This window comes from Drosophila serrata, unplaced genomic scaffold, assembly GCF_035046125.1.
Source record: "Drosophila serrata isolate PLE 108 unplaced genomic scaffold, ASM3504612v1 contig_241, whole genome shotgun sequence".
NCBI classification, from domain to species: domain Eukaryota; kingdom Metazoa; phylum Arthropoda; class Insecta; order Diptera; family Drosophilidae; genus Drosophila; species Drosophila serrata.
Genome location: NW_028257139.1, coordinates 2,083,193 through 2,192,054, shown reverse-complemented (window position 1 = coordinate 2,192,054; position 108,862 = coordinate 2,083,193). Strand labels below are relative to the sequence as shown.

Genomic DNA, 108,862 nt, shown 5'->3' with positions numbered 1-108,862 from the left:
CGAACGAATGCCTAAGCATACAAATACCTTGTAAATATTTAACGATTGCAATCACCGCTTTCTCTACGCAATTGTTTACCATTTAATTATGTATTTTATCTTAGTATTTCATTAGGTTTACGTTTGATTGCACAATTCGAATTAGATTCCGGTTGCCGATGCACCAAAATATTTACTTTGCAGTGTTTATTTAATGTTAATTTAATATAATCAATTATGTGGGTTTTACAAAAGCTGGTAAACTATAGTATGGTTTTTTTGTTTCGTTAGTAACGACTTTATTTGGTTTTTATATATTGCTTTGCAAATGCAAACAATGGAATTATTTGGCTGATTCAGCTGATAAACGGCATTATATATTTAAATTTATTATATGGAAATGAAGGATTATCCCCGCATCCGATTGGAAATTAAACTTTACCCTAAACCGATAATTACAAATTCATGATTTCCCTTTAGGATATGGCGTAAAATATTGTTTTAAAAATATTTAAGGGTCTTAATGCTCTTTCAGGTTTAAAATCTTACCTTATGGTTGAACAGGACACTAAGCTTAATGCGTTTTTCAATTAACAGAAAAAACATTGAATGAATCATTAAAGCAACAATTAATTTTCATTGACTCCCGGTATCCATTATTGCGGTTATATTCGCAGTTTCCAGTTCCCAATCGGGTCATAATCGAGAGCACCTCCCAACCGAATATGGCCGGAACCATAATGCCAATTGGTAGTATGATGTGGATGCAATTTGTGCATTGTTATGTAGCTGGGAATATCTGCTTCTGCATACACACTTTCCGCCTGCCAATTGTTATTATTTTTCTGTCAATTTTGGTGCATTTTACAGAAATGTTATAATCCCAATGCCCCCGCACACGAACACAATAAACATATCGATCGATCGCAGTTTTAATTAATGCAAAAGCAGAAGCAACCATTTTTAATGTGACATTTGAACATGTTTGCGGTGGCAATGGAAATTAAGAGGATTCCATTTAATTGCCCATGAGTGGGTGGATTCAGCTGAACTGGAGTATTGGATGCGTCACCGCTTAGTTGTCTTTAAGGATATCCATATGCGAAAGGCACAAAATTTTACGATACCATCCGCGGCAGTTTCACCAATTTATTTTTGTTCTTTTTTTGCATAAATTTTAATGGAACGCCTGACTAAATATTTATGCTACACACAACGCCCCATTGCACATTTTGGACTGAACTGAAAAGGGGGTTTATTTCATTGGCTGCGCTCTCCAGGCCCATTCTCTGTGGATGGCTTTTTGGTTATATTTATGAAATTGCCTGTTCGGACTATCAAGCGTTCACAAAAGGCAGAATGCGTTTTATATCGGTTCAAAGCGACTTTTAAATGAACTTTTAGGGGAAGCATCGCTTTGATTAAATTTTTATTCATCTAAAGAATGATTTATTTCGATTTTTTTTACAAAATGGATTCTATTGAAGCAGAGTTTGGATTTTCTATTTGCCAAATGCCGTGAAAAGCCTCTTAGCAAATATTTGACTTTTAGTTAATACCAAAAAATTTGAAAATCCGTGAGATTTTCTTTTGGGATACAACAAACATAAATCAAAATTAAAAAATCGAATACGAAAATTAGTAGTAGGGAAGGTATTAGTATCAAATTACACTAATGGAAAGCAATAAAATCAAGTAAAATATTTATAAAAATATTTTTGTAGAAGTAAATTATATAGAAACAAATTGAGAAATTGATTTATGTCTTAAACTAATAATTGAAATATATTCTCTATTCTTAAATGCGCAAATATTATTATTTTTCTAAACTAAAAGTAAAGGAACATATTAAATATGCTCAGCTTAATTTATACTACTCCTTCCTAAATAAAATGATAACTAAGTGAAATAAAAGTACCTTCAAAATAGGGGAAATAATGCCCTACCTTGCATATCTTTTACCCGAGAAATAATATGCCCAAGAATGATTTGGACTCCATTTGACCAGCAAATTCGCTGGCCAGTGCTTTCCCTATTTTATTCAGTTGGTTTGTTTGTCTTTACATATTTCAAGTTAATGCTATTAAATGGTAATATTCGCACGTTCCACGCATTTCGGGCCAAATGGGTCGTTGACCCAGGCACCGGTGAATTGGAGCATTGAGGAGCGGAAAATCTGGCAAAACAGGTGCATTTCCCCCTATTTGTGCGCATCCAGTTGTGCGAAAATGTGCCGTTAAAAATTTGTTTTGGCTTACATTATTTATGCCTTTTGTAAATCAGAACGAATGCCAGTTGGGGTGCCCATTCAGAAAAGGGGGATTCCCAGTACCGGAAAAGGTTGCAAAATGAAGTTGCTTAGCTGTTAATAGAACTAAACCACATTGGAGGTAATAATTTGTAAATTTTGTCTTAATTTTGGATGTAAAATTTAATCAAATTTACAGCAATTTCCTTGGTAAATCCACCACAAATTTTTTAAATAAAAACAATACAAATTTCATAAAGAATCTCGTTAAATTCCTATTCATCAGATGCCACTTTTGATGATAATACCACAAATCCCCTAATTCAATACCTGCAATATTGAGTTACCCTTCTGCGATCCGCCAAACAAATACAATTACTGCGATGAAATTGGAAATTACAAAACGATTGCAAATAGAACAACAACGGATAACTGTTGAATAATAAAGTGTATAAAATGAGAAATTCCCCACGACACGCAAACAATAAAATTGCTATAAACAACAAAACAAACATTTGGCAAACACAGCAGGAACCAACGACAACAAATACAAAAAAAAAATGTTATTAACACAAATAGAAAATAAACAAAAGGTTGAAGTGAGGGGAGGCGACATTTTTGGATTTCGTGTATTTGTTTTGTGTATATTTTTTTGTGTGTTTGTGTGTGTGTGTGTGACAACCGGGGCGAAAAATAAGCAACAAAAAAGAAATTTGCATAATGAGGCTATTATAATTTCAATTAAAATTTCTCTTTACCAGGATTTTTTCGGGCCTTTCTCCCCTATGGAAAAACCCGGTGCATGACTAACGACCACAGAACTACAACAAAAACTGAAAATGAGTTTAGACACACACACTCCGAGCCTCAGCCGTGGGCATAACCAAATCTACAACAAACACCAATCGCTTTAATTACATTATAAATTATGCAAACAAAGTGAATGTATAAAAAATAAAACTGTAGCCGAAATGTGTGTAGAAAGAGGGAATTTCCACGAATTGGGGTCGATCGTTGATAGTGAAAACATAATTTATGTTGAATCACATTTTGCCAATAAGGTTTCAGGCAATCCAGAGCTGTAAGCCTTGATTAATAATATCTATAAAAGCTAAAATAGTTGACTTCTCCTCTCTTTTTTGCACTAAAAGTAAAATTAACCTCTTGGTAATCCAATACTGAACACACAACTGTCTTAAGGATGTGTTTCAATATTTGAATTTGCAGTACAAGTACAAACCGCAACATTTGCATAACCTCTTTAGCTCTCTGTCACTCGCAACCGGAAATAGCAAGGAAAAAAAATAATATAAAAATAAAAATGGCCGCTGTACAGTTGGCTGCCATATTTCGAAGCCTGCCAGTGTCAATGCAGGCGAATGTCATAAATTTTGCATGCAGACGAAGGAGATGCAGGCCCGCCCCTGAACCCATTGCCTTCTCTGTGTGCACTATACACCCCCCACCCACCTACCAACCACCCACCACCCCTTAGTAGCAACTGCGCCGCATAAATTTCGTTCCAATAAATTTAAATTAGCCGAGCAGTACAGTTACACGAGACAGGGCCGCCAAGTCTGCTGCACACAGTATTTATGGCACCATTCCCGGGGCCAACTCCAATGGAAAGGGTTCGGGAGGAGTTGCAGTTGGAGTGAGAGGAGAGTGGAGAAGGATGTGAAGGTGTGACAATGTAATGAGTGCGGTTCTGTGGCCAGTGTTGCCACACCTAAGCACATTATGTTGTTGCTAATTAGAGTTGTCTTTGGACGGGAGAGCCACATTTGTATATTCTTGTACAGAAGTGCACAGGAAAAAAGGCACGGTAACATGTTATTTTCCTTAATTATTACCCACTGTAATAGGGCTTTAAATAATCAAATTCGTAATTCAATTAAAAGAGCGAAAAATACTAAACTTGGTATAATAAAACCTATGGTTTGGCCCTAAGATTCAGTTTTATCCTCTATACTGTCCGAAAATATAAATGAAAATGATTATTTCACATAATTCCTACCAATAATCAAATGAAATGGAAAAGCATAAAATTCCCAATTAGAATTTAAGCTGCTCTTATAAATACTGTCATTATGCATACGCCAAAAAGTAGGCAACATCTCGCGACCTGCGTGTCGGCCATGTTTGTGGTCAAGACCTCCATTACGACGTATTTTTCATTCCTTTTTTTTTCAAACACAAAATAAACACTTATTGAAGTTGTTTGAAACCAGATTAAGTAAAAATGTAAAAAAAAATAAGGTTATTTGTTCACCAAATCTGACAGTGAAATTTAGTAATACAACACACTTTTTCTTTTGGCTCAAACAAGGTGATTTTTTTATTTTTTACATTGAGTTCGTGATTTGTAATATGACAAATCACATCAAACTGTATTTTTCATTGTGAAATAGAAAAAGCAAATCATATTCCACTCTGGCAGTATTAAATATTTAGTACGATGTCGGGCAAGTAATTTCTCAGATTGCAAATGACTTTTGAATTCTTTGCTCACGTAAATTGTAAAATGAGAGAGCCCAGAGTGCGTCCTGTGACTTGTGACTTATCCTAAATGCAAATGGTTGGAGCCCCACCAGAGTCATCAATATAAAGCAGCCACAACCGCAGGCAACTAATGACAATCAGGACAACTAAGAGGAAATAGAGTTTACTACTGACATTTTAAATGCACTTAGATGTAATTTTATACATGTATATAGTTGTATTTATAATAATTAAAATTTGACCAAGGTAGTTTCTTATTTTTATGATACATAACCCTTCGTATTTGTTTAAAATTTATAGGAAAACTGATTTAATTAATTCTCTTAAACCTTAAATAGTTAATAAAATTGTCTTGCTAACTATATTACATCAAAACTATTCAAATCAAATGCTAAAATCATCTGGATTCAGTATTAAATACTCTTAGTCAGAGTATAATGAACTATAGAACATTTCGAAGAGTTCCCCTGCTGCTCCCTGCCAGCTGGCCAGCAAAATAGTCCCAAATGTCCAAGGAGCGAAGCCACCAACGCAGCAGTTTATCACAGTGAGGAAAGGACATAGCCCAGGCCAGTTCAGCCCGACTGCTGCCATCTCCTTCGCAGCTGCCGAATCAGCAGTGAAGGACAACGATGTCAGCAACAGCTGCAGCAGCAGGAGCAGGAACAAAGGCTGACCTACGCCGGCAGCGTCCATTCCATTCCATTTATAAACCACCAAAACGAGACGATGACGCCGACGACGAGCATTGACCAGGATGTGAGGGACCAGGACTGTGCAGAGGCTGGGAGTGCAAGAAAATGCCACAAAACTGTTTGGTTTCGGCTGCTTCGTCCTGCGCATCCGTTTCTTGCATTCCCCAGGACCACCCTAAACAGGAACAAGAAAAACAACGGACCCAGTCTTGACAGCTGACATCGTGGAGCAGAGAGAAAAGCCAGGGGGGCGGGCAGTGGACAGCGGAAGGAGCAGCCGAAAAATATTCAGTGCCCATTGTTGGTCCTGAATGCTAAGGATTCTGCATGGGACAGTTGAAAAGTAAAAGTTCGTCATTCAATCTATGCGTGTGCTTGAATTCAGCCACGCCTCTATGACAACTTTTGCCAGAGATGTTCAGTTTACATCTCAAAATGAATTCTCTTAAATTTTCTCTATTTCTATTTCCATTTGCAAGAAAGACATGGAAATGTTTAAGATGTATGAAATGTTGGATTTTAAAAGGTCGCATTCAAGACCTTTTAAAATCCAAATCCAAATCTTGAATGCGACCTTTTAAAATCCAATGTATCCAATGCCATTACATTGCCACTCGCTGGCATTTTGATTATACGTTTAAAACAATCTCTCAGTTGGCTTCACCTGACCCGCATTACTATAAATATGCATTCGTTTCAAGGATAGCCCTCAAGGACCGTGCTGCTGTCCTGACCTATTCCAAAGCCCTGGCAACGGGATCCGAAGCCAGCAAAGCGTGAAATTTCAATTTAACCCATTAATAAACCCAGCTGAAAATTTCCAGCGAATGCAATCAGAAGCAGCAAGAGAAAGACACAAAAATAGACAATAGTCAAAGGCGGGAGACCCTGTCCCCCCAAACCCCAAACTATTCAGATCCTCGTTTACATCCACCTTCCCATTCCGAAACCCATACCCAAGCACTTCCCCAGCCAGCTCTTTTGGTTAGTCATCTCTTGGAGCGGCAGCGGCCACAAAACAACTTTGGACTACATTTCACAAAAGCCATACCACACACACACAGGGAGACGGAGCCACGCCCACAATTTAGACAATTTCACACAACAGAAAGGGCTGGAAGGGGGGTGTAGGAGGGCAACACTTCCGTTTCCGCTAGCTTGCACTGATTGTTTTATATCCTGTCAGAGGACACGCCGTTGCCGAAATTCACAAACTTGTTTTGCGCTTTCTTGGCGACTTGACTAAGGAGCGAGCCAATGCACTCTGAGAAAATTGGATATAACAAGGGATTAGGTCACTTTTAAAGGATTAATATTGCAATATCTTACTACTCCTAATTAAAGTTTAATTGAACAGATTAAAGAAGTCAATTGTAACACCAAAAGTATTGATTTTTTTTGGAAACTTACAGTTTCTTCACTATTCAATTTAAAATCAGTTTATATTTTTCGAGTGTAAAACAAGTCTAGCAGCTAGATTGTAAGTTGGCGAATCGGTGGGATTCGAGTCCCTTGACTGTCGTTGCATTGCTGCGGCATTTGAATGCGGTCCTCGTCCAGTGAGAGCCCAGCATCCTTGCATATTTAATCAAAGTGAATTACAAATGCCACCAGACAATGACAGTGGCAACTTGGCAAATGACGACGGAGTAGACGCCTTTAACGCCCCGTCCTTATCAATTTGAAAGTGTTATATATAACGCCAGGACCATCGCCAGGATAATGTTTCATTGCTGGCTGAATGCGGTCCGAGGCATTGTAGCCTGTAATTTGCGTTGGCAAGATCAAAAAGCATTCAGTTAATAATAAGACAACCAGTCCATTATTTAGCCATTGATGGAACACTTGGCGAGTCCTTCCTAAGTCACCCTCACCCTGCTTCTTTTCCCCACCTAACAAAAGTTAATTTATTTCTTTTTTTCACAGCTCCTTCCCAAAGGGCCCCGAAATAAAAAGAATGTATTAATGCGAACGACGGAAAGTTAACTTTATGGTCTGCTCCGTTTTCTTATTCCCCCACGAACAGGAAAAGTAAGTTTCGCCTTCCCTTACCTTTGCTCTTAAGGGGCTTCCCCGCCGCGCTTAACCCAATCTTAACCCCGCTGGGCGACAGTTTAATAATTACTCATTTTGCTTTTTTACCAAATTACTTTGTGAAAAATAATGGCAAAGTTGAATGCAAAACAGTTTCCATTTTCTATATGAACCTTTCTACTCTTATTGTCGTGGCTTGTACTTCATTTACCCTTTTCTTTTTAGGGCTTGATAAGATTTCCAATTGTTTTTTGGGGTTTCCATTTTTTTTTTACAATTTTGTATTTAATTAAAAAGGTCTCGACCTTTTAAGGAGTTTCTAGGAATTCCAAACGCCTTCGCGGACTTTAAGAATATTCCTTGGAATATTATTCAATTTTAAATGTATTTAATTGATGGTCATTCGAATGAATTGCTTTGCTTTGACCAGAAAAAATCAAAGTCAAGCGCGTGGCAAAAATAAACTCAATTTTTTCCACAAAAAAAAAAAAAAAACAAAATTCAACAGAAGAAAAGGAAACAATTTGTTCCCCTGCCGGCTCTTTCTCAAATATCTAACATCTCCCAAAAGGCACGCATAATTTTTGACGCATAGAAATTTGTCTGCATTGCAAATTCAAAATAGTTTTGGACCCACAATTCCCTTTGGGTGCAATAAGCTTGCCAGATAAAAAAAGGAGAAGAGGAACCCTGAGAAATGAAACTTTCTAGCCGAACCCAAGGAAGAATATTTTTTTATGCACTGCTGTGGGTTCGGTATCGTTTTATGGACTTTGATTTTATGACTACTGCATATTTGCCATGCGAAACCCGAGTGAGCACTTTTCCCCCAGTTTCCCCTTTTTTTCCAGGGCTGTCAGCTGCTGCGGCACTTTCAATTAACCCTTTTGACATTGAATTCACTTGATACCGAAGGAGCTGCTCCTCACTGGCTTAAATCGAGATTAGAATGCTGGAAATTTAAGACCACACCCTTAGCCTTAGCTCCACTGTATAATTTAATAAGCTCCTTCAGAGCTTGACTTCTCTTCCCTGGCCCAGGGATCGACCGGCTTAAGCCAATAATTTACAATGTTTCGGCTCGTCATGACTTCACATCTCTAACCCTTTTCCAGGGAAGGGCAAAAAATTAACATTTCTTTGCCGTCGCTTACAATTTTGGGCCAGCATTTTTTTTTTTTTTAACTGGAAATTAAAGTGCGCGCAAGTGTAATTAAGTAGCTGCTCAAGTTATATGGGCAATCCCTTTCTTGGCCATTTCTCACCAGGCCACTCGACTGTAAATGGGTTAAACTCTTGGGATTTATGACAATTTTTTAATTAGTTGACGCTGCCTTCGGGACCGGCTTATTAATCAAAATCGTTTGCGCGTAAATAAACTTTTTCAACACACTGATTGCTTATGGAATTTGAGCAAGCTGTTCTATATGCATATGGAAATTTCCGCTCTCTCTCTCAACTCTCAGGTATTTTGTTTGAAACTTCTGGCTAAAAATTGAAGCATTTTATTTTCATTTCAGTTGTTCAAAGTTTTATAGAATTTGCTAGCATACAAATTCTTTGCCATTGATTGGAAATTTACAATAAAATAAAATGAAAAAAAAATAAATAAAAAATGGGGAGAGGCGACGAAGTTGCCAACAATCAAACATAATTGTTCCCAAGTTACCTAATGAAATTTTCATGTAGGTAAGGTAAAGTTTAAAAAGTTCTTAGATTGTATGGCATAAGATAAGATTTTTTATTAAGTATTAAATTTATATCACTGAGTTTTAAGTATTATTGATGTTTCAGTTAAATAGGTTGACAAGAACGATCTGCTGTTTATAAAAATAAACAAATGCTAAGATTTAGATTGTGCACTCGCAGCCTTCAAAATATTTGATTATAATAAAGTAATTAAACGTAAATCACAGAATGTAAACAATTTTCTGATAAATTCCAAAGTCGTCTGATAAACAAATGGCTTAGGCAAATAATTTAAAATACTTGCAGTTTATTCATATCTGATTACACAAGCTAAACAAACTAATAAGAAAGTTAAATTTATATTTTTATTGTAATTTTTAAATATACCGAAAACACTTTCTGAATAACAGAAAAAAAAAACAAAATCTAGACCGGAATAAGTGCTAATTTATATAAAGAATACGTAGGAAAAACTCTAATAAGAAAAGCTCTGCTTGATATCTAAAGCCCAGAGTTGCATCTGATTCTTATCGATACGATAACAGCTCGCAAGCAGTTCAAGCAGTTCCCTGTTAAATGCGCGCGCAGCTTTAATTTAAATGTTTAACTAGATTGCACTTTAGTCTGAGAATAGTCACTGAGTTAAGTACACATTTTTTGGGCGTTATTGCTTGAACTTTAACCCCCATCTACATTTAAGTTTTTAGCATGTCTTAACCCGCACTCTGATATAAAATCAGACTTTATAACAAGATGAGAAAGTACACACAGAATATATCATTAAAAAGCAATTACACGCGAATCACGAAACAGCTGTTCGCAAAGAGTAGTCACTCAGAGACGTCGCTCTCCGCTTATCAGTGGGTATTTCTACTATATGTTCGATGCTCTCCCCGCGCTCCACAGCTCCGTATGTTTCGGCACTATAGCTCACAATAAGCGATAAGAGTCTAGCGTGTGATTATGATGGAAAACTGAATTGGGTTGTACTCGCAGTCGAACTGATAGATCCGATTGTACGGTTCTCGGTGCCCCCAATGCCTCGCTTCAGTTGCTCCCTGTCCATCGCCGCCGGCGGAAGTATTTGCGATCACAATTGTATCGTAATTGTGCACTTTGATTAAGTGAATATAGTGTATAACCCAGCGGAAAGTCATGGAGGTCCGAGTAGGCGTGGCCGATCTGCTCAAAATGGGCACCAAGTAGGTCACCAGGATGTCATTTACAATATAATCATTCTGGGTTAAAATTGTTTCCCTTGTCCACTTAATCAAGGAATTCTACTAAGTCACTCTCCAATTTTAATCAATTGAATGAACCAAATAAAACACGTACAGATCGATAAGGTTTATGGCGGCTTGAAATAAGCACAAATAGTTTGACAGTTTGACTCCTAGATTAGGTTCTAGTTCAAGTGCAGTGTTTTTATATTAAAAAAAAAATTGCTTAATCACGGAATGCGATTAAAGAATTTATTTTTGGGTAATTAATAAGAAGCTTAATCTTTTAAAATTTTACCAAAATGATTTTCTGTCATGTTTAAATGGCTTTCTTCTAAATGATTTCTTAAACAAATGTTTGTTTTGATTGATAAGCTTATACTAAGTATGTTTCAGAAGAATAACTGTGTAAAATAAAAGCTTCACTCTAAGTCCATTCTTTAATGTCAAGATAAGAAAAGCTAAATAATAACATTTCAAACAAGAAAATTAGTAAAATTTACTAAAGAAAAAGAGCATATTCTTCTATTTGAAATTATAAAGTTACGCATCAGATAAATTCAGAATAATATGCTTTTGGTTTTTAATTAAGAAATTCAAATTAATCTTCTTTCTTTGTCCTCAGGCTCATTGGCCATAAGATCGTCCAGTATCGCCTGGCATCCAAGCAGACCAAGGTGATTAGCACACGGGATGGCCAGGTGCGAGGACTCCGTCGCAGGACACTCTACGATGAAGAATTCTATTACGCCTTCGAGGGAATCCCCTTTGCCCAGCCGCCAATCGGTGAGCTGCGATTTCGGGCCCCCCAACCGCCACGGCCCTGGGTCGGAGTTAGGGATTGCACATACCCAAGGTCAAAGCCCATACAGAAGCACTTTGTCCTCAGCATTGTCGAGGGTAACGAGGATTGCCTGTACCTAAATGTGTACAGTAAACGACTTAAATCGGACAAGCCGCTGCCCGTAATTGTGTGGATATATGGTGGTGGATTCCAGTTCGGAGGAGCTGGACGAGATTTCTATAGTCCGGACTACTTTATGAAACAAGATGTAGTGTTGGTCATGTTCAATTACAGAGTGGGAGCAATGGGTGAGTTTCCGATAAAATATATACCATTTAAATAATTATAAAATTAAAAAAGTCTAGCATATATGTAGATAGTGATTGATATTACTTAATCTATATGTACTTTCAAAGTCAAAGAGCACATATTATGTTGAGATAATACACGATTTTTGCAAGGGTTTAAAGTTCTATCCTAGCTGTGAGATTAGTATATCTACTTTTATTCTCACTAATTATTTTCATTTTCTACAAAGGGGTCGCAGGGGTCATATCGAAATCATACTTTCCGGGTGAACAATAAAAGAATACAATATCAACAAGATTCATTTTAGGTAACAACCATAAGTGTCATAACTTATTACTCACACATTTAGCTGTTGCAACAATTAATTTTCTTGACTGAAACGCTTTATTCATACATAAAAGCATTCATTTATTCGAAGTCAGTTAGTAAAATGTAATTTTAATTGGGTCAGAAACAGAATATTATATAAAAATTGCATCTTGCTTAGTAATTGTCTGCCACCTTCACCGGTTAACAAAGTCAATTTCAATTTAAATCGGAAATAATTCACAGGCTGTTAAGATTAATTGTACACTTTCCAGTCGTAAAAGCATTTGCACTACTATTAATGTCGTAATATCTGTCATTATTGCCTAAGGAGAGAACAAAAGTAACCTGTAATTACACAAGTCAACAAAAAACACTGAAATCAAATTGAAAGCTAAACATTGTCCGCATATGAAAAAGAAAACTTGAAAGTCTTTAACAGTTTTAAAATATAGGAAAGTATGTACATAAAATTTTATTGCACTTTCCAAAAGTTTTAGTTAATATTGCTTGTTAAATTTTACAACAATTTTTAAATCCCACTACATTTTTTATTAATATTATAAAAAAACAGATTCACGCATATTTTTGTAGTCCAGTGTTTTAAATACGAGAAAATGCATTTGACTTAATATTGGTATATGCTTATATTAGATCTTTCTACAACATATAATTAAATTGAAATAATTGAATTCACGCACGTAACTGGTTCTCGAGTATATTGAAATGAAACGGCTATTTAATAACTACTAAATTAGTTAAATAAATTGCTTTTGGAAGCAGAAATTCAAACCGACATACAATTTAAAATAATTAAGAAATTATTGAGTAACGATTCTTATTCCTTTTTTTTAGGTTTCCTAAGCCTTACGGATCGCGACCTGGATGTGCCGGGCAATGCTGGCCTCAAGGATCAGGTGATGGCTCTACGCTGGGTCAGCCAGAACATTGCTCAATTCAACGGGGATCCCCAGAATGTGACCCTGATGGGTGAGAGTGCTGGAGCTGCATCCGTCAACGCAATGATGACCACAGAACAGACGCGGGGTCTTTTCCACAAGGCCATCGTGCAATCGGGCTCAATGTTTTGCGAGTGGGCCAATGAGCCAAGGGGGAGATGGGCCTATCGACTGGCCTGCCTGCTTGGCTACTCCGGAAGTGAAAATGAAAAAGAGGTGTTCCGATTCCTTCAGAAAGCACCTGCCTCTGAAATAGCCGCCCAGGGAATTAATTTGATTTCGAAGGAGGAGCAACGGGAATACGTACTATTTCCCTTTACGCCCGTTGTGGAACCCTATATAACCAGGGACTGTGTCCTGCCTCGTTCTCATAGGGAAATGGTGCCAGCAGCCTGGGGTAACGACCTGCCTCTGATTGTGGGTGGCAACTCCTTTGAGGGCCTCTTCTCCTACCAAAGCACCCTGTACGATGAAGAACATATGTTGAGCGCCTTTGAGGCCCTCATTCCGCGTGAAATAAGAGAGAAACGATCTCCGGCCCAGCTTAAGGATCTGCTGCGTCAGTTCAAGATGGATAATTTCGAGGATGCCACCAGAGGCCGAATGGAGTTCTATGAGTGTCTGCAGATACTATCCATCAAGCACTTTTGGCATGGAATTCATAGAACGATTTTAGCCCGCCAGCAGTACGCTTCCACAACGCCCACATTCCTTTACCGATTCGATGTGGACTCCCCTCACCACAATCACTTCCGTCAGGTGATGTGCGGAAGGCATGTCCGTGGAGTTAGCCATGCGGACGATGTCTCCTACTTCTTTTATAACATACTGTCCACCAAACTGGAGAAGTCCACCCTGGAATACCAAACCATCGAACGGATGGTGGGAATGTGGGTGGCATTCGCCCGGAATGATAATCCGAACTGCCCACAGATCGCTCCGGCCTCGTGGGATGCTCTGGACGACACAGGACCTCATATGTGCCTAAATATTGGAAAGCAGCTGGAGTTAATGGAGCTGCCAGAATCCAAGCAGAATCGATTTTGGGATAAACTTTACGAAAAGCACGATTTATACTAGGGAAAATGTGCATATTTAATGTATAAATTGTAAGTGGATTTCGTTATTGCTGTTATAAGAAAATATTTGTTTAAAATAATTCATTGTAAAAACTATTTTACTTTAAATTGAAATTGTCTGGGGAAGCATATTTGGTGATGAGAGAATTTATTGTAATTATATGTTTAAATCTCGGTGAAAATATGGTGTTAAATGCCTTAATTTGTCCAAGTAGAAGTGAAAAAAAATGTATATCTAAAATTATTCTTTTTCTTTTTCGAGTCGGTTGGAGTAAATGAGGATACTTTGATGCAGAAACGGAACCGACTTTTCTTTTCATTCAAACAATTATTTAATGATTTCAATGTTCAGAAATGTATATATTGTTTCTCAAATATATCGGTTTGAATTAAAAAGCTAAAAAAGAGCCTCTTTGGGATACAAAGAGTCCCACAATGCCATCGTATCGGCTTCCGGCAGTTCCCTCATATCCAAATCCTTGCTGATACTGAAACACTTCTCCACACCACTTCCAATAGGCTGGAGAGGCTCCCACTTGGCATTTCCTAATTCGGGACAATTGGGATTTCCAGTCGCAGCAAATGATGTCCACATTCCCACCATTCGCTCTATGGTCTGGTACTCTTCTGAAGATTTATCTAGCTGCGTAGCCAGTACCGTATAAAAGAGGTAAGAGAGCTCGTCGGCATGACACACTCCACGAATATTTTCCCCGCACATTAGCCAGCGGAATTGATGAAAGTGCGGTGAATCGACGCTGAATCGATATAGATATGTGGGCGTTTTCGGGGCGTAGGTCCTTCGAGCCATAACCAGGCGATGCATATCATGCCATATCTGGCGATGGGAGCAGATATTTAGTCCCTCAAACAAACTAATTTCTTTCTGCTCCTCATTGCCAAAGTAGTGCTTTTTAATGCGACGCACGAGTATATCTCGTTCTTCCTGGGTGCATGCTTCAGTTACTTCACGCGGCAGGATGTTATGGAAGTTCCGGAGAAACCAGGGATCATCCCTCGTCATCCGGTAGCAAAAAAGCCCTTCAAATGAGTTGCCTCCCATTAATACGGGAATATCGTTACCCCATGCTTTTGGTAGCTGATCTATATGTCTCCTGAGTATCACACTTTGTTCTGTCTCATAAGGCTCCACCACTGGACCGAAGGCATATAGAAGAAAACTTCGTACCTCATCCTGAGTAACCAGGTTCTGGTCACAGGAAGCTATTTCAAAGGATGAAAATTGGTTAAGAAAGCTGAAAACATCAGCATCCTCCTCGCCGCCCCTGTAGCCCATGTTCTGAGCCAATCGGTGGCCCCAGTTGGACTCAGGGTTAGTCACCCATTCACTTAAAGCACATCCCGATTGCAGGATTGCCTTATGGAATAGACCCCGCGTCTGTTCCGAGGTCATCAGCAAGTCGACGCAGGATGCTCCAGCGCTTCCGCCCGCAATGGTGATGTTGTTAGGATCTCCATTGAAGTGGGCAATGTTCTGACTGATCCATTGGAGAGCTTGCACTTGATCCTTAAGTCCTGCATTTCCGGGAATACCCAACTCAGGATCCTTAAAACTAAGGAAGCCTGACATAGAATATATATAGAATACGATGGAATAAGTCTTTATATACAACTCACCTAAAGCTCCTAGTCTGTAGTTGAAAGTTACGAATACGACTGGCTTTTTCATTAAGTAATCTGGACTGTAGAGGTCACGGGAGGCCTCTCCCTTCTGGAATCCCCCGCCATATATCCACACGATCACAGGAAGCTTCTTTTCCGAAACCAAAGTTTTTACGTATATATTTAGGTGTAGACAATCCTCACTGCCCTCCACAAAACCCAGAGTCATGTTCCTTTGAAGAGGCTTGGGTTTGTAGTAGGTACACTTGAGGACCCCCTGCCAAGGTTCCGGTGGCTGTGGAGCCTTGAATCGGAGCTCACCCACCGGGGGTTTAGCATAGGGAATACCCTCAAAGGCGAAGTAGAGCTCTTTATCGTACACCGTCTTTCTTTGGAGACCACATACCTTTCCGTAGTTGGTATCCAACACCACAGTGTGACCTGTGGACAGGCGGTACTGCCGGATCTTGTGGTTACCCCACCTGGACATGAGATTATCAATTGAAGAAGTTTATTTTGGCCATGTACTTTTGGACTCCTAGTCATCGTTTTTTACTCACATTGCGACAATTTTGAGAAACTTGGGCCATTCCATTATTAAGTCCATAATTAAAAATTAGTTTTTACAACCTGTTTCTGTAGGTTTCCAATTAAAAGTAAGAGCTTGCTCTTCCCAGGTGCGACAGTAAGCTTTGTTGCCGTAGAACTGATCTCAGATGTGTGTCTACAGCAATTTAAATTGAGAAAACTCGAAGCTTATATAAAGTTACATATTTTGGAGTTTGTCGGAACACCATAATATATTCGTCAACAAAAATAAGTTTAGTCCGTTAATAAACCGCAGACACTTTAGGTCACTGCCCTTCACACTCCCAAGAATCTTGGATGTTAACGGAATGCTAACATCTGGTCCAAAAACTCTTTTTGAAAATTTCAATATTTATAAACTCTTTTAAAATATAGAATAACAGACGATAGTACAGTGTACTGGTATTAGTAATGATGTGATTCGATTTTTTGGCATGTTTTTAGCCAAGTCACCTTTAAGTTAATCTTCTCGGTGACCTGACATTTTATTTACCTATGAAAAGAGGTATATTTAAGTGGCATTTAACCACATACATATGATATATATACACAGCTCTTATGAAAACATACTAATATTACCTTTTAGTTCAAGCATTAACTTGAACTTTGTCTTTTAAATATATAATGACAATCTTCAACTTATTCACTATGATGAAATAGTTTAGAATAACATCAAGGAATTATTAGAAAAGATCATCTTTGGAATACAAAGAGTCCCACAATGCCATCGTATTGGCCTCCGGCAGTTCCCTCATTTCCAGTTCTTTGCTGATATTGAAGCACTTCTCCACACCGCTTTCCATTGGCTGAAGAGGCTCCCACTTGGCATTTCCTAATTCGCGACAATTGGGATTTCCAGTCGCGGCAAACGATGTCCACATTCCAATCATTCGCTCTATGGTCTTGTACTCATCCGAAGATTTATTCAGGTGTGTAGACAATGCCGTATAAAAGAGGTAAGAAAGCTCGTCGGCATGACACACACCACGAGTATCATTCCCGCAGACTAACCACCGAAATTGATTATAGTGCGGGGAGTCAAAATCGAAGCGATAAAGATATGTGGGAGTTTCCGTGGCATAGGTTCTTCGAGCCATAACCAGGCGATGCATACCATGATATATATGACGATGGGAGCAGATATTCAGGGCCTCAAAAAATGTCATTGTTTGCTGCTCCTCATTGTCGAAGTAGTGCTTTTTGATGCGACGCAAAAGTAGATCTCGTTCTTCCGGAGTACAGGCTTCACTCAGTTCACACGGTAGGATGGTATGCAAGTTCCTTAGAAACCAGGGATCGTCTCTAACTTTCTGGTAGAATACCAATCCTTCCAAGGAGGTGACACCCATAATTACAGGTATGTTGTTGCTCCAGGTATCCGGTAACTGATCCTTATATCTCCTAGACACAACACAGTCCTCGGTCTCATAAGGCTCGACCACAGGTCCGAATGAATACGATACCAATTTCCGGGCTTCTTCTAGGGTAATAAGATCTTGGTCGTTGGAAGCTATCTGATGCGAGGAAATTCCGCTAAGAAAATCGAAAATCTCTGCTTCCTTCTCGCCGCCTTTGTAACCCAATTTTTTGGCTAGACGAAAGGCCCACTTGGCATCCGGGTAATTAACCCATTCGTGTAGTGCACATCCCGATTGAAGGATTGCCTTATGGAACAGACCGCGTGTCTGTTCCGAGGTCATCAACATGTGGACGCAGGATGCTCCAGCGCTTACTCCCGCAATTGTGATGTTGTTAGGATCTCCATTGAAGTGGGCAATGTTCTGCCTGATCCATCGGAGAGCCAGCACTTGATCCTTAAGTCCTGCATTTCCTGGAATACCCAACTCAGGATCCTTAAAGCTAAGGAAGCCTTAAATAGAAATCATCAATAAATCATCAGTAATCTCAACGAAACTTGGAACCACACTACTATACAAATACGGAAACTGACCCAATGCTCCCACTCTGTGGTTGAAGGTAATGAACACCACTGGCTTCTTCATAAAATAATCAGGAGCGTAAACATCGCGAGAGGCCTCTCCCTTCTGGAATCCCCCGCCATATATCCACACGATAACGGGTAGCTTCTCATCCGATATCAATGTTTTCACATATATATTTAGGTTCAGGCAATCCTCATTCCCCTCCAAATAGCCTAGCATCATGTTCCTTTGCAAGGACTTGGATCCGTAAGTGGTGCAATTGAGGACTCCCTGCCAAGGCTCCGGAGGCTGTGGAGCCTTGAACCGGAGCTCACCCACCGGGGGTTTAGCATAGGGTATTCCCTCAAATGCAAAGTACAGCTCCTCATCGTATGTCGTCTTTCTTTGGAGTCCACATACTTGTCCGTAGTTGGTATCCAACACCACAGTGTGTGATGTGGAGAGGCAGTACTGCCGAAATTTATGGTACATCAACCTGTGAAGCGTATATTTCGGGAAAATGTACTTGCTGATCCCGGAAGTTCGATTTTTTTTATTTTTTACTCGCCTTGCAACAATTTTAAGAAACTTGGGCCATGGCATTCGATACTCCATATTAAAAATGTTATTTTAACTTTAATGGAGGGAATTTAATTGAGATGATAAATCCTTTTGTTCAATGGTGTTGAAGTGAGCGCTATCGACGTGAAACTGATGGTAGATTTTGATCTACAGCTTTTTTAATAAAGAACACGCGATGCTAATATCTTTTAATGACTATTATCACATAATCGTTAACAAGAATAACTACCGTCATGTTAATAAACTTTACCAAGTTGAAATATTAAAAATATGTTGTTTATTATGTATATGTAAATATCAAAGGTGAATGCAAAATAAAACTTTTACAGTCTTTTCTATAATCTCACCACTCCCCTCAATGTATCTGCTATAAGTAGTTAGAAGAATCGTACCCAGTTAAAACAGTAAATATATATATTATCAACATAAATTTATATTTGTAAAAAAAAAGGGAAATTACACTGAGATCCGCAATAAAATTAAATCTTAGTAAAGATCTTCCTTTGAGTAGAAGGAGTCCCACACTGCCAGAGCTTTGGCCTCTGGAAGTTCTCTCATATCCAGCTCTTTGCTGATGTTAAAACACTGCTCCACGCCACTTTCCATTGGCTGAAGAGGCTCCCATTTGGCATTTCCCATTTCCCGACAATTGGGATTTCCAGTCGCGGCAAACGATGTCCACATTCCCACCATTCTTTCTATGGTCTGATATTCTTTCGAAGATTTATCCAGTTTGGAAGCGATTATATTGTAGAAGAGGTAAGACAACTCATCGGCATGGGAGACTCCACGAACACTATCACCGCAGACTAACCACCGGAATTGGTTAAAGTGCGGAGAATCAAAATCAAATCTATATAAATATGTTGGGGTATGAGAAGCGTAGGTTCTTCGAGCGAGGGCCAGGCGATGCATATCGTGCCAAATCTGGCGATGGGAGAATATATTTAGAGCCTCAAACAAATCCATCGATTCATGGAGCTCGTTGTTAAAATAATGCTTTTTAAGGCGTCGAACCAAATTATCCAGCTCCTTGTGATTAGCGGTTTCCTTAATTTCCCTGGGCAATATATAGTGAAAATTGTTCAGGCACCAAGGATCGCTCTTTGCTACTTGATAGGAGAACAGACCCTCAAAGGAGTTGCCACCCATGATTACGGGTATCTGGTTGCCCCAGGCCTCGGATAGTAGATCCTTTTGCCTCCTTGGCACTACACAATGATCAGTCTCGTAAGGTTCCACCACAGGTGCGAAAGAAAAGAGTAAGAAACTGCGCATCTCTTCAAGTGTAACTAAGTCCTGGTCAGCAGACGCCATTTTGCGAGCGGAAGCACTGCGTAGAAAACGGAGTACATCCGCTTCCTTCTCGCCACCCTTATAGCCCAAGCTCTGGGCCAACCGGAAGGCCCAATTGCGATCCGGACATTCAGCCCATTCATTAAGAGCACATCCCGATTGCAGGATGGCCTTGTGAAAGAGTCCACGAGTTTGTTCTGTGGTCATCATTACATGAACAGATGCCGCTCCTGCACTTTCACCCATCAGTGTGATGTTGTTGGGATCTCCATTGAAATGGGCAATATTCTGGCTGATCCAACGGAGAGCCAACACTTGATCCTTGAGCCCGGCATTTCCAGGAACATCTAGGCTGGAATCCTTGAGGCTCAAAAAGCCTTAAAATAAGGAAAATTATTCAGAAATTAATAGATGCTAAAGCAAACAAAGCGATGTCGTCTTTTAAGCCGCGATAAGGTTACGTAAGTAATGTATATAAATAGCTACATTTATTACGTCTTAATTTTTTTTATTATCTACTACCTATTGTTTACATTTCCCAAGTTTAGCATGTGAAATTAAGAATAAAAAAAAAAAATTTCTAAAAATATTACTGTGATATTTTTAGAAATTTTTTTTAAATTTTTTTATAAATATACATACATATATTATAAATACTACTTTAATACCATTAAAACAACATTTTAACTATGTTGTCGGATGTAAAAAAAACGATGTAAAAAGTTTTACAAAAACCATTGAATAAAATAAATAAATTAATACAATAGATTTGGTTATTGGCTTAAATTTTCATACAAATAAATTAACTAACTAAATGGCCGGTAATATTTAGAAACTTACCCAATGCTCCCAGTCTGTAGTTTATGGTCACAAACACCACAGACTGTTTCATGAAATAGTCCGGACTGTAGATGTCCCTCGAGGCTTCTCCCTTCTGGAATCCTCCGCCATATATCCACACAATCACTGGCAGTGGCTTCTCCGATTTGAGAGTCTTGGCATACACATTCAGGTGCAGGCAATCCTCACTTCCCTCCACAATGCCCAGGACCATGTTCCTTTGGAGGGGCTTGGATCGATACGTGATGCAATTGAGGACTCCCTGCCAGGGTTCTGGGGGCTGTGGAGCCTTGAATCGGAGCTCACCCACCGGTGGCTTTGCATAGGGAATTCCCTCAAAAGCAAAGTACAGCTCCTCATCGTACAGCGTCTTTCTTTGAAGTCCCTGTACAAGTCCATATTTGGTATCCAGAACCACTTTTTCACCTGTGGCAAGGCGGTATTGCTGGAACTTGTGGCCCACCATTCTGTGGATGAGTTCGGAGATTAGGTGAGCTTGGGTGGGGATGGGGGCTGCCGCGACAGACAGCCAGTGATAAGGACTGATAACCACCCAAAGGCAGTGGGTCGCGACAGGTTCGAAGTCGGCGATGATCGAAGTCCGACCTTGGCCCTGTACTTTTGGACCCCCATCGAGTTTGTTATTGTGCACTCACTTGGCGCCCATCTTGAGCAGCTTTGGCCATTCCACATTTACTTCCATAGTTTATTTAAATTTCAACTGGGACTATGTTTTTATTATTATTTTCTAATTAAAATTAGTTTTAATTTCCTTCTAGGCGTTGAGGCGATCGATGTTTAATGAGCGACTGATTGCTGATCGGTGACTGTTCTACCTTAAATAAGGCAGCTCACGTGAATATACACAAATGCACCTGTTTATGACTTTTCCGGAGCACACACACAAATTCCTTATCATGTATAGCAATGGTTAGCCACATAAGGCTTTGTTTAAAATATGCGTTTTGTAAATAATTTAAATGTTTACTAAATAGGTCCCAATATTAATTTTATTTATCTTTTTTAAAGTTAACCTGTAATATATCAAGGTACTCTTGATTTTACACGAAGTCGTAAATGTTTAATAGCTATAACTATTTTTTATTACTTTTTAAGCAACATAAATATATTAATAAATACATAACTTAAATCTAAAAATTACTCAAGTTTACACTTCTTAAAACTGTAGTTTTAATGAAAGCAAACTGCTTACATTGACCGCAATTGTAATTTTTGGTCAATGAATTAATCTTTATTAAAGAATTTATTCTCGATAAACAGAGGCATACCTTCATAAAAGCATAAAATACTTTTATATCTTTATCGATTTACAAACCAAGCAGCGTTATTTTAATAAAATTTCACAAATAAAAATAAATGTCAAATGTCAACCAGAGATATGGTTTTCTTCACAGCCGTTTTGTGTTTACAAATTATAGAAGGTGTATAAAAGTGAACAATAAGCATGACATATTTTGAAATAAAAAAATGGAAAATAAGCATGATAAGCATATTTTGTACTAAAAAAAAGCTTTATAGGCTATCGAAATTTATTTACACTTGTGTTCTTATAAATAAACTTATCCGTAAACTTAAGTACTAGAACAGAGCTTCCTTTGGATAGAAGGTGTCCCAGAGAGCCAGGGAATCGGCCTCAGGCAGTTCCAGCATCTCCAAGTCGTGGCTTATATTGAAGCACTGCTCCACACCGCTTTCCATTGGCTGGAGAGGCTCCCACTTTGCATCTCCTATTTCTTCACAGTTTGGATCTCCTTTCGCGGCAAATGATGTCCACATACCCACCATTCGCTCAATGGTCTGATACTCCTTGGAGGATTTCTCCAGCTTCGACGAAATGACATTGTAAAAGAGGTAAGACAGGTCATCGCCATGGGAAACTCCCCGAACTCGATTTCCGCAGACTAACCATCGAAATTGATTAAAGTGCGGAGAGTCAAAGTCAAAGCGATATAAATAGGTGGATTTGCTGGGCGCATAGGTCCTTCGAGCGAGAGCCAGGCGATGCATATCGTGCCATATCTGACGATGAGAGAATATATTCAACGCCTCAAACATATCCATTGTCTGCTGATCCCCATTGTTGAAGTAAACTTCTTTGAGGCGTCGAACAAGCAGATCCCGCTCCTCCTGGCTGCTGGCCTCACTCACTTCCCGTGGCAGGATGTTGTGAAAGTTTTTCATTACCCAAGGATCGCCTCTTAGAATTTGGTAGGAGAACAAGCCCTCGAAGGAATTTCCGCCCATGATTATGGGTATATCGTTTCCCCAGGCGCCGGCTAGGAGCTCCTTGTGTCTCCTAGGTACCACGCAGTGTTCACTTTCGTAGGGCTCCACGACTGGACCAAAGGCGAAGAGCAGAAAGCTGCGAACCTCATCCTGCGTAATGATATCCTGATCACACGTCGCTATTTTCTGAGGGAGAAACTCGGCTCAGAAAACCCAGTACATCCGCATCCTTTTCATCTCCCTTGTAGCCTAGTTTTTTAGCCAACCGGAAGGCCCACTGCCTATCAGGACTCTCAGCCCATTCACTTAGAGCACATCCCGATTGCAGGATGGCCTTGTGAAAGAGTCCACGAGTTTGTTCTGTGGTCATCATCACATGAACAGATGCCGCTCCTGCACTTTCACCCATCAGGGTTATGTTGTTGGCATCTCCATTGAAATGGGCAATATTCTGGCTGATCCAGCGAAGGGCCATCACTTGATCCTTGAGCCCGGCATTTCCAGGAACATCGAGTTTTGGATCTCGTAGACTAAGGAATCCTGTAATTATGATATTATTAGACTGGCAAGCGAATGTCCTGACGTTTCACTTGATGTTTTCCTTGTCAATTAATACTTTTTAACATAACGCTGAATGTTTAGTATCCCTTTAAAACTTTTTTCTTATGTATAAATAACAGTTGTAATCTTTTTTTTTTGTTAATTAATAGATTGCTCTTTACTGTCAATGCTGCGCACATATTCATATTTTCATTTATATATTTATCTGCGTTGTATATTTAGAAATACTTCCTTGTGATTCCTGATTATATGTACTAACTATACTAAAATTATAGTTGCACTTCTCTAATCGAACCTTATCTAGGCAAACCTCACTTTAGTATTTACTTATCACCTTAATCGTGTGTGCTTGTGGCAGGTAATGGTTGATAATAATTATTCTAATATGCATGTGTGATCCCGGAACCTTACCCAATGCTCCCAGTCTGTAGTTGATGGTCACAAACACCACAGACTGCTTCATGAAATAGTCCGGACTGTAGATGTCCCTCGAGGCTTCTCCCTTCTGGAATCCTCCGCCATATATCCACACAATCACGGGTAGTGGTTTCTCCGATTTCAGAGTCTTGGCATACACATTTAGGTGCAGGCAATCCTCACTTCCCTCCACAATTCCCAGGACCATGTTCCTTTGGAGAGGCTTAGATCGGTATGTGGTGCAATTGAGGACTCCCTGCCAGGGTTCTGGGAGCTGTGGAGCCTTGAATCGGAGCTCACCCACTGGGGGCTTTGCATAGGGAATTCCCTCAAAGGCAAAGTACAGCTCCTCATCGTACAACGTCTTCCTTTGGAGTCCCCGTACCTGTCCGTAGTTGGTATCCAGCACCACCGTGTGACCTGTGGCGAGGCGGTATTGCTGGAACTTGTGGCCCACCATCCTGTGGGTGAGGTTGTAAGATTGGTTGGGATTATCACATAGCGATAGGGAATGATTAGGAATGATAACCAGCGGTGGGTCGCACCACCCTGGCCGTGTACTTTTGGACCCCAGTGGGGTTTTTGGTTTTGGTGCACTCACTTGGCTCCCATCTTGAGCAGCTTCGGCCATCCCACTTGTACTTCCATAATTTTGTAGAATTTCTCTGTGCCGGTCTGTGTGCCTGACGATATTCGAACTTGATGTGGTGAAATTGAAAGGTATTTCTTTCCGGGATTATCGGACCGATCAAAGTTTGCCGAGCAACTGATCGAAATTGTTTGCGGAGTCCGTTTAAATCAGGAGCGACGCCGCCGACAGCGCACGTGAATACTCACGAATACTCATCCATATTTACGCGATTCTCAAACACTTTTACAGCAGAGAACACAAATGCGGTCAACACTTTAAGTCTTGTAATTTTAAAAGATTCAATATTTTTGAATCAGTTTTTCTACATAACAAACACTGTCAAACTTCACTTTAATGTCACATTCGAATTGCACTCGTATCTCAATTGCTATTGAATTGCCCACGACTGTGATTTTGAGTGCGTGCATCTGAATTTGCGAATTCAAAGTGTAGGGCTGTCTTCACCCGAAGACCCCAATATTTTATTTTTGTTTTTTAAACCAAATGCGCATTAAAAATAGATCTGCTTCCAAATGAGCTTTTACATCACAACACTGAAAAGCTTTGGTTTAATTATAAATTATGTACATATTTTGAATGTTTGTATGTAATAATATAAACAAACGAAAAGTATAGAAGCTAATAGATCAATTGGAGAACCTTATGGGCTCTTGAAGTTTTCATTCCATGCAAGCAAAGCCTTATATTTATTAGAAATTCTAAGGAAATATTAATACGAAAAAACCAGAAAAAAAACAAATAAGCTATTTAATACACATTTGAAATTCTTGGCCTTTTTTTTAGTCTTTTAACGAATAATATTCATTATTTTAAAAACACTTCTAAATTGTATTATAAATGGTATATTTTATTTGTTATCATTTTAATATTTAATAGAAATTTATATAAAAATAATAACGTAATACTATTTTTCTAACGAAATAAACATAAAACTTTAATAACAAGCTCATAAATAATTTGAGGTCCAAGAAGTATACCAAAAACACGGGTATGTAAATAAGAATAATAATTGAAAAATTCAAAGCAAATTTTACCAATCTACCAATAATTTTCTAATAAAATTTTTCTAAACCTTCTAATGCAATATTATAAATTTGTTTACTGTTAAAACAGTATTAATTACTGTAGCCCTGGTATTTGAATGTTAACAGAACAGCGCAGTCGCAGCCTCTGTTAACCACGGCAGAGCTTCTGACATTGATCGCTTCTTCTTAACCGCACAGCTGATGATAACAGCAAAAGCTTAATAACACCAACAAAAACCACACAAAAGCACAGCAACAAGTATGGCAGACACACACACAAACACACACAGGCTGTAAAAAGCTACTAAAGCAAACTGAAAATCAGCTGTCTCTGAACAAATTTTGTTTTTATTTTGTTTTTTCTTTTCGACCTCTCGAATTGCGTGATAAAAAGCAACGTAAATGGTTTTCCATTGTTAGATAAAAAAGCGCAGCGTACCAGCGAGCAGTTAGCCCTTGGAAATGGAGAGGTGAGGTCGTCTTTGGATCACAACTACGATTGCAGTGAATTAATTTTCTCTCTTGGGGGGAAAATTTCCAGCTTGCAGGTAAACACGAGCAGCGGCCCGGTGCGCGGAAAACTCTGCACAGCCGTGTACGGCGAACAGTATGTCAGCTTCGAGCGCATTCCGTATGCGCAGCCGCCGGTAGGTCGCCTCCGGTTCGTGGCCCCCGTGCCCGTGGAGCCCTGGTCCCAGCCGCTGGACTGCACCCAAAAGGGTGAGAAGCCGCTGCAGTTTAATCACTACACCAAGCAGCTGGAGGGAGTCGAGGATTGCCTGTACCTCAATGTGTACGCCAAGGAGGTATTTACTGTCGTCCATCAATCAGTCCCGATTTTGTGTTCATATTGTAGTGTTTACATTCTTATAAAAGCCCTGCAGTACCACTCAGGAGTAATTCATCAACAGTCAAGGCGTTCTTGTTGATGAATCATTGATGAATGTCCAAACAAATTACTGTTGAACTTAACATGGACATGTTATAAACTGTCAACAACAATTCATCAACCATTCATCAACCATTCATCAAAAAATCATCAACAATTAATCAATTATTCATCAATGATTCATCAACAACGATCCGCATGCCAGTAGAGGCACCTTTATGTAAAATAATATGATATAATAAATGCTCAGTGCAAACATAATAATAAAATATAAGCATTATCCTCTGCAAGTTAAACTTCTTTTCGATGCTCCAATTAAGATTTATGTTCATATTAAAATTAGTAATATCCTCCTCATATGTCATATATGATATTTAGTTATGATCACTAGAAATATTACTAATACATATATTACTGCCAAGACAGTAAATCTGAACTGGTTCTTATAAGTATTTATTTATAATTTCTCAGCATGTAAACTTCAAGTAAAAGTTTAGTCACGTAAGAGAAAAAAAATTATAAATAATCTTATATTAACCAGTTCAGTCTCGTAAGAGAAACTAAACTTCTACAAGAAATTCATCTATAAATATCTCCATAAAAATATAGTTTTTACGTTGAGTCACATAAGTCTGCATGTCTAAGTACAAAGCTATAACCCTGAAAATATATACATATTCAGATAAGAATTAACTTTGCAGCTGACTTTTGTTGTTAAAAGATAACGCGGAAAACGTATTTCAATACCGTGGATAGAGTTTATCAAACAAATAACAAATATAAAGTAAAGAGAAGAAAAAAAAAAACAAATATATAACTAAATAAATATATAAACCATTACAATATAAGTTAAGTTTATATGCACACTTCATATTTTTATTCAATATTTATTTTTATTCGCAGCTCAATTCAGCGATTCCGCTTCCACTGATTGTCTTCTTTTTCGGCGGTGGCTTTGAGAAAGGTGATCCCACCAAGGATCTGCACAGTCCGGACTATTTTATGATGCGTAATGTGGTGGTGGTAACTATTTCCTATCGCGTTGGCCCACTGGGCTTCCTAAGCCTAAATGATCCTGCTGTTGGTGTGCCCGGTAATGCTGGACTCAAGGATCAACTTCTGGCCCTAAAATGGATCAAGGAGAATGCTCTTAACTTCAATGCGGATCCCAATAACATCACCGCTTTCGGTGAGAGTGCTGGAGCTGCCTCCGTGGATTATCTGATGCTAAATCCCAATGCTGAGGGACTGTTCCACAAGGCCATCATGCAATCGGGCAATGTGCTCTGCTCCTGGTCCCTCTGCCCCATCCAGAAGTTACCCCATCGACTGGCCGCTCATTTGGGAATGGAGGGTGCAGACTATGTCTCCGATGCCATGGTTCTCGACTTCCTACAAAGCCTGCCGGGGGAGAAACTGGTGCAGCCGTATCTGCTCAACCAGAGGGAGCATATGGATGACTGTGTCTTTCAGTTTGGACCCATGGTAGAGCCCTATAAGACCGAGCATTGTGTGCTGCCTGCACATCCCAAGGATTTGCTAAGCCATGCCTGGGGCAATCGGATTCCAGTCCTGATGAGTGGCACCTCCTTCGAGGGACTTTTAATGTATGCCCGGGTGCACATGGCACCGTATCTGCTGACGAGCTTAAAGATGGAGCCAGAGCACATGCTACCACTGGATGTAAAGCGAAATTTGCCTCAGGCTTTGGCTAGACACCTGGGCGAGCGGCTGCAGGAGACGCACTTTGCGAACAGCGACCTATCGTCCATGTCGCCGGAGTCATTACGTGCCTATTGCGAGGTGACTTTTCTTGATTTTCTGTATCATTTAGAGCAAGAGAGTATAGTTTTTGTATATATCTTTCAGTACGCCAGCTACAAGGTCTTCTGGCATCCCATCCTGAGGTCTCTAAGGTCCCGACTGCGCCACTCCAACGCTCCCACATACCTGTATCGCTTTGACTTTGATTCGCCGACATTTAATCATCAGCGTATTAAGTACTGCGGGGATAAATTGAGGGGTGTGGCCCACGTAGATGATCATTCGTATCTTTGGTATGGAACCTTCTCCTGGAAGCTGGACAAGCACACCCCCGAATTCCTCACCATCGAACGGATGATCGACATTGTGACCAGTTTTGCCATTACATCGAATCCGAACTGCAAGCTAATCACGGAGCAGCTGCCACGAACCAAGGAGTGGAAGCCCTTGGATAGTAACTCGTCCTTGGAGTGTCTGAATATCTCGGATAGCATTAAGCTAATAGAGCTGCCAGAACTCCAGAAACTCAGGGTTTGGGAGAGTGTGTGTCAGTCATCGGCCTAGTCGACCATATAAAATGCCATTATAGTTCAAATTTAAGTGTATCAAAATTTTATCAATAGAATATAATAGTTATGTTTGCAATGATTTTGTATTTGTATTTTGTATTTGTGGAAATGTAGAGTATTAGTTCAAGTTATATAAGCTGGACATTATATTTTTTTTTAATTATTTGCAATGTCTTACTTGATTTTATATGCATTTAAAAACTCTTTTATGTGATTTTTATAAATAAACATTACTTTTGAGCACAGGGAAAAAACCTCTGTGAGGAGGAAAGACTGTAATATATTTTACAAAATTTTTACTGCCCATCAAACAATCTTAACCCCTACAGACGATGGTTAAGTTTTCGTTTTTGTGTTTATGCCCCGTGTTTATGTGAAGTAAATTTAATCGAGATAGCTGAACGAACAGCTTATTTTAAAGACGATAAGACGCGGTTATCTTACGAATTCATTGATTGGGATTTCACTGTATCAATGAAAGGAACGCACAGTACAATCTAGGCAGCTCTGGCGCTCGGAGATGACGGACGACTAGTAACTGAATTTTCTTTTCTATAATTATTTTAATACCCTAATAATGGTTTTAGCAGTAACAGTTCGCCGGTGGTTCAGACGACACACGGCAAGGTACGGGGAACTTTGCTCAAGGGAATCTACGATGAGCAGTTCTATGCCTTCGATGGCATCCCGTATGCTGTTCCTCCGCTGGGAACCCTGCGATTCAAGGAACCGCACGCTCTTAAGCCTTGGTATGGCATTCGAGACGGATCCAAGCCCCTGGACAAGTGCCTTCAAGTGGGCAGCTACACCAAGTTGGTAGAGGGTTCTGAAGACTGCCTGTTCCTAAATATCTCTGTCAAGACTGTAAGTCATTTCAATTGAACATAAATAAGCTGATTAATTCATCATCTTTTTGGCAGTTTAAGAGCGAGAAACCTTTGCCGCTGATGGTCTATATTCACGGGGGTGGTTACAAGAGTGGCGATTCCTCTAGACGAGCCTGGGGTCCGGACTATTTTATGAAAGAAGATGTAATTTTCGTAAGCATCGGTCACCGGCTTGGTCCTCTAGGTAAGTTGGTATGAAAAGAGAATAGATTAGATAGAAAACGTTTTTAAATTGCAGGCTTTCTCAGTTTCAAGGATCCTTCGCTGGATATTCCTGGCAATGCTGGCCTAAAGGATATAATCTTAGCCCTTCAATGGATCAAGGCAAATGCTGTCAACTTTAATGGCGATCCGGATAACATTACCATCTTTGGTCACAGCTCCGGCAGCACGACAGTTCAGCTCTTGTTGGCCAGTCCGCAAACAGAGGGACTTTTCCATAAGGCCATCCTCATGGCGGGTTTTTCCATGGAGTTGAACCGCTTGCCTGATATGGAGTATCGCCTGGCTAAACACTTGGGCTACGAGGGCGAGAATGTGGACAAACAGGTCTTGGACTTTCTCTTAAAGGCAGATCCTCATCTGCTAGTCTCCTCGGACTTTTTTACAGAGGCGGAGAAGAGCCGCGGGTTTAATTTAGCTTTTGTGCCAAGTGTGGAAGGTTATGTGACCCCCAAGGCTGTACTCCTAGCAGAGCCCATTGAACTTCAACGCAAGACCTGGAGCAATCGGATCCCTATTATATTGGGCTGCAACAGCGGCGAGGGCATATTCCCCATTGGTTTTGCTAAAAAGAACCCGAAATGGCTTTCAAAATTTCAACATAGTCCGGAATGTGTATTGCCGTCTACGTTGAGGCTTCGCTGCGATACCGGCCAGCGTCGCCAGTTGGGACAATCGCTGGTCCAAGGCTTCTGCCAGGCACATGGTGCATATCTGTCCCTAAATCATTCGGATGCACTTGTGGAACTCTACACACACAGCATGGTTCATGCGCAGGATCGATTAGTCCAGGCCAGATTGGCCTACGGTCAGGCTCCAACGTACTTGTACCGCTTCGATTTCGATTCGCCGGACTTTAACTTCTACCGCATCCGATTTTTCGGAAAGGAACAGCGAGGAGTTGGTCATGTGGATGAGTTGGGATATATTTTCGTGATACCCGCCACCTTTAAACTGGACGAGTCTCGACCGGAATTCATAACCATTCGCCGCATGATTAACATGCTTGTCCATTTCGCAGCCACTTCGGACCCAAATGCTCCGCTTACCAAGTCCCTGGTGGAGTGGAAGCCAGTCGCTCGATTTGGCACCCGAATGGTGCTCAACATCAGTGAGGAATTGAAGTTTATTCCACAACCAGAAATGCCAAAGCTAAAGTTCTTCGATCGACTGTACGAGCAGGCTGGAGTGCCTTTGATTTAGAATCAAAATACTCTTTTTTAGACCTAATTCTCGAGGGACTTTCATACAATGATCATAAAAGTTTAAAAATTGAAAGTATAATGCCATCTTCTTATATTAATATACAATGTCTGATGACGTCAAAATTACAATAAAAGTGTTTATAAAATTCAATTGTGAAGGATTCTTAATTATAATCAGAAATTTGTCTAGCTATATAGCTTTATTGCCTGTATTTTCTTTACATATTCCCAAGCCTATACGTTTAATAACTCTTGCGATAAACAGCCTCTTGACTTTGTTCTCTAGAAACCTTTTTTTTTTGTTAACGAAATTTATCGTTGTTACGGTTTTGGTGATTGTTGATAAGCAGCGGCTATCAGCGTTCCCTGTAGAGATTTGTTTCTTTCAAAAGTCCATGCACAGTCAACGCTGAATGGTGCTGGAGAGTGGATGTGATGTCGGATTAGTAAGAGAAATATATTCCAGTCAAGGAATTCGACCCTTTAAATTTTCGGTACTACTTTCAGCACAGAGAAGTCTCCTGTCGTTCAGACAACACACGGAAAAGTTCAAGGAATTTTGCTCAAGGGTCTGTATGATGATCAGTTTTATGCCTTCGATGGCATCCCTTATGCTGAACCTCCGCTTGGAGCATTGCGCTTCAAGGAGCCGCAGGATGTGAAGCCCTGGCATGGAATTCGGGACTGTTCCATGCCTCTGGACAAGAGCATCCAAGTGAGCACCTATACCAAATTAGTAGAGGGTTCCGAAGACTGCTTGTACCTGAATATATCCATGAAAACTGTGAGTCTTCCTAATTCGATTTAACCCTTTTTCTCAATAATAGTTTTTGTAGTTGAAAAGCAATAAACCCTTGCCATTGATGGTCTATATCCATGGTGGTGGTTTCAAAAGCGGAGATCCCTCAAGACGAGCCTGGGGACCGGACTATTTTATGAGAGAAATTGTCATTCACATCAGTATCGGTCATCGTTTGGGACCACTTGGTGAGTTATTCTAAAGCAACATTATATTCCATCTTCCTTTGATTATTTATCCTTTCTAAACTGTGAAATTTAGGGTTTCTTGCCTTCAAGGATCCCTCTTTGGGTATTCCTGGTAATGCTGGTCTCAAGGATATGGTTCTTGCCCTCCGTTGGATCAAGGCAAATGCTGTCAACTTCAATGGTGATCCGGATAACATTACCCTCTTTGGTCACAGCTCCGGCAGCATGGCAGTTCAGCTTCTCTTGGCCATTCCCCAGACAGAGGGACTTTTCCATAAGGCCATTCTCATGGCGGGTTATTCCATGGAGGTGAATCGCTTGCCTGATGTGGAATATCGCCTGGCGAAGCACTTGGGCTACGAGGGCGAGAAAGTGGACAGGAAGGTCCTTGAGTTCCTCTTAAAGGAAGATTCCAATCGTCTTGTCTCTGCGGACTTTTTGACTGATTCAGAGAAGGGTAAGGGACTTTCTATGCCTTTCAGACCCAACGTGGAGAGCTACACCACTCCTGGAGCCGTTCTACTGGCGGAACCTATTGTCCTAATGCGCAGTACCTGGAGCAACAGCATTCCCCTTATATTGGGAGCAAACACTGATGACGGACTGATGTACTTAAGCCAATTCCTAACCGATCCCACGGTCTTGCAGCAGTTGCAGACGTATCCGGAGCGTGTACTTCCGAGTACCCTAATGAATGGCACTAATACCGCCCAACAACGGGCAATGGGAGTGGAGCTGTGTGAATACTTCTGCCAGGCTCATGGGGAGGATCTCACATTGGGACATTTAAGGGAACTGACGGAACTCTTCACCATCAATACACTGCATTCGCAGGAGCGAGTAATCCGCTCCAGATTGGCTTACAGCCAGGCACCAACCTATCTATACCGCTTCGGTTTCGATTCGCCGGACTTTAACTTCTACCGAATTCGTTATTGGGGTCATAGTATTCGAGGTGTGACCCACGTTGATGAGTTGGGATATATCTACGTGCTGCCGGCCACCTTTAAATTGGACAAATCGCGACCAGAGTTTACCACCATTTGCCGTATGGTGGCCATGTGGACACAATTTGCTGCCACCTCGAATCCTAATGCTCCTCTAACCCAACCCTTTGTGGACTGGAAGCCTTTAACTTCAACTGGAGACCGGATGCTGCTCGACATTAATGAGGATCTTAAGTTCATATCGCAGCCCGAGCAGTCGAGAATGGAATGCCACGATCGTCTATACAAAGAGGCTGGGATAAAGATGTTTTAGTGCATTCTGTCATTTAGTTCTAAAGATAAAGGTATCTAGATACCGAATGTCATGATTTTGGAACGGAGATAAACACAACTATAAACATGTACCCGTTTTAATATATAATATACTATCTAAGGCAAAGTAACCCCCCACGAATAAAAACCAATAGTTTTATAACTCAGAGAGGCTTAGTGATTTCTACTAAACTGTAAAAAATTCTGCATAATTATATGTTCACGTTAAAAGATGTCTGTTTAGTTTAAATAAACAACTTCAAGCCAATCCTCAAATATTTAATCATTTAAAAAAAGCTTAACCTAAATAATAATAATAAACCCTTTATCATGATTGTTTGTACTATGTTTTTGAGCTAAAAGTACTATTTACTGATTAGTTCTATTGCCTGATAAGGTTTTTTCACCACAATAAGCCCCTTAAAAAAAAGCTCGATCACTGGACACGTTTTTTCCAACACCTCTGTGGCAGCTGGAACTTTTTCCATTGCTTTTTGGCTTTGGAAGTACAAATTAAATCGTTTTGATTTAGTTGACAGAAGACACGCGCTGCGAACGGACAACTGCCAAACGATGTCGGAGAGGTGAGGTTGACGTCACATAGGAAACTAGAGATTCTCAGTTAATTTGCCTTTTTAATGCAGTCTCGAAAGCTGTGAACTAACCCTGCCCCTGGGTCAAATTAGAGGTGTTAAACGTCAGAGCCTCTACGATGATACCTACTTCAGTTTCGAGAAGATTCCCTTTGCCAAGCCGCCGCTTGGTGAACTTCGTTTTAAGGCCCCCGTGCCGGCGGATCCATGGAACGGAGTCTTGGATTGCACCCACTTTGCGGAGAAGCCCACCCAGAGGAGTTTGATGACGAAAGTAATCGAAGGAGGAGAGGATTGTTTGTATTTGAATGTCTACTCCAAGCAGGTAAATTATAACAATGAAATATTAGATAATTAGAAATTGCCAAGAAAAGAAATGAGTTAAATTCCTCATTAATTTCTATATGTTTTTCTTTTTGATTATTATTTGTGATGGATGATTTGTTTTTTATTGCAGTTAAAGAGTGACAAGCCTTTGCCGGTCATGGTCTACATCTATGGCGGGGCCTTCACCGTGGGCGAGGCCACACGCGAGCTCTACGGCCCGGACTACTTCATGACCAAGGACGTGGTCCTGGTAAATTTCAACTATCGTGTGGATTGTTTGGGTGAGTTAGCAAAAAAAGGGGTTGGTTATACCTTATCTTCAGTCGCCAAGAGTTTGGACTCTTTCCGTATCTTATCAATTGGTTCAAAATATCAAATTTGTAATCGTATGTTAATTTCTAATGAAGTTGTAGATTTGGAATCCAGTTGTATGTTTTTGTTATTGTGTTATGATGAAATATAATTAACAAAATATTTGTAAATATAATAAATGAATTCCCTTGCAGGTTTTCTCTCCCTGAAGGATCCCAGTCTCCAGGTGCCCGGAAATGCTGGCCTTAAGGATCAGGTACTGGCTCTCAAGTGGGTCAAGCAATACATTTCGAACTTCAATGGCGATCCTGACAATATCACGATCTTTGGCGAGAGTGCTGGCGGTTGTTCCACCCATTTTATGATGTGTACGGAGCAGACCCGGGGGCTTTTCCACAAGGCCATCCCTATGTCGGGAACTCTGCACAACTATTGGTCCAGTACCCCCACCGAGGACTTTGCCTTCCGTCTGGCCCAGCAGTTGGGATACAATGGAGAAAACAATGATGCCAAGGTGTTAGAGTATCTACGTGGAGTTCCTGCCAGAGATTTGGTGAATCATAATCTGATAACTCCCGAGCTTCGAAGGAATGGTATGCTGTTTCCCTTTGGACCCACCGTGGAGTCCTATGTGGGTGAGGATTGTGTGGTGCCCAAGCACCCGGTGGAAATGGCTCGGGATGCGTGGAGCAACAACCTGCCTGCTATGCTGGGAGGCACCTCCTTCGAGGGTCTCTTCATGTATCCCGGAGTGGCTGCTAATCTAAAATCATTGGACAGCCTTAGCCAGGATCCACAGAGAATGGTGCCGCACGAGGTGCGAGTGGTGAGCAGCGACGAGGAGAATACGGAGTACGGGCAGCTCTTGATTAAAACCTACTTTGGAGATCAGCCGCCCAGTGCAGAGCGCTTTATGACCATCCTCGATGTGAGTATAAGGATATAAGTATTCTATACTTCTGAGAATTAATTTACTCTTATATTCCTTCCAGTTCTATTCCTATAAAGTCTTTTGGCATGGATTTCATCGAACTTTGAACGCTCGCCTTGCCTATGCCACAGCACCAACATACTATTACAGATTTGACGTTGACTCCCCCAACTTTAATTTCTATCGAACGAAATTCTGTGGAGATAATATTAAGACTGGAGTGGCCCATGCTGATGATCTTGGCTATTTGTTTAGGAACGCTGCATCTTGGAAGCTGGAGAAGACCTCGCCGGAATATCGTGCCATTCAAAATATGATTGGTATTTGGACTGCTTTTGCAGCTACTTCCAATCCCAACTGCCCGGAAATTGGCCAAGTTAATTGGAAACCTTCAACAAAGGAAAATCTAAGGGCTGTTCTCAATATCAGCAACGAGGTGAAAGTTATTGATCTGCCCGAGTACGACAATCTGTTAGTGTGGGATTCCATCTACAAGCCGGATCAATTGATCTAAACTTAAAGTTTGTACACTTTTAACAGGCTTTTAGAAGGCTAGAATAATGTTTAAACAAATACGTTTTTGTAAATAAATAAAACAAAGGTAGACTTGATCAAAAATTGTAAGTTAAACATCGCAACCAAAAGGTAACATCTTCATACTCTTAATGGTGGTGATAACCTTAAATTTATTAAAAAAAAAAACCCCACTCTAGAGTTGTTGCAATACATTTTTAACCAAAGTCGGCTTTTCATTCATTCATTTTGAATATGTTTTCTCAATCATTTTTAGTACGAAACCTTGCTGCTATTGTCAAAGTGTTAAAATGTTTTTTGAGTCCTGCATAATATTGTGGACAGGCTTATCATTTCTGCTAAGGTCTAAGGATACGTAAGTAACAAAGCAAACAATTTATGACACACTGACATTGTATTTAATGGGTTTTTTATATTTTAAAGTCCATTGTTTTGGTAATCTTCAACTGGCGAATCTCTCTCGCTTCTTAACCTTAGTAAAGTTTTATAATATTTTGTAATTTGTATAATATATAATATACAAATATACATAAAAATATAAAAGGTGATCCATATTTCGGTCCTCAAAGTTGGCTTCTTTTCTAGTCTCATATATTTGGTCTTGACTTTTTCAAAAAGCATTCACATTCGAAAACTCATAGCTATATTTACTCCCAGCTCGTCGTCCCCTGTGTCTGTAACTGAAAATATAGAGCTAGAAACTATGGATTCCAAAAATTTGAAGCCGGCTGAGGCCCCGAACAAGCTTTTGTCGGCTGTTAAGGACCTTATGCTGTGGCGAAGCTTCCGCCTAACCCTGGTGGTATTCACGACCATCGTGATCCTGCTCCTGGACATCATGGCTCACTCGGTGATTAGTGTGATCAGCATGGCAGGCATCACTGTACTTCTGGCAGCTGTCGCATATCGTTGTTTCTGTCAGTTTACAAAGTGGAGGAAGGGCGGTGGAGTCCAGGATGAGGTTGCAACGTGTATGTATCCGAAAGTTAGGATTGATATACCTCGAGAGGAGACAATGCGACTGGCTGGTGTTGCCGTTGATTATCTGAACATTTGCTTAAATCGTTTAATTGGATTGATTTTGGTGGAGAGCTGGGAGGACTCTCTTAAGTGCCTCGCGATACTTTGCGGCCTCAATTTGCTGGGCGATTGTTTCAACGGAATAACATTGATTTTATTTGGTGAGTTTTATTAGAAGTGGGGGTTAATCTAAGGACACCTTATCTAAAACTAACAATAATTTATCCTATCTCTCACAGTACACGTCCTACTTTTTACCTTACCAAAACTTTACGAATGGTACCAACCATTTATTGATGCTCAGTTGCTAAAATTAAGTAAATTCAAGAAACAGAATAAGAAGATACCCGAAACTAAGACTGAAAACCCAGAGAACCCACCAGAGGATAATTTTGCCAAGGGTCAGTATAAGGAAGAGGAGTCCAGTGAGAGCAACTTGCTCTATAAGATCTCCGATAATGAACAGCTACTCGATCTTCTGGAGGCAGAGCATCGCAAGGGCTGCCGATGTCGCGATTGCGAGCACCAGGATCTACCCATCGAGGAGATTTAAATTGCATTCAATTTTACGAAATCACTTTTGAAGTTTATGTTCAAAATTTGCGTTGTGCCAATACAGTTGTTTATTATTCAATCAGATGTGTTTTATTTCTCGTTTCAAAATTTTGGGACTCACTGTACAGCGGATCAAGTTCCCTGCCCGTCTCCGTTCAAGCATCGGAATCGATAATGACATGTGGAAACTCTGCCGGGCCAGTAGTCGTAGTCTGAGTCAATGCAAATGTCTGCGCATTTACAAGCCGCAACGCGGCCTTTGCACCACCACAAGTCCGAATGAAGGTGTCCCGGACTCCAAAGTCGTGGAGCTCTCTGTGGGAAGTGTAAGGGGTCGCTGGCAGTGTGGCCTCTATGGCGAAGCATTCTACAGCTTTGAGGGAATCCCCTTTGCCAAGCCGCCGCTGGGTGAGCTTCGGTTTGTGGCCTCCGCAAACGGCGGATATGTGGGGCAACCAGGAGCTGGAAACCCTTCAAGAGAAGCCTATACCACTACAGGTGGATCGGCAAACAGGCAAGGTCATTGGCAGCGAGGATTGCCTGTACTTGAATGTGTACACAAAGCATGTGAGTGACTCAAATACCTATTCTGTCTGCTTTCTAAATATTTTATTTCCTCTAGTTTGATGAATCGAAGCCTCCCCTGCCCGTCATGGTCTATATTTACGGAGGAGGTTTTCGCACAGGTGGTGCCTTAAGATCCAAGTACGGTCCGGATTACCTGATGAGCAAGGATATTGTCTACGTGATTTTTAACTATCGTCTCTGCTCACTGGGTTTTCTCAGTTTACCGAGTCCGGAGTCAAATGTTCCTGGCAACGCGGGTCTCCACGACCAAATAATGGCTCTCCAGTGGGTAAATCAACACATTCAGAACTTCAACGGCGATCCAAAGAATATAACGATTTTTGGTGAAAGTGCCGGAGCTGCATCGGTTCACTTTATGATGTGCCTGCCGGAGGCAAAGTGTCTGTTTCATAAGGCCATCATGATGTCCGGTTCGATACTGAGTCCCTGGGTGTATTCTCCGGAAAAGCAAAATTTGTTCTCCCGTCTTGCCATAGCAGCAGGATATCAGGGACCGGAAACTGAAGCCTCCATGCTGGAGTTCCTGCGCAATGTGGCGGCTGAGAAGTTGCTGGGACACGAGTTCTTTACACCTCGAGATCGTTGCTTCGGCTTCCTATACCCTTTTGTGCCGGGTTTGGCCAGCACTAAGGAGGGACTGATCCAAGCCTCTTACCCGCAGCTAATGAAAGAGTCCTGGTCTGGCAGTATACCTCTGCTGCTGGGTGGCACATCCTTTGAGGGTTTGGTGTTTTATCCATTCTGCAAGCTGGACAATGGCTATATGCTGGACCTTTTGAAGCATGAACCCGAGATGGTGCTTCCCCACGAGCTGTACTGCTCGATGAGCAACGAGGAGCGCCTTAAAGCCTCCGATGAACTGGTCAAGTATCACTATGGACCCCGTGGAATAACCAAGAGCAATGTTACGCAGATTCTGGATGTGAGTTCGGATAAATTCTTTCCTCAACTAGCTTAAGACCTTTCCCTTCCAGCTCTTTAGCTACAAGCTCTTTTGGCATGGCATGCATCGTGTGGTCCTGTCACGACTGTCCCAGGCTCAGGCGAATACTTATCTGTATCGCTTTGACTTTGACTCTCCCAAATGGAACTTGATGCGGAACAACCTGTGCGGTGATGATATCAAGCGAGGAGTGTGCCATGCCGATGACCTGGGCTATATCTTTCGCAAAAAGGATCATAAGAAGCTACCACTAGACTCTGCCGAATATCTCACAATTCAGCGGATGGTCAGCATATTGACCACCTTTGCCAGGACGGGAGATCCCAATTGTTCAGAGACAGGACCCGATCAATGGACACCGGTCACCGTCAAGTATCCTTTCAGGGTTCTAAACATTGGACAGAACGTTGAGTGCTTGACGCAAATCGAAAAGGATGGTCTGGAGGTATGGAATCGTCTTTATAACTCTCACAAGATGGCCGCTTAGCTTAGCTTTCAAAATTTAATAAGAAAATTCATACAAATTTGTATAGGAATTATTTTTTGTATTAAATAATTTAATGTTATTTTACAACGCTTTTCATTTTAAAAGCGCTACGAGGGAAGTGATGCAATTTTCCTTTATTTTAATGTTTCATATCGATTTTCTCAGTTTATTCTTAAATATTAAATGTAAATATATATTAATAAATATTTTTTGTTGCAAAATTAAAGTCTAACTCCCACTGTAAAGCTTCTCAGTGGCTTTACTAGATCGAAAGCTTTTGCGCCAACGCCCCACACCAGCCATAAGCTTTATGACCGTGTAAACAAAAACAAAACAACATAAATTTTGTTTATTTACCGTAGTTTTGCCGGCGCGATCAAAATGTTGTTGACCCACTCAGTGGGCGCCTCTCCCCGCTTTCCCCTTGACTAACTGTCAAAGTAGCTGACAAATAGCGGAGCTAATAGTTCTAGATACTTGGTTAAAATGAAGATACAGTGAAGATACCTAAGCTCAAAACAATCTTTGAAATAGATAAAAACCCATTAAATAATTGAGTTAAATTATATTTTTTGTTAAAGAAATATATATTCTTTAATAAATATAATTTTAAAACAATTTCTGAAGCTAGAAATGCTCTTCTTGGGCTGAATTTATCAAGTGCTTTCCTATCTAAATATAACATAGAAAGATACAAAAAAACATAGCCTAGAACTTGAAAGTACATTCAGAAGTTACCTAGACCTTAATCTCTTTGATATTTCTATTTTCTTTTATTTTATTTAACAAATACTTATAGCTTAGTTAAAAGGTGCGGCTTATAGCTACTGATACTTGTTCAAGTTGAAGCGTACTTTGGCTAAGCTATCTTATAGATTCACATACTTGAACACCGTTTTGCACTGCGCAAATGAATATTTTTAATTTTTCACAGTGTTTGATTAATTATGCATTCGCCTGAGGCACTTCGGGAGGTGTTTCTGGCCCCCTGAAACCCCCCTCCAGAACCCCCTTTGCTGAGTGACAGCCCACGCTCGATGATCGCTTGTTGCTATATCAGTAACTTTTGTTGCTGTTTTGTTGTAGTTTATCTCCGCTCTGCACTTGAAATAACATTTTTTTTCGTTTTCTTCTTGTTAAGTTTATTCTCTTTTTCTCTCTTTGGCTCTCTTCGTTCTTCTTTATTTTCGGTTTAATTTGTATTCCGATATTTGTGTTAATGTATTATATATTTTTTCTATAATTTTTTGTTGTTGTTCACTTCTTTTTTTTTTTTTTTGCCTATTTGGCGCTCTGCCGCTGGAAAAAGTCTGTTTTTAATTTCAGTTTCAGTTCGTCGCTGGCCCGCAACAGTACGCAGCTCGTGAACCTATTCTGTGTATATAGAAAATCGATCGTGTCGTTTATGGTGAACTGAACTATTCCGATATGAACAAGAACCTCGGCTTTGTGGAGCGCCTGCGATGGCGCCTCAAGTAAGTTTTGGAGGCGACCTTAATGCCGGGGGAATTATTAATTCAATTATCGTTTATATTAATGACTGAGGAGAGTGTGCCTTTTCCCCTCTATACTTTCGATTGCACAGTCTTCTCTTATTATTTATTTTATTTTGTGGGTGCTATTGTTGTGGTCGTCTCTGTCGATTGTAGCGGTTCGTGTTTCAGGTTCTTTGTTTGCTAAGTATATTTTATTTTTGCGGTTTTTCTGTTTTCTTTTTTAATTTATTGGTAATTTTTTTTTGTAGTTATTGACAGTCCGGCATGACTAATACTGTTGGTGGTTGGAATTATTAATTATTTAGTGTTCTAATTGAGTCAGTTTTTGCTGTAGACAGATTAGATTTTGTGAAATTACGCAAGACCCGGGAATATAGGTAGGTAGGTCATCAGGGAACATTGTTGAGTGCTGATAAAATTGAAATAAATTAATTTAGATTGTGAAACTTTCCAATCAAGTTCGCAGCAATTCAGAAATTGCAGGGAATATTTTTTAAATTAAATACTGGCACTTGAAAACTAAGAGTCTTAGTAAATTTTTGTAGTTTCAAAGACAGGCTCTGATAATTACAAACAAAAATTTCTTATTTGTACAAGTTTATCTGAATATTATGAATTTTTTATACATTACTTAGCACATAAATTAGATAAAACAAAAATACTTGATAAATTTCATAAAAGTTTCTCCATCTTCCATCGCTTTATTTGACAAAGTTTTTTATATTGGTAATAAAAATGTCACTTGTAACCATTAATCGACTTTGGATAAATTCATAAAACTGTATTTATTGCTTAATCAGTATAACGTGCATTAATATTTTATATTTATTACTCCATGTAGACGGTAATGTCATGGCTATGGCCATTTAATCGATACGCAAATTCAATTTGTTTAAGCAAATGGGGTTTGAGCTACTTTGTTGTGCAACGTAAACACTTTGGTAACTGAATATGTGCTCTCCAGTGTAAACAACGCGATTGTAGACTCTGTAAGGGTTCCAAACCCCATAAATGATAACATTAAACATTGATTTGTGTTCCAACTATAATTATTTAATTTCCCCAAGTCATTCTGTGTCTGCTCTTATCAAATGTGATAACCTTGATATTGAAGAATCGATTGATTGCTGAAAAGTTTCGATTTCAACACGTTTCCCCAGTATTCCTATAATAATTGGCATATTAAAATTGTATTACGCTGACAGCTAAATTGGTGTGGTTTTTTATTTTTTTCTGCTTTAATTTAATGCAATTAAAAACTCTGAAGAGGGCTCTGAATAATTATAGGCAATTTTTCACATTACTCGTGTTAAAAATAAATACATAACGCAATTTATGCCAAGCTAATAATATGCAATTAATTTTTTAATGCTCAAAATGGGTGATATTCGTGACCCTTCTGATAATTGGTGTTTTATTATTAAATCGAATATACAAATATAATGCCTACTCCTCTCTGACATTGATAAGCAACTGGCAGCTGATGATAAGACAGAACAATGGCCTAGGACTATAATATATTCACAAGATTATGAGCATTATGAGCATACTTTGGTGTTCATTAACTGCCAGCCAAAAAGGGTAGTCCGAAACCCGAAATGATTTAAGGCCTGTCCGTCCAGTGCCTTAAATTTGGAGCACTCCGGATTGCTGCTTCACTGGCCACCGGGCAGCAGTGCCAGGACTGTGTTAATTTATCACTGACAGACGTGCCTGGTTAGCAGGTGGACCACACAGTCGACTGAACCACCTAAGCCCGATGACCAGACTCAGTCTGCAAATGCAGCAATACACTTGAAAAAGTATTTTAAGATTCAAGATTTAGAAAATATTTTAAAACTAGAAGCATTAAGGCAGGGCTCTTTGTGTTTAGCTTGAATAAATATTGAAAAAAATAGCTTGGAAAATATAACATACAATTTTAAATACTTCTCTGTAACTTACAAATATATGTTTATTGAAATGAGAAAAGAGAATTTATCTATTAGATATTTTCTTCAGTCCATTTCATAGAGCTGAGAAATGGATTGTGTTGGGGTTTGGCTATGGGTTGGGCTGTCGGTGGATTCGATGTTATGAACAGCAGCAAAACAATTTAAATTTAATGCAATGCATGCATTTCTGCCCAGTGGCATGTGGCTTTGAGACTGAATTAAAATAATTGACTTTGTGACAAAAATATCAAATTATCCGGGTGCGATTCGGTTTCGATATTGTTATGCTAATTATGCTTCCTCTCGTCACTCAAATGCAGAACCATCGAGCATAAGGTCCAGCAGTATCGCCAAACGACCAACGAGACCGTGGTGGCCGAAACCGAATATGGCAAAGTACAGGGTATCAAACGATTATCCCTCTACGATGTGCCCTACTTCAGTTTCGAGGGTATTCCCTATGCCCAGCCACCGATCGGTGAGTTGAGATTTAAGGCTCCGCAACGACCGATACCCTGGGAAGGAGTTCGCGATTGCAGCCAGCCCAAAGACAAGGCCGTCCAAGTGCAATTCATCTTTGACAAGGTCGAGGGTTCCGAGGATTGCCTCTACTTAAATGTTTACACCAATAATGTGAGTATTATTTAGGTGAAATATATTTTAGTAAATAAATTATACAAGCTGTCAACAAATATCTTAAGAATTCATTCATACAAGTATGAAGGAATGGACCTTAACGGATGACTTCATCTTATTCATTAATTACAAATGCCCATTTCATATATTTTGACCTTTTAGATGATATCACTTTGAGCTTATGTTTTGCCAAAGCCAACTTTTAAGGGGTATTTTTCTCAGTGATGCCATCATTAATGCCTTAAAATATATAAGCCAGAAGCAAATATTGGCCATAAAGCCCAAAAAATAACATTTCTCTGAGCAGATTCAAAATAAGATAAGACAATGAAGGCTGGAGAAATGTGTACTTTGTATTAAGATTTTTTGTTTACGAACAATTTTAGTATAAAAGACTTAACAAAGGCATATGTGAGGGAGGTAGATTAAAAGATTTATTTAAACCTATAAAAGAAAAGGGTTGTTTATTTAAAGACACGTGTAAAATACAAATGGAACTTAGATAGTTTAAACCATAATCTGTAATCATAGTTTAACCCATAATCTGTAATCATTACCTAGTTTTTATTTTAATTTACTTTATTCTTTCTATATTTTTAAATACTTTTACTAATATTCTTCTTATAGACTCTATTTTAATACCAAATATATTATTTAACTAGCTGTACCCTGCCACGTTTCTCTGTGGCATATTGTGGTTAAGAGGGCACTTCTGAATACATTAATGTTCCGGCAAAATCATCTTCCTGGCATAAGGTGAAGAAGGCAGTCAGAGTTGTCGCTGGCGGATTCAGGACTCTTTCTTGCACATTTCTTTCTGTGAAATAGATACGTTGACCATTCTCCAAATGGACTGCCAAGTGAACTAAAGCTGGATAGCGTTCATGAATGGGGAACGAACAAATTCTCCATGCAACCTCGTTGCTGCTTTTGTATCTTCCAGCCTGGTATTGAGATATTTCATCGACAACTCGTACTGCATTGCTGTCCCCATTTTCTGCCTGAACACCAAAAACTGCCATATCGCTGCCTTTATTCACGTACTTGCAGATATATTTAATCGATTTCACGGAATTGCAATATTCTACGTTGATGTGCGCTTTGTATGATTTTGACAATAGTGTTGAGTATGGAACCACCCAACGATTGTCTACCTCAATATCACCAATTCTCATGTTTAAAGTTGCCGAAGTCCCTCCATCTTCAGTTGACCGTCTCCTATACAGAGGATATCCATCGTCCCCTGTTACGGTGTTGGCTGTAAATGCTCGAGGATATCGCTTGGAACACTTCCCGTCTACCATGCATGGTGAACTTCGGTTGAGGGTACCACATGGGCCATTGATCATGTTCTTGATGACAACTGCATGCAAATCTGTATCAACCTCTGCCCGTGGAATCTCAGCGCATATCACATTGTCAATTTCGTCTGGAGTAATTTTATCATACAGCCAAATCAGTATGTGCGCATGCGGCAATCCTCTCTTCTGCCATTCTACTGAATACATCCAGCACCGCACAGATCCAAAAACTCCATGTTTCACAATGAAATCCATCAGTGACTTGAGCTTTTGTCTGAAAACACGGGCTGTGATGTCATGCCTATCCCTATACGATTGTCCAGGAAATAACAGCTGTACTATCTCGTCCCAAGCTGGATTGCATGTGAAGGTGATAAATAAGTCTGGACGGCCGTAGCAACGAACATATGCCTGGGCATCTTGAGCATATTCATGCATGTGGCTCGGACTACCTATGTATGAGGATGGCAAAATCCTGAGCTTTCCAACGTTGGTTGTATTACGGTCATTCATCACAGCATCCCTCAAATGGATATATTCCTCGGACCGAAGTTTGTTCTGATTCAATCGGAGGAACAGCAAACGTTGTTTCAATTTTTGCATACATATCGACAATGTACTGATGAAACATCTGACGACATTTCAATATATGATTGCAATCGGTCCTCCGAATCATTAACCTGTATGAGTAAAAGTTCATCGCGCAGCCGCGTCTCTCGGATGGAGGCCCGTTCTTCGTCAGTCATATTCGTAATCTTACGTCTTTTTGCTTCTGTATTGCGAATACGACGACCCAATCTCGACTTCTTTGGTGGCATGACTTCGTTTCTTACTGAACCTGAACAAAAAATAAAATTTGTATCTCCAATTTCTTCTTTCAATATGTTTTGAATGTTTGACAGGAAATGCTTTGATTTGCTTGTAGAGGGCGCAGTAGTAGGGGCACGGGGAAACGCTAAAAAATAGATATATTCGCAACCGCAGATAAGCTATCAACATCAAAAGTAGTCAATAACCGAGCTGGAACCTCAACGCATCTTCTCTAAAAATTTGGGCATAAACGGTTGAGAACTTTTCAAGTTTCTTCTTTCAATATGTTTTGAATGTTTGACAGGAAATGCTTTGATTCAGCTGGCTGCCTGTAGATGGCGCAGCAGTAGGGGCACTTGGAAACGCTAAAAAAATAGATATATTCGCCACCGCAGATAAGCTATCAACATCAAAAGTAGTCAATAACCGAGCTGGAACCTCAACGCATGTTGTGTAAAAATTTGGGCTTAAACGGTTCAGAACTTTTCGAGTCTATGAAGGATGTAGACACGAACAGAGCATTTTTATATATATAGATATATAAAATAATTGTTCATTTCAGGTTAAACCCGACAAGCCTCGACCCGTTCTAGTCTGGATTCATGGTGGAGGCTTCATCATTGGTGAAGCCAGTCGGGAGTGGTATGGACCGGATTACTTCATGAAGGAAGATGTGGTTCTCGTTACCATCCAATACCGTCTTGGTGCTTTGGGTAAGTCTATAATTATTTCTAAATCCCTGTCTTATTCCATATTATAACCCCTTAGGTTTCATGAGTCTGAAATCGTCAGAGCTAAACGTGCCTGGCAACGCTGGACTTAAGGATCAAGTGCTGGCCCTCAAGTGGATCAAGAATAATTGTGCCAGTTTCGGTGGAGATCCCAACTGCATCACTGTCTTTGGAGAAAGTGCTGGCGCAGCCTCAACCCATTACATGATGATAACTGAGCAGACCCAAGGACTCTTTCATCGGGGTATCCTGCAGTCGGGCAGTGCAATTGCTCCCTGGGCCTACAATGGAGACATCACCCACAATGCCTACAGGATAGCCAAGCTGGTTGGCTACAAGGGGGAGAATAATGACAAGGATGTACTGGAATTCCTGCAAACTGTTAAGGCTAAGGACCTTATTCGGGTCGAGGAGAATGTCCTAACGATTGAGGATCGCATGAATAAGATCATGTTTGCTTTCGGTCCTTCCCTGGAGCTCTTCCATACGCCCGATTGCGTGATACCCAAGCCACCCAAGGAGATGATGAAGACCGCCTGGAGCAATTCTATACCCATGATGATTGGAAATACATCGTACGAGGGTCTACTTTGGATGCCAGGTGAGTTGAACTATTAAGTGATTTGTTAGTATATGATTTTTAATAATTAAATGCTAATTTTTTAGAAATCAAACTGATGCCTCAGGTGGCCCAACAGGTGGATGCTGGTACTCCCTTTATACCCAAAGAATTGAAAGCTACGGAACCCAGTAAGGAAAAGCAGGAGGCTTGGGGTGCCAGGCTACGTGATGCTGTACGCACTGGAACCGAGGCCACCGCTGATAATTACATGGATGTAAGGATTTTCATAGAGTACATCCTAATGATAATGAAAGTATTGTTTAATTTCCAGCTCTGTTCGATTCATTATTTTGTTTTCCCGGCTATCCGGGTGATTCGCTCTCGGCATGCTTATGCAGCCGGGGCTCCAGTTTACCTCTATCGCTTCGATTTTGACTCCGAGGAGCTCATCTTCCCGTATCGCCTCATGCGTTTTGGACGTGGAGTCAAGGGAGTGAGCCATGCCGATGACTTGACCTACCAATTCACCAGCTTGTTGGCCCGCCGATTGCCCAAGGAGAGCCGCGAGTACCGGAATATCGAGCGAACTATCGGCATCTGGACACAGTTTGCAGCCACCGGAAATCCCTATAGCGAGAAGATCAACGGCATGGACACTCTGACCTTGGATCCAGTTCGAAAATCTGATGATGTCTTCAAGTGCCTGAACATTAGCGATGACCTGAAGTTCATAAACATGCCCGAGTGGCCTAAGATTAAGGCCTGGGAGAGCCTTTACGATGACAACAAGGATCTACTCTTTTAAGGAGCTATTGATTAACAATATAAATAACTAGAAATTGTATATAGAAAAGAATGCTTTACTAAATATATATTGCATAATTTTGCTTAACTCAAAGTGGTAAGAGGTTGTTGACGGATTAATTCTAATAATTTTTGATATATAGAGCAATATTTACATTATTAAACCAAGTAAGCTTGTTAAAATAAATCATTGCTTTACTAATAAGGTGTTTACATTAATTTTCTTCAAGAATAAGAAGTGGGTAATATGCGATTATAATATTTATATTAAATGATGTCAGAAAAAGTGAAAACTAATCAAGTTTATAAATATTCTATTAAATAAATTAACTTTATACCGCTGCTGATAAGTATAGTAATTAAAAACAATATGCAAAATAGGCAAATAAAAATCAGTTTAATTAGGTTTTTAGCTAAATGAATAATATGCATTAGTAGGATTAGGTTTTGAGTAGTCTATTAAATATAAAAATCATTACGAAAAATTCTTGAATTTTAAATCATATTAACTTTGAAAAATGACATTAAATACTTTAAAGTAAGAAGTTAAATTATAGTTAGAATATTATATTTGGAAATTATGTTTTTATTCCGTTCAAATATATTTTTAACTTATTTTTTCTTAGTATTATTATTCGTAGCCAAAAAGAATGCTTTATATTTTCTGTATATGTTTCGTTGCTTCAAAGATATACTTGTTCATACAAAGAAGTCTTGTACTTCATTGTCATTCACTGTGACGTATAAAATATATTTCAGTTTCAGGGGGTTCGTCGAACCCTTTTGAACAAGGCTGTCAGTTTCAAATAAAAGCTATAGCAACCCTGCTTTTTAGACAAAAATAAATTATAAAAAGTTTTCTTTTAGATACGCAAGGAACTAGAAGGTAAAGGATCCTAACCTACTGTTTAGAATGGCTGCCACACGTCGCCTGACCCGCGAGCTCTCGGACTTGAATGAGGCCAAGATGAGCACTTTGAGGAACCTGGAGAGCAGCGACGAGACCCTCCTCCTGTGGACGGGACTCCTTGTGCCGGAGAAGGCGCCCTACAACAAGGGTGCCTTCCGCATCGAGATCACCTTCCCACCGCAGTATCCATTCATGCCGCCGAAGATCCTATTCAAGACAAAGATCTATCATCCCAATGTTGATGAGAAGGGTGAGGTGTGCCTGCCGATTATCAATTCTGACAACTGGAAGCCAACCACGCGAACGGAGGACATAATACAGGCACTGGTGGCCATCATTCACAATCCAGAGCCAGAGCATCCGCTGCGCTCCGATTTGGCCGAGGAGTTTGTCAAGGAGCACAAGAAGTTCATGAAGACAGCCGAGGAGTTCACCAAGAAGAACGCGGAAAAGCGACCAGAGTGAAGTCAACAAACTGGCAGTGCACAGATCCCATTCAATGTACATCAAAATTTAATACAGTTTAGACCTTGAATTCAAATCGTGTCTTGTTAATTGATGATTTTATCTGAATAGATATTTGGTTTAGAAGTGGTAAAAGGAGTAATTATTATGTAAAACCTTATAAAAGGTTATTAGTTTAAGGTTTAGGGCGGATAATGTCCTCTTGTTGATTTTAAAAAGCTAAATATAAATTATTGTATAACCATTATCTGTTCTTGATTTACTTTAACTAGATTTAGCCAAATAATACAAATTATGAAATAGATAGCTATTTGGTTGTTAAAAAACCTCATTGATAATAGCAATCTGATGTAATTATATATATTTCCCTGTGCTTATCGGAACAGAACCAAAACCTGTATTGGTGTCCACGCACTTGATCACAAGTGCTTCATTGCTGTCTAGTTATTTATGGGTTGAGTGCATTGCCTTGCTCAGCCCAACTAGCTTATTGCATAATTTATGGCTCAAACTGGGCAAAGGTATAGGTAAATTCAGCACACAATGTATCCTAGGACCTATCATTTAACTTTAATGTCTGTCACTAAAGTGTCCTTTCCCTTTGGCAGAACCATATCTAATTGAAAATTCATTAAAATCTGTTGATGAGAGAGTCAGAGACTCAATAAATTAGCCAGGAAACAAGCTCAAAACGGGTATAGAACTCTCTCATTCACTTTAATTGACCAATTTAGTTGTGTATAATGAAATATAATGAAAAATTCATTGGTTAAGTTATCAAACTAAAGTAAGTGCATGTCAGCTTTACGTGACTATATAATATTCTATAATTACGCGAGAACTACTATATATTTTACTGGTATTTCTCCTCTGGAGGTTAGTTCAGCCAATTAGTAGGGAGTATTTTTTCTGATGGCCAGCACTCTTCCTATATCGATTTCGTATAATGCCTTTGTTTTTAGGCACTGATGGTATCACAAGTTACTTTTGTTAAGTGCATAAAATAGATTTATCATGGTCAGGCCTTATAATGAAGGACACTTAAGGGAATTGCTGCAATCGGGTAATGCAAGGAAATTGAATTAGTTTTGTAGTAAAAGCCAAAAGACCAAATGAGTAGGACAATTAAGGCATTATTTTATATACTTCATATATTTCCCAAAATATATTTACTAATATTTCTATAGACAACCTTTAGTTGACAATAATTTTAGTTACGAAATTTCCGAAATTAGGGCAAGCCCTTTAAAATGAGTCTGACCTTTCCCAACACCATCTATACGTCCTGCAATCTCCACCTTCAAAATCCCCTCAAACATTAATAATAACAAAGGCGGGGAGGCTGATTGCCGGTGAGACCGGCGCATTCTATAAACAATAAGCAAATGCTGGCAGCAACAAAAACGATAACGCTTAAACAAAACAACGGCGCCCAGCACGGCCAGCAGGCGGATTCGCTTGAGCAGACAAAATGCCCAAAGGCATTTGAGTGCGAAGAGCGTACACTCACGGCGTCTAGAATATCACTCATACGACCCTGTGGCCAGTGTGGAATGAGCAAACGAGTGGAAAAATCATCACCACCGCCGACGAGAGTGAGTGTGAGTGTGAGTGCGATTCGAACGGCGAACGGCGAACTGCGAACACTAAACTTAGCCGGCGCTTACTTTAAACGCTCAGTTGCCGAGCGGCCCCAGAGTAAAGCGCAACGTCAGCCTTAGATTCCCAGGCTGGAAATTCTTATTCGGCGCGTTCCGTTGACGTTTTTTTCCAATTAAACCGCATCTGTAAAATTGGAGCAGCAACAAGTGATGTGACATTCCCTGTGCGCCAGTGTACACAAATAAGCAAATCAAATAATTCCGCCTTAGAAGCGAGAAATACAATTAAAGGAATTAAAGCAAGTGCCGCCCGTTACGCATTCGCCACGTTGTCCAGCCGTGAATTAATAGATTTATTTTGTTGTAAAACGTTTGCTGCCTGGGATTTTGAACAGATTACGGATTGTGTTTTGTGTACTTTTTAGTTTCGCCTTTATAGAAACATTAATACGGAAGGGAATTGATTCCGTGAAGCGGCGTGAGACCACAACAAGATGTCATTCGATATAGCCGTGGCCGATCAAATGCGCATAGCTCTAAAGTAAGTTCAATTACATATTAGTTGTAAATTAAGGAAATGTTATTGTTAGAATTTAATTCTTATCAAAAACAAACAAAACAAAAATGAGAACAAACTAGACCTCCATTTTAAAAAACTTGAAATGCTTTAGGCCTCTGTTTGATTCCTTAAAATATTCTTGCTAAGCAAAAAGCATAAATAATGTTAAAAACTCGGTAACAAACAATGAAAATTGTATAAATAGAAATAAACATTTTATAAATAGAAAGTTATAAATAAATTAAAAGCAATATAAACACATAAAGTTCCTAAAACATTTCATAAAACCCTTGAGATTGCAAAATTTCTACCAACTTGATAACAAATTCATATTTCTTCATTAACTTGCTTATTCATTCTTATTATTATTATTATTAATTTTGTAAATATCAAATACCATTACTGATATCAAAACATTAACCATCTTCCAAGCTATTTTTAATGGTCCATCTGCTTGAGAAGCATTCATTGAGCCGGCTCCTTTTCAATCAATCATAAAGGTCAATTGAATCTATATACTAGAGCACACACCACTTGCCATGGCCATACGTGTCTCAAGTTAAATTGACGCTCTGTCTGATAAGAGAAGTCCGGCCCCGCCAAGCCCAACTTCTTATCAGGCGATTACAGGCTGGCTGTGTTGAAATCCGGTTCACCGCTTGGGTCTTATAAATAGTCATAATATCAATGATAAGGTCTCGTTTCCAACAGGCCGCCGGCTTTGCATCCGCATCATTGGCATTGCTGATTACCGACATTAAATCCAAACGTCATCGATACAATGTCTCGCCGATTTTTGGCTATAAAAATCTGACTACAAAATGATCACCAGACATCTCGTCTGAACCTTGTACTGTCTCAGCATTACACATCAAATTTAATGTGCAAAAAATTTAAAGCTAGCCACCAAGTTGATAACAAGGCAAAAGACTTCTTGTTGTTCCTACTGTTTGAGGTAATTATCAATTATTGATAAGGGTTTGAACTTAAAAGCAAATGGTCGTGTGCTGGCAGGACGGTCACTATTGGTGCGTCAGAACGTAGATTATTTTAGTGTTTTACTGCTTACCGATATAAATCATATGATCAGGCTTTAACTGACGGTTCTATCAGCTAAATTATGTGCGAAATCAAATACGCTTCGGCTGGTGACAAATGTTTAGTCACATAATTATCTCTCTTTAAAAGGTTATTTAACAAAGAATCACGTTTTGGCAAATGTCAAGGCAATTACAACAAGTTGCAGACTCAGCACAAAAGTTTTGGCTTCAACAATAATAAAAAAGACTTGACAAAAGGCTGAAAAAGAAGTCAAGCGAAGAAGTCAAGCAAGGTTAACAAGAAGCTAAAAAGTTCGTTTGGATCTATGCAGATTATTTAGCATTTCGATCGACAAACTTAAACTTTAGCTTATTTGCTACAATTTTTCATTTTGTAAAATGACTGTTAAATTGGCAATTGACAATGGGAAACAATTTCAATTTAATTATTCTTCATATACATATTTGCTGCCTAATTCTTTAATTCCCTTAGCTAGAAATTGTGGTAAATAAATTTCTAAGCCTTTTGTCAATAGCTTAAATTGTTTTCGGGAAAAAAATATTAAATGAAAAATAAATACAAGTGCTTATGCTGTTGATTTCCAGCATCTCTTTTCACATGAATGCTTGAATTTGATAGATTGAAAAATATGCAATATTATACTTTACTTATTTCTCTTTCTTTCTCTTTTTTTGTTGTGTTGGGCGGGAAAATAATATTGAATATTGAATGCACTCAAGCAAAATGCCATTGACCTGCATGCAGCGCTTTGATGCATGGCAATATTGATTGATTTTGCCGAAATTTTCCATTTTCATTTCCATTTCACAGCCCAAACGTATTTTAATCTGTAAATATTTTGAACTGCCCAGTGAACAGTTTATTTTCTTTAAAAAATATATAAATACAAACAGAGGCACGGGCAATTATGTTTTGAAATGGACTGGGGGAAAGTATTGACTTTGAATTTCCTGAATTCGTTTAATTTGATGCAGAGACCAATTCTTCCCTCACCATTTACCGTATGAATTCAGATCGTTCTAGACTATTATTGTTAATGCTATATAAATTATTTAATTAACTTTCCATAGCCTAGAAGAAACAGGTTCTCCTTCTAGAACTGTGTGTAGGTTAAAAACTGGATCTTAGGGCCTGACCTCGGAAAAGTGGAAACCTGTAATTAGCACTTGATATCTAATAGATCACACCAATGCATCTCTCCAAAAAAAAAGATTTCTACTGGAATCCCCAACCCCTCAAGGCCGTTGAAACGCCACAAAAGTAGACACTGGGCACCTGTTAATTGATCGTTGCCTCTGTTTACTGCCCGTAGACTCGTTTGCTCTCATGATTTGTGGTCATCATACTCGACTCGAGCGTGCCCGAGCATTCCGTCTTCTTTATTCGATTCCATTTCAGTTTTTACTATGTATGCCGGACTACGGGTCCGGGGCATTTATGAGTTCTTCTACGCGGCGGGTCTGTTGTGGATCGGCTCACGCGTCGTTTGGAGCGCACGTTCCCACATGGAAACGCACTTGAAATCTAAATGGGCCACGCCTCCTTGGGTATATGGTATTTCCGATAATCCACGGTGCACCCAGTAAAATCTAAATGGAGTCTAGGCTGTCAAGGTTCCCTCGCGAGGGGATAGATTGCGGTTTAAGCAAGTGAAATTACTATTTATAGTTACATTTTTTGATGCTTCATAATTTATGTTAAAGAAAAAATAGAATATTAACGATCCATATCATTTTTAAGGAAATTTCTCACAGAAATTAAGATAACTAACAGTTTAGGATATATTTCACTTAGCTTATCGCTTATTATTCGAATACTATTATCTAAGCTTTCTATAATATATATATAATATATATGAAATATAATCTTGTAATATCTGAGCCCATAAATTGTTCCCAATTTCACAGAAAAAGATATAATATCCACAAAGCAAACCCGGAATTCCCTTGAAATAACATATAACTTACATCTTATTTCTTAGCTCCCATATATCAGTTTCAATTATAAGTTTCTCAAGGGTTTCTACAGGGCATCAAAAGACTCTCCACATCGCATTCCCATTCTATTTCCACTATTGGCTATTTATACCCTCGTTTTGTTTACGCGCTAATTGAAAATTCGCAAAAAAAAAAAAAGAAATACTAGAAAACCTGCCGTAAAACGGCGAGTATTTGTTTACAAACATCGACAGCAAAACTGCCAAACACTCGGAGGGGTGCTCCTCCCAGTAAAAATGAAGTGCTTCTGACCCTGCCACATCCCAAATCTTATTGCAGCTATGTGAAGTTCAAGACTAACCAGCAGCGCCTGCGCAGCAATGACAAGGTCATCGCCGACACGATCTACGGGAAGATCAAGGGGGTGAAATGGCAATCGATTTATGGCAACAACTACTACAGCTTCGAGGGAATCCCCTTTGCCAAGCCCCCGCTGGGCGAACTCCGTTTCAAGGCACCCGTGGAGCCCGATCACTGGTCCGAGGTGAGGCGTTGCACCCGGGTCCGCTCCAAGCCCTGTCAGGTGAACATTGTGCTCAAACAGGTGCAGGGCAGTGAGGATTGCCTGTATCTCAATGTGTATACCAGAGAGGTGAGTCGCATAAATATTAGTCACTTTTTTTAAGATCATATTCAATCCTATTTAAGTTCAAACTAGCAGCAAATTACTTTTCCAAATTTTCTAGTTATTTAAATTTAACGATAAGATCAAAAGCACAATATGTTGTTCAAACCAATTGGTCAATTAGCTGACTCGTTGACAGGTGTTAACAAACAACTTTTTTTATTGGCCCTTTGAGTCGAGTTCCTATTACTCACAGTAAAAAAAGGTTAATAAATTCGAGATAAAAAAATCGTTAAAATTAATTTAACTTCAAGTCGAAAATTGCTTCTGAAGTTTATTTTAAAGTGTAGTAACTTTTAAGTACTATTACTTCCTTGATATTCATCACAATTTTAAGTACTGATTTATTTAAAAAAAAATTTCTTTATATTTTAATGTTCTAAACTGGCTTTTATATCATTCAGTTACATCCTCATAGACCTTTACCGGTTTTGGTCTGGATTTATGGCGGTGGCTTCCAAATGGGCGAAGCCTCAAGGGATCTGTACAGTCCCGATTATATAATGATGGAGCATGTGGTCCTGGTGGTCATATCCTACCGGCTTGGAGCCCTGGGTTTCCTTAGCCTTGAGGACGAAGAGCTGGATGTTCCGGGAAATGCAGGCTTAAAGGATCAGGTGATGGCCTTGCGCTGGGTAAAGAAAAATTGTCACTTCTTTGGCGGCGATCCGGAAAATATAACCATCTTTGGAGAGAGTGCAGGTGGGGCCTCCACACACTACATGATGCTGACGGATCAGGCCAGGGGACTCTTCCACAAGACCGTGATCATGTCGGGTTCGGCTCTGGCGCCCTGGGCCCAGACCCCTACTCACATTAACTGGGCCTATCGCCTGGCCCAGGCCACTGGATACACGGGTGAGCCAAACGATAGAGAGATATTTGCACATCTCAAGAAATGCAAGGCAAGCACCATGTTAAAAGTGGCCGAGGACATCATTACCATGGAGGAGCGCCATCAGCGCTTGACCATGTTTTGCTTTGGACCCACCATCGAACCCTATCAAACACCACACTGTGTCATTCCAAAGTCACCACTCGAGATGATGCGCGATTGTTGGGGCAATAACATTCCCATGGTCATTGGTGGCAACTCCTTCGAGGGTTTATTGATGTTCCCCGAGGTTAACAAGTGGCCCGAACTACTCTGTGAGTTGGGTGAGTGCGAGAACCTGGCTCCTGCGGATGCTCACCCAGATGACGAGCAGAGAATATCCTTTGGCAAACGAGTGCGTGAGGCATATTTTGGTGATAGAATGCCCAGTAGAAAGACCATTTTGGAGTACAGTGATGTGAGTTTGTATTATTTTTATAGCTTCCTTTGAACTTGCATAAAATTTTACTTAATTACTCAACTCTTAATAAGATTTATTGCGTGAGCTTTCATTGACCCTAGGCTGCATGCAGTAATTGTTGCACTTAATAAAGTAATTAATAAATTTAATGCCTTTTGATCTAAAGCCATATAGATTGAACTTTTCTTAACCTGATTTTATTCCCCCATTTCAGCTCTTCTCATACAAATACTTTTGGCACGGCATCCATCGAACCCTGCTCTCCCGTGTCCACCATGCTCCGCGGGCTCCAACTTTCCTGTACCGCTTTGACTTTGACTCCAAGCACTTTAACATTATGCGAATTATCACCTGTGGTCGCAAGGTGCGCGGCACCTGTCACGCCGATGACCTCTCCTACTTGTTCTACAATGCCGCAGCCAAGAAACTCAAACGTCGCACGGCCGAGTTTAAAACAATACGACGTTTGGTCTCAATGATTGTCCAGTTTGCCATCTGCGGGGATCCCAATATACCGATGGTCACCCACGATGAGAAGTTGGCCCATCAGGGAGCATGGCTTCCCATCTCGCGGGAGGATGCGGTATTCAAGTGTCTGAATATATCACACGATGTGCAGGTTATGGATTTGCCAGAGGCCGAGAAGCTCCGACTGTGGGACAGCATCTACGAGAAAAGACTCCTCTATTGAAGGGCACTTCAGTACCATCTCCGTGTGTATCCTTGGTAGCAATTCCCCCATTTAGCCTTAGCAATGCAGCAATATTTAGCCATAGATTTAGACCCTAAGCTGGCCCTGAGGTGGCCTTAAAAGCACATCAAATGTTCACATGTAAATAGCGATTTTTTAAAGCTTAGCCGTAAGAGTAAATACAGAAAAAAAAAATATAAATACAAATATGAGGGGTTGTTGCCGATTTTTTTTACATAAAAACTGGCTAACCAAAAGCCAAAGGCGGAATTATTTTTATATGCGTGAATTTAAAGCGTGGGACTTTCTTTTATATTAAAGCAAAAACGGCTTTAAAATGATATTTATCTGATTTTAATAAAGGAGTTGGAATATTATACATCAACTACATTTGAATAAAAATACATTCTGATATTTAAATGTATAAAGGTTTTTCTGCTTTATTGATGTAAATGGACGATACAATGTTTGTTAAACTTTTTTACAAGCATTTAAAAGCTAATAAATGTGTAATATAATATCTTGAAATTTATTGTTTCAAAAGTGGCTGAATAAAACAAAGCATACCGATTCCCCTACAAATCCATTGATCGGATAACGAATGGTATGTATATATATTTTTTCTAAAATCAGGCTTAGGACATTAATCCTCGCTAAAGCCTACCACCCATAAAGTATGCAGCATATTGTGTTATTAAAAATACTTAAACACTCAAACATGACAATATTAACACCTGTACACACGCACACAGACGATACCTGCTGTCATGTGACAAAACCAAAACCTCCGCGCACAGCTGTCCCCAAATATATATAGATATATATATATCTGTATATGAAAATATATATATACACGTGTATGTACCGCCCTTCAGGCCCTGTTGTCCTTGTGTGTTTGTGTCTGTGGCAACTTCAAAAGACCGCTAAAACACACAATGCACATACATAGGGGAAACCCCTGTTGTTAACCTGCGGAACCTCTAACATTTTCCACCCACACAGCCCACAGCCATTAATTGTAATTAAAAACTTACACGTGCTTCCAAATTTACTGAGCTTGGTTGCTTTGACTTTCATTGACCTTTGCCCGACAGCGGGATTTTCTTTTTTTTGTGGTAATTTTTTTTTTCTTTTTGTTTATGTGGTTATTTTGTAATTATTATTTACAGATGCTTAGCAAATTTGGTGTAAATTTTCGGGGAGTTTTTTTGGGGCTCTCTGAATATCAGATGAATATTTTTCGCGGGGGCCACAAAATATGCAATGTTTTTTGGTTGGGTAATGTTTGTAGTCCAACGATATAAAGGATTATTTCTTTGTTTATAGGTGTACATGTGTAGATAGATATGAATTTCACCAGTCTTGCGATCGTTTACTATATTAATGATGAAATTTGTCAATTTATAGGATCAAATTTGGGTATTTTGCGCAGTCATTGCTGATTAGATATTAATTGGTGTTGCTATGAGGTTAGTTTTTCACAAAATTTATGGTTAACCAAGTGTATTATTTTATTTGAAATTAATCTGTTTACTAAAATTTACTTAGTTTCTGAAAATTCCTTTTTTTTGGTTCAGCAAGAACTTCTTATTTATTTGAGAACAATTCATATTTCGCAGAGTTTCGACGTAATTATGTTGACCCACAAAAATATTATTATTAATATATTAAAATATTTATTAAGCATTTAAGAAATAACTTTTCCTTTTCAAAGTCACCAAAGAATCTTTTAGTTCGCTTCAGTTGCCATTTGAAGATACTATCTTCCTTTAATAACCTCCCCAAATACAACCATGTGAATTTTTCATCCTTAAAAGTGTTAAATGTTTGTTTTGTTTTTTTGCTGGAATTTTTAAAATCACAGACAGAGACCCAAGGAATGGAATTGGGACTTTAATGGTCTGGGGAAATACCCAACACCGGGTTCTCCCCCAATTATCCTTACTGGTGGAAAAACACAAACAAGGACGCATGTTAACCGTGCATTGTAATCAAGTCACGAAATGGCATGGAAAAGTCACGCGAGCAGTCGGAAAATTATGACTTCTTCAGGAAAAGGAACCCCAATGGAAAAGGGGGGTGTGTGGAAATGAGGTTCGCTTTGATTTGATTCGTCTTTGAAAAATTCATGAGGCAATTGTTGCGCGGTGCGAAATGCTCATGATTATCATGTGCGAGTTGAACCGCTGAACTGGCACGTTGTTTCGATTCCAACTCCTGGACATTTGATATTCCATTTACATTTCCATAGCCAAGTTTTGTGGCGGGAAAAGCGCGGGAACTTAAGTAAGCAGATTTGCCAGAAATGAATTTTTGATTCATTGGAACTTTCACTTTCGGGAAAAGCATTTACTCACTGACCCAAATTCTTGGTTATAAAGATGAGATAAACATTTTTGTTGCACAGGAAAAAATTATATAGTTGGAAATTAGAAAGAAAGGAAGGAAAATGTTGAATTTATCAGGTTATATTAATATTAATTAACATATTTACTAATATTTATCACCTTGAATTAATTTGTATCTTTAATATTCAATTGAATTATAGTTCTTTCTTTTACTAATTATAATTTCCAGTTTTCTTCGGTGTGTATTTAACGTACCCAAGGTAAACATCAGGAAATTCGGAAAACAACAGATGTACAAAGTAAAGACCCCCTGAAGCATATTCCAAAATGGCAAACTTTTTGCTATTATTAATACATTTTCCGTTTCTGCTGATTGGTTTAGTTGGGTTTAATCAAAACCATTTAAAATCTAACAATGTGCGACAATGTGGACGGCCTGACAATGCCAGAAATAGTCGTTGCTGACTGTGTGTGTTTGCGCAAAAAAAAAGTAAGCGACAACTTACTTAAATTGATTTAAATGAATTAGAGAAGCACTCGTACATATAGCGGAAAAACGTGCCAGTACCAGAGCACGCGATCGCTCTCAGAGATACGTTCAAAGAGAGCACTCCATCCACAGATGGAGCATAATACTATAATAATACTATATAGAATGAGATCGGATTCAAAAGCTCTATCTGCGGAGAGCGCATGGCAACATAAGCGCCAAAAGTCACGAGAGTTTATATTACCCCTCAGCCAAGGTTATTTATTTAGCATATCATAAATATAAACAAATCTGTAGACTGTAGCATACACTGAGCAAGATAAAGATTTTAAAATTAAGTTGAGTTAAGTCCAAGTACCTAGAAATATTTTTTATAGCTATTTTTAAGTACCTAATAGTTCTTAAAATATTTTAAGGAATTTTTTGGCTGTCTGAGACTTGAAGAAAATAATGGAAACTTCAAAATATAATATCTTTTATAAGGTTAATTCATAAATATAACAGAAAATATAAAGTTAGATACTTTATGGATATTTATTAGACTAAAACAAAGTGCTACTACGAATAATATATCAATTTGTATGGATTATTTTCCCCTCAATTAGTAAGCATCCTTTTCTTTATGTGTACCCATTTATTTGCTTAATCCAACCCATAATTTGATTAGATGTAATCTTCGCTGATTCCAGCTGGAGTCGGTTGCGTGTCAAGCTACAACTGAAAACTGGAACTGACCATAACTAGAGCCAATTTGCTTGGGGCAGACCAAATCGAATAAAAAGCAACTATAGAAATCAAAATAAGTTTAGCTGTTAAAAGCTGACGAACTGAAAAGCTCTCTGGCAGTGCTTATTTTTGGCTTTTTGGTTGTAAATAGTGCTTTTCAGCAGCAACAGGAGGCAGGTCTCCAAGTCCTTCAGTCAGCTGAGTTGGTCCTGCCCCCATTTATTTAGCTTTCTCAGCCTTCCTTTTGTTTACTTTGCCACGTGTGGTTTTCGGGCCCCAGCAACAAGAATGTGAAAAGTGCCTGAGACACGATTCTAATGAATGACTTTATCCGTGGTAATGTGAATTTCCTGGTATACACAATAATTTCAAGGAGGGAGATTTATAAAGGTGGTGCAGGAACTGCCAGGAGAGGTCATAATATAATATACATACATAAATATATATAATAATGTTTAACTAAAGTAAGAAAAACCTTTGAAGAAAACCTTAGTAACCGGAAAATGTATCTAATAAGATTTTATTATTTATTAAAAGAATTTTTATTATGATTTTTATATATTTTTAATGATATTTTCAAAGGTCAATAAGAAATTAAACACTCACAATCTTTTAGTATTGATTAAAAAATAGCTCCAGTAATATTGATCGTTACTTTAAGAAATTGTCTTTATTACAATTCCTTTTAATATTTTTTTTCCGCTGAAATCCACTCGGCGTCTTAGCGAGTTAATATTTTCCGACTTTATCTGAAAAGGAAGGAAGTATACCTCTTTAAAAATAATATGACTTGAAATTAATTTATTTTAATTTACGTAAGAACATTAATTGAATTTGTAATATTTCTTGTTTATTATTTAGAACTTATTTATTTAGTCTTAATAACATTTTGATAAAACATTATATGCAGAAACTGAAAAACCTATAATTTATGATTTTCTAGCTGATAATACTTTTGCAAATTTTCTGCGTAATGTTTACATAATCTTTCTTATTAAACTTTATAGTTGTTTTCTTTTTTTTGGGAAATCCCATATAATGTGTCCCGATTACACAGCTTCCTAGAAGAGGGCCTAGCGATAAGAATGTGACTCACTCCCAAAATCGATTCCACGCGATTCCTTATCAAACCATGAGTGTGCCCATAAAGATTATAATGCCGCATGACACCTCCATCAAACAAAAAAGAACCAACCGAAAAATTATTGTCGAATCAGTGAAATCACAACTTGTTACTCCCCTCCCTCCAAACCCCCTACTTTTTGCAGTGCAAATCAATACGATTATTGTTATCGTGGGGGACAGTGATAAAGTGGATATGTGGCGGCAGGACAAAGTCGAGTAATGTGCCTCGTAATGGGACGCGTGAGTCAGTTTGCTGGAAAATGCCTCCTCCGGCCACATAATTGTGACACTTCAGAGTTATAGATAAGGTTGTTCCCCTACAACCTCTTCTCTGCTCATAAGGGGTAAGTATCTTCCATATTGGCGGCAGAAACGAAACGCTTTCGATGCTACGAAAGCTTTTTTGCCACGCTTAGAACTTTTTTCGTGCTTTGGCGGGCAGTTGACGAGCTGCCTTCACGCCAAGCGGACGCGTAACGGGGCAAAAAACAAAATATATAAAAAATACCCATAGTTTGTTGATAATCCAGTGCTATATATACCACACCGGCAGTCATAGTGATTTAAACAATTTCTACAAAAAAAACTAATTTTAAAATTTCGCTTTGCGAGCAAAGTATGTGATAATTGGACGTTTTTTTCGCTTCCTGCGTTTTGATTTTCCATCGTGGTGCTTTTCACGCGTGTGCTTAGTGCGTGTTTTAATGTGCTTGTGTTGGTGCGCAGGACATAAAAGCTTCGTTTTGTTGATACACGCACTCCTGGCAAGGCCATCGAACAGCTGGCAGTTCCTCAACTCGATTAAACATACAAAGCAAAACCAAAACTAATCAAAATCCAAACCAAAATCACAATCAAAACAAGTTTTATAGTTGGAATTAAAAAAAAAATATATATACTTATAAAAATCCCACCGCTGCCACTCCTGCCCTTCTTTATAGACAAAATAATTTAAAAATAATAAATTGTCGGCTACTTTGCTGATTGAATTCAAGCCGTTGTTGGGACAGTGAGAACGAGAGGAAAACAACCACAAAATGTCTTCCATGGCTGCCTTTGATCAGTTCAAAATTGGACTCAAGTAAGTTGATGACCATAATCGTTTTATGAGAGATATTTACGGGGGAAAATTAGTATATGTCAGTTAAGCCTTTCCCTTTTCGAGTTAGCGGACAATTTTTGCATTGCAATTACTTTAAAAACGTTTAATTTGCTTTTGAAAATCATTCCAATTGTCCCCAGGCACATGACATCAGCGCATTGTGTCATCCCAACTTAGGCTCACTCTTTATAATTAAACAGCACACCTCTCGGTCTATATAGTGTTCTTTTTAAATTGTAACTGACAAAATATATGCACTGTGATTTATGCCCGGAACTTGAGAATTATATTTCTTTTAATTCCGAGTAACTCCTCCTATCAATCGATAAGCATTTCCTTGGAGCAACAAGAAACCATTTACGTCAACAATTCCCCAAAGACAATATTTATGCTTGGCAAATACCATTTTTTATATGCTTTTTTTATGCACAGCTGGGGAGCCCTGAAATTGCTTTAGTATTTCCAAGCAGATGTTTACAATGTCCTACCCTTAGGGATAGATAGCCTGTCCTTGTGGGAAACACGCATACATATTTACTTATGTACAAGTCAACGTCAACAACAAAGAAGCAAACGGACAGGTGGGCGGGTGTTGTGGAGCGTAGGAAAAAAATTTCCCAGAAAATGACGTAGGAATAGTGCAAACAAACATACCTTAAAATAATATTACACATTTATTTCTCTGTACTCCGAAGAAGAGGGGGAAAACCTTTATGAATATGGAAATATGTATATTATATGAATATCATTTAATTTTAATGGTAATTTAAAGGTATTTCTTAAAAATCTGAATGAATCAACTGAATAAAATACATTGTTACTTTATAAAGTGTTAGTAAAGTACAGTAAATTTCATTTACAATCAGAATTTAGTGACTTTCTTCTTGTCTCCCTTCACCACAGGTGGGTTATTGCTCCTTTCAGGGGATTTTCTTCTTTTGATCTTAGTTCGTCTTCCCAATGAGCAAACATAGATACACATAGACATAAAGCAGCTGTCATTATGGATCCGCTTGGGGTCTTTGCCTCATTTGTTCACTCACTCACTCTCTCTTTGTTGTTTGAGGCCTTTTTTGCCGACACTTAAACTGCGCAAATAATTAGGTAGCAAAACTAGAATAGAACCCCGCCTCACTCCGCAGATGGCTGCGGGATATATGTAAATTATGGTTATTGTGTAAACCATAGTAAGTCCCACAAGGGCTGACTCACATTTTGGCCTGGTGTGTGCAAAAAAAATAAACGAGTGTTTGGCAAAAGAGAGGGGAAGAATGTTGTATGAGATCAGCTTGGTTATGGTTTCGGCAACCAACTGGTTCCGTTTCGAATCTATTCATTTGATGATTTCATTAGGTTTCTTCAATACCCAAAGAGATGAATTGTGCCGTACAGAATGTCAGGGCAGAAATACTTTTCGATTTTCACTTTTGCGGCCTCTGTAATTATTTGATATTTCGTGTAAGCGATAAACTTTGGTGACAACTTTTATGATTTTATTTCATACTAGCTGTACCCTGCCACGTTTCTCTGTGGCATATTGTGGTTAAGAGGGCACTTCTGAATACATCAATGTTCCGGCAAATTCATCTTCCTGGCATAAGGTGAAGAAGGCAGTCAGAGTTGTCGCTGGCGGATTCAGGACTCTTTCTTGCACATTTCTTTCTGTGAAATAGATACGTTGACCATTCTCCAAATGGACTGCCAAGTGAACTAAAGCTGGATAGCGTTCATGAATGGGGAACGAACAAATTCTCCATGCAACCTCGTTGCTGCTTTTGTATCTTCCAGCCTGGTATTGAGATATTTCATCGACAACTCGTACTGCATTGCTGTCCCCATTTTCTGCCTGAACACCAAAAACTGCCATATCGCTGCCTTTATTCACGTACTTGCAGATATATTTAATCGATTTCACGGAATTGCAATATTCTACGTTGATGTGCGCTTTGTATGATTTTGACAATAGTGGTGAGTATGGAACCATCCAACGATTGTCTACCTCAATATCACCAATTCTCATGTTTAAAGTTGCCGAAGTCCCTCCATCTTCAGTTGACCGTCTCCTATACAGAGGATATCCATCGTCCCCTGTAACGGTGTTGGCTGTAAATGCTCGAGGATATCGCTTGGAACACTTCCCGTCTACCATGCATGGTGAACTTCGGTTGGGGGTACCACATGGGCCATGGATCATGTTCTTGATGACAACTGCATGCAAATCTGTATCAACCTCTGCCCGTGGAATCTCAGCGCATATCACATTGTCAATTTCGTCTGGAGTAATTTTATCATACAGCCAAATCATTATGTGCGCATGCGGCAATCCTCTCTTCTGCCATTCTACTGAATACATCCAGCACCGCTCAGATCCCAAAACTCCATGTTTCACAATGAAATCCATCAGTGACTTGAGCTTTTGTCTAAAAACACGGGCTGTGATGTCATGCCTATCCCTATATGATTGTCCAGGAAATAACAGCTGAACTATCTCGTCCCAAGCTGGATTGCATGTGAAGGTGATAAATAAGTCTGGACGGCCGTAGCAACGAACATATGCCTGGGCATCTTGAGCATATTCATGCATGTGGCTCGGACTACCTATGTATGAGGATGGCAAAATCGTGAGCTTTCCAACGTTGGTTGTATTACGGTCATTCATCACAGCATCCCGCAAATGGATATATTCCTCGGACCGAAGTTTCTTCTGATTCAATCGGAGGAACAGCTAACGTTGTTTCAATTTTTGCATACATATCGACAATGTACTGATGAAACAACTGACGACATTTCAATATATGATTGCAATCGGTCCTCCGAACCATTAACCTGTATGAGTAAAAGTTCATCGCGCAGCCGCGTCTCTCGGATGGAGGCCCGTTCTTCGTCAGTCATATTCGCAATCTTACGTCTTTTTGCTTCTGTATTGCGAATACGACGACCCAATCTCGACTTCTTTGGTGGCATGACTTCGTTTCTTACTGAACCTGAACAAAAAATAAAATTTGTATCTCCAATTTCTTCTTTCAATATGTTTTTAATGTTTGACAGGAAATGCTTTGATTTGCTTGTAGAGGGCGCAGTAGTAGGGGCACGGGGAAACGCTAAAAAATATATATATTCGCAACCGCAGATAAGCTATCAACATCAAAAGTAGTCAATAACCGAGCTGGAACCTCAACGCATCTTCTCTAAAAATTTGGGCATAAACGGTTCAGAACTTTTCAAGTTTCTTCTTTCAATATGTTTTGAATGTTTGACAGGAAATGCTTTGATTCAGCTGGCTGCCTGTAGATGGCGCAGCAGTAGGGGCACTTGGAAACGCTAAAAAAATAGATATATTCGCCACCGCAGATAAGCTATCAACATCAAAAGTAGTCAATAACCGAGCTGGAACCTCAACGCATGTTGTGTAAAAATTTGGGCTTAAACGGTTCAGAACTTTTCGAGTCTATGAAGGATGTAGACACGAACAGAGCATTTTTATATATATAGATATATATAGCAATTTTAATACAAAATATATTTCATGTTTATATAAAATAAAAAGTATTTCCATTGATATGCCTGTCTATTTGTGCACTTTAATGACGCAATATCATGAACAATTTTTTATATAAAACATTTCAATTTTGCATTCATTTGCATATTTCAATGGGTATTTTTTCTGATTTATGCCAACGAAACGGTTTGAAATGAATGAATTCACACAGCCCACGTTCAATCATTTTTTATTTTTTATTTTTACATATATGAATTGTCAATTTCACGTACATTGTATGTATATTCGATTTGTATTCAATAAATTGGTTGCTGTTAAAGCCTAAACTTAAATTTGGCAATTCTCAAATTGTAATTTATTGACTGAAATCAATTTAAGTCATTGGTTTTGATCAATTGACAGAGCAAATTCATCGCTGGGCATTCAATTAACCTTCAATTTCCATACAATCTCTGCTGGGAATTCTTGGAGCTACGGGGCACGTGCAAATATTTCTTTATGTCGTATACAAATATATCTTGGAAATTCTTTGTCCACCGATCTGGTATTCACCAGATAAATCTCGTTTGAAGTGGTTTTGATTCAGATGTTCTTGATTTTACTACCTATTTTTTAAAACAAAATGTATAAATAACGAACAATGGGTTATTAAATTTTTCAAAAAATTAAAATCCCTCAAAACCCAGTCTTCCTTTCTCTATAAATCTACAGTACCTTTGCATTTCATGTCTCGGTCTTGGCTCCAAATTTTCAATACTACTTTTTGGGTGTCCTTTGTGTATAAAAACCACAGCTCTTTACACTTTAATCCTCAATTTCTCGCTGAACTTATACATACATGACATCCAATTAGAGTGGAAAACAGTTGAAAACTCACAGAAAAACAGTCAAGAAACCAAATCAAAAGTACTAAGAACAATTCAATATGCTATTAGCCCGCTTAGCTCATGTGCTGCCAGGACGATCACTGCGCCTTCTGGGCCAGACTGGAGGTCCTCGCCTCTGGAGCTCCGCCCAGAACTCAATCAAATCTAAGCTCTCGACAATGCCATCTTTGGGTAGTGGAAAGTCTCTGCTGCCAAAGAGAGACCTGCAGGCACTGAAGATGAGGAAATATTCACGAGAGCCAGGGGATCGTGATCGTTCTCAACTGGAGAGCCGAACCAGAGGACCCTCGCTCAAGGATCGCATGATGGGTCCGCCCAGCGAGAATGCCTACTCCATGGGCAAGGGAGCAGCGGCTGGAGCAGCTCTCATGGGTCTGGTGGGTCTATGCTACTACGGACTGGGTCTGGCCAAGCAGCCTAGCATCTACGATCACTCGGTGGTGTGGCCCCAGTATGTGAGGGATCGCATCCATGCCACTTATGCCTACTTTGGGGCATCCTGCGCCCTGACAGCAGCCTCTTCGGCGGCCATTTTCCAATCGGACGCCATGATGGCCATGTTGACGCGCTCCGGTTGGATCGCCAGCCTGGTCACCTTGGGCGTGGTGATGCTGAGCGGTGCCCTGGCCCAGAGTATTGAGTATCAACCCGGTTTTGGGCCCAAACAACTGGCCTGGGCTGTCCACTGTGCCGTCCTTGGAGCAGTCCTGGCGCCCATGTGCCTACTGGGTGGTCCCATCCTAATCAAGGCCTTGATGTACACCGGAGGCGTTGTGGGCGCATTGTCCACGGTGGCCTATTGCGCTCCCAGCGAGAAATTCCTGCACATGGGTGGACCCTTGGCCATTGGCCTTGGAATTGTCTTTGCCTCTTCGCTGGCCTCCATGTGGCTGCCGCCCACGACAGCTGTGGGTGCAGGACTGGCCAGCATGTCCCTGTATGGCGGATTGATCCTGTTTAGCGGCTTCCTTTTGTACGATACCCAAAGGATCGTGAAGTCGGCGGAGCACCATCCACAAAATAGCAGCACTCTCTTCGATCCCATTAATCATGCCATGGCTATTTATATGGATGCGCTGAATATCTTTATACGCATCGCCATTATTTTGGCAGGACAAGATCAGAAGAGAAAGTAGGAGGAAACAGGACTTAAGGGTTAACTTAACGTCTCTTTATAAGCAAAGTGTTTGAAAATTATTTGAGGAAGGATAAGACAAGGCAGCGAGATGTGGCAAGTGTAAAGGGAAATTCATAATTGAACTGAGTGGAATTCATTCGTAAATTTATTCAATAATTACAAGTATAAGACTATTGAATTACAGAAAGATAATAATACTAAATAGTACAGAAGATTTAACATTGTTTTTCTGAGAGAAAGTTCTTGAAAAATGTTTTTAAATTGAAGAGATAAACTTACAGAGATCTATATTATCGCTAATTTCCACATATATTTTACCCCAAATTACATTGATTTAGACCTAGAGACCTAATTTCTACCTAATCTTTAGGCAGCTGCTGTTGTCTCTTCAAAAACTATTTATTGTTTTAAGATTTCTTTAAAATTCAGCATTCTCTTTTATTTCGAATGCTTTATTTCTGACATTGCGCATACGACGGGTATGACCGCGGCATAGAAAATTTCATTTTGTGAAATTTTTGTCGCTAGCATTTTGTGGTCGCCTTCTATCTGCCGCCCACACACACACACACACACACACACACACACACACACACTCGCAGACACACACACACCAGCTTGTCAATTTCATTTAATTTTGCCGCATTTTCTTTCTCTATTATTTTGTTCTTTTTTCCCTCCGAAAGCTTTTGTGTGGCGAAAATAATTTTTTTAAATGAATAAAGAATGAAAGAATTGCCGCGAGAAGTGCAAACATTCTGATAAATGTATATATATACCTAATATATAATGTAGGGGACTTTTTTCAATGAATGAGTTTAAATTTTAGCGCATTAAATCAGCTGCGAGTTGTTCGTTAAATACATTTACCCTATTAGGGTTAATAAAGTCCAAAATGTGTGATTCGATTATAATCAAATATAATTTGAATGAGTGATTTAAACATTAGATGATAATGTCTAAGAGATCTTAATGTCATATTGATATATATTCTTCATTAATGATATTTTTTTGTTATCATATAAATTCTCCCTAAATATATACCAAACATTTCTTTATTCCTTATTCTTTTTATTAGTTACATTTATGGTTTTAAAATTGTTGCAAGTTTTGTTTACATTTAATTGTCCTTCAGCTAACTCCTTGACCTGCTCCCAGCTAGACTATCCCTTTCCCCATCATAATATCCTTGTCCCAATTGTAAGCTTTTGGCCTCCTAACCGACTCTGTTTCATTCATGGCGCCCAAGCTTTCATTCTGGGAAGCTTTTGCAGCCTTGCCAAGGTCGACAAGAGCTCCCTAGATGGCCATGTAAAGTGTCCACAAATAGATGCCAAGTTTTTATGGCCAAGATTTCGAGACGGAAATAAAATTATCGCTGGTTTTATGCGACCGGTAATCATAATTCCCCCTGAGTGTGTGTTGTGTCATCTTTTTTGAGAAACTAACTTGACCATGACTCGATGGCTGCGTGTGTGAGTCTTTTCAGACAATATTTGATGTTTGTCCAGATTATACGTTCTATATTTTCTTCTATCGCGTGCCGGACCTGTACTGCGTCTGACTGATAACATTGTCGCCTTGTGTGCGGAAAATTTATTGATTAAACTGTGACATAAGCCAGACTTATCTCCGACTCTCGGGTGCATGAAAACCTAAGTCAGCGTTCTTAAAGCTAGTCTCAAGGAATTGCTCTATCAGGAGATAGGTATCATAGGCTTTTGTTTTTTTTTGTCTAGGTAATCTTAATTATTTATTTTGCCTATTGCTAAGCCAGAAATTATGTTTAATAGTTCGAAATAAAAATATATATATACCTAGAATTCACTTTTAAAGAGCAATTTTAATAGTATTTATTATATTTTAGGAAAATACGTGAGGTTACTTAGTTCTTATACAAAAACCACCAATTAATATTATTTATGAATGGTACATTTTCACATATTTTTAAGGCGGATAAAAACCATCCTTTTTGGGAAAATTTGCTTATATATTTTTTTACAATTATCTGAAATCTTTTGTTTTTTATTTAATATATACTCCGAAGTTTATTTGCCTTTAAGTCTGTGGTATTTGTTCGTTGCTCTTTTTGGTACTGCTGTCGTCACTTGTTGCTAATAAGCAGCCGAATATTTTCCTTCTTAGTGTAAGCAAAAAATCTCTTTGTTTATTTTGCTTTAAATTTATCGCCATAGCAGCCAAAAATAACACATAAATCAGTTGGGACACACAAGATCATTTAGCAGATACATTCTCTCGCTCAACTGAGGAAATAGAAACGGAACATCAAAATGTTTAGCAGCAGCAAATTCAAGGCTGTAATATTCCAATTCGTTTGTTTATTTTTTGTTTAATAAAAATAAAAATTAACCATGGCTCCCGTGAGCTTTTCATGTTTCCAAAAATTGTTCACTGGTGGTCAGTGGGTGCGTTCCAGGACCTCCAATTGAGAAATAGGCTTGCCGCACGCAAGCCCCATATTAGGACACAATCTTTTAATGGCCAAGGCAGACCCGTCATAAACATTATTTATACTGACTTTCCTTCTTTTTTTTATAGGTGCCAAGCATTAGCTTAAGCGCTCCTTTCCCATTTAAGTTTACCAAGGCAAAGTTCAAGGCCAAGGCTTTATAGTATACAATTCCGCTCAAATTGCTCCGGATGTATTATTCACATCATGCGTTTGGGGGGCTTTGGCTACCATCTTGGCCGAAAAATGGGCAAACAGCTCATTTTGGCTATTAATACACATAAATTTTGATATATTTCGGTGCCCTTGGGCTGGCCCCAGCTGCTGATGACATTTGCAAACAACGGCAAACTGGCTAAAACAAAAAGAGAGATATAGCCGGGTTTTATTCTTTATCTCCGCTACCTCCGACAAATTGGAACTTTTGTACGAATTAATTAAAAGTTATAACACGTTCTCGTTGGCGGAGTGAGCTCACAAAATCCATCGAAACTATTCTGCTTTGCTTCATTCAATCGAAAAATGGAAATAATGACAGGAACGATTTTATTTTGTGTACATGACTTGGCCATTATGGCAAGGCGATAAACAAAGGCCTCCATCTGTACATTTTGGAAGGAAGTGCGAGTGTTTTTGATTCGCACTCTTGTGAAATTCGAAAAAAAAAGCATTTTTAGACACCTTATCACCCCACGAGAATTTTATTTATACAATTAAAAATATCACCTTAGTTTATGTAGGTTAAAAATCTCACCTCTGTTTATATATGTTAAGAAACATGGTACCTTAATCTATTTTTAAAATAATTAATCTGTAAACATTCGGTGTAGTTTTGATTGCTTTGCCAAAACTCAAAAGCTAGGTGAATATTTTTAGGCAATTTAGAGTATATAGCCCTATAAAAACAGATATTATTCACCAATGGAATATCTGTTAACAAAAGTGTACATTTTATAATAATCTTTTTGTAAGCATTTTGCTTTCGACTTTGCTCTTGAACTTGCGCTGCTTGGCAGTTGAAGGACTCTTTGCTTAGCTATTTATATATTTATATATAAATGAAAATAAAACCACTCTGAGCATTTCACCCAGTTACGATTGCCTTGCCACAGGTTTAATACACTTTTCAATGGCCTTCGCCCTTGATTTTCTACACTTGAAGTTGAACGACTTACACAACTCAAGAAATTACCCGAATTTTGTTTAGTTTGCGGTTTGTTTATCTTTTGATACCACAGCGCGTTGGATTTTTTGTTCTTTTTTTTCTGTTTGAACGCTACTCAGAATAAATAAGCCGAAAACAAAAAATCATAGACAGAAAATAACTGAAAAAAAAATATTGCGAATCGCAGGGAATCAAGAGTGAAAAGTGAAGAGTGGAATGGGCTGCGATAAATGGCGCACACCTGGCCCACGGGCCGGGAGCTGATAAAAAATTAACGTTATCAGCAAAACGTTAAGCGGAAAAGACACTCCCATCAATATCAGTGAAGCTGACGTCGTTTATTGTCTCTGATTAATGGCGGCAAATACTTTTTTTTTCACTGATTGGGCTTAGATCCTGGGGTAGGGGTATCAATTCATAATACCTAAAGACTTCTAAATCCTTTATCTATTTTGCTTTTTCTCCCTTAGAATGGTTGACTTCAAGGTCCAGCAACGGCGATATAGGACCAGCGAAAAGACTGTCGTCAGCACCACCTATGGTCCCATTAAAGGCGTAAAGCGAAAGTCCATCTATGGCCAGTCCTACTTCAGTTTCGAGCGTATTCCCTTTGCCAAGCCACCTATCGGAGAGTTGCGCTACAAGGCCCCACAGCCTCCAGAGGTCTGGACGGAGGTAAAGAGTTGCACCTCCCAGGGACCGAAGCCCCTGCAAAAGCACTTTGTCTTCGAGATGACCGATGGCTCCGAGGACTGCCTCTACCTCAATGTCTACACAAAGAATGTGAGTTTAATATTTAATGATTTTGAGATTGTTTCTTTATATATCTTATAATTTTAATCTTAGTTATATCCCACCAAACCAATGCCTGTGATGGTCTGGATCTATGGCGGTGGCTTTCAGTTTGGCGAAGCCTCAAGGGAATGCTATAGTCCTGATTACCTGCTGCGCGAAGATGTAATAGTTATCTCTATAAACTATAGACTAGGACCTTTAGGTGAGTCTTAACTTTATTCAAAACAACTTAGTACTAATTTAATCAAACTCTTAATTAATTCATTTAATTAGGATTCCTCTGCATGGACGATCCCGAGTTGGATGTTCCCGGTAATGCTGGACTCAAGGATCAAGTCTTGGCCCTGCGTTGGGTCAAAGCCAATTGCTCTCGTTTTGGAGGAGATTCGGCTAACATAACTATTTTTGGGGATAGTGCAGGAAGTGCCTCGGTACACTACATGATGATCACCGAACAGACACGGGGATTGTTCCACAAGGCTATTTGCATGTCGGGAAATACACTCTCACCCTGGGCAGTGACACCGCAAAGAAACTGGCCCTATCGCCTGGCGGTTCAAGCTGGTTACACGGGAGAGAATAACACAAAGGATGTGTGGGAGTTTCTGAAGAATGCCAAGGGATCCGATATCATTAAGGCCAATGGAGAACTCTGCATAGATGAGGAGAAGAAAGAGCGCATTGGTTTCTCCTTTGGGCCAGTGATTGAACCCTATGTGACTAGCCACTGTGTGGTGCCCACGAAACCCATTGAAATGATGCGCACAGCCTGGAGCAACAGCATACCCTTGATCCTGGGTGGAGTATCTAATGAAGGTCTTCTACTGTACTCTGAGACCAAGACGAATCCCAAGTGTCTCAATGAGTTGGACGACTGTCGCTTTGTAGTACCTATCGAGCTGAACATGGACCGAGATAGTGCCCTGTGCCGGGAGTACGGTGATCAGTTGAAGCAGTGTTACTATGGCGATAAGACGCCGAGTCTAGACACACTGCACGAGTACCTTCAGGTGGGTCTTAGTTTAATCTTTTCTAAGCACAGGTGGGATGGGGTTTAAGTGGTTTATATAAATAGTATATATAACATTAGTTGCTTTATAAAACACTTTAATTAACTTTTATTAACTTTCCCTTCCCTCAGATGGTGTCACATGAGTACTTCTGGTTCCCCATTTACCGCACAGTATTATCCCGCCTGCTGTACGCCCCCGGGGCACCGACGTACCTGTACCGCTTTGACTTCGACTCGAAGCACTTCAATCACCTGCGTATCCTGAGCTGTGGCAAGAAGGTGCGTGGCACGTGTCATGGAGATGACCTGTCCTACCTGTTCTACAATTCGCTGGCGCGCAAGTTGAAGAACCACACGAGGGAATACAAGTGCATCGAGCGGTTAGTTGGTCTGTGGACACACTTTGCCGCCTGCGGGAACCCCAACTTTGATCCTGAGCAACCTGATCTATGGCTTCCTGTGGAACCGGCGGCGGTCGAGAAACATCAGCTAAAGTGCCTTAACATATCCGATGAGCTGAAGGTGATCGATGTGCCCGATATGCGGAAGTTAATGGTCTGGGAGAGCTTCTTTAGGCGCGATGAGCTGCTTTAAGGATCAATATAGGGGGAAATCGATCTAGATTAAATCAGTAGCTTTACCTGTGCAGGGTTGGTTCGTACTTTTAAGGCCAAAATTATGGGAGGAGAGTGTAATCTATGGTTACTTTTGAGGCAAAATACATAATGGAATTGTTGGGAATATTACAAATATTTCCTGAACATTTGTTTACAGAGGAAACACTACAAGTGTTTTATAACTTATTCTAATAGAATGTACAAGTTTAAGGAACGTAAATCCTAAACTTCATACGAATTTAAACCAACTGCATTCGTAGAGTACAAGATTATTAAACATGGAAACCTAAAATAACAGCATTTAAAAGCTAAGGTTTCCAGAATACAAATTCTCAAATTTATTGATAGATTACCAAAAATTCTCTTTGGATTTATATAAGACGAACCACCCTGAAACTTCACGATTCTGACAGCTTTATGTTGAAGCCTCTGTTTAAAATAAGGCAAAGCCTAGCTTTGGTCCTGAAATCAAGAGAGTTTAACTGTTGTTAAGTTTGCCAATGTGAAGGAGAATCCTAGTTAAGAGTGTTAAAGTTCATCCGCCCCTCGGAACGGATCTATAGTCTAAGCAGGCTGTTTATAAGTGTAGTTATGAGTGTGAAACAAGTCGCAACTGAAGTACCTTCTATGAGAAACTACCAAAACCAACTAAACCAAACTAAACTAAAACAGACAGCCAAGGATTCTGAGCTAAGAACTTATATATTTAACGTTCCTTTATGTCTCGCTGATATCTATAACAAGCCAATACACACCACAAACATATATCAATCGTATTTTGTACGAGATCACTGTAAGTCCTCGACACAAATTTGCTTTAAGGTTCCATTCTTTTTCTTCCATTGCTTGACGAACGCACACGTTTACAAAGGGGAAGGTTTTTCCCATTTGTGTTTCAAATGAAAAACAATTTATATATATATTTAAATGAGAAAACGAGTTAACCGTAACCAATTTATTTATATTCGTAGCCTAAGTCTTTTTAAATATTAAGCCTTTTGTATGCATAAGTTGTTTTTGGTAAAATGTTGTTTTTGAACAAAACAGAGAAACCTGTCCAAGTTTTACATCATTTATATTATACATAACAAGCGAATAAAAACTAAATAACTAAACGGAAAAACTGATAAAGACGTTTTTTGAGTGTACACTATGAGATTAGAAGTAAGTCGGCTAGTTGAAACTAGTTTGTCTAAGAATTCTCTATGTATCCGAGTCTGTTTATTGTCAAAAAAAAAAGCTTCAAAGTCTTGTGATGAAACTATGAAATTTGAAAATGTATAAATCCATATTTTATTAAAAACAAAAAAGAATAAAAATAAAAAGAAAACTTAAGATTACAACAGGCTTTGAATTATTTTTCAAGCATTTAATATGGTAAAATATTGGGCTGTTTTTAAGAAAGTAAGGTATTTTAGCCTCAAACCAAGTCAAGATGTTGCTCCACCGGTCTTTACCCTTGGGGATTTTGTGAATCAGTGAGTATAATTTATATAGAAATCCGCAAACTCAACATGTGGCTGCAATTCTATTATCACATCCATAAAACTTCCTATAACATATTGGAACATAGGCCTGCGTCACAACACTTTTTCGTCTGGTTCTCATGTGAGTTATCAGACAAATAAAATGGGCACAAATTATCGCATATGCGTTGATGCGAAAACTGAACACAAATTGCAAGATCAAATAAAGCGTGACTAATTTGTTGCTAATTTGAACCTTTATTATTTTTCCCCCCCGTTGGTTTTGTTACGCTGATTAACTTTAATAATTGTATAATATCAGATATATATGTGTATATATTATTGCGAGTGATTGTCGACATTCGTTTGATCTATTCCACATAATGCAGGGCATTGTATCATTAGCTGTGAATCAGCTGCCAAGTGCTAATAGTTAGTGCAATGTATATCGATGTACTGCCATAGTTTTACTATTTCTGATCAGTTATATTTGGGACACCGAACACTGCAAGTCGTCATGAATACTGTATTAAATATATTACTATTAATCAGGTAGGTTTGCTGAATGATTATAGAAATATGTACATCATCTTCTTCTGCATAGTTTCTATTTCTTGGCTGTAACTTTGCACCTGGTTTGGTGCGATGATGTACCCTCAGCTGAGGCAGAGATGGTTATAACCCAGAGTGAACCACGGCACTCCACCCCCGATGACTTTGATTTTTGACCCCAGTTATCGATACCATAAAAAACCCTAAAATGGTTTAATAAATAAATTATCTATCAGCAGCGCAGACAAGGCTTTTCTTTATTGACACATGTCAATGGCATTATTTAGTGCCCAAAGTCAAGTTCATTGTCACATGAATGCTTCAAGTTGAGCTTTATTTCTGTAAACACTGAGAAAAAACTGGGTTTGCTTATGTAAAAAGCTTAGGGGGAAAGCTCAAGCATAGATTGCATTACTCGAAAAGTTATTCAATTATATTCATTCTGTTTGTTGAGTGTTACCCAGAGGGGGCTATGCACTCATAAAGCTTTGGCAAACAGTTAGAAATCGCTAATTAGCCAAGTCCAAGCTCAATTTCAAGGTAAACTGGTTGGTTCTTATGGCTTAAACACTCAAATTCAAAGCTTGAATAACTGTGATCTTAACTTTAAAGAGCTTGTGAGTGTCCAAACATTCAGCTTTATGCCTTGGCTACTATAGCTTTTTGCGATTCGAGTTTGATTAGAGTCAAAAAACCTGATGTTTAGAGAGTACAACCGGTATTTGGGAGAGCGGAGAGCTATAAAAAATACAATCAGCTGTTGCAGGTGAGTAACATTTCCGTTGTTCAAAGAGAGCTACTAATCTCTCTCCCTCTCTCATAGAAAAGATATAGTAATCGCAAGTCCCAACGATCGCGGGTCAGTTGGTGCGGCATGCTCGCTTAGAGCGGTTTATTTTCTCGACGATATTCTCAAACGATTTCCCAGCCGGTGGTATTAACTTGATTAACTGGGACTTTATTGTGACACTTTCTCCGAATCGGCGATCGTAATCGAAGCGTGCATAGATATAGATAGGCAGTGTGTGTTGAGTTTTGTGTTGTGTTTTGTGTGTTGGGAAATTCCGGACCCACGAAATGGCCACGCGATTTATGGATATAGTAAAGCTGACCTTTAAGTAAGTTTTCTCCGTTTTCCACATGCTTTGAGTGTCTCTCTCTCTCTTTTCTTTTTCTCTTGTGAAGCATTAAACGGTTTTCTGTGTTTTGAGGTCTTGCGTCTTGGGTTTTGCAACAACTTCTGCCTCGAAATGCATACAAATGCATATGAGTGCACTGAGAGAAATTCCACTATATTATATGAGACATAATTGGAGACATCAAATGGGTTTTGAGCCAACTTTTTATATCTTTTAAAATTCCAAGAATATTATTTTTTTAGATATTCGAGGGAGAATTATTCAGTAAATTTTCTATTTTTATGCCATGGTTGAAATAAACAACATAATTGGAAACATTGAATTATAAATTAGTTTTTAAATTAATTACACATTTTAACGTTGTGATTCAAGTAGTTGTAAATGTAAAGTGTCTCCAACTTAATTATATAGAATTATAAAATGATTTATATATGCAAAACTTAAAATTAAAAATTGAATATAATTACTAAAATCAGGTACTGCCACTAAATATTAATTGAACAAAAGTCTTGGTTCTTGTTACACATAATGATTGATTAATTAGTTATAATTATATATTATTAAAATGGCTTTGCGTGTGGAGTTTATTTGTTATTATTTTTTTCGGTGCTCTCTACACACACGCATAAACAAATGTGCCATGTGTTGGTGAAATTGTTGCGAAACTTTATTGTTTGTTTTTTTCTTTTACGAATATGTTGCTTGTTTTTTGCATAAACTTAATGATGCTGTTTCTTCTTCTTTTGCTCATTTCTGTCCGTTTTGTTTCCATCGGCTTTTGTTTTTTGTCCATGATTCAGCGATGTTTCCTCTGTTGCGGCATTCGTTAAAGTTTTTTGTTGTTTGCTCAGATTTGTGTTTGTATTTTTTGCACGTTTTCGCAGGTTTATTAGCAGTTTTTCGGGTAGTTAGTATTTTTAACATAAATTATTGCAAAGCCACACACAATTGTGTTAATTGCGTGTATCTATATTTACTTTTTTATTTTATTTGCTCATATTTGCCAGCGAATTGAGCGGCTTTAAGAGTGGGTTAGGTCAGTTTGGCATGATTTTATTAAGTTATATCAACAAGTGGTTATTTTAATTAAGAAATAAATGAAGTATAAACATAGAAGGATAATAAGTGGGCACTTTGGGGTATTTGGAATATTGTTTGTCATGTCCGTCATCATAAATTGTATATACATTTAATTTAATCATATATTCCCGCTTCTCGCTAACCGCTTTAATAAATTCTGATAATTATCTTAATAAATGGATAATATCGTTACACGTTTCCTATACTATAATCATCGCAACAAGTTAATTGTGTCTTTTTTTATACACGGAATTAAACTGATAAGCTCATAGGGTACAGGGTTCATTTCACTTTCAGGTGATTTATAATTTCTGCTCGCTGATCATGACTCGACAGTTTTAGGCATTATAGTTGATCTAGTCGGGGTTTTCTATATTCGATAAATAATACATACGCATTTGAATGATCAATTCTTTGATTATTATACAAGACATTCCATTTGTGCAAATCGCTTGACTGAACAAATAAAAATGAACCCTTTTTTACAATATTTTTGAATATTTAAAACTTGTTTTTTAATGATTATGATGGGTTTTTTTAACTGTCATTAAGAACATATATATTTTAAGCTTCGGCTGAGAAGTGTTTAAAATCAAACTTTTTATTTTCACTTCACAAATTTATATGGTGAAAGCAAAGGTTTATACTTATGAAATAATAATAAAGTCAACGACTGTTTATTTAAGTAAATATTCAATCAATAAATATTCACTTAATATTTAATTATATATTGTATATATATATAAATAATATTAAAAGTGTGACAAAATTGTAATCAATTTGTGGCAGGCATTTGTGCACTTGTAGGCATTTCTTTATCTTTCTGCTTGACGATTGCCGGATTTAGGTTCTTGCTGATAAGAAACCACTTGAATGTTAGTCACTTCATGAGAACAGGTGCTAAAGTTTAACTTTGCATTATTTTTTCCCCCATTAAACAGTCTAAGCTTTGGGTTAAATATGCCAATTAGCACTGCTGCTAATTTATTACCTTCATTTGTTGCGCTTGGCTAAACCTAGCTACTGAATGCCATAATACTCAACATTAAAGGCAACACAAGTAAAGTAAAAATTTCAATAACAAAAAGCAATAAATAAATTATATTAAAGCTGGCTTTCACAGACTCTCAACCAGTCACGTATTGACCAATCTGCGGAGCCTGATCTCGCCTTTCTCTCGATTCAAATAATAATTACCGATTTGTATGCATTCGTGTGCAATGATGTTGAATCAAACTGTGTCAGTGCATTTGCAGAATGCCAGCTAAATATCAAATTCGAAGGTGCGCACTGTGATAGCGAATAAAAATAGGCCATTAAATGCATTTAACCACGCCCACCCACAAATTACCCATAAAAATCACCGACAATAGGTCTCAGACATATAAACAACGGGGGAGTTATAGGAAAAAAATACAAAACAGAAAACTGGCCGTGCATAATAAACGCGTTTCTCGTTGAGGTTGGTCAAAAGCCGATGACAGTTCGTAAGACTTTCAAAACAACAAAAGACCTCCAACGACATTGAAAGCAATTTGCCGGCAATTCCCCGTCCCTAATGCGTGACAGCCGTCGATTGGTTGAGATTCACATTGTTTTATAAAAGTATTTTGAGGAGGTGCTAAATTATTAATAGCCGGCAAAAGGTCTTATGGCTTTTTTAAAAAGTAAGCTTACCACCTAAGTGTTTCCTTAATGATCTAATATGAACCTAGGAGCTTGACCCTTAACGTTTGAATATTTATACAAGAGTTTTGCATCTTAATGTCAGTTGAAAGTATATTTAATAGACAGTAGGAGAAACTTTGAACCTCATTTCATTCATTAATATAGTTAGCAACATTTTTATAGGTTTAAAATTGTTCTTAAAACCCATAAATATTGCTAATATGCTTGTTAACTCACTTTTTTACTTTACAGGGTCCTTAAATTTAAATATGAGCAGCGGAAATTGGCCACAGCTATATATTCTGTGATTAAGACAAAACTAGGACCAGTTCGCGGAGAGAAAAGAAACACAATATGGGGAGGAAGTTACTACAGTTTCGAGAAGATTCCCTTTGCCAAGCCACCGCTGGGAGAGCTGCGATTCAAAGCTCCAGAAGCAGTAGATCCTTGGGATAAAGAACTGGACTGCACCTCGGCGGCTGAGAAGCCTTTGCAGACACACATGTTCTTCAGAAAGTTTGCAGGCTCAGAGGATTGCCTCTACCTAAATGTCTATGCAAAAGATGTAAGTTTTAATCTCCCTTGAAGTCTCTCAGTAATTAAAAAGTAACTAATTCTTTCAGTTGCAACCCAACAAACTGCGTCCTGTGATGGTTTGGATCTATGGTGGTGGATTCCAAGTGGGCGAAGCTTCTCGGGACATGTACAGTCCGGATTTCTTCATGTCCAAGGATGTGGTCCTTGTTACCGTGGCCTATCGACTCGGAGCTCTGGGTTTCCTCAGCCTGGATGATCCCCAACTGGATGTACCGGGCAATGCGGGTCTCAAGGATCAAATCATGGGCCTTCGTTGGGTGCAACAGAATATAGAGGCTTTCGGTGGGGATCCCAAGAATGTCACACTCTTTGGCGAGAGTGCAGGTGGAGCTTCAACCCACTTTCTTGCCTTAAGTCATCAGACTGAAGGACTTATCCACAAGGCAATTGTGATGTCGGGCAGTGTGTTGTGCCCTTGGACACAACCACCACGCAATAATTGGGCCTATCGTCTCGCCCAGAAACTGGGATACACTGGCGATGACAAGGACAAGCCAATCTTTGAGTTTTTAAAGTCAGTAGATGGCGGAGAAATTGTCAAGGCATCTGCCACCATACTCAGCAATGATGAGAAGCATCATCGAGTGCTCTTTGCCTTTGGACCTGTTATGGAGTCATATAGAACAGAACACACAGTAATAGACAAGCCAGCCTATGAGTTAATGCAGAATCCTTGGAGTAATCGAGTACCTATGATGTTTGGAGGGACTAGCTTTGAGGGATTGCTTTTCTATCCAGGTGAGTTTACTGACTCTCAATTATAAATTTATTACATAACTTAATTTGTTCCCTTCTCTATCAGAGGTCTCAAGACGTCCTGCCACCCTGGACGAGGTGGGCAACTGCAAGAACCTGTTACCCAAAGACCTAAGTCCAAATTTGGATAAAAAGCTGCGTGAGAACTACGGCCTGCAGCTGAAGAAGGCCTACTTTGGCGAAGAGTCCTGTAATCAGGCCAATATAATGAAGTTCCTTGAACTTTGCTCCTACCGGGAGTTCTGGCATCCCATTTATCGGGCTGCTCTGGCCCGAGTGCGGCAATCAAGTGCTCCCACATATCTCTACCGCTTCGATCATGACTCCAAACTGTGTAACCCTATCAGGATTGTGCTCTGTGGTAACCAAATGCGAGGAGTGTGTCATGGAGACGACCTGGGTTACCTCTACCACAGCATGTTGTCCCATCAATCTGCCCCAGATTCACCAGAATACAAAGTAATCAAAGGCATGGTTGATGTATGGACGAGTTTTGCCGCCAATGGAGATCCCAATTGTGAGAGTATTAAGGATATAAAGTTTGCTCCCCTTGAGGATGAAAACGATTTCAAGTGCCTGAATATAACTGAGCCTTTTAAGTATATCACGTTACCGGAATTGAAGAAAATCGAAACTGTGTGGAATGGCTTCTATGCCCCCAATCAGCTGTAGTTGCAATGCATCTTAGTGATTTGTATGTCTCAATTCCATGAACTTGGGATGGATGATCTTAAATTGTGTAAATAAGCTGTACAAATGTTGTGGTTATTTTAAGTTTGAGATGATAATTGTTTAATTTAATATATTGTGTATTTAGCTTGTAACCGTGACCCAAAAAAAAAACAAATGTGGTTTAAGTTCGATTTTACAAAAGGTAATAAAATTATGCTTTAATTTGTTGTATACATGAAATACATATATAATGGATTTATTGTTGAAGTTTTAGGAAACTAAAGAGGTGGTATTTTTTAGAAATTTAAACTTATATTAGTTAGTCATATAAATCTTCAGACATAATTCCATTTAAAACTTTGAAGACTAACATTAAGTTAATTCCTATTAATATCAAACCTATTACAAAGAGCTTCTGCTTGGTTTAAAGTTTCAACAATAAGCTAAATTTGTCAATAGAAACCCTGCTCTTTCCGAGATCCGCTTAAAGCTTTAGTTGAATGTGGGTAAAGATAGCGTTTTTACTAAACCTGTCGCTCTTTTTGCACGTATATAAATATTTTTTTTTTTCTGCGGACATATATACGGCTAACACCCGGCTAAACCATCATTCTACCAACCCACCACCCACATATACCCCTTTTGGCTATATGCTGATGTGACATTTATGTGTGTAAGCCGTCGCTTGACAATCAAAGGGGACAACAATTTCCGCAATGCCACCGCCAGCAATGGCAGCCAGGATGACACCAGGGACCAAAAGCGTGAGCGTGTAGAAATACAACAAAAAAAAAGAGAAAAAATTCCATTAAAATTTTTGCAAGTTTTTAATTCTTTTTTTTTGGGGGTGGAACGTGGGCTTTGCTGGAACACGACCAAAATGTTTGTGTGGTAAATCGAAAAAGGGGTTCGCCGGGTGCCGTGTGCTCTCATCAGCAACGTGAAAATTTCATTTCGTCGGCGAGTTGGGCAATTTTTCGTTAAATTTTTCCTATATATAACAATTTTTTTTTTCTTTTTGTGTTGCAGAATTAGACTGTGTTATGGTCATGGCTGTGGCAGGCGGTGGGGCGGCCAGGCGTGACCAAGAGTAGGGAAATTCTCGTAGGGGGATTTTCCAAAAGGGGGAAATCCTGTTCATGTGCACGGGGTGTAAAAATGGGCGTTAACTCAATAAATTAGAATTTTTTCCCGTTGCACAAAATTGTTAGAGAATGCGATTTCTCGCTTTACACATTCCTCTTTCTATTTCTCTGGGTCTCCACGGGGAGTTTGATTAAATATTTTTTTTCAATTTGTTGTTAATAGAAAACGTGATGAAAAGTAAGGGTTTAAGTGAAAAGCCTACCAGTATTTGATTAAAGTTGCTTGTGGGGTAAGGCTTAAACTATTTAATTGTTTGCATTGCAACTTGAAGATTGTGGGGTTAGGTTTAAATAATTACATTTTTGCTTTTGCTTTAATTTTTAATTTACTTAATTTAATTTTTAAAGGCACTTTTCAAAGCTTTTAATTTTAAGGAACTTTGGTTTTACTAGGAAATGTTTTATAAGGTCTGTTAGGTCAATCATCTTTGACTTTAAAGCTTGTAAAACGCTATCCTATTTCAAAAACAACAACAACAATAAATATTAAATTCTTTGGAAAATTTTTGATGAAATATTTATTTTTTAATATTTCTTTGTCTAATGAAATTATTTAAGTAATGTTTCACTCCAGGTATTTTCCACTTATCTATTGGAAATGATGAACTTATGATATTTTTGATATTTTTTATGGCATTCACTTAATAGCAACATTGGTTATCAAATATAATTACTCAAAACATTTTTCTCATATTTTTTAACAGTCATAACTATTTAATTGCATTTTTTTTAAATGCAAATGAAATAAGCTGCATAGTAATTGTATTTGACGTTTGTATTTTGTTCCCAGTTTATGATGAGGAATTTTTTCCTGACACCGCACAAAAGTATGCAGCTTTTGAATATTAATGTTTTGTTTTTTTTATATATATTTTTCTTTTTTATATTATTATTATTTTAATATTTGCATGTGTCAATGTGGGCGTGTTTGCTTGCATAAGGCACATTCATTCGCCGTGTTGCCACTTTCCATGTGGATTTTTTTTTTTTTAATTTTTTATTTTCTTTTTTTAATGTTTATTTTGTTTTATTTTTTGTTGCTTGTTGCTTATCGCAGTCACTCGTCGGATGTCTGATCATATTTGTTTGTGGTCCGCACTGCGGTGGCCGCTTAACACACACACACACACACAACACAACACAAGGACCACAAATATAATGGCCGATGACCATGGCAACTTTGGCGCTTATTGAAGTTCAACTTTTATCAAATTAAATTTGCCGGATTACAGGTATTTAGAGCTGAACAGTCTGTGGTCGAAGCTACTGGCAATACAAGTGGCATTAGCGGTTGTAATTGAATTTCAGCAATGTGCATTTTTTTTGTGTTTAAACTACGGCCTAATTGAATTTACTGCACATTTAAAAAATAAAATAAGAACATAATAAGAGATGTCGGCTTTTGAAGGGATCTCTTCCACACTCGTTTTATTATTTTATTTTTAAATCTGCCAATTCGATTGACTTTGACGGGTCGGAGGGGAAAAAAATTGTACTCCTAATTTCCAAAATTGAATAAGCCATGATGATGCAGAAATATATGGTAAATTTCAATTGGAAATTGAGTTCAAAATAAAAGAAAATAAATAACTTTCAATTGTTTGCAAATATTTATTAACTTGGCTTGTTTCCGGTTGATTGACAGATTTATTTTTCACAAAATGAAGTATAAAGCTTCGTCAAAAATGGAATTTTTTGCTATATTTCAAATAAATAAATATTTTACCTTTGTTTTGCTTGAATTAAAATCATCAGCACAAGCAGAAAAGTAGCTTTCAAAGGAATCTGGCCACTTGAATGGCTAATAATTTTGCGTAAATACTTAGTAAACCAATTTAATTTAAACAATTCTAAAAATTTCGTTAGATATTCAGTGCTGTTTTGCAGACATTCCTGCCCTCGTCTGACCCCAAAGTGTAAGATTGAGACAGAATGTAGTGGCAGCTGCAACTCAATTATGTTTGCAACTTGCAAGCATAAATTATTCACTTAAGTGTCGCAAATTACGTGAAAAAGCTTTGCCACGCCGGCAAAACGTTGCGTCGGTTGCGTTTTACCTGCAAAAACACTTCAACGCACACGGACGCAACTCAATTTGAGCATAAATTTCATTTGGTCCGAGTGAAAAACAACAGCAGGAGAGCAGGAGCAGGAGAGCAGGAGAAGGATTCAGAAGCAGGTGCGGCAACCAGGACAAGATGTTGTAGGGTTCCGCCACCTCATCGGCTTTAATAACAAACACAATTTAAGTGCACATAAAACGACTTGCAAGGGCAACTGAAAAGCTCTGCTTCCAGCTCCCTTCGATTTATGCACTCCAAGGATATGACCCGCATTTTATGCACTCCCAAGTAAAGTTATTGAGTAATCAGCTTTAAAATTTCTCAAGCCACCCCCCCGTCCACCCCATTTGGCCATTTGTACGCTCCATTTTTGGCCAAAGTAGCCCGCAAGCGGCAGCTGCAGGAGGCCAACCTGCATCCTGCATCCTGCCCCATAAAATGCCCGAAATGTATGCCGGGGCACGTGGCAGCTGAAAATGATTGCGCGACATGCTTGGTTTATGCATTTTGGGTGCCACAATTTATGGAGAGCTGGCAAAATGGAGGTGGATGCACCCCGGAGACTCCAAGGTGCTTAGAATCGCACTTAGACACAGGCAGCGTGACGTATCAGTGTTAATAGGTTCGCCTTGCCCCATCAGGATGTCGCTAATCAGCGGGGGAGGACGGGCATAGGGAAACCTCAAGAGGTGGGACTCAACACCTGCAGGATTTTAATAGAAAGTGAAGAAAGGAAAGGGTATGTTACATATGAAAGTGCTTATATTTTCATGAAAATAACTTCGATTTAATGTTCAAAAGTAACCCCAAAATATTCCTATTAAACATCTTTTCTGGGGCACCGATTTCTAATAGGTTTCCTAGCACTAAGACTACCTTTCTTCTCCCAAAACTTGGCACTGATAGACCCACAAACACCCTCACTGAGACAGTTGACCCTGGTAGAAACTATTATTTATTAGCGTTGGCTGACCAACAGCTACATAAATTAGACGCAGACAATGAACAATGTTGCTTGCGCCTGTTTGCATGCCACACATTTTTTACTATCCTGTTATCTTCCGCTCCTTTTGCTTGGGCGTGTGTGTATGTGTGTCCCTGCACATCCTTTGGCCTTTTTATGCCAGCAGTGTGTGTATATATCTGTCTGGGTGTGTGTCTGTTTTTTTTTCTGCAGTTGGCCGACTCATTAAGCCCCGTAATGACACTTTAACGCTGCGAGCACGTTCTAAGCTTGCCGGCAATAATTCATGCCACACTGAATGATTTGTGGAGCCCTGGGAAAGGACGAGCCAGGACTCAGACTCTGCCGATATGGGCAGCCGTCGAAGTTCGGCTCCTTGTTGAAGTGTGAACATAATTTGCTGGCATATTTCAGGGAAAACCTGCTGCTTCTGCAGGTAAACTTTTCCGCAGCAGCTGCTACGGCAGACAATGGCAAATTATTGGTCGATTTCCCTTAATATTTTGCCACCATCTTGTACCTGGCCAGTGTGTTAATATATGGAGTATAAGGATATATAGTCTTTGAGGTGACAAGTGATCGAATAGGGGACTCTTTTTCGTAAAAGGATGTATAGGAATTAATACTAGAAATATTTTACACTATATATATTAGTATATTATATTATATGCAGTATATGAATTGGTTTGCTACCTATATATTTAATTTATATTCATAAATATTTTTCGTGCACTTAATTATATAAACAATATTTATCTAATGGACAAAAATATTTAAATAAATATTCAAGTTTCATCAACAATTCAATAAACATTTTATTTGTGATAAAATATGTTTGTCATTGACATTTCTACTCAACCGCAATATACAAATTAATTTGAATGATTATTCTCTAGAAAAAATTAACATTTCAAATAATAAGCCGATTAAATAATCTGCACAAAAATAATCAAAGTAAGGAAATCTAAAAAATAACTATGCCGTGACTAAAGGGGTCTCCCTCTGGGTCACGGAAAGTGTGCCAAAAATCCCACCAGACAAAAATTTCAAGTGAAAACTTTAAAAATTCAGAGTACAGAGCAAAGTGTTATGGCCATGGTGTAAATATTTACATGTTTACATGCACATATACACGATGTGGTCAGCAAGACAGAAAGCGGCCACATTCAAAAAAACCGCAGCAAACTAATAATAACCAGCAAAGCCACATGGTCAGTGAAAAAAAAGTGTTAAGAGGGGGTGGTGCAGGATGCGGGAACGGAGGGGGAGTGGGGGAACAGGACACAGGACACAGGACATAGAGACAGCGGGAGAGATATGTGTTAAGTGCGCCCCAAAGTGGACACGAGGTGGAAAGGAGATGGCAGCAGCAGAACACAGCAAACATAATTGCAGCCGCGAAATTTACAAATAGCTTTTAGTGTCGCCGCAAAATACAAAAGCACTCCCACAGACACACTCACACTCACTGAAAGTGAACTCTTTATCATACACTGAGAGGAAAATATTTACTAATGTACGAAAAGTCTTAAAGGATTTTCTGCAACGCTTTGCTAGTAAGTTTCCTGGACAATTGTTACTTTCTTTGCACTTAAATTCCTAGAAAACTAAGTCAATGACCTAATAAGGTTTTAAAATAATGTATAAATTATACATTAAATTACTAAATTACTTAAAAAACTGTATTTTGTTAAAGAAAATTTTATAAAAATCTAAACTTTAGACTTTGATTTACAATAGTTTTTCAATTCTCGGGCAAGGACTTCACAAACCTTTGAAATTTTAAGTAAAATAGGTGTTTATACCTACTTTTAAAATCTCCTAAAAATCTCCCTTTAATTACAATGTTTATAGAATTATAATATATTATTTCAATATATATTTAATACAATTTTAATACAAGTTCACCCAATTTTTCGTCAGTGATCCTTATATGCAACTAATGCACTCAATGCATATCAGCCGCAGGACTTTGCCGGCTTGGCAATAACGCTAAACAAATGCACCAAGTTTGCTGGCGCGAGGAGCTGAAAGCGGGGACTCCAGGACGACTGGAGTACAGTAATAACTTCGCCACTTTGGACACTCGGGAGAGCACGTCCAATTTGTCACAAGCCAGCAGCAGCAGCGCTAAAAAATTGTTAATGTAAAATGCGAGAACTGAGAGCGCAAAGCCGAGCCCGCAGCCAGGATTTCGTCCTGCCAGAGCCCGTGTCCGTGTCCTTGGCCACTAATTAATGCGGCTTGTTCGGCTCGCTGGCCATGGCTGTTTTGGCAAGTCGCAGGCAGCACTTGTAACTGTCGGCAGAACCGACATTACTACCCAAAACCCCTATCCCCTGCCTCGGAAAAACCCCCAAGGAAACTTCACGCTCAAACATTAGGCGTTGCCCGGTTTCTGTCGATTTTTTTTTTTCGTTTGGCCGTTGGCTGGAAATTAATTTTTCCACTGCCGCAGTGAGCTCTTTCCCCGGCCACTCGAATTTTTCGCATTTTACTTAACTCTAGGCCCTCAATTGCTGCCGCCCACAGTGCGTATGCGTAATGACATATTTTTGGGTTTGTACGAGAGTTGGGCCCTTGGGATTGCTACAAGAGTTTTATGGCCATGCCCAGTATGTTCATGTTGGCATAGCATTCAGTTTTGACAAAGAAAAAGTACAAATAGTTTGCAGGCACAATTTTTGATTGTCTTTGAGGGTTAGCTTACATATGTGAGATGCAATAAAAAGATTATTTTGTTAAATAAATACATAATTGAGTGGGAAAAACATATTACAATAGTTATATTACTTGACCACACAAAACTGGAAAGCAAGTTAGAATATTATAAGAGCCAAGTGATTCCCCAAATGAAAGTTAGTCTAGGCTCTTCACATATGCAAAAGTCCTTGGTTTTTTACCAAAACAAAACAACAAAAAATATACATATATAACCCGCATACCATAAAATTGCAAAAAAAAAAAAAAAAAACCGGGCAGACAGAGGGATTTTCACAATGCCAGAAACTTTTCTCATTACGAAATCGTTGCAACCAAAAAAGTAAACACAGCTAAAATGCATTTCCCCCTCCCGTTTTCCTCTGAATGCAACAAGCAAACATTTTTTTTTCTCCGAAGCAAAAGTAAAACAATGCTCAATAGTTTGTCTACCCCATTCATTTGTACTTTGGCCAACTTTGGCAAACAATAAAAGTGCAAGCAAAATATTTGCCGTATGATAAAAGTTAAGGCTTCGTCCTTGGATGGGGATAAAGGATCCCCTACACCCGACACACCCCACAAGAAAAAACGAACTGACAAATACCTAGCATCAAATTAGCTAAATTATAAATCGGTTTCCCTGCCGCTGCAGCAAACTTTCCCGGGGAAAGGGGGGATGGAAATAGAAAGACAGCAATTTCCGCTTCTCAGTTACGAGAAAATGGAGGCAAGACATATGCAAAATGCTGGCTTGTCAGCAGGTGCTGCAGGTGTATCCTTCCAGGTGTCCTCAGACAGTTGGCTGTAACTTTATTCCTGTTCGGCTGTAACTTTTTGCTAATTATCTGCTGGCAAATGCCGAAAGTGTTGCACGTAACTGTGTTTTGTTGCGGGCACAAATTGCCTGAATTATTTGCATTTCCGTTACGTAATTAATAGTTGAACCGAACTCGGGTACCGGCAAGTTTATCGCCTCAGAGCGACTGCTTAAACTAGGTGCGTGTGTAAAATTGTAAAAGTTTTCGGCTCTTTGTCTTCAATCTCCGGGCAACGAGCAGGAAAATTAATTAAAGGCAACTCCATCGCTTGACGAGCTAAAATGAACTTTACTAATAATAATTCTGCGCAACTTTCATGCAACGTCTTAATGTGGAAAAATGAAGCAAACTCAGGAGTGCAAGGAGCGCAAGGAAAAACTAAAGGAAAGTATTTTCCCCTTTGCTAAACCTCTAGACCCTCTGAAACTTTAATTCAAATAGAGGAAATTCCTTGGCATCCCATGTGTCTGCGATTGCAATGTGTTAATGCAACAAATACAACCAACAAAATGCCACGATTTCGATTATCTAGTAAACACATTAAATGGTGTGGCAGACAATGGTAGCAGGACACGAAGGACGAGTCCCAAAACCCCGACACAGAAACCGAAATAGAAACATCTTGGGGCACTGGAAATAAAAGAAAACATAAAACTTGCAGAATAATTATGGTAAAGACATAAGGATACTCTGTTAAGCAATTCAACAATTTGATAGTTACTTTCCAGTCTTATTTGAAGCTAAAGAAAAGGTAAAAAAAGTTAAGTTAAGCTTCTTTATTTTGAAAATTACTTTAACTAAATATTAATATATCATATTATATTCCATATACCTCTATCTGCTGGAGTAACGGGTATGAAAAAAAGGGAAAAAGAAAAACCTAAAGGAAAGTCGCGTGCGCCAAAAAAATATTTATTGGCCTCGAGCGTAGCGTTGGCAGCGCTAAAATAGAAATCGCAGCGTTTCAGTTGAAGATACGGCCATGGCTTTGGCTCCTGCTCCTGCTCCTGGAGAAAGGACCAAAGAAATGGCGGAAATACAAAGTTGAGGTATCAGACCAGGAAGTGCATATCGCGTCAGGGAAATGCTCGAACAACAGCAACAACCAGGACAGCGCGAAATCGTAAATAAAATGCAATACAAATGCGAGAGTGCAAACAAACCGAAGCCGAAATGCTACCAAATCACATGACAGCCACACACAGTATAAATTGGCTAAAATGGCAACTTTTTAAAATAGAACACAGCTTAAATAAATATTTTTAAGTACGAAACTAAATTGGTAATGAGAACAATAGTAACGAAATGAAAACTAAACTTATGTCTTTCAGAGAAAAATTACCTAAGTCACTCTTAATTTATTAGGAATCAAATATGGAAATTGAATTTGATACATTAATATAATAATAATATTAATAAGATTTCTAATCTAATCTAATTTTTCGTTTGTCATTTAAATATGTTACATTTTGCAATGGTTATATATAACATGTGTTTTTAATAATTCAATATCCAAAGAGTTTAAGAAATTTGATCTGCATTTGTGGACAAATTAATTCCCGGATGTGGAAAATTCCTTCAACCAATTTACAATTTGTAAAACGGAAATGTGATATTTTTTTGTTAGCATTCTGAAGCGAGTTTAGACCAATTCCCTTAGCGTTATCCCTCAGCGAATTGGCTCTGTAGTCATGTATAAAATACGCATAGCGACTGGCAAATAAAATTGCTGAGGAAAAATCAAATGGCAGCCGACATTTGCCGTGTGGACAACCGCGAGTGTGTGTGTTTTGCTCCGATATGCCACAAAAGTGAAACAGAGTCCGGGGTGCAACTTTATTTTTCGGCTCTTGGGAAATTGGAAAATTGCAAATCACGTAGTGCAAAGATAGAATAGAAATTCGCGTTCCTGCGTTACGTACCCTCCATCCCTTGGTTTTTTTCCAGCAGAATAAATCTCCGAGTTGAATAAAAAATGCATTTTTATTGCCCATCGTCTCATGGCTGGCATATGAAAAGTTACAATTGGCAAACTTAACACGGGAATGTTTACCATATACTCCCCCCCTCCACCCCCTTTTGCTCATTTGGTAGGCAATAAAAAACTTGTTGCGAGCCAAACATTGTTTGTCTTTCACCTTTTCTTTTGGCAAAAGCAAAACAACCTTTTTCATGGCTTCCCCTAACTTTGTTGTTTCTGCATAAGTCAGTGGCATTTTCCGGCCAAAGGCGGAGTCTAAATTTAAATTTTCTAAATCAAAATACTTTCCGACACGGCATTATTGCACGCCCTTTGCATGTGCCGTCGGTTTGGAGTCCCAAAAGTATGCAGTGTTTGTTTAGGCGTCCTGGTAAACACTTTGCACACTTTAACCCCCCACGCGATACCCTTTCAAAGGGAACTATCGAAGTTATTTTGGTTTATATCCTGAGTATCCTGAGGCAAGACTTAGGCAAGGATTTTTGGTCTAAAAATGGAATGGTATTCGTGGTTAAGAGGAAGCCTTAAGTCTTCTTAACAAAAATTGAATGAAACTTTAAATTCCCATTACAAATATTAGGTCAGAGCAAGTGCTATTAAAATTTGGCAATAAATAGAGTTTAATTATAAACTTCTTTTGATAAAAATTGTTACCAATTTTCCTTATTTCTTAAAAAGAGTTCAAGTATAATATCATTTAAAATCAGTCTCTAAATAGGGCATACCGAAATTCGTGTTCAGAAAAAGGACTTTATTTTTTGCTCCTCCTTTTTTGGCCTCTTTTTAAATAAAGTTTACAAGTAAAGCCAACTGTGTGTGAGATTTCTTTCTGGTTGAGCAAGGGCGTGTTAAAGGTTTCCCACTAAAAGTAGTTGCTTAACCAAGTACAAGCAATAAAGGATTCGTTTAATGAATTTTTAGTTGCTAAACAAAGAATACAACAACCATAAACTATTTGTATCCGATTTTGCCTAAATAGAAACACAACTCCACTATTTCAGTTCAGCAAACACACTCCGAAAATTTCAGTTATTTCCAAATAATAAACACAGTGGGTAATGTCACCATTTAACGCCACTAAATTCACAATCAAATTAATTAATGTGACGATGGAAAAAGTCAGCAAAGCTTTTTGTTCTATTTCATTAAATTAGCACCAGTTCAGTGCGCAATGAAATTAATTATCTGCATTCGGTTAAAAGCCATCGTGTACTAAAAATTAAAACAAAAAATAAATAAACGTCAATAATAGAGGGGGAAATGGTGCCAGATTAGCTATGGCTTCTGCTAAATGGGAAATGACACTTTGTAGCTTTTAATTCGTATTTGTTCATTGGACATTTAAAATCAAATTAGTTGCAAATTATTTCGTATATTATCGGTTGGTAAGTTTTGACATATACATAATATATACTCTTTAGGCCCCAAAGGAAACATGTGATGGTTATATACAAAAAACAGGGTCAGCAATAAAAGGCGATAATGACAGGTGCGTAATTAAATACAATTTGATGTGGCTGCCAACCACAAACGAATTTCAAATAGTTTGTGTATATAAAAAACCCAAAAAGGGATTACTATTAAGTACGGTAATAAAATTAATTAAATGATTTCCAAAGTTTCTTTGTAAACTAACAGAAAATCAACAGAAAAATCTGAGTTTTTAACTTGTTATATATTAATTGTAAAGTATTCATATACTTAAAAAATTTTTCATTGCTTAGATTTAATTATTAGAATTTATAACTAATATATTCCGCAATCTCCTGGAGTGCTTAAGATACTTAGCACCGCAATTTCTATAACAAAGAAGCTAAATAATAGTAAACATGAATTAACATAATCGTAATAAACTAAAAACTAAACTGAATATTAAAACTTTCTACTATATTTCTCAACTCTTCCTAATTATTCAAGTTCTTGTAAATGCTTTTCGGTGCATTTTATATTTGCTCAAGAGTTCTTGTTTAAGAACTCCTTTTATGTCGCATAGCTTCCCAAAAAAATTCCTCCTTCACTATTTTGCATATTTCGGGCACGTTGTGCACTGTGTTTGTGCAATGCCAAGTCATAATTTCTTTATATTACTGTCCTTGGCCCCTTTTCCCATATATATTTTTTTGTTGCCTTTCTGCTTTGGATGGCAGTGCAACATTTGCTTTGTGCAACATTTTAATTACGCATTCAGTTGGCGCAGACTCTCAAGAATTATGGCACAGAGGGGGTTAAATGGGCGGCGGCAAAGGAGGGCGTGGCCCTACGTTTTGCTGCCGGCAGGAGTCAGCTGTTGAACACAGAAAGAAAAACTAAGAAAGTGAAGTTTTGCGCTAAAGAAAGTTGGGATATCTATGAGGAGACCTGTCAGAAAAATAAATAAAATTAATATACCATATATCTTTTTTAAAATGTATTAAATTTTATAATAATCATGAAGTTGTGGACGTTGAAGTCTGTTGAAATTACAAACACACTTGTTTTAAAGTTACATTTCCTAAAAACCCAGCTTATAACTGAAATGTAATCATTAAATTAATTTTTTTATATACATTTTCTATGTTTGTTTAAGGATATATTTTTCATTTTAATAACCACTAAGGAAAAAGAAAGTATGAAAACATTTTCCCAAATTATTGTTACTTAAAACCAACTACAAACATATATGTTTTCATGGTGTATACCCAAAGTTTTGGTTTATTTTTCGCCGCAACATTTTTTTATTGTGTCGCTTTTGGCCACCTCCACCATGTTTAACATTTCGCGCTATTTATGCATAATTTAACCATTTTATTTTATTATTTGCGACCCGGTTCTTGTTCTTGCTCTTGTTGCAAATAAATGGCAGCAAATATGCAAAAATAATGTACAACACAGAGAGTTGCTATGGGGAAAAAAGGGTTTTTTTCTTTTGGCCAACAGCTTGAGTAAATGTTTGATCGGGCTCTCGACTAGCCAAAAGTTTTATGGCACCCGAACTGCGCATAAAATCTTAACAATTCCCAAATTTATCATAAAACGTAGTTAGGCCCGGGTTGGGGTTGCTTTCCCGTAAAACATTTTAAGTTTAATGGCAATTAACCTCGACGCTGCAAAATTAAAATCATGAGACCGGCATAACCCGCGTATGTGGCTCTACATAAATCTTCTCTTTGGAGTCGGAGTTGGAGAAGGGTTGCCATGTGAGTCCCGGAGTCCTCCAGCAGACATGACACGTATTTATAGCGCGCCAACGACCTCGACTCGAGCCACATTGCTAATACGCCATGTTGCCTGCTGCTCAGTTTTCTGCCCCAGCTTTTGTTTTATATGTGAGCACACACACGAGTGCAAACTCCTGCTCAGGATAAGACCCTTATACGACCCACACATACACACACACAGACATAGACACACATGCAGCAGACAGGCAACTTACACATTTCGAGTGCAAGTCAAGTTGAAGCTGGCCTTGCATCGTTCAGAATGCAGAGAGAGAAATGTTACAGTGAGTTTGAAGGAGAATTTTGAGTAGAAAATTGAGCAAAATAATATTATTTCCTTGGTATTGGGAAACATTCCTATAAATAACTGTACTAAATCTCTAAAGATGCAGCATTCCACAACAAATATCCTATTAAAACACAATACAAATTACATTACAGTTGATGATTAATAAATATTAAATAAGGTTTTAATGCATACTTTATATACTAACGTATAAGTATATAATTAAAGTATTGTTTTCTTATTTATTTCTGTTCAGAATTTCCTATTCCTTAACCATTTTTAAAATTTAATTTAAGTTTTGTTGAGATTTTCCCCCAGTGCTGAGCTACATGCATCTGCATTTGTATTAGCTGATTGTGTGGGGCAATGCAGCTGAAACAGAGGCAATTGCCGCGTACAAGCTCGTAAATTGAATAAAAGTTCAAATGTTGGCAATTAATAAACCGAAAAAGTTAATGCTTAGTTTGCACTCTCCGGCACTCTGTGCAAGTTGCAACCACAATCAATTCAGGCAAGAAATTGCTTTGGGTTTGCCTCATCAACCAAAAATATTTGAATCTCAAACAAAAAGGAAAGGGTTAGTAAATTAAGATTTTGGATTAAGAGAATAAAATATCTAAAACTAAAGGGAAGTTCTTAGTAAAGTAAAATTTTATAGGGGAATTGTTATTATTTAATTTGGTTTTATTTGAGGCATATTATAATGTGATTTAATACCTGCCATCGAGAGTGCTTTTTTTTAAAACACAAATATGGCTACAAATATATTTCCCCTTAAGCTATGTTTCCTTTACTTTTCATACCTTGTATAGCAACCAATTCCTGGCAACCTAAAAGGGCACATCATTCTGTTTAAAATTCCCTGTATCTAGCTAGCAGTTGGCTCTTCCTTTTAGCCCTCAGTCGAGATTGTGGCAGACGCTAATTGCTCGAAAAGCCTGAAACCTCTTACCATTAAAGCCCCCTTTGGTGCCTCCCCCTTCTAAAATAGAGTCTTCCCTTGCCCCTGTTTCAACATCAATTTCTGCCCTAATGCGTTGCCATTGTAATGAAGTCGTGCAGCATTTTGAAATCGGTGCACCAGGAGGGGTTTTAAAAACAATGCCAGGCTCGCTTTTCTCTTGCATTTTTTTTTTTGCAAAAAAATCTCTACATACTACACATTTGCTGCAGTTAACACTTGTTGTGCGGTGGTTTTCCCAACCAATTTTCAGTTTCAACTGCTGTTGTTGTAATTTAATTGTTGTTCAGTCTTCCACAGCCTGCGACCCTTTCCGGTAATGTTTTAATTGTTGTTTTTGCAGTTCAAATTCGGATTAATTTTGCCAAGTACGTACACGGAAAAGAAATAATAGAAGGGATTTGCAGGGATAAAATTTGACTCTGATTAAGAATAGGGCAATGCTTAAATCTTTGGAGAGCATATTGAGCTTAATTAATTCTTTATAATGTTAAAATTTATATAAAACACTGATTTCCTTGCCGTTTTTTGTGTATATCAAACTCTAGGAAAATATTTATAAATTCGTGAATATTTTGGTTGCAAAACAGGCTGTGCGCTTGCACCTGTTTCATCATAATCTTGATTGCCACGCAAATTGTTTTGCAGCCAACTTTAAATTGTTTTCGTTGTGCACTGATGATTTGTGTGGGCCAAAAGCAAATAGATATACATCCCGTAACGTTAATGGCCAACACAGACTGGGTCCTGTTAATGCCTTTTTACGATGACTCTTAATGTGCAGCCGTGCCTTTTAATTATTTAAAGCCTCAAATGCTGCGTATGCGTTTTATTTAATAAATGACAGCTATTTGCTGAAAGTTGAGAAATGATTACGCCCCTGGAGAGACAGTTTTCCATAGCCTTCCTTTTTTTGTTATCCTTAAGCGTTTTTAATTCCCCTGACAGGAGCCCAGACTCCTGTTGAAATTTGTTTGTCTTTTCAGCTAGGAGCACAAGCAAGGCAAAAGGAAAAACGGCTGAGATGGAGGCTGTGGCAAATCTAATTTCTAACGCAGAAGAGCAGAGAGAGATTACGCAACAAAAAACGGCCTGGAACTGGTTGAGGGAAAAGAATTCTGTGTTATTTGTGCGAGGTGGAAGGAAAATCAAGAGACAGTCTGACATGTCGAGGCCCCCCTTTCGGAAAAGCGTATGCAATGCATGTGTATGGCATAAATCAAAGCTAGACAATTTTGGCTTGGGAAAACATGAGCGGCGAAAAATAAGAAAAACGACAAAGGGGGGGAGGAAATCAAAAGTAAGTGACAAGCAGACAGGCAGACGCACAGAAAACACATGTGCACCGCAAACAAACAGGATGTTACGGTGGAGGGGATCGAGGATTCTGGCAAAAGGATCCCTGCCACATGACAAGTTGCTCTTTGAATATTTTTCAAATGCTCCTCCCTACCTATCGACCATTTAAGTACTTTAATTGTTTCATGCCAAGATGTTAACAACAGGAAATTGACAAAAGACGATGAGGCGTTGCTAAGCCAACAGGTGCAAAAAGTTTACTTTTGGGGTTTCAAAGGGTTTTTTTTTTCAATGAATTTCTTATAGAATATTTAAGATGAACTTGTTAGTAATTTGGTTTGTTATAAAAGCTACTTATTTAGTCAAGTTCTTGGTTTAGTTTTGGGATCTTAGAAACTATATTTGGAACTCAATTAAGTTCTTATATTTTGACTAAGAAAGATTTTGTTTTCCTCTAATTATTGTTATATTTAAACTATAACTTTGCTTTTTGTAGAAAATAAATAGATATCAAATTACGTTGAATGTATTGATGTTTATTTGTTTATTTTAAAATAAACCTCTTCTCTTGTTTATTCAAAATATCAAATGAATCGTTTTCCTTCATCTAAATCACTTTATCTTATCCCAGTTATTTTTTATCAAAGACTAACAATTGTAGCATGCTCCTCACTCTATGTTTAAACTGTTTCCAATTATTTTTCCCTCATCCCGGTTGTGCAACACGCACACACAGCTCTTATCAGGGGACTCAATAAATTGCTGTCTCGTCGCGAAATGCACACCTGTGCCGGGTGCCAGAGGTAGATCAAAGGTAGCTGTCAGCCCAGCTGCGAGTTGCTTAACCTCCTCTCGCCCAGCTTCAGTTTTATTATTTTGTGCCGCCCCATAGCTTGGCTGTTTTTTTAATCACTGCCCTGGAACCGAAGCCAGACAGTTGGGTATACAAAATATGTCAACAGAGGCGACATGGAAACTCTGTGCTTAGACCTTTAGACACTGGCCAGACAATGGTCGGGTCGTGTCAGCGGCATTTCCGTTCGCCTGTCACAGGATAACACTCTGATTCGCTCTGATTTGTCGGAGTCTTTTAGGTATGAATAAATGGATAAACCGCACACTGACATCCCATCCCGCCAGGGCATTCGATGAACTTCAATGAATCGAATGCCAATTATTTACGGATCTCTGAATTTGTCGACAATTGCATTACGCAGTGGTTAACTTTCAATGCAAACGATTTTATGCAGATTAAAAGACGATGCGGAGAGATTACACTTTCATTGGTAAAAAAAAAAATATATGTGTATATGAAACTATGTATACTTTAAGGTTCCAAGAAGTTTTGAGAGATATTTTGTATAATGCTTAAAGAATTCTTATTTAAATATCTCTTTCTGAATACACATTCTTTTTCTGAGTGTTCAACAACATTGATCGAACCCCATTGACTCTTTTGTACCCTTTGTGATGAAGTTTTGTGGATAGAAAACCGCACAAACCTCAAGGGATTACTACATCAGAGGCAACCGCATGATGGGGTTAATGCACTCCTTCGCACACGGGACACAACAAGTCAATTGGGTTTTACTAGTAGTTGTAGCATTCAAAAGGCTGCCAAGGTCCTGTCATATGTTTGCCATTTAATATTTATTAATGGTCGAGCGCAAAAACAAAAATTGGAGAGAGGAAAACCGAACTCAAATTGAATGCATCAGCGAGCCAGTTAATATTAAATTGCCGCATCAATAGTCACAACAACAACAAAATGGGGATAAATTTGATTGAACAAAAATATATAAGAAAAAAAAGCACTATGCAGAGTTTGAGCTTGAGGTTTTTCCTCCAAACATCAAACGCTTCATAAACGCGGTGCCATAACCCAAAAAAGAAAAGCAAGAAACTGTTGGAAAAACTTATGGCTCCCAGGGGAGACACTTGAGTGACTGCTACTCCCCCCTTCGAGGATGCTCCCTCCCTGGGAAAGGCAACCGAAACTATTTCTTTGCGCAGCGTTGTGGAAAATTAAAAACGCCCAGGCCTAAGACATGAACGACCTCCTGCCGATCCTGCTGCCAGCATCTTTTTGCTTATTAATAACTGCGGCGGCAGCAGCGAAACAGTTATTAGACTCAACATACTCGAAATCTGGGTTATCCTGGCCGGGATTTACCCCAGTTTGGGTACATTGAACCACTCGTCAGCGGTATTTGTGGATTCCCCCCCATCTCACTCCACATTAGTCAGTTCTAAAGTCCTAATCAGCACTCACATTACGCATACGCAATGTTGTCATAATTTCACATTATTGATTTATTAGGTCGCAATGTTTGCATAGCCAAATGCCAGTGACAGGGCGATAAGCGTCACTGTTTTCTGGCCTAATTTCGTTTTGCTTTTTTTTGCATTAACATAAATTATGGGGAAGGATTGACAAGTGTGATGGAGGAACTGAAATTTCAAAAGGGAAAACATATTTGTATTTGGATATTTTAATTGAAAGAGTGATTTGAAAATTATTAAACACTATTCTAATTTTAATTGAAAGTGTGGTTTGAAATAATAATAAATATAATATTACAAATTTACAAGGGATAAATACAGTCTGATTTTAGAAGGACTTTGAAAAACAACATTTATTAAGCTAGGCTTAATTAGCAGCAGGTGAAATGAAAGACCACTTTAAAGGCAGATTAAACCATGTTTTAGTTAACAAGAGGTTGATCCTAGGTTTTTTTTAATTTTCGCTGTTAACTAAAGAAACAATTTATTCTTAATGGTGAAAGCAAATCCCAGAAATTTCTGTTTCAAAATAATAACAAACTTTTTCTTCGTTTATTACTGAGATAATTTTTATCGCGCTTCTTTAATTGAGATTTAAATTAAGAAGTATTATTATTAGAGGTTATAAATTTATATGTAGTTAAACAAAGCATATAAAGTGTATCCTTTTTAATATTAGATTATACATAAAACTCCTCAAAACAAAGTGTTTTCTTTTTATCCAATCCTTATGCTGACTTTGAACTATAGGACTTTTCCAAATCCTTAAATTTATACTTGAAAAATAAATGCTCGTTTTTAATATATTACACCAACAGTGGGACTTTCACAAGTCCTTAAATTTATATTTCAAAGAAAATTGCTAGTTAATATGTATATTTCCCCATCATTATACTCAGTAATTTCTGTTACATTTGTACTTTCCTAACATCCAACTAAGCACAAATTTATAAATAATAATTTATTAGTTATTTGAACCTAAATTAACGCTTATAACTCTTAAATTCTTTAGTTTAATCCAGCAAATAGTAACCCCAAGTAACGATTTCCCTTCTTGATCTTATCCTCTCGATTGGGGGATAAGTTATTATTACAAGTTATTCCCCAATTAGAGTCAGAAATGCTAATTATGACGAGTGGCCAAAGCTGTTGGTAGCCTTGCAAGCCTTGATTAAAGTCGAAACCAAGGTAAAGTGGCCTCAGAATGCAATTGTACTTAAAAGCGCAACGCAGTGCAATGAGTGAAAATGCCGGATAATAAAGAAAGGGGTGCGCAACGGAAAAGCGGGAAACTGGGGCGGCGTGGGGACGTTGGGAAAGTCGGAAAAGCCGCTGCGAACATCATTTATAAAAATGGCTCGGCCGGGTGGCGAAAACACACAGAGCAAAAACCGAAACGCATTCAGGCAAACAATTGCAATTGTAATTGAGCCGAGACTCCTCGAATCACTGTCTGTGTGTGGGTGGGTGTGGGTGTGGGTGGGTGTGTGGGTGTGGGTGTGGGCGTGGCCGGGTAAAGGGAGTCTGTTTGCATTGTTATTTCCACGCCGGTGAGTCGGTTCCTCGGTCGGGCTGACGGTCGTTTGTTCGGTCGCTTAGTGGCAATAAAAAGAATGCGCGTTCCACGGGGAAATTATGAAAGCGGATTCCTTTTGTTTAGAATCGTTTCTAGATTGCATGCAGCCAAGCGGTACGAGTGGGTGGGAGTAATGGTAGGGGGGTAGGGGGTACCTACAGCGTACTTGCACCATTCCCTGCTTACATATTTGCCAAGTTGCCCCAACGCCACGCCCCATTTGAGCCTGTTATGTCTAATGCTGATTGCAGCATCGCATATTTATTAATTTCAACGCAGAATCGAGTGGATTTATGGGTTAAAACGAACGAAATACAAAGTTGTTTAGTTTTATAAGTTGGTATTTCAGTTTAAAATTAGATTTTATATATGTATTTAAAAAAAAAAAACAAACTTAAAGCAAACAAGAATTTAAACTTATTCCGGCATGACAAAGCTGTTATACTCTTGCAGTTTGCAATTGTATCACTAAAAATTGAAACAATTTGTTCAAACGAAAATAAACAATATCAGTAAATATATAAAACATTTCAAAAAATGATAATAATTCCACTTAGATAAAATTTCAAACATTATGTTTAGTTTGTATTAAATACCTACATATTTTAATAAATAATGGTATTATTTATACTTTATACATGAAGTAAAGTGGTACCTGAAGGCCGTAGGGCTTCTTCCACCATATTGCAATAAGAAATTGTATTGGTTATTTAAATATACATATAAATAAATAAAATATATTTTTAAATAAGGATCGAAGTATATTATATTATAAAAGTTTCATGTTTCGCTTGCACTTCTTTTTTTTTAATTCACAAATTTACAAATAGCAAATAGAGAAAAAAGGTAAACAAACGAGCTTTTCAAACTCTTCAAATGTCAATATTAAAACCACAAGAGAAAGTGGATCGTCACTCTTAAGAGTCTCTCTCTCTCCCTCTTTTTCGTTGTCTCTCAGGTTCCACTTTTCAACGAGCGCGCAAACCCAGAGAAGAAAAAAATTCGGGCGTGCGAATGCAGTGAAAGTCAAGGATATAAGAAAACTGAAAATATTGTTGTCTCACTCACCCACATAGATTTGTTATTGATGGAGATCTCAACTGCGAAATGTTCAAAGTTATTGCACACATTTTATACACACATTTCCTTTACATTTATTGCACTTGCACATCCAAAAAAACAACAAAAATAACAAGCCAACAACTCACTGATCTTGGCTGGCACAAAAAACAAACACACGACAGCGGCCAGGCTGCCCCCACTTCACTTGCACTTTTCACTGTGGGGGGGGGATCGCTGTTTTTGCGCACTTCTGGCACCTGCCACAGGTTGTCCCGCGTTAGCTTTCCATTGTGGTTCACTTTTTACAGCCGCAGCATTCTTCTTTTTGGAGATACTTTAATTTTTCTGTAAGTTTTATCCGTCCATCCTAATGGCCGCTGGCGAGGAGGTAAAGCTGTGAATGCGTCGATACTTATATTCGATATAACGATGTTTGTATATTTAGCTATCCTATCGACTTAATATGATGAGTATCGATATATCGTTGGCTGCACTTGGTACCAATAAGAGCAACAAGTAGATGGCGTTGGTGGCCTAACTTCAAATTTGAGCAGCTAGCTGAGAACATGTAAATAAGGCATATTTTAAGACGTTAAATTAATTACTTATTTATTTATAGAAGGAAAATAACGATATATCGTTATATAAAAGTGTTTGTTAATATCAATATTAATAATATACTTAATATTGATTCTCTTGCAACTTTAGTTGGAGGAACTGAGTTTCAACGATCACCGGGAGAGGTCGCTCTGCGAGAATGGAAATCTGCGATGTTTTCCGAAGTTTTGCCGTAAGAGGAGTTCCGGCGCTGTTGTCAATAACAGCTGGCGACTTCCAAATAACTCTCATTTTCGAACTTGAATCTTGGAAACAGGATACAATTTGTATCTGAAGGATAGTCGCTAGTGTATATATTATAATTAAATGAAATAAAAATCTAATTAATAAAAAAATTATACACAAAATAATAATATATAAGATATGATTATATAAAATTATTTTCTCTTAATTTCCGATCGTTTCTATGACAGTTGTATGACATAGTAGTCTGATTTTTATATAAATAAAACCAAAATTCAAAATAACTACAAAAATGTATATTTAAAATTAAAAAATATGGAAATATTTTGAAAAGTTTTAATATTTTTTCTACAAATTTTCCGATCGTTTCTATGGCAGGTATATGATATAGTAGTCTGATCCTGCAAAGTTTTATTTAGAAAAAAAGGAAAAACAGACTGACTTGGCTATATTGGCTCGCCAGTTGATGCTAATCTAAAACTTTTATTTTTTTAATAAAACTCATTTACTGCTTTGCAAACATCTGACTAAAATTACAATATCCTGCAAGGGCATATAATTGCAATGACTTTTAAATTGAATTCTTCAGTATCTTTCATATATGTTTCTCAACTATTTCATTCCCTCAGCGAATCCTTTTCAAAGCCTTGCAAATTAAATTAGAGAATATATTGCAATAATTCCATGCATATATTTGCAATAACTATAATTAAGGCGATGGCTCTGAGTAGTTAAAATTCCTTTCAAACCATTTGCTTTCACTCGACTCCAGCTCGAGGCTTAACTCCGGGGCTCCTCCTTCGAATGACTTTCGAGTTGTGGAAAGAAAGGACGACGAAGATGCTCCTCCTTCTCCCCCATATGTACGAAAGGAAAATCAAATTTTTTATGATTGAACAAGGAGCCAAGGAGCATGAAAATGCCATTTTCCCCCATTTCTCCCCCCATCATTTGAATGGCTTGCTATTTTGTATCATCATGCAATATGACCAGAGAACGCACTCTCCCCGACTTTATGCCAATTTTCAGGGAACTGCTGCTGATTTCATTTCCTCCTTAAGCGCGAATATTATTTGCATGCATCTGCATTTGCAGGATAAGAAAAAAAGGAAAAGGATCCAAGGGGGTCCTGGAGGGAAATCGAAGTTTTATCAAGTGTATCAATTCGCAACGGACAATGAACTGTGATGACTGATTGATCAGTGTGATTTATAAGCGATAATGGAGCTGTCACCCTCTGCTGACATTTAAATAAATTTTTGAATCTGAATCCAAGTTATTTGACATTCGAAATGTGTTTAAATTGATTTTTTTCATGACCCTAATTTGTTTCTTTATAATTTTCCAACTTGAAACTTGTGAATTTTGTTTCATTTACTGCAACCTTTTGTCAAACTTAAATTAAATTCCTATTTTCGATTGATTTTCCAGCCAGCGCTACAAGGATAACAATGCAACTCAGCTTCAGTTTGCTGCACAAAAACAAAAGGACTTGAGATAAATATTTTCACACGCGACATTTTCACTGCTAATGAAATTTTGCTTTCAACTAAATTAGTATCTGTCTGCGAAGCAACAAACGACGGGCAACAATGACAAGAAAATAAAATTAAATAATGCAAGCACTTTTAGGTTAATTAAACTTGAATAGCAATGGAAACGGAGCGCCAAACTAATCTAAAGGAATAAAGTGAGAACGAGGCTAATACCGAGCTCCAAGGATCTCCTCCAGGCCTGTCCTTGTAATTGTTATTACAATACTTGTCCTGTTTTTTTGGTTGTATTGTCTGGCTGTCTCGCACTGCACTTTCTATATAATTGTGTGGCACTCACACAGCCTTTTGTTGCCAGCAGAACAGGATTCTGGGGTGTATATGGTTGCTCCTTTCTTGGCTCAGCAAAAATCTGTGGCCAAAAACCAGAGGGAAAGCATTTCGGTGAACAGGAACAGCCTTTCCTGCAAATCTGCAAATGTAAACAAAAGTGTTGCCAACTTGCCAGAGACAAATACAGGCAGGACTACAAGGAGCATGGCAAGGATACGTCGGTCAACTCTATATCTTTCTATGCACTGAAAGAAATTAAAAAGAAATTCAAGAATTTAAATAAATTTTAAGAAAACTTAACAGTTTTATAAGTACTTATTGATAGTTTTAAGTAAAAGCTCTTTAAATTTTCTAATTAATTTTCGGAAATAACTCCTTTCTCCTAATTGACTTTCAGAATTTTCTTCCAATTTCTGTTCTGAGACAAAATACATAATTAATATCATTGAAATGTTTATGTTTATATTATTTCCTGTGAGTGTAACAACAAGTTCCTGTTATGGCTGTCTGATGCTTATTATAATTGCCAGCATTTTCCACCTTTTCCCCTGGGGAAAAGTTCTTGTCCTGCGACAAATGTAAGCAATGACATTGATGCAGCCTGGAATTTTCCTCTTTTTTAGAATTATTTTTTCGACTAAGAGAGAGTGTCTCTCCCTGCTTTTGTTTTCCTTCCAAGTTGCACATATTTATTTTGTATGCTCAAGTTTGTCGATTTCCGCAATTGTTATTATTTGTATTGTGATTGTTGGCATCATGTTTATGCCAAAAAAAAGTATCTGAAGCGAGACCAAAACCAGTCAGCATTGCGGTCAACAAAATGGTAATGGAATGGATTTTACACTATTTCAAATTAGATTAAAAGTTTGATCTGGTTTGCAGGTTTTTCAGTGCACAGGGAGAAAAGTGTGGATGGAAATGTAGTTGTCAGGATATATGTTATTAAATAATTTAGTAGAGTATATGTTATTAACTTGACTTACTTGAATTTAAAATAGATTTAAATTAGAGAACATTTTATAAATTAGTTAAAGTTTAAAAGAAGTTTAAGGAATAATTTCGACATTAGTTCATGGAAAACTTTAATTCATATTCTTTTTTAGAAGTTCATGTAATAATTAAGGAATTTGTTCATTGAAAACTTTAACTTATTTTCTTGTAATACATAAATTTACTAATTTCTACAACCACTACTTTCAGAACTATTTTTCTTTAAATCTTTATGGAATCCTTCACAATATTTCCTGTATTCCTTAGAAAGATTTCTCATCTTTCGAATTTGATCCAAAACTGCCCGCAGTTGTTGGCACTTGTCTTTTGGCATCTTTTCCCCCTTTGTCTTTTGGGGGGTTTGTGTCATCATAATGGCATTTTGTAGTGCACACAATTGCTAATTGCTTTAAATGCATTTTTAGCCGGAAGTGGCTTTGCCCAAGCCCTTGGCAAATGCACAGAAAGCCGGAGTATCTCTTGGTACTCTTTTTTGCTATTTGTCCTTCGCATTATGTACTGCATATTGGCCAGCATTATCTGGGACTTGGTTGCTCCTCCAGCTTCTGTTTTATATTATTGTATTGTGTTTTTCATTTTATTTATTTAAAGCTATTAGCCTGGCTTAGTCTTTGCTTTGGCTTTGGCTCTGGAGTGCTACGGGGCGTATGCGTAATGTGATTCTTCACCAATAAGCCAGTTACAACTCGGAATGATAAACAACAGAGAAGCCAGCATAAAAGTAGTAAAGCTTATGCAAATATTTATTTTTACTATTCAGAGAGAGGAGGCACTGTGTGTTATTTAATTGAAATCTACAAGTTTATGATTGTTTTGTATGCAATTTCAATAAGCAATTAAATATGCATGCCGCTTGCATTGCATTGCATTGTTTGCCTATATTGTCAATGTCCTTGTCCCTTATCCTTGCTCCTTTTCCCCCATACTCCCCCCGAACCTCAACCTCAATCATCGGTTGCTGTTTGTTATGGCCAGGACCCTTTGTACTGTGGCTTAATGAATTTTGTGACCGGCATAAATAAGAAACAGACAGCAGCCATTATTTGTTTGGTACTTGCATTTGTCAATATTTATTATGGAGAGTGCAAACCCTTTCGATTTGAGAATATTGCTTTGCAAATATTATCAGAATTTAAATTAAATGAATTTTTTAAATTTTAAAATGTGATATGGAATTTATAATGTTATTAAATCTTTTATACAATCTGAAATAAGAAGTCAAGTTAAAAACTATCTGAATCATTGTAAAGATCTGTTTCTTAATTGAATGTTTTACCTTTACTTAAATTTATTTCAAGAAAGTCACTATAAATAATGCTTAAAAAATATTTTCACAATTTAAATTTTTTATTGAAGAAAAAAGTCAAGCTTTGAACCATCTAAATTAATTTTTAAGCCCTTTTTCTCAATTATTTAAATTACAATCTTTTCGTTTAACTAATATTTAATCAAAGCAATCCACTTTGAATATTGTTTTACAAATATTTTGTATACTTTGAATTGCATAAATTTTTAAAGTTTTTCGGAATGTGATATGAATTTATATGTATTTTATTAAATATTTTAAAGAAGAATAAGAAAGAATTTAAGCTAAAAATTAACTAAATAGTTCTTTAAACCCTTTTTATTAATTATTAAAATTGCAATCTCTTCCTTTAACTATAGGAAGTCATTTTGAAAATTGCTTTTAAATACTTCCCCTCCCCCAAATTGAAATGAAATGAAACTTGTGTGAAGGATACGATATCTCGTCGTTATCCTGAACCCCACCAGCTGAGTATCGAATTTATTTTTGCTAATAAAATTGATTGTGTTTTAAAATCTCCAAAGTGCCAAAAGGAAAGACACAGCGCTTCCATAAAAGAATGTTACACTTTAAAAGTGTGGCTTAAGTCTGGAGATTGGGTCTGTTTCGGGTTTATTTTTTCTTTTTTGGCCCGGCTGCTTATGCGTTGACATTTTTATGGGTATTTTATGTGAAGCAAGTGAATATGGCAAAGACAAAGGCTAAGCTCCTTTCGGAATCGATAAAAATGCAAATTAAACAGCGGCAGTGTGAGCCACACAAGAGCCACATAAAGTTGCATATGTGCTACGGATATAGAGATATAAACACAGAGATATGGCGGGGAGTGGCAGCTCGTTAAGAGGAAAGCCGGGAGAAATTCAAGTGCCGGAAAATGGCTTTTGTTTAGAAGGAAAACTCTCTCTCTCCCTCCCTCTGTACCCTTTTCACATATAAATATGAAAAATATTCCGAAAATGTCAAACGGAAACAAGTTTCCAAGTCAGCTTGCATTATGGAGCACACATGTCCTGGCGGCCACAGGACGACTCTTTCGAAATGGAGTAGACAGCACTCCTTCGCCCAGTCGAGCGACAAATGAAAATTGCAAAAATGATCGGAAATGACCAATTTAGAAATAGAAAAAATGTAACCAACTAAGGGAAAAGTCAGATTTGAGTGCATAAGT

At 38.4% G+C, this 108,862-nt stretch overlaps 19 protein-coding genes across 21 annotated transcripts; 14 read left to right on the top strand and 5 right to left on the bottom strand.

Annotated features, from left to right (window-relative positions):
• The first annotated feature begins 9,752 nt into the window (after positions 1 to 9,752).
• Positions 9,753 to 14,045, top strand: alpha-Est1 (alpha-Esterase-1). Of its 2 annotated transcripts, none has more exons than XM_086831862.1 (3): positions 9,753 to 10,629; positions 10,993 to 11,459; positions 12,622 to 14,045. In XM_086831862.1, exons 2-3 carry the CDS (start codon positions 11,408 to 11,410, stop codon positions 13,803 to 13,805), a joined length of 1,236 nt encoding a protein of 411 aa, XP_086687988.1. In that variant the 5' UTR covers positions 9,753 to 10,629; positions 10,993 to 11,407; the 3' UTR covers positions 13,806 to 14,045. The 2 variants fall into 2 exon arrangements, with proteins under 2 accessions (XP_086687988.1, XP_020813675.2); XM_020958016.2 differs by having other exon boundaries at positions 10,082 to 10,349.
• A 67-nt stretch (positions 14,046 to 14,112) lies between these two features.
• LOC110188457 (esterase B1-like) lies at positions 14,113 to 16,003 on the bottom strand. Its single transcript, XM_086831861.1, has one exon. The coding sequence runs from the start codon at positions 15,915 to 15,917 to the stop codon at positions 14,202 to 14,204; it is 1,716 nt and encodes a 571-aa protein (XP_086687987.1). The 5' UTR covers positions 15,918 to 16,003; the 3' UTR covers positions 14,113 to 14,201.
• Positions 16,004 to 16,446: 443 nt separating this feature from the next.
• On the bottom strand, positions 16,447 to 17,721 carry LOC147643886 (esterase B2-like). The gene has a single exon (XM_086831859.1). It carries the CDS (start codon positions 17,719 to 17,721, stop codon positions 16,699 to 16,701), a length of 1,023 nt encoding a protein of 340 aa, XP_086687985.1. The 3' UTR covers positions 16,447 to 16,698.
• On the bottom strand, positions 16,786 to 18,552 carry LOC110188309 (juvenile hormone esterase-like). The gene has a single exon (XM_086831860.1). It carries the CDS (start codon positions 18,550 to 18,552, stop codon positions 17,887 to 17,889), a length of 666 nt encoding a protein of 221 aa, XP_086687986.1. The 3' UTR covers positions 16,786 to 17,886.
• Positions 18,553 to 18,932: 380 nt separating this feature from the next.
• Positions 18,933 to 21,528, bottom strand: LOC147643885 (esterase B1-like). The gene is made up of 3 exons (XM_086831858.1): positions 21,312 to 21,528; positions 20,656 to 21,122; positions 18,933 to 20,192 (listed from the first exon to the last, which is right to left on the bottom strand). The coding sequence occupies exons 1-3, from the start codon at positions 21,356 to 21,358 to the stop codon at positions 19,006 to 19,008; spliced, it is 1,701 nt and encodes a 566-aa protein (XP_086687984.1). The 5' UTR covers positions 21,359 to 21,528; the 3' UTR covers positions 18,933 to 19,005.
• Positions 21,529 to 22,168: 640 nt separating this feature from the next.
• LOC110188456 (esterase B1-like) lies at positions 22,169 to 25,008 on the bottom strand. The gene is given in 4 exon segments (XM_020958185.2): positions 22,169 to 23,094; positions 23,096 to 23,442; positions 23,875 to 24,341; positions 24,482 to 25,008. Coding segments are annotated over 4 exon segments (1,701 nt in total). The 5' UTR covers positions 24,529 to 25,008; the 3' UTR covers positions 22,169 to 22,254.
• Positions 25,009 to 25,798: 790 nt separating this feature from the next.
• Positions 25,799 to 29,050, top strand: alpha-Est3 (alpha-Esterase-3). The gene is made up of 3 exons (XM_086831855.1): positions 25,799 to 26,027; positions 26,099 to 26,363; positions 27,350 to 29,050. The coding sequence occupies exons 1-3, from the start codon at positions 26,020 to 26,022 to the stop codon at positions 28,772 to 28,774; spliced, it is 1,698 nt and encodes a 565-aa protein (XP_086687981.1). The 5' UTR covers positions 25,799 to 26,019; the 3' UTR covers positions 28,775 to 29,050.
• A 121-nt stretch (positions 29,051 to 29,171) lies between these two features.
• Positions 29,172 to 31,296, top strand: LOC147643884 (esterase B1-like). Its single transcript, XM_086831856.1, has 4 exons — positions 29,172 to 29,313; positions 29,367 to 29,643; positions 29,700 to 29,850; positions 29,905 to 31,296. The coding sequence occupies exons 1-4, from the start codon at positions 29,300 to 29,302 to the stop codon at positions 31,089 to 31,091; spliced, it is 1,629 nt and encodes a 542-aa protein (XP_086687982.1). The 5' UTR covers positions 29,172 to 29,299; the 3' UTR covers positions 31,092 to 31,296.
• A 157-nt stretch (positions 31,297 to 31,453) lies between these two features.
• Positions 31,454 to 33,607, top strand: LOC110188693 (esterase B1-like). Its single transcript, XM_020958498.2, has 4 exons — positions 31,454 to 31,539; positions 31,601 to 31,877; positions 31,930 to 32,080; positions 32,154 to 33,607. The coding sequence occupies exons 1-4, from the start codon at positions 31,529 to 31,531 to the stop codon at positions 33,338 to 33,340; spliced, it is 1,626 nt and encodes a 541-aa protein (XP_020814157.2). The 5' UTR covers positions 31,454 to 31,528; the 3' UTR covers positions 33,341 to 33,607.
• Positions 33,608 to 33,852: 245 nt separating this feature from the next.
• Positions 33,853 to 36,120, top strand: alpha-Est5 (alpha-Esterase-5). The gene is made up of 5 exons (XM_020958184.2): positions 33,853 to 33,923; positions 33,984 to 34,257; positions 34,390 to 34,540; positions 34,766 to 35,499; positions 35,564 to 36,120. The coding sequence occupies exons 1-5, from the start codon at positions 33,913 to 33,915 to the stop codon at positions 36,014 to 36,016; spliced, it is 1,623 nt and encodes a 540-aa protein (XP_020813843.2). The 5' UTR covers positions 33,853 to 33,912; the 3' UTR covers positions 36,017 to 36,120.
• Positions 36,121 to 36,243: 123 nt separating this feature from the next.
• Positions 36,244 to 37,690, top strand: Rtnl2 (reticulon Rtnl2). Its single transcript, XM_020958500.2, has 3 exons — positions 36,244 to 36,391; positions 36,694 to 37,217; positions 37,296 to 37,690. Exons 1-3 carry the CDS (start codon positions 36,327 to 36,329, stop codon positions 37,607 to 37,609), a joined length of 903 nt encoding a protein of 300 aa, XP_020814159.2. The 5' UTR covers positions 36,244 to 36,326; the 3' UTR covers positions 37,610 to 37,690.
• Positions 37,660 to 39,708, top strand: alpha-Est6 (alpha-Esterase-6). The gene is given in 4 exon segments (XM_086831854.1): positions 37,660 to 38,042; positions 38,044 to 38,178; positions 38,234 to 39,121; positions 39,174 to 39,708. Coding segments are annotated over 4 exon segments (1,827 nt in total). The 5' UTR covers positions 37,660 to 37,694; the 3' UTR covers positions 39,630 to 39,708.
• Positions 39,709 to 39,711: 3 nt separating this feature from the next.
• Positions 39,712 to 48,105, top strand: alpha-Est7 (alpha-Esterase-7). Its single transcript, XM_020958183.2, has 6 exons — positions 39,712 to 41,104; positions 43,380 to 43,692; positions 46,369 to 46,519; positions 46,575 to 47,138; positions 47,204 to 47,373; positions 47,431 to 48,105. Exons 1-6 carry the CDS (start codon positions 41,058 to 41,060, stop codon positions 47,902 to 47,904), a joined length of 1,719 nt encoding a protein of 572 aa, XP_020813842.2. The 5' UTR covers positions 39,712 to 41,057; the 3' UTR covers positions 47,905 to 48,105.
• Positions 48,106 to 48,666: 561 nt separating this feature from the next.
• Ubc84D (Ubiquitin conjugating enzyme 84D) lies at positions 48,667 to 49,354 on the top strand. The gene has a single exon (XM_020958501.2). The coding sequence runs from the start codon at positions 48,817 to 48,819 to the stop codon at positions 49,276 to 49,278; it is 462 nt and encodes a 153-aa protein (XP_020814160.2). The 5' UTR covers positions 48,667 to 48,816; the 3' UTR covers positions 49,279 to 49,354.
• Positions 49,355 to 50,755: 1,401 nt separating this feature from the next.
• Positions 50,756 to 57,315, top strand: alpha-Est8 (alpha-Esterase-8). Its single transcript, XM_020958495.2, has 4 exons — positions 50,756 to 51,420; positions 54,777 to 55,089; positions 55,527 to 56,414; positions 56,632 to 57,315. The coding sequence occupies exons 1-4, from the start codon at positions 51,374 to 51,376 to the stop codon at positions 57,106 to 57,108; spliced, it is 1,725 nt and encodes a 574-aa protein (XP_020814154.2). The 5' UTR covers positions 50,756 to 51,373; the 3' UTR covers positions 57,109 to 57,315.
• Positions 57,316 to 62,225: 4,910 nt separating this feature from the next.
• Positions 62,226 to 75,822, top strand: alpha-Est9 (alpha-Esterase-9). Its single transcript, XM_020958496.2, has 5 exons — positions 62,226 to 62,878; positions 72,529 to 72,841; positions 72,905 to 73,055; positions 73,127 to 73,863; positions 73,995 to 75,822. The coding sequence occupies exons 1-5, from the start codon at positions 62,835 to 62,837 to the stop codon at positions 74,457 to 74,459; spliced, it is 1,710 nt and encodes a 569-aa protein (XP_020814155.2). The 5' UTR covers positions 62,226 to 62,834; the 3' UTR covers positions 74,460 to 75,822.
• On the top strand, positions 66,627 to 68,637 carry Mics1 (Mitochondrial morphology and cristae structure 1). The gene has a single exon (XM_020958499.2). The coding sequence runs from the start codon at positions 67,324 to 67,326 to the stop codon at positions 68,419 to 68,421; it is 1,098 nt and encodes a 365-aa protein (XP_020814158.2). The 5' UTR covers positions 66,627 to 67,323; the 3' UTR covers positions 68,422 to 68,637.
• alpha-Est10 (alpha-Esterase-10) lies at positions 75,778 to 82,652 on the top strand. Of its 2 annotated transcripts, none has more exons than XM_020958493.2 (4): positions 75,778 to 75,960; positions 80,640 to 80,952; positions 81,011 to 81,722; positions 81,787 to 82,652. In XM_020958493.2, exons 1-4 carry the CDS (start codon positions 75,857 to 75,859, stop codon positions 82,410 to 82,412), a joined length of 1,755 nt encoding a protein of 584 aa, XP_020814152.2. In that variant the 5' UTR covers positions 75,778 to 75,856; the 3' UTR covers positions 82,413 to 82,652. The 2 variants fall into 2 exon arrangements, with proteins under 2 accessions (XP_020814152.2, XP_020814153.2); XM_020958494.2 differs by lacking the exon at positions 75,778 to 75,960 and adding an exon at positions 77,363 to 77,618.
• On the top strand, positions 76,436 to 76,743 carry LOC110188698 (uncharacterized). Its single transcript, XM_020958503.2, has 2 exons — positions 76,436 to 76,500; positions 76,553 to 76,743. The coding sequence occupies exons 1-2, from the start codon at positions 76,466 to 76,468 to the stop codon at positions 76,674 to 76,676; spliced, it is 159 nt and encodes a 52-aa protein (XP_020814162.2). The 5' UTR covers positions 76,436 to 76,465; the 3' UTR covers positions 76,677 to 76,743.
• Positions 82,653 to 108,862: the final 26,210 nt, after the last annotated feature.

Excerpts from the sequence above, each read along its gene's own strand:
- alpha-Est1 (XM_020958016.2), top strand. The coding sequence starts at position 10,303 with ATGGAGGTCCGAGTAGGCGTGGCCGATCTGCTCAAAATGGGCACCAA. Across the intron at positions 10,350-10,992 it reads CTGCTCAAAATGGGCACCAA|GCTCATTGGCCATAAGATCG; the intron begins GTAGGTCACCAG and ends CTTTGTCCTCAG. Across the intron at positions 11,460-12,621 it reads TTACAGAGTGGGAGCAATGG|GTTTCCTAAGCCTTACGGAT; the intron begins GTGAGTTTCCGA and ends CCTTTTTTTTAG.
- LOC110188457 (XM_086831861.1), bottom strand. The coding sequence starts at position 15,917 with ATGTCCAGGTGGGGTAACCACAAGATCCGGCAGTACCGCCTGTCCACA.
- LOC147643886 (XM_086831859.1), bottom strand. The coding sequence starts at position 17,721 with ATGTTGATGACCTCGGAACAGACACGCGGTCTGTTCCATAAGGCAATC.
- LOC110188309 (XM_086831860.1), bottom strand. The coding sequence starts at position 18,552 with ATGGAGTATCGAATGCCATGGCCCAAGTTTCTTAAAATTGTTGCAAGG.
- LOC147643885 (XM_086831858.1), bottom strand. The coding sequence starts at position 21,358 with ATGGAAGTAAATGTGGAATGGCCAAAGCTGCTCAAGATGGGCGCCAA. Across the intron at positions 21,123-21,311 it reads CTGCTCAAGATGGGCGCCAA|AATGGTGGGCCACAAGTTCC; the intron begins GTGAGTGCACAA and ends ACTCATCCACAG. Across the intron at positions 20,193-20,655 it reads CTACAGACTGGGAGCATTGG|GCTTTTTGAGCCTCAAGGAT; the intron begins GTAAGTTTCTAA and ends CCTTATTTTAAG.
- alpha-Est3 (XM_086831855.1), top strand. Across the intron at positions 26,364-27,349 it reads TCAATGTGTACGCCAAGGAG|CTCAATTCAGCGATTCCGCT; the intron begins GTATTTACTGTC and ends TTTTATTCGCAG.
- LOC147643884 (XM_086831856.1), top strand. Across the intron at positions 29,644-29,699 it reads TAAATATCTCTGTCAAGACT|TTTAAGAGCGAGAAACCTTT; the intron begins GTAAGTCATTTC and ends TCTTTTTGGCAG. Across the intron at positions 29,851-29,904 it reads TCACCGGCTTGGTCCTCTAG|GCTTTCTCAGTTTCAAGGAT; the intron begins GTAAGTTGGTAT and ends TTTAAATTGCAG.
- LOC110188693 (XM_020958498.2), top strand. Across the intron at positions 31,878-31,929 it reads TGAATATATCCATGAAAACT|TTGAAAAGCAATAAACCCTT; the intron begins GTGAGTCTTCCT and ends TAGTTTTTGTAG. Across the intron at positions 32,081-32,153 it reads TCATCGTTTGGGACCACTTG|GGTTTCTTGCCTTCAAGGAT; the intron begins GTGAGTTATTCT and ends TGTGAAATTTAG.
- alpha-Est5 (XM_020958184.2), top strand. Across the intron at positions 34,258-34,389 it reads TGAATGTCTACTCCAAGCAG|TTAAAGAGTGACAAGCCTTT; the intron begins GTAAATTATAAC and ends TTTTTATTGCAG. Across the intron at positions 35,500-35,563 it reads GCTTTATGACCATCCTCGAT|TTCTATTCCTATAAAGTCTT; the intron begins GTGAGTATAAGG and ends TATTCCTTCCAG.
- Rtnl2 (XM_020958500.2), top strand. The coding sequence starts at position 36,327 with ATGTTTTTTGAGTCCTGCATAATATTGTGGACAGGCTTATCATTTCTG. Across the intron at positions 36,392-36,693 it reads CTGCTAAGGTCTAAGGATAC|CTCGTCGTCCCCTGTGTCTG; the intron begins GTAAGTAACAAA and ends ATTTACTCCCAG. Across the intron at positions 37,218-37,295 it reads AATAACATTGATTTTATTTG|TACACGTCCTACTTTTTACC; the intron begins GTGAGTTTTATT and ends TATCTCTCACAG.
- alpha-Est7 (XM_020958183.2), top strand. The coding sequence starts at position 41,058 with ATGAACAAGAACCTCGGCTTTGTGGAGCGCCTGCGATGGCGCCTCAA. Across the intron at positions 43,693-46,368 it reads TAAATGTTTACACCAATAAT|GTTAAACCCGACAAGCCTCG; the intron begins GTGAGTATTATT and ends TGTTCATTTCAG. Across the intron at positions 46,520-46,574 it reads ATACCGTCTTGGTGCTTTGG|GTTTCATGAGTCTGAAATCG; the intron begins GTAAGTCTATAA and ends ATAACCCCTTAG.
- Ubc84D (XM_020958501.2), top strand. The coding sequence starts at position 48,817 with ATGGCTGCCACACGTCGCCTGACCCGCGAGCTCTCGGACTTGAATGAG.
- alpha-Est8 (XM_020958495.2), top strand. The coding sequence starts at position 51,374 with ATGTCATTCGATATAGCCGTGGCCGATCAAATGCGCATAGCTCTAAA. Across the intron at positions 51,421-54,776 it reads CAAATGCGCATAGCTCTAAA|CTATGTGAAGTTCAAGACTA; the intron begins GTAAGTTCAATT and ends ATCTTATTGCAG. Across the intron at positions 56,415-56,631 it reads CCATTTTGGAGTACAGTGAT|CTCTTCTCATACAAATACTT; the intron begins GTGAGTTTGTAT and ends CCCCCATTTCAG.
- alpha-Est9 (XM_020958496.2), top strand. The coding sequence starts at position 62,835 with ATGTCTTCCATGGCTGCCTTTGATCAGTTCAAAATTGGACTCAA. Across the intron at positions 62,879-72,528 it reads CAGTTCAAAATTGGACTCAA|AATGGTTGACTTCAAGGTCC; the intron begins GTAAGTTGATGA and ends TTTCTCCCTTAG. Across the intron at positions 72,842-72,904 it reads TCAATGTCTACACAAAGAAT|TTATATCCCACCAAACCAAT; the intron begins GTGAGTTTAATA and ends TTTTAATCTTAG.
- Mics1 (XM_020958499.2), top strand. The coding sequence starts at position 67,324 with ATGCTATTAGCCCGCTTAGCTCATGTGCTGCCAGGACGATCACTGCGC.
- alpha-Est10 (XM_020958493.2), top strand. The coding sequence starts at position 75,857 with ATGGTAAAATATTGGGCTGTTTTTAAGAAAGTAAGGTATTTTAGCCTC. Across the intron at positions 80,953-81,010 it reads TAAATGTCTATGCAAAAGAT|TTGCAACCCAACAAACTGCG; the intron begins GTAAGTTTTAAT and ends TAATTCTTTCAG. Across the intron at positions 81,723-81,786 it reads GGGATTGCTTTTCTATCCAG|AGGTCTCAAGACGTCCTGCC; the intron begins GTGAGTTTACTG and ends CTTCTCTATCAG.
- LOC110188698 (XM_020958503.2), top strand. The coding sequence starts at position 76,466 with ATGAATACTGTATTAAATATATTACTATTAATCAG. Across the intron at positions 76,501-76,552 it reads AATATATTACTATTAATCAG|TTTCTATTTCTTGGCTGTAA; the intron begins GTAGGTTTGCTG and ends TCTTCTGCATAG.